The sequence below is a fragment of the Dermacentor andersoni genome, chromosome 6 (genome assembly GCF_023375885.2).
Source record: "Dermacentor andersoni chromosome 6, qqDerAnde1_hic_scaffold, whole genome shotgun sequence".
Taxonomy (NCBI): Eukaryota; Metazoa; Arthropoda; class Arachnida; order Ixodida; family Ixodidae; genus Dermacentor; species Dermacentor andersoni.
In genome coordinates, this window is record NC_092819.1 from 101,947,426 (window position 1) to 102,091,291 (window position 143,866).

Sequence of the window (143,866 nt, forward strand, 5' to 3'; positions counted from 1 at the left end):
TTACATTTAAATGCAACATACTTTGTCAAAATCAGTGCAATGATTGCAGAGAAAACCGATTTCTCAGTTCTCGCGTATCTAATCAAACCGACTTTTCATTCATTACAAAGGAACGAGCAACGCGTAAAATCTGCTAAACTAAGCAGCTTGGCGGGGCGGTCACATCCACAATTGGCAGTTCGGGACAGTCAGTTACATAAATAGAAATAAATACAAGCACTGCTTCACTGCAGCATTCATGAGTATTCTTACTATAAATAAGAATAATGAACAGTGTATACAGATCTAAGCAACAACAACAACAACAAAAATCAAGAAATTAGGGCGCATGTAATGGTAATCTATGTAGACAAAGCACAATTCTTTACATGCAAAAAAAAAAACGAGTTAAGTGGACACTCCGATTCCATTTTTGTATGAATATGTTTTCAAGTTCTTCAAGAAAACAAAGGACAGATCTATCTCATCATTACACACCATACCGTGTGGGTGAAGCATCGCACTGAACAGAACAAAGCGGAAAGAACACAAGGGAACACGACACTCTCCGCTTTGTCCTGTTCAGTGCGCTTCTTCACCCACACGGCATGATGATTAGTCGCCTGCTCGCCCAACTTTCCACATTACTGATCATCATTACTGATGGGCTCATTTAGCAGTGCGGGTGATGTGAACCGGAGCTTTTGTTTCCCATAATTAGTACGGCAACAACTGATACGCTAACGTTCAGGACGGCGATTGTTATACATAGTTATATTCCCTCTAAGCTCTGCTAATTGCGCTATGGGGTCATCATTCTTGCTCATATCATATTTAATTTATAAGTGCGACCGAGTCTAAATTCGCAGAGGAGCTCGTAGATGGGAGCTCCCCGAGCTGAAGCTTCCTTTTGAACCAGACAGACAGACAAACGAGCAAAGAGACAAAAACAAGAATATGTCTTGCCACTGAGGAAACGCGTCACTGTACCTGACAACGCACGTGAACTGATATCCCTTGATCGGCGAAGAATGAGTTTCCGATCACAAATGCTTCATCGTTTGCGAACAGCGGCAGGCGCGTGTGTTTTTCCGGGTGGAGTGGTCTCTATATACGTATGCTCTACAGTAACTCTAGTTGAGTAGTGTAAGAATGGAGTAAAAAAAAATAATTTTTGCGTTACATACATACATACATACATACATACATACATACATACATACATACATACATACATACATACATACATACATACATACATACATACATACATACATACATACATACATACATACATACAAATAAATCGCCTCTTCTTCCAACTTAAATAATGGCAGGAGCTAAGTCTAAAATCTCTGAAAGAGCGACTAGACGTACACTCACGTTTCGCTCTTAGGAGAACGGCTTGTAACATTAACCTGCACGTCGCAGCGCAATAGATAAGAGTTACCCAACAGCGATGCCAATAGTAGAACATCCTGAAGCAACAATCGATAACGGTGGTAAAAGAAAATCAGCGGTCTTCAGGGATGCCTCCGCGGCTCTGAACTCAATAACGTGTCCCTGACAGCGGACGTCGCCAAGAATAACTTCTTTGCGATGTTGCGCAACGTATAGTCTTCGTCCGGTAATGTATTGCCTGCTGTGGCCTACGAAATACGTGCGCAGCCGCCGCCAGACTGCGTGGCGCGCCAAACCCTGCACGTCACTGTTTTGTTTTTGTTTTCATTAAACAATTCATTTTTGGGACATTCTACAGCAAACCACACACGCACAAGCGCACGCGCACGCACGCGCACGCACGCACACACACGCACACACACGCACACACACACACACACACACACACGCACACGCACGCACACGCACGCACACACACGCACACACACACACACACACGCACACGCACGCACACACACGCACACACACACACACGCACACACACACACACACACACACACACACACACACACACACAGAGAGAGAGAGAGAGAGAGAGAGAGAGACAGAACTAGCGTTTAATATATTAGCGTCAATATATATATATATATATATAGCGTCAATATATAGCGTCAATAGCGTTTAATATATTATTTGTTTATGTTTGTCGGATTGTATTCATTATGAACGAGCCGTATGGTCGACAGACATTCAGAGCCACTTCGTTCGACGAGGTTTGTCTTCCCAGAAAAGGCTGCCTAAGTACGTAGCGTGGTTACCACCTTTTATCGCGTTTCTGAGTGGCATCGCTTCTGCTTGTTTTTTGCCCGAGTTTTGTTCTTCATCTGCACCCTTCAGTATACCTGTGGTGTGCAGTTCACTTGTGAGTGCTCGCGTGCAAATATAATGTAAATAACGTTCACAGCGCGTTTGTGACACAATGTCTACGAAAAAAAAAAAACGCGTTATAGCGCAGGGGCATGCAGTCTGATTTCCATTGGCGGTGAATAACGGTTTGCTTTTTTTAACTGTTTAGTGAGGTTAAAGCTAAGTATGAGAACGGGGCCTTACGACACAATAACGACGGCGGCGCAATGGATAGGTCGGATGGATACACGGAAATCCCGTCGCGGCAGAAGGATTGTGTCGACTGCCACGCCTCGACTTCGTGCCGAATCAAGATTGGTCGTCATAGTTGACATCTCTGCCGAATATATTCCCGAGTCACTATTCCAAAGCGCTCTTTCCGTCTAAGTAGTTAGTCACAATAAGGACAGATAAAGAAAGGATGACTGTTGCCGAACGATCCGGTGGTTAGAAAATAACTGCGCGGTCCCAGACATTTGTGAGCATTCACTTTTTTGACGAGCGTTAGAATAGTAGCGACGAAAGCGCTATGCAACATGGAATGCGTAAATGGCCTAGTTGTGAGAAGAAACGCTGAAAAGTGCGCATTTTCAGTAGCTGTAGGCCTTCATCGCCTTAACTATATCGCATATGAACGCACCCGCCCAGAAATACATAGGAATAGCCTTAAAGTTGGCTTTTTTGCATCATTTGTGTTTATGCGGAAAAGCCACATTTAAAGAGCGGCCTGCTTTGCGGGAGCAGTCGCATCCCGACCGGTTTGTCAGTTAGTGCACAAACGCAAACGAACGTTTTCTGCGTATGAGGTAGCTACGCTACGTTAATAGAAGTGCATTCTGTAGCTTAATTTATGCAATTTTACGAAATCGTCGCGTATGAACCTTTTTTTCGCTTACAATACCTACATTGCCACTTTCATCCTTAGTCGAATGCTCACGCGTGGCTAAGTGTTCCTTTTGTCCCTTTCCGCATGAAGCAAAGTTCCCCGCCTCTCGGTGTTACATACAACATTGTTAATTTCTGCTCGCTCCTCCGTAGCCGGCCCGCGCCGTAGTTAATGGCGTTCACTCTAGCGTCCTCGAGACCAGCGTTGCACGTTTCCTTCAACATCGCCACGCCAGATTTGAACCCTTCGCGCCCACCTCAGTTTTCCGGCAAAGGGCGGTTACCGTCTAGTTCCGCCAGGCGTCGTCCGACGGAGAGCCCCGCTCTCGTCGCGCCTCCTGGAGGGCTTGCGGCGGAGCGCGGCGCTTCGACCGGCGCCTGCGCCCTGTGCCCGCGGCAGTGGCGACGGCCGCGCAGGCCTCGCGGCGGCCATCTTGGGCATGGGAAACGAGGCGAGCGCCGAGCTGCCGCCGGGCCGGGCGGCAGCCGCGGCGGGGCCCCGCGGAGGCCCCGCCGCGCCGCCCGACCTCGACCTGAGCAGCCTGTCCGAGGCCGAGCGGGCCAAGATACTGTCGGTGATGGCCCGCGCCCAGGACCTGGAGGAGCCGGCGCCGCCGCCGCAGCCGCCGCAGCGGTAAGCGCTCGCTGCAGCCACTGCGGCGAGACCGGGCGCGAGACCGCACTTCTCTGGGTGCGCAGGGAGCGATGTCCCCTGTGTGGTGGCTCGGACCTGGAGCTTTCCGGCCGATGCGTGGACTGCGGCCGCGCGGCGTGCGCGCGCTGCGGCTCGGCGTTGCCCCAGCCCGACGGCAAGGTGAGAATGCGCGCGTCCCCGCCGCGGCGACTGCGCGCGCCGCGCCGCTCACGCCGCGACCTGCCCCGCCCCCGCCCGCCGGTCGCAGAGGCCATGGGTGTGCATGGAGTGCCAGTCCAAGTTCCGCCAGTCGCAAGAGGCTCGACGCCAGGATGGCTTCCGGCAGCCGGCCCCGATGTCCAAGGCGCCGCCTTTGGCGGCTACGCAACAGCAGCAGACCCAGCGGGCCGCCGGCGTGATGCAGTCGCAGCAATATCCCGCGGCGGCCTCGCAGCAGCCCGCGCAACAGCGCGCCACGTTCGGCGTGCAGCGTGCCGGATCCCTGCAGCAGTCCGCCACCGGGCAGCAGAACCACCAGCAGTACCAGCAGCCGCAGAACCACCAGCAGCAGTACCAGCAGCCGCAGAACCACCAGCAGCAGTACCAGCAGCAGCAGTACCAGCAGCCGCAGTACCAACAGCCGCAGTACCAGCAGCAGCAATTTGCCGCCGCACCTATGCAACCTGCCGCTACGCAACCTGCCGCCACGCAGCAGCCTGCCGCAACGCAACCGGTGGCCACGCAGCCTGCCGTGCAGCAGTTTACAACGCCGCAGCTTACCTCGTCGCAGTACGGCGCGGCGACAACGCAGTTTGGAACACCCACACAGCCCACCACTACCGTGATACAGCGTGCCACGACGCAGCACGCCGAGCAGCAGCCTCCTTCTTCTCCCGTGCAACAACGTGCCTCTTTGCAGTCCTCTGCCACGCAGCAACGTCAAACCATGCAGCAGACCAACATGGTGCAGCAGCAGCAACAGCAGCACCAACAGCAACAACAGCAGCAGCAACAACAACAGCAGCAGCAGCAGCAACAACAACAAATGCAACAACAAATTCAACAAATGCAACAACAAATGCAACAACAAATGCAGCAGCAGTTGCAACAGCAGCGAGCAGCTGCGCAACATGCAGACGCCCAGTCTACGGCAGCTGCGCAGCAGGGAGCTGTCCCAGGAACGGCCACGGTGCCGACAGAGCAGCAGCCGGCGCCGACCGCGGAGGACGAGCAGGAGGCCGAGCGGCGGCGGATACAGCGCGAGCAGATGGAGCAGCACAAGCGAGAACAGGAGGAGCAGCGCCAGGCCGAGCTCAGCCAGGCGGAGCAAGAGCGTCGGCTCGAGCGCATGCAACAGGAGCAGCAGCGCAGGCTGCAGGCGCTCGCCTCACGGCCGCCGCCTCAGCCGCTGCCAACGCAGTCGGCCGACGAGGAAGAGAGCGACGAGGAGGAGCTGCCCGCGGTCGCCGCGTCCAGCAGCGAAGCGAACGCAGAGTCCATCGAGGCGGACGCGGCCGCCGAGGACAAGTTGGCCAACAGCGGCGGAGGCGGCATCCCGCGCACGGTGCCGCTGCCGGGTCGCGCCGACTGGTCGCCGGTGAGCGATCTGTCGCCCATACTGGACGTGTCGCCTTCGTTGGAGGCAGCCGAGCAGGAGCTGATGGAGCAGTTCCACGAGGAGCGTCGCATGCCGCGTGCCACGAGCGGCACGATTTCGGGCATGCTGGCCGACTTCAACAAGGCGCTCAGTCTGGCATCGCCGCCGCGCACGCCGCGCCGCCAGCTGCCCGAGCCGTCCCCTCCCGTGCCGGCGCCGCGGTGCCTGTCGGCAGCCCCGCCGGCGAGCAGCCCGTCGGTGACTCCCGAGCCGGCCGAGTCACCCGCCAGCAGCGAGCCGGACGCCAAGGTTCGCCGGCGACTACCACCTCTGCCACGCGACCAGGAGCCCGTGCCTGCGCGCCGCGCCAAGGACCGCGCACGCGTGCTGTCGGCACCGGAACGGCCCAACAGGCCACAACCACCTCCCCGGGCCTGCTCTGTCGACGGCGGCTTGGCCGCTTCCTCCGGCGCAGTCAGCGGGATGAGCAGCGTCAGTAGTGTGATCGGCACGGCCGGCTTGGTAAACACGATGAGCACGGCCAGCACAGCCGGTACTTTCGGTACTTTCGGCAATTTCGGGACCCTGGGTTCCGTTGGCACCGGCTCTATCGGCTCCATGGGCACCGTCGGCGCGCTGGGTTCGACGGGCCCGATCAGCACAATGGGGACCGCAGGCACTATGGGAACTGTGGGCGCTATGGGGAACGTAGGCACGATGACGAACGTGGGCACGATGGGAAGTGTTGGAACGATGGGGACTGGGGGCACGATGGGGTCTGTTGGCACCATGGGCAACGTCGGCACTGTAGGCAGCCGTCTTCCCTCGTACATGAACTCGCTCAAGCAGCAGCTACGCGAGGAGCTGCGCAGCGTGACCGACGAGCGGCGGCGCCTCCTGGAGTTGCGCGATCGAGACATGCGTTCAGAGGGCGACCTGGCCGCGCTGCTCGGCTGGTCGGGGCGGCGCCGAGCCGCCGACCAGTCCTGGACCGCTGCCCCGGAACCGCGGCGGTCCGCCGCCGCCGCCGCCGGGTGAGGCACGACGCAGTGGCGGCGGCGCACACCGCCGTCCGTGTTTCGCGCGTGTCCCGCACACTCACTCTGTCTGTCGTGCAGGCCTGACCCGTGGCGGACGCGGCGGCGCGGCGACAAGGGTCGCAAACCGCGCTCGTGGCATCCATCGCCGTACGGCTCCGAGGACGAAGAAGACACTTGCGAGCAGCGCAAGGCGTCCATCAAGGCCGAGATTGCCAAGCGGAGACAGCAGATCGAGGAGAACGCCCGACTGCACGCCGAGCTTTACAAGCTGGCACGGTTGCGCCAAGGTGAGTCCTCCGCGCTTCTCGGAACGACGCGATGTTTGCTTTGCAAGGCGTCAATCGCTTTCGCGACGTGACAATTACATGTAACCGAAAGCTGACACATTCTGCCCAGCTGCCTTCGTCAACAGAGAACGCAATAGGATGTCTGCACTGGCTTTCTCTGTGAGTTCTACAGGTGGCTGAGGTGCCCCTCTGGAAACCCGTCAAACTCGGGCACCTGTACAGCGTTCGTTTGGCCGTTTGACCTCCCATGCAGAAAGCCAGGACAGAGTATTCGATAGAGAGCGTTTAAGGAGGCAAAGGACATGCTCCGTGGAAAATCATTGTTTTAACATTTTCTAGGGATGTGCGGATATTCGAAACTTTCCAATAACGAATCGAATAATGTCTTATTCGATTCGGTCATTGAATCGAATAGTCACTATTCGTAAATTAGAATATTTTTCGAATACATTACGAATACTTTGAAACGTCCACTGCAAACGGTAAATTTTCACCCCGCGGATATAGTGATATAAAGCACGAGCACTTGCGTAGTGGAGCAGCCTACGTCGCTTAGGTAGTCAAACTTTACAGGCTGTACAGTGATCATTCACACTCTCTGAAGAATCCTCTGCATGCGAAAAAAACTTGTTTTTATATATATATATATATATATATATATATATATATATATATATATATATTATATACACACTCACACGCAGGGTGTTTCCTTAGTTGCACCAGATTTTAAAGAAATGCCTGTGGCAGATAGTACAATTCCAACCCTTGATCTAAATTACTTGATGAGGCGGCCATTACTTCTGCAAGAAATCAAGATAATTAATTGGATAATTAACATAATTACAGAAATTAACTTTTTCATTAATTATTTTACGGCATATATTTTCATCTACGAATTGCACCTACTGAGTTCGCCAGGCGTATCTACTGGAACGAATTTTCAGGACTGCACCAGTTTAGAGACATTAATTTTCAAAGCGTCCGACGAAGTGCATTAGCGTTGCAGTTACTTTTGTGCTTCAATGCACAAAACAGCGTTATCGTCAGAGAAGTAACTGGAACGCCGATGCATTTCGTCGGCATCACGACGCTGGAGAACAGCGGAAGAAGCTTTTGAGATCAATAACCTGACAAAGCCCCATGCCCCCACAAATAGCAGCTGCACACGTACATGACACTCCACATACACAAACATGTAGCAAGCTTGTAGAAACACATTAGCAGCTTCAAGGTACATAATGAATTAATCGCGACAGTTTAGAAGAAATACATTTAACATTTGCAGCAGCGAGAAAGACTACTAACGAAAATCGATGTATCATGTACAGTATGACGCAATGGTAAAGAAAGAATACGATAGAAGAACGAGTTGTGAACAATAGCATCGAATCTTGTGCAGCTGAGCTGATGCTTGGACAGACTCTATGCGACGACGGCAGAAGAAGGCGGTTTTACTTCGTGACGTGCAACGTATCTTCGTGCAAAATGCACGAAGATAGGTGGATCACTGTGTCCCGTCTCTCTTCCACCATTCTTCACGTATTTTGCGCCAGTACGTTCCCCGTTTCGTGAGATGTCTTCTTTAAAGGGACACTAAAGATAAAAGATTATTCTGTATCAGTAAATTACCTTTTTACGACGCCAAAAACACCACTCTTACCACAATAAGACGCTTGGAAAGCCAGAAAAAGCGCAAGAACGAAAGGCGGGTGGCGACGCCTCCTTGGAGTTCCCGCACCTAGTCGCTGTGACGTCATGGAATGTGATGGCATCTTCTAGGGCCTACTTAAGTATATAGCGGTACAGATTGACTACATTGTGTTCTAAAGGAACCAAGTATTAAACATGGCAAGTTTCGGGAACGTTTACTCAGCCAACGTGGCCCAAATGCGAAAACATACTTTGGGATCCCTGACGTCACACTGACGTACCGGCGTCGGGGTTTCGGCGCGAAATTCAAATGCTGATGTTTCGACCTTCATTTTCTCATCTAATAATCAAACTATTATTTTCAAATGACTGCCTGCAGAGTTCTCATACAATGCTTTATTATTCTAAACTAATTTATTGTTTCGCTTTAGTGTCCCTTTAACGAACAAAGGGTGGGGGAAGACAATGCGAAGAGACACGAGTTGCTTCGTGAGGTCTGTGCCTTTTGAAACGCCCAGTGATGCGCGAGAGGCAGGGCCCAGTGCGTTAAGCAATCCGCTGCGTCGTTTCCGGCTACCACGGCGCAATGAATTGTGCACTGAAAACAAATACGCCAGAATTTTGCAACGCTTGTTGGGTGGCCGCCATCTTGTTCTGGGGACTGCGGGAGCCGGCGAACGAGTGGGAGGGACACTGCTCAACATGCTCTTGGCGCATGCGCAGCTCTCCTCCCCCTCCCCACCATCGCCCGCTATCTGGAACGCGTAGCTGGCTTTTGCTGCCGATTGGCTGACGCGAGCCCTAGCGTTCGTGTCACTGCACGGAATTAATAAGACGGAGTATGCATAGCTCCTAGTGATCGGTGTCGCAGCCAAGTGAACTCGACATGTATACGATGAACTCTCGTCATTACTTAGTTGAACCACGGGGACCGCCTAAACCTGCCGCACGACGCAATGTCACTTGTAAGCTGCAGAACCTCGCACTCTCACGCCTTTACATTAAAGCTCAGCTAATTAGTAAAGCATTTTCACAGTCTAGCATGCTAGACATACTTGTAATAGAAGGTATAGCGCTAGACGTACTCACACGGGGCGGGTTCAAAGAACAAGTGCTAAAGTCGCACTGTTTATTCACCGGCACGGGCCGTTTAAATATGCAGGATACACAAGAAACAAAAACCACATGCGCGGAACAGGGCTTTCGCAACGATGACTAGACGTACGCGTCAAGAAAATACTCCTCTCTGTTCCACACGTTGATGGGACGGATCGCTCCCACTCGTTGATATGAAAAAAAAAAAAGAAAGAGAAGAAATCTTATCCAGAATCTTTATATCGTCAAGTCGGGGATCGCAAGTGCATGTGCTAAATATTTCGGGACCTCTTCTATGTTTTCCCCAATTCCCTAGTCTCGCAATTCACTCACAGTGCGCCGTCTGTGTAGATGAACGGCTCCTCGCGAATAATCTGTGTTGACCATAACGGGAAGCGAATAAACATTCCAGACGGAACTAGCACAATACAAAGAGCGCAGACGCGACGACTCTTACTTCATTATCATTACTTTATTTTTTTACGAGGGCACTGTAGGGAAGCCGAGTTTTGTTTTGCTTACAACGCGCTGTTCACCCGCCTTATTTATGGCCGGGCAAGGAAGCCGACAGGCCCCCATATCACTAAAGTTTTCTTACGCAGGAAACGTCAGTTCGCGACGAGACACGCATCCGGTGCAGAAGCACTGGATGAAACTACCCGAATGATCAGAGAAGGAAGCGTAAACTCCCCGAGTTAGAATGCATGCGTACAGTTCAGGCTTTGAATGCCAGTACTGTGGTTGGGGAGTGACAGCCAGCTATAACTAGAGCTTGGCGAACGGTTTCATTCTAATTTTAAGTTAACCATAGCCAACTGCCAGCCATACAGTGAACTTTCAGCGCAACAAATTTTTTTTCACTTGTTCTTTTCCTTTTTTTAGTCATTCAACCGTGGGCAGGAGCGATCAGGACGGCCTATATCCGGACCAGTAGCGTAGCGAGTGAGACAACATTCGATACTTTTTATTTATTTATTTATTTATTTATTTATTTATTTATTTATTCACATACCATCACTCGCCGGAGTCTACAATACCTAAATTTGCAACAAAGAAAACACTTCAACGAAGGAATAAGGGCAGGTAGCAGCGTGGTTCCTACACAAGGCACGTGCAGCCGTGCAGTACAAGCGGGAGCTTGACGTCGTTTCTTTTCCTTTTTTTATCCTTTCTTTCTCACCTATTGCATCCCCTTGCCCCTCCCCCAGTACAGGGTAGCCAACCGGAGATAATCTCTGGTTAACCTCCCTGTCTTTCCTTTGCCTTTCTCTTTCTCTCTCTCTCTCTCTCTTGACGTCTTTCTCTGTGTCCGCAGCATTCCTGCGTTCCGTACGAGATTGCTTTGTACTCTGCACTAAAGCAATGCGGGCGTGCAAGGATCACGTCTCCTACCGTCTCGCTAGTTGGTTACAATAGAAATAAATAAGAAGGGTTGCCTGTTGCCGAACAATCCCGTGTAGTCAGTAAATAACTACTAAAGCGCTCTCAGACATTTGTGAGCACTCACTATTTCTTTACCAACGTTATAGTGGTAGCGTTGAATCTATTGGACAACATAAAATGCGTAAATATCCCTTTCTTAGAGCAACACCGAAAAGGACTTATTTTATATCGCTGTGGCTCTTCACCGGTTACCAATATCGCACGTAAACGTACCCGCCTATCAAATTGGCTGTCCTGCATAAATATTGTTACTGCGAAAAAGCTACATTTGAAGGGCAAGTTGTATATCTCTTGTTCTCTTTCCTTCTTCTTTTCTTATCCTTTCTTTCCTTCTCTTTTCCTTTTCTTTTATTTTAATATTTTCTTTTTTAACGTGGGACGTTTTAAAAACGCTCAAACGGGGTGGGGTCTCTTGTTGAAACCGATGTCGCGGAAACATGTTATAGCATTATCGCTTATATCCTTGCAGCAAAACTACCCACACACCTCGCTTTGGTATCGTCGTGTAGAGGACAGAGGCGAATGCTCGGACCATACACGTGTTGCGAGCGCAGATGGCACCGTCGCTGCGGCACGCATGACGCAATCGGAGCTAAATTTAGCCTTGCGCGCGACGTTCAGAGAGACGTAGCTCGGCAGTATGCGTTTGTCCATCCGAGCAGGAACGGTCGCACTTGAGAGAGCCCGCTATAATACCATATACAGTAGGTATAAATGATCAAACTCACACCGGTGTTCATCGCCAGTTGCAAGGTCTATACATATGGGCAATATTAAGCAAAACATAAATAAATAAATAAATAAAATTCACGCTTGCTCGACTTCCAGTGGGGAGCTCTTGAGGAGTGACTCCTTCAGGATAGTTTTTGGACGAGTTGGTCGAAGTTCATGATGTAACTGCAAATGCAAAGCACTGAAATGCGGGAAGAAGATATAGGTCTGTGTAGGTACATTATTCCTCTAATCACACGCCTATATTCTTCCACAATTCGGTGCTTTATTTCGCTTTATTTATGTCAGTGGCTTCTTTCTTCGGCTACACGGCAAATAGTCTTCTCTCCACACGAAAGATAAATTTGTGATCAGCTTTACCGTAGGATGTTGCCACAAAGAAAGCGAATATAGGTTTCTTGAATGAATCGGTAAATATTTTTTTCTTTTCTCTTTCTCTATTTTTTTGATGAGGATGGCTCATGGTTTCCGTGGGCTGCTTTCTTAAGGTTCCGGAAGTGGGGAGGGAGGGGGGGGGGGTTAAAAGCATGCGATTATATTTGCCTCTCTGGCGTACGTAAAGCCAGAGAGCAATGATGTATTTCATGACAGGATACTGCATATGTCCAGGAATCCAGAGAGGGAGAGAAATAAAAGGAAGGCAGGGATGTTAACCAGTCAAGAGTCCGGTTGGCTACCGTGCGCTGTGGGAAGGGAGAAGCGCAATAGAAAGAAGGGAGAGAAAGAGAGAGATGGGGGTAGAGAGACGTGCACGGACAGCACTACAGAGTCAAAGGCGCTCACACAAGCCAGACGTTCTCAAAAAGCACAAAAGTGCATTCATTGCATTCTGAGCCGGTGATCGGTGGGGACGGCGTTCTAGTATTGTCTGTTCACTCAGAAGACGATCATCTAGCTTCCTGAATGCGTTGGACATAGATTACCTTTGGGCTACAAACTGATGACAGTGGCACAATAGGTGGTCAGTGTTCTCCTCGCAGCCGCAGACATCACATGCAGGACTGTCAGCCATTCCAATTACTGCTGAATAAGCTTTCGTGAAGGCAACTCCCAACCACAACCACAACAACCAGATGCGGCAGCGGCACACCATCAGAAACACTCGCTCTGGTTTTGCACAGCTCTAAAGCCAATCACGGCTGACAAAAAAAAGAAAGAAAAGGAATTCGAGGAAAATTATTCGCCTCGCAGTATTCCACAGAAATCACCAAACATTCTTTCTTTCTTTTTTGCACCTGGGGTGCTAGTTTAGACTTTGGCAAACTTCGCCATATTGTTCAATTCATATCCAATTCAATCCATATTGTTCACCATGGGGCTGCCTCTCTGGTCGGCTTAAAATGTCGCCATTACATAACTAGACAATATGGCTGAATTTAACGGTGTCCAGAACATAGCACGTCCTGCTCTGCCGTCTCTCAAGTCGCGTCATGCACACGCGCGTACAACTATCTTCGCACGCACGTGCGTGAATGCGTTTACGCCGCAGGCGATACCGGAGTGTCGCCCGAGCTGAGCGTCGTCAGTAACGCCACCAGCACGGGCGGCAGCGTGCTCGAGGCCATCGACCAGGTGCTACGCCAAGAGAGGCGCCGCTGGCCCGCCACCTCCCCGGGCCCCATGACCAACGACTCGATGGGGCTCATGCACCCGCCTGCCGGCATGGTCGGCAGCGCGGGGGTGGGCCTCATGGGAGGCGGGGGCCTGATGCAATGCGGCACCAGCGCCGAGGACCGCAGCATGGCGCTCATCGCGTCCACCTTCCCGGACTCGCCCATCTCGTCGGAGGAGGAGGACGAGGAGCCGCCCGCCATGCCGCTGCTGCCGGACATGCCCCGCCGGCGGCGCCTGCACCACATGATGCCTCAGGTGATTGACGATGTCCACTGGGAGAACAGGGGCACCGAGCACCCGGGGTAGCGGTAGCGAGCAGTCCGGTTCGGTACCTCGGTTTCTAGAACTGGCTGATCTTCGTCTCCTCTCTGTCAGACACACCTTGTGAACGGAAGAGACGTCGAAGCGCCCGACTTTGCGTCTAAAGAGGGCGTCGTATGACGCAAATTGCGTCAAGGTGGTTTTCAATGTGGCCCTGTGGAATACCTTCAAATAGACCAAAGCTTATAAAGAGGTACTTGTCACGCAACTTCTCTCAGTTTCTGGGAGACGCACGGTCTTTATTTGCTGTAACTTAGTGGCGCTACTAATCGCACGCGTCATGTGAGCGGACCAATGTCGCCCCTCACCCCCCAATTTCGCTGCAAAGTTAACCCTGCCTACACTGTAAAAAATTTCCGTAATTTTACGGTCAAACCTGCCGTAAAATTTACGTAGACCGTTCAGTTTCATGAAAAACGGCAGAATTCTACGTAAAAAAACGGACGTGAGCTCTGTTTTTGAAATACGGAGAACCGTCCGTAATTTCATGTGGAGGGCAACTGAGCATGTTAAGAGCGAAAAATCAACACGCAACGAATATAAAGAAAAGACACGGCCCACGTTTACCAGCAGTTACATAATATCACCATGGGTAACGCTGCTTGAACATTATTCATAGGCGAATCGTAAGTACGCACACACAAACGGAAGAGGTTTCAGCGGTGGCGCTGCTTACCACCCTTCATCGCTTCTACACGACGGGTTGCATTTCTCCGCCTCAACAGTACAGAGTGGACAGCGGCTGGAAATGGCGGTGTGCGGTGGTGGTGTACCTGTTGCATTTGGGATTTCACTGAGAGAATAAGAAGGAATCGACGATGGACTGCTACGCAAGTAAGTGTTCTAAGTGTCCTTTTTTGTTGGTGGTGCACGTCGCGCGTGCGAAATGCACTGCAATAGCCGGTGACGGGCTCAACTGTGTTGTGTGAACATGCCCTGTCAATGCCCTGTTACGACATTCCCGCTTGGCCATGAGGATTGATAAAGCCGCGGCATTGCGAGTCTGTGATAAATGGTGTAGCGTTTGTTGTGCTGATTTCATATAGAGTACATTGAGACGTGTAAGCAACATCAGCGACGATGTCGTCTGTAGCAGTTCGTTATCGGCTGTATGTGGCAGCTGGCTTACTGACGTTGGCATTCCAGTTTTGCAACGTGTTGTGATGTGTTCTTGGCATTCCAAAATAAAGTGAAGTTACTGTTCCCCTTAGCAATCTCTCACGGCGCGGTGTAACACTATGTTAGCCGTATTCGGCGACGCATTGCATCACAGCGAAATTCTATTTTTCCTTAAGCTTAGGACGCAGTGTGCTTGGCGTGCATAATCGCTGTGTTCATACCCGTAATTGAAAGACTGCTTGTGTATGAAGACCTCATAGAGCATGTTGCATGCGATGCCCCTACATCACAATGAATGGACGGTGTAGCGTGCTTGCTGCCGTAACCTCGTGCGATCTGCAGTGTTAGGTAACACTGGTGTAACACGGTGCCTTGGAACACTTTGGGATCGAGCCCGAGCAATCGTGCGCGATCGCACTTGAAAGTGTGCGCGTGATACCCATTAAGGGTCGCTGGAGAAGAAATTGATTATTTTGCTAGCTGGTAATCGGCATCAGATGTTCCGCGAATTTTTGTTTTTGTTTTGTTTTTACTCCAGACAGCTACCAGGCTGACTATCAACGTTCTGACGCAATACGTCAGCATTTAACGTAATCTGGGAGTGGATTGCCACGTAAATTTTGCCCATCTGCGGCCGTAATTGTAAAGCAAGTGCATGTGATAAGTAATTTTTAACGTAACCTTGACACAGAATAGCGGTGCCCGAAAGTGTAATGGACATCCAAAGTTACAAATGTCCCAAACTGGTATAAAAAAATCAAAAGGTGTGTCAACACTGATGTTAAAGGCTGGTTCTAATACTGACTGTCTCTACTTGCGTAGACTAATTTTCAGCATATAGGCATCAATACAATAATTATACTAAAATAAATGTGAGTTATGTAGAGCAAAATGTCTGCTGTTTTGCCGAATAGAAGGTGCTTCATGAAGTCTTTTTTTAAATGAGTTGAACGATACAATTGAAGACACCAAACGATACCACAGCAATCGGTAATTCGGTGACAAGCTTATGTGCAAGAGTATTTGTATATGAAAATGTTTTTGCTTTACTGCGGACGACCGGTCTGAAAATACCTGATATTATTTGCTTCAATTGCAGCTATTGCACCAGTGAAGGATGTCTGTGTGCCGGTTTGTGCTCAGTTTCTCAGCCAGCGGGCCTGAGAAAGTGTGCCACAGCAGTCTGTCTAGTGGTGCTCTTTGTTCTGGTAAGCTGTGCCATTCTATTGTATATCTGTCTTGCATATGCAGTCTTAATAGACAGTGACTGCAAATGTTGGTGGAATGACGAGGCCTATGAAAGTAGAGTAATTTTGCAGATGCATTCAAAGGATAATTGATGTTTTTGTTTTCCTGTGGCAACAAATTGGTTCAGTATGAGCACGTCGACTTGAAAGGGATATTGTTTCATACTTGACTTGGTTGCACATATGAGTGGTGTTTGAAAAACACTTATAGTGCCAGAGTTCAAGATTTGACGCACCAGATAAAACAGGCACAAATAAAATAAATGTTTGTCTAGTGTTGGCTTAATGAGTATGCAACAACACTGCACACTGATCGTTAGCACTGTCATGCATGGGCTCCATGGTAACTAAGATTAGCCACGAATAAGCTCACTGTGAGCTAGTGTTGAGCTAACTACAACAGGTGAGTATGCGATGATGTAATTAAGTGCAACATTGGAAGACAATGTAACAATGTAAAATTATAGCCTGAGCTCGCAGCTGCGTTGCGTGGTCAGGCGACCAAAAGATATGAATATTAAAAAGGGAACGAACAGTGCTACTGCCAGTCCGAAGTGACAGCGTTGTACACAGCAACATATTCCCTTTGTCCTGTCTGTAGCCCTGTTCGGTTCCCTCCTAAACATGCACCAAGCAGCCCAATTCAGAACGGTCCGGCAGGTTGATCTGAATACTTCAATTTGCCAAGCAGGTTAAGTGATGACACGCTAGCACAATGGGAGCTATTCTGAAAGTTATGTCTGCTAGGAAAATGTGTCATGAAGATACTTCACTGCTAAAAATTTGGTGTACAACTGCACAAAGCAGCATCAATAGCTATGTTGCTCCCCCATGTTGTGTCAAAGGTCTGTGCATGTTTTGTGAGATAATGCTTGAGTCGTCGGCCGGTTTGCCCTACATAATTGCGGCTGCAGGACAGTGGGATATTGTGAACAGCACCAACCGTAGTACCTATGAACTCCAGCACATACATTTTTATGTAAACTTCACATGTTGCCCTGGTCCGGTTAACATTTTGTACATGCCCAGATTGCTTGGCACTGAAAATAAAAAGGTAGTTTCAACTCTCTGAGCAATTTGCTTGAATTGATGGTTGCCTTTGTGTACAGATTGCATAACAGTCATAGGCCTTGGCTTTCTCGAAGTTGTCTGACCGGAGACGTCGGCTATGTTCAACTCCATTAAATGCTTCTTGGCAATGCATGCTAAAAGGCAGTGCAAACGCACTGTTAAAAACAAACATTGTATGTGGTTATGAAAGCTCCCCTCCACGTCTGGGTGGTACCAAGTGTTAAATGCGCTCTCCGGTGTTCCTGTAGCAACAACATGCTTCAGTGTTCAGGTGCACCAATAGAAAAGGTAAAAACACCTTTGAGTGCAGGGAATAGCTCCAGCTCGATGCTCACCACAGAAAATCTTCAGGCCCAGATAGTGGAGCTTGCCTTTCAGTAGTAGTTTTGCTTACTTGAACATGTGTGGCACTTTGTAGGAGACATCAAAAGTTGCTCAGCCACTTTAATTGCGACTTTTCACTGCTGAGAACACTGTCAGCTAGTCGTAAAACACTAGCTGCTGTAAGAACCAGCGTAGTAAAGGTATTCTGCTTCATTGGAAACTTTCTACCCTATATGACGTGAAGTAAGGCTACTAAAAGGGTTGAGTGATTTGTTTTCTGTCTTCTCTACAGTGCTAGATGAGCTCATGAAAGGGGGAAAACTACATTTCAATAGATGAAGTGCCAACAGAGACAGCACAGTCAGAAAGAACAAAGACAGGACAAGGTGCCACTTGCAACTGTTTATTGAGGTCAAAAGCACTGAATATATAACCATGGGGAGAGGGGGGAAGAAAAAAAAAAGAAGCACTGATTATGTGAACGTGCATGTGCAAAAATATGGAAGATATATATGAAGGGAATCATAAGATTAACCAAAATCTAAAACTTATCTAAAAACATGCGTTCATTTCTGTAAATAGTCGGAGACGGTGTCGACACAGGCGTCCCCTCTTTTCTTAGTCTGGTTGGCCTCCAAAAGTTCACGTGCCACAGTGTCTTTGCTTTTAAACATGATTGTTGTATCAGGAAGCCTTGCTTCACGTAATTGCTTATTCTCATTCTCACATGCCTTGCAATGAAGCAGCAAGTTTGAGCCATAACCATTTTTGAGTGAAAGCTTGTGCTCCTGCAGGCGTTCATTAATACGTCGGCCAGTTTGTCCGGTTTACTCCTTCCCACACTTCAGCGGTATGCAGTATACGACGCCTTCTCCGTACTTCACAAAAGGGTTTGTGTGTTTACTAGAACACTCTACTTTCTTAGTCATCATATCCAATCAGACGGCACAAAGTAACAAGTTTTTGGGGCTCGGAAGAAACCACAGGAATTTTGTATTTCACGATGACATGTTTAAGATTATACGCTGCTTTGTGAGAATACGGTATCACCACTGGTTTAGCTTTCTTTTCCAATGTTTGACCTTCTTCACTGCTTCAGTTTCTTTCTTTTTGCACCTCTTTCAACGCCTCTGAAACTTTGCTCAAAACCAAACAAGGAAAGCCAGCTTTCTTCAACTTCAAAATCTGTTCGTCAAAGGTGTTGTGTGCTTTATGACAGCACATTTCTTTAAGGGTAAATTCAAGGCACATGGTGGCAATCGCACGTTTAACAGTCTTGGAGTGCATAGTCTTATACTGCAACAATTAATTGCAGGGTCGGTATACCGACCTCGTGCCCGCAAGGAATTTCAGCCGTATCCAGTGGCTATACCATATTCTCACGAAGTGGCGCGTAATCTTAAACACGTCGCCGCAAGATATAAAAATCCTGTGGTTTTTGCTGCGCCCCGAAAGCTTGCTACTTTGTGACGCCTGATTGGATCTCATGACTCTAAAAGTAGAGTGTTCTATTAAACATACAAATCCTTTTGTGAAGTGTGAAGAAGCGGTCGTATACCGTGGAAGTGTGGGAAAGAGTATATCGGACAAACTGGCCGATGTATTAGTGAACACCTGTGGGAGCACAAGCTTTCGCTGAAAAATAGTTATGGCTCAAACTTGCCACTTCATTGCAAGGCCTGCAGGAATGAGAATAAGCAAGTATGTGAAGCAAGGCTTCATGATACAACGATCGTGCTTAAAAGCAAATACACTGTGGCACGTGAACTGTTGGAGGCCAACCAGGTTAAGAATAGAGGGGATGCCTGTGTCAGCATGCCTGTGTCTGAATATTTACACAAATGAATGCATGTTTTTAGATAAGCCTTAGCTTTTGGCTAATCTTATGATTCCCTTCATCTTCTGTGTTCTCGTGCGTGCGCCTTCACACAAGCAATGCTTCTGTTTTTTTCCTCCCCTTCTCCCCATGGCTATATATTCAGCTGCTTTTGACTCAACAAACAGTTGCAAGTAGCGCCTTGTCCTGTCTTTGTTCTTTCTTACTGTGTTGTCTCTGTTGGCGCTTCATCTTCTGAAAGCTCTGCACCAAGTAGCCCCACAACGTGTTCTACTGGAAAACTACCACTAGACAGTGATCTTCCATTTCTTGACCTCATTGTTTTCTTTGGTGAGTGTCATGTGCACTGCATCTATGCCCCGTCTTTTAAGGAGAGAATTCTGCCTTTCGCATCAATGCACTGTTCGGCTGTGAAGCTCTGTCACAGAAGCACGAAATAGCATCCTCAACAAGTTGAGGAGAACTTCTATACCCAGGTCTAACATTGGCCTACAGTGGTGTGACCACTGTTAGATCACATTCAGAAGGTCAGCCATAGTCTCAAGAAGACTATTGGGAGAGCTAGAACATTTATTTGTCACGTCAAGCAATCTAGGTTCAAAAAGGTGAATCAGACCAGGCCTTGGCGCAAAGTTTAGCAAGAGGCACATGCAGCAGTTCAACTGTGTGGTTGTTTACAACATCCCGCTGCCCTGCAGCTGCAACTAGGCAAGACAAATAGGCCTAATATTTATTTGTGTGTGTGTGTGTGTGTGTGTGTGTGTGTGTGTGTGTGTGTGTGTGTGTGTGTGTGTGTGTGCGTGTGTGCAATTAACCAAAAGTCTTAGCCTGCGCTCGTGTTGTTTGGCCTTCTCCCGTCTTTTCGTGTTGTCCCCAAGTAATCAGTCGGTGTCACATTCTTATAGAATTTGCAGTTATGAGATTCATGCTTGGAACATGATCAGAAGCTACCAAATGGATGACATAATCCCTCTACATGTGTTGGTGTAGATTAATGTGTCTCTGCAGTAGGGGCAGGGCATCATATACGCTTGTTTAGCACTTATGCACTTTTGTTTCCAGAGCTTGTGACACAGTGATTCAAACTATGTCTGTGAAAACAGTGCTGCACATTGCCAGGAAATGTTACAACACTTGTAGGTGAAGCTCGGTGTTGTGAGAGGTTATAGAAACTTGCTTTCAACTTGCTTTTTGCAAGTTTCTTGAGCATTTTTTAAAAATGCTTCTCTAACTCCCGCGTGCATTGTGTTCATGACTCGCTATGAAACTGTCATCAAGTATGTCCTTTATGCCATCCGTTTCTAAAGATAACATGAATATAATTAACCCTTTGAGGGTCGATCTTTTTCGCCATATCCGACCGCCCAGGGTCGATTTTTTTTATTGCAGATTGCAATTCTTAGGGACTTATTTTGAAAAAAAATTACCATAATTTTTCTAGGGTGTCCGTAAAGCGAGAAAAAATTATTTTGTGTTGGTATATATGTACTCTTTATTCATGAATAACAATAATAAAAAAGGAAATAAACCTATAAGAGTAAAAAATTTTAATACATTGTTATAGTTCAAGGCTTTAAAAATGTCCACACGAGAATACTTCGCAAGACTGAAATGTTCCTGCTCTTACACTAATATGTACTATTATGAGCAATATGAAAGGGAACACAGGAACGCGTAGAAAACACCCTCAGACCCAGCTATGTGGGTAATACGCAGCGGCCACCATCGGAAACAAAGTGGAAAGGGGGACGCTGTTCTAACAACTGTTCGCACTCCCGCCATGCGTCTGCAAAGTACGGAATTTCGCATCGCCAGCAGACAGTGATAACACTGTTCGATATTGCGTCACTCGTAACCTTTTGCGTCGAATCGTTAGAAAAGATAGCACTGTTCCGGACTTCGATATTGATTTATGGTAAACCTTCTAAACCGGGAAAAAATGGTCTTTAAGGGTGAGTTCAAAATAAGTTTATTGGCGCTTGCCGAATATTAAAGAGATATTGAAGCAAATGAAATAAGGCAATAGCGTTATCGCAGCTTATCCTCATCCTTTGTTTTGTTCGTTGGTGGCCTAATAATGCGTCATGCCACCGTCGACTTGAACGACGGCCTCCATTCTTTGAGGCAAAGACGCGTAGAGAGCCTCGATGAATGCGGTATCACGCTGATGGCGCCTCCACTCATGTTCTATTGCTTCCCATAGTTGGTCGGAGTTCGCCAATTCTAGTGAGCTCTTCGAAAGGTTCACTCTCATACGGCCCCAAACGTGCTCCATAATGTTCATGTCAGCACCCTTCGCGCACCACTGAAGTTGCATTACCCCTCGCTCTTCCAAAAGGCGCGCCACGTCCTCCGATGTGTGAACGGGAGACAAATCCTGCTGGAAAAAATAACACCCATCCGGGTGCGGCCCGTTCAACACATAGGGGATCATCTGGTGCTCGAGCAGAGTGCAATACGCAGCACTGGTGAACCTCCCATCAGTTCTCACCAGTGGGCCTAGGCCCGCATGGGAAATCGCCCCCCAGACGTTCACAGACATGCGTCCACTGGCGGCCACCTCCTGGATATTCTGCGGACTAAAGCGTGTGTTTGCGGTCCACCGCACTCTCTTTCGTTGGTCCCAGCGGCTCGAGAACGTGGACTCATCAGAGAAAACTACATACTTCTACCCACTCTCGCTCCAGCTGCGGTGTTCAGTAGCGAACCTCAGCTGAGCCGGTTTGTTGGCTGCGGTGAGCAGAGGTTTCTGTGCGGCGATGCGACTTCGCAGTCCTGCTTCTCTAAGCCTTCATCGTACCATGCTGTCGCTCAAGTTGTTCAAGCCAAGAGCACCTCGAACGTCCTTTGCACTTTGAAATGGTTTGTCCCTGACGGCAGCCACGATGCAAAGGTCTTGCTCGTTCGTTGTTGATCGAGGTTGTGTGCAGTGCGGCGCATCGTTTATGTGTCCTTCGTCTCGGTAAGCCTGGATAATCCGGTTGACCGTTTTCATTGGGCGGCTTGTCACGAGAGTAATATTGCGCTGCGTATAACCTCTTTTAGACATTTCTATTATATCTTCCCGCTCTTTAAGAGGCACTCGAGGCATCTTGAGGCTACAAATTAAGAGTTGACTGCTCTGCGTAGGCCACTGCAGTGTGCGACGTGAATTTTTCTGAATGAACTTCGTGCAACAAAGTTGCATGAGAGACAGTTTGTCAATGTTCTATTCCTCTGTCGTCATTGGTTCGAGCGTCGCCGCTGTTCGAGGTGCCACTGACAACCGAGTGTGTCGATTCAAATAAAGAATCCGTTTGAAATACAGGGCAAACTTTTTCTCGGAGTACTATCAAGCGGTTGCACGAAGAAAAAAAAGAGAATGAAAGAAAAGAAAGTAAATCGGTGTAAGTCACTGGCGACGACCACCGTCTTATCGGCTGTTGGACGATCCATGACGTAAGCTGCTCCTTTATAGAAATGCCAGCGTGGTGGGAGTGCCAACAGTTAGTGGAAGAGCGCTCTCCTTTCCCCCTTCGTTTTTCACAGCGCCATCCGCGTATCGCTCCGAGTCTGTTTCAAGGCCACGTGTTCCTGTGTTCCCTTTCATATTGCTTATGATAGTACATCCATAGCGTAATCGAACTGTGGGGTTGTGTGCCCATCAAAAAAGCAAAACGTGTGACAAACTTCCACTAATCTTCATCTTATCACCAACCAGATGCAATTAGTTTTCACGAGTCTCAAAAAAAGAAAAAGAAAGGAGCAACAGAAGCGCATGCACGGCAGCATCCTTCTATGCGCACCCCTGCGAGCACTAAATGAGCGAGAAACAAGCAGTAGCCTTTTGAGCGACTAGTAACGAGATAGCCATCAGTTTTGCAAGCACAAGAAGCCGAAACCGCCCGAGAAAACAAAACCCAAACCGCCACCCGCCCACGCGCACGCCAATGCACAAGCGGTAGTACGTAGACGCGCAGGAGCAAACTAGCGCTATAACAAACCATGCAACGAAAACTGATAGAACGAGGCGTGCAAAAGAAATTTCCTGTATTTCCACATAGTGGCAGCACATGACAGAAAAGGTTAGGAAATTGTTGCGCTTATTAAACCTACAGACAGCGCCGTAAATATATGGCTTCGACCATTTTTGTACTTCGCGGTGCGGTATATTTACTTCATTGACCCTCGAAGGGTTAAGGAGTCATGCTCCTTGAAACAATTTCCCGTAACAACATTGTAAAATACCACCTGAGGGTCTTGCATCTCTTACATCTGCTGTTTTTCACATCATAATTTAATAAAACTGCATTTAGTAGCTGCACAGCACAGGCCCCATTTTGTTTTATCACACTTCTTTGTCTTTTCTCCCCGTGCCCCGGGTCTTGTTTCAACAACTGCTATCTGCAGGCTGTCATAAAATTGCTTCAACATTGTTGACAGATTCCAATATTTTTTTCGAACCATTCTATCATGTGATCTAAAGAAAATTAACTTGATTAGCCTGACATGAAGATGAATTCGAAATAATTTATTTATTGTACTTGCTTGGTAGCACTGAAATGTTTCTTTAATCAATATAATACTTACAATTCACCTTTGTATTGCTGGGTACCGGTAGAGATATGGTTGGTTATTCACCAGAAAGGATCCCGAATTTTCCACCTTCTTAGTATACGTTAGACACTCACTTGTTGCACTTCACAAAGAGCAACTTGTGGTTGCTAGGAAATAAAGGTTTACTGAGAATTTTCATGCATCCAATTTGATTCTGTGTACTAGCATGTTTGTATTAGCATGTATTTCATAGAGTTGAGGCTCCATAAAAGTACATTCTGTCATTCAATGTCTGTGACATGGTTAAGCAGGTTGACCATATCTTATTAGAACTTCCTATGTTGTGGGGCACTTGTTTGCAACTTAAATTATGTGGTTTGGTGCTGTCAGTGTAAGCCTAATGTCGTTTTTTGTTCTCCCAGGAAGGACGCAAGCATTGCTGAGGAGCCATTTGACCTGCCGCCACACTAATATTGTATTTGGTAAGGTCTATTACAGATCTTATTTCGTGTAGTATGTGCTATAATTGTGTACAATATGTTCAAAACTTCAGTAAGTGGGCTGTTCGACAACAGGTGTTTACAAATTAATAATTATAAAAGGTGTTCAAGGTCATTAGTGATACAATTGCTGCTCACTGCTGAATTTTTTTCCGAATTAAATGATGAGCCATCCAGCAAGTGCGGCTCTCCTGGCTAATTATACAAACTTTCAAATACGGTTAATTTTTTATCACAAGTGTACAGCAGTCGGGGACAACTGTTCACAGCGACAATTTCATAATATTTACTTACATGCATAAGTGAGTCAAAGGTCAGGTGTACTTATGAAGTTTTATGAAACAAGTTCATCATCATATTGCTTACTTCATTGAAAAGTTTTTCGCGGAATTCTCACTTCTATGAACAGATCAACAGTTGTCGAACGATGGTCGTCTCTATAGCCAATGTTTGGGCAAGAGGCTTGTCTTCAGCGCACTAACAAGACACTTCTTTGCCATGCAGCTTGAGCTGATCAGTATGAAGAGATTACATAGGATAGGAACACAAAGCATTAGTGGGCCTCTTCGGTTATCAGTCCTTGACAGTCCTGGACTGCTTAGCACTGCTGTCCCGCATTCGATTTTCTCAATCAGCTTCGGAAGCCCCATCCACCAGTCCGAGAGCAGCTAGTATCGCATTCGTTTTACCAGAAGTCACAGACTCTGCGGACTCTCAGAGCTGTCAGCAGATATTTGTTCAGACATATGCAAGTAGCTAGCAGACGGTGGCTGTCTTGAAAAGATGCACGCGGGCTTGACGCCATGTTTTAAAAGAGGCTGTGTGTTTATGTGTACTTTGTGCGTTCCAGACAGCAAATATCATGCACTCAGCTATTGCTTCCGTTAAATCGATGCTTCGTGTGCCATAATGCGAGGTTTTCATGAGTGGTCTAATTGCTGCAACCTTAGTCCTTGTGTTTTTTAAGACAAAGCACAGTGATCAGGCGCAAATGCTTGCTTTTCTTGATGTGTTTCGTGAAATCTGTAATGCTCATTGCTATATGCATAGTAAACAGGTAGATTTCGCTTTTCAGATGAGTGAAACTGGTGGACGAGGAAACGTATCATATTGCATGTAGATATTTCATGCTGGTAGCTGGCGTGGCATACAGGGTGTTTCACGTAACTTGAGCCAAACATTGAATATATGCAAATGCCACGTAACTGGACAGAACCAAGGTAATGTTGTTTGCCCTCGCTTCGAGATACTCATATTTTTTTCATTTTGCCAGATTAAATAATTAGTATTCGGTAATTAATCAACTTCTCAAATATTATGATTAATACATGCTACATAAAAGTGTTTTTCTTAGCGTGAAAGAAGCCTGCAAATACACACTAAATCGATGCGTGACTGTCCATTCGCAGCACTTTGCGTGTATTCGCGAGCTTCTTTCTCGAAAAAACACTTCTACGCAGCATGTCTCGAACAACAGAAAGCTGTATGGGGAGCTTTTCATGTTGCTCTCCAATTTTCTCATGGACACTTCTAATCTAATTATAATATTTGAAAGGTTGATTAATTAACGAAGATGAAATATTTATTTTGGTGGAATGAAAAAATATCTGAGTATCTCCAAGTGACGGCAAACAACATTACCTTGGTTCTGTCGAGCTACGTCACATTTGCATATTTTTATTGTTTGGCTCAAGTTACGTGGGACAACCTGTATAATCAGAGCTTCACCGATTGCTGTTGACATGTGTGCTGATCCCTTCTGTTAACCAAATTCGAAATTTTGCTTTTGGATGTTCAGGATTAGTAGACAGTGTAGACGTGCTCTGTCCTAGACGCACGTCAGGCCTTCAGTAGACGGTTTCACGTGCTTTGAGGATATCGGCCTGTGCTTTGTGGGTGAACAGTGATGTGGCACAACCGTGTTTTTGCTTATTTTTGTGTGGCAATGACGCTTAAATTTACAGGAAATGAATGAGCTGGCTTAAATACAGCAGTTAAGGGGCCCGAAGAGCGAGAGCACGATGTAAACTGAGCTTTGTTAACATGTTCAATGTGCTCAGGCTGCGATTCCATTATGCAAGCTTTATGGTTGTGTCGGCGACATGGCCTCTGAGACTGCACCATTTTGATGACGACGCTACTGAATTTGCTGGGTAGGGTGCTATCCACAAGTAGCTAAAAGCACGAGGTCACGAGATTGAATCCCGTCCACGCTGGCTGCATATCAATGGGGGCAAAATATGAAAACACCCATGTACTTAGATCTAGGTGCACGTTAACGAACCCCAGGTGGTCGAAGTTTCCGGAGTCCTCCACTACGGCTTGCCTCATAATCAGAAAGTGGATTTGGCACGTAAAACCCTATTAGTTTAAGTAGCTAATAGCAGACAACAGCAGCCAGGAGAGCGGCTTCCAATCACGGTGCTTTCAAACAAAACCTCGGACAGTCCCAGGCAGCGGGATCACATGACTGTGATGCGCCCTTCTGTCAATGCTTGCCAGACCAGAAGCCGCAGGTGGTTTGCGGACAGTCTGGGACTGCATAATTGAAGGGGCGCAGTGCTCTCACATACATTATGTCCACTGCGGCACGAAGGCCTTTCCTAGTAATCTGTAAATATATATGGCTTGCGCCAACTGACTCCATCCTATGCTTGCATATTTACAAATTTCGTCATGGTGCCTAGTTCTTTACCGTCCTCAAAAGCGCCTTTTTTTTAATTTATCATGCATATCATTTTTTGGCGTTCCGTTGCTTGTTGAGCAAGCCTTCATTCTCAAGCTCCATTTTTATCATGCCAGGTTTCAGTCTCTGTTAGTTTTAGCACAATGCAATGATGGTACTTTTAAGACTAATGGTAAGCTATAGATGGTGACTCAGTAATGTGTGACTTAAGTCTTCTAAACAATTTATAGTCTTTAAATTTTCTTCTACTGATCCAGGACTCCTGTGGCTAATTGCCTTAAGTAACATACTTCATTGCCTTCTTGCCCTAGAAAATATAACTGGTGCCTTCTTGCAGGCCTTTAAAGTGGCATGTGTACTGCAGACAGTAGGGCATGTTCCGAGCCTGGCGACAATGAAATTAACCTTAGTTTTCCAAGAAAAAAAAAGGTGTCTCTGCAAAAAACAATATAGAATGACCTGTTTAGTTAGAAGCATTTTCCCTGGATTTTGCCGAATCTGCATTTTGGATAGACCCGAAGGAAATAGTGTTGTCGCTGCGGCTTTAAAAATATTTTGTACCAGACTGCAGGCCAATAGCATTAATTCCAACCAATTACCTCAGAGTATCCCCACTATGGTATAAAGAAGGAAAATTTTGGAACGAAACATTGCACAAATTGACCAAAGTTTTTTTTCTTTGCATTTACTAACAGCGCAGAATTTGGCCATCCTGTTGCCATGAGTCGTAGAAATTTGAGCAAATAGCTCTGTCCTCATTGGCTCTCAAAATCTACGGGAAGTGCTCATGTTTAGGCATGTTAATGAATTACTCTACTTTAAAATTTTTTAGTAGAGGCTGGATTCATTTCAGAAATTTCCCGAATTAAGCGCATTCACATGAAGCAATGCAATCTGGAAAAATATGTTGCATTATTTGTTTCGTTATGGGATTGCAAGTCAAGAAACGGACAGAATAAACAGTACTGCCTGCCAGAGCCATGTATGGGGTCCAGGCATAATTGCAGGCTTCTTAACAAAAAGGGCAAATTTTTCGGTGAACACAGTGCAATATTATAACTTTTTATGAAGCTGGGAAGGGTATGTTGATGCATTCACGACCGTAACTTTCAATTTTCACTGCTTGAGTAAAAAGAATATTACACATTGGTACTTCTTCCGTGACACAACAAACCATATCCGAAAGGGGCTGACAGCTGTCGTGACACAGTTGTGGTGCAAGCATGGTTTTTTGTATTGTTGCTATTGTTGCTATTCTACCAGCCTGTCAGCTGGACAATATCTTTGGCTTGCTTGTTCTGCGTCGGAAGTAAACAACATGCATGGTTTGCGCTTGTTTCAAGAGTGCTTCATTGTTTTGGGAAACAGTAAAATCTGCAAGGTTGTTTAATGGAGCAGTGAAAGTTGAAAGCTATGGTCTGCAGTATGTGGCCATGGCAGCTCTACCTAAATATGGGAGATGTAATCTCCAAATGTCATAATGTGCACGTGACATCTTTGGCTGTTCCAAGCAAACCATCAATTGACTTGGGTCCTTTCTATTTGAAGCTTTTTATGCTATAAGGCTACGAATGAATATATATCAACATGGCTGAGTCTGAACCATTTCTTTTGACAAGAGCACTTGTAGTGACAGTTGTGAATACGAAATCATTGTTTATCTGAGTAACAATAGCGATGATGATAGTAAATAATTGAACAGCCTTAATTGATTGGTGCTTCTTTCTTTTCAGGCAAAGCCGAAGGCCTCTGCAAGCAGCCAGTCATTCCAAGTCTCAACCAATCCTTCCTCTAGTCAGCCAATTTCTAGTGTCTATGCGGAAAGGACTTGCGCAAGAGTGTACACGGGACACTAAAAAAGCGACAAGGACAGGCGTAAACTTCCAACCGGTGTTCATTACAAAAAGGTATGTATATGTACTCTTGCACACTTGATCATAATCTGTTACAAACGTGCAAGTCAACATGGTCATCACAAATAAACGAGTGCACCAAGGCCTAAGGCGGCTTCCCGCATACAGACCCCAGATATTCAAATTCTTTAACAGTCAGTGCTACATATAGGGATGGCTTGCTAATGTAGTTGCATTCTGCAATAGCCGCTGCCTCAATGATGAGTCTAGTGTTTTCTTTCACACTGCTTGCTATTATTTCTGTTTTTAAAACAGTCGATGACATCTGCATTGGGAGCAATGGATTCCAAGGAAACCTTCTTTCCCTTTTTGTACATTCCGATTATGTTCCTGTAGTCTCAAGTTTAGGGAACTTCCTATTTGTCCCACGTAACGCTGCCCGCAGGAAAGAGGTATGCTATACACTATTCCTCTTGAGCATTTGATGAAACCCTTTCTGTGCACAATGTTGCATGATTTTGATTGTCTGCTGACAGGGCTGGTTTTGGCACATAACTCAGCTTGCGGGGCGTGGAAGAAATGACCAAGACTGCAGTCCTTTGGCTTATTTTCTTTATTTACACCTATGTGATACTGTTCGCAGGAATCTAGCAGTCATCCCATACATTCACGCTATCTTGCATAAACTAAAGAAAATAGACCAAAGGGCGGGAGTATAGGTCGTTTTTCCCGCACCCAACAAGTTATCTCAGTTATGTGCCAAAACCAGCCCTGTCAGCAGACAATCAATTTCATGCAACATTGCTCACAGAAAAGCTTTCGTGAAATGCTCGGGGAAGTAGTGAATAGCACACCTCTTTTCTGTGGGCAGCGTTACGTGGGGCAAATGGGAAGGTGCCTAAATATGAGACTACAGGAACATAATACAAAAGTACAAAAGGGAGAGAGGGTTTCCATTGAATCCACAACTCCCAATGCAAATGTCATGCACTCTGAAAAAACAGAAATAATAGCAAGCAACGCACAAAAAAGCACTAGGCCCATCATTGAGGGGGCAGATATCGCATAAGGCAACTGCGTTAGCAAACTATCCCTAGCGTTGACATTAAAGAAGTTGCATACCTGGGGTCTGTATGTGGGAGGCCGCCTTAGGCCTTGGGGCGGCTTTAGTGTGCTCTTGTAACTGATTATGATCAAGTGCACAAGAGTATATATACATGCCTTTTCGTAATAAACACCAATTGGAAGTTCGCACCTGTTCCTGTCACTTTTTTAGTGTCCCGCGTTCACTCTTGCGCTGGTCACTTCAGCATGGAATACCAACTAGCCCAGTCTCACACCCTGCTTTTTTCAGTAAAGCAGAATAAACACAGGTTTTTTCAGATTCAAGTGGCTTGTTGTTTCTCGAACACAAATCTGTATGTATGCTGTGTACATGTTGGGTGTAGAACTCAAGTGCAACATGACAACATTGACACGAAGAATAAGCGGTGTAGAAAACAATGACACTAGGAGGAAACATGCAAACACAGCACGTTCTGTGTGGTGTATTTCCTGTGTGCTATGATTTCTGCCCCATTTCCAGCTATATCTTAAATGATGTTGCACATTATCCACATTGTAATGTACGACTTGGGTGGTTCATTGCCCAAAATAACTTATTCCAATGAACGAAACAATTTGGCTCGAGAACACGAGCATTCAAGTCCCCGTTTCTTCATTACCAAAGTACGGTCATGTACTATAATCGCAAGTACGGGGCTCAATTTACAGCATTTCCGTTTTACAGAACTCACCGTTTTTCTTATTTGCAAAATACGGTCAATTCTGTGATCACAACTACGGAGCTCACCGTTTTCCATTTAACGGAAATAATTTTTACGGCCTGTCCGTTCTACGGAAACACCGTTTTCCATTTAACGGAAATAATTTTTACGGCCTGTCCGTTCTACGGAAACACCGTTTTCCATTTAACGGAAATAATTTTTACGGCCTGTCCGTTCTACGGAAAGACCGTTTTTCATTTAACGGAAAAGTGTCCGGCAACGTTTTACCTGCAACTTTGACCGTAAACTGAAGAAATTTTTTTTACAGTGTATGACAACCCACTTGGTCGCTCCACCACTTATATGGGTGTCACACGGTGCACTTTTCATCGCGGTCTAGCCCGATCCGGATCGAATTTCTCGGTCGCGATTGGCTTCTTGGCTCAATCTGCGGAAGGGAGCCAATCGCGGTCCAGAATTTCGATCCAGATGGAGCTCGATCGCAATCGAAAATGGCCTTGTGGCACCGGTATTACCCGCTTTCGCCCAGCTTTAAAATCTTTGATAAGCTAATGCGTCTCATAATTGCTCCGGCTACAGACGCTGCAATCACTGCCATGAGGAGTATGCACCTTATGTTGTGTCGAGAGCGATAAACCCGCGCTGACGACGCGTGCTCACAGAACGAAGGACTTCCAGAGAGACGCTTCTACCTGCAAATGCACAGCCCAAATCTGACGCATGCTGCGTGCATAGAATTCCCAGAAGCGGTCTTTATCATAATAACGCACTACAGAAGCAAGAAGTCGTTGTAGCGCAAGTAAACAAGGACAAAGAAGAGGACAGGACGACGCGGGTACTAACTCAGAACTGGTTTATTAGGTCGCCCCAGAAATAACGGGAAATAATAGATTATTCCTTCCTGTTTCTCTGGGGCGACCCAATAAACCAGTTGTGAGTTAGCGTTCCTGGTGTCCTCTCCGCTTCTTTGCCTGTGTTTATTTGCGCTACGACGGCTTCAATGTACGTCGACGAACTCGCCCAGGAAGAAGCTTTACTACAGAAGCAAGATTTAACACGCTGCGTGCACAAACAGCTAAATCCAGAAGCGGGCTTCACTATAATAAGATACATATTGTGGAGAAGCCAGCTTTGATGCATGTTGCTGGCACTAAAAATTTGGACAGAACTCAACTGCAATTGCTATCAAAATGTGCGAATAGCCGAAGCGCGTCACGTATGAGCGTGCCGGTATCTTCTCGCGCTCTTCACTCTGGACGCGCTGCGCCCTCTGGCAGCGCCGCAGTGGAGTCCGCGCGTACCCAGTAGCAGACAGTGACCCAAGGTAACATCAAAGAGGTTTATTCAAAGAGCGGTACATTCTCAGTGGTGCGTGCCCACGCGAACGGCACTCATTTTTTGGTGGGAAATGTGGCTAGCTAGATAGCCGGAAAGAAAACTGGTCTTAGTATGCCAAGAATGCTATTCGCATCATTTGATTCCACACAAAGATACACGCGGTGAGGAAAACTATCGCGCAGGGCGCGCGTACGAACTTTTACTTTCAGAAGCGGCCTGCGCCACAATAAGATGCCAATAGGGGAGAAGCTGGTGTTGATGCACGCTGTGCGCACGGACATTGAATCGCAAAGTAGGGCTTCGCCACATAAATACACATACTGTAAAGAAGACAGCTTTCGCGTACTGCGTGAATGATCTCTTGATTTCAGAAGCGGGCTTCCCCACAATAAAACTATTATACCAGGGAAGCCAGCTTCGATGCGTATTGCGTGCATAAATATTTGATTCCTAAAATGGGTTTCGCCACACAAAGACAAATATAATGGAGAAGCTAGCGTTTACGCGCACAGCGTGTAATATCTTACCTGCATATCTTACTACTCCTGTTGTGTACAGGCGGGGCGTATAGCTAGATTTGGTTCAATGGCACGTGCTAAAAAAGTCAGGTCCTTTAATCTACTTATGAAAGCCGTGGAAGATGAGCTTACTGACTAGTGACCGCGGCAACACTACGCCATGTTTTTTTTTCTCAAATTATGGCGAAGGACATGTCAATTGGAGCTATGAGCAGATTAAGGTGTCCGACCGTACGGACTGCACGTACAACTGGTAAATTTGTTCGCGGTCCCTTGGGCTGCCGATCGCTCGAACCAGTTCACCGGTGTCTTGTAGGCGGCCGCAGAGCGTAGCGAAAAAATTTAGAGTGACCCGACTGGTTAGGTCGAAACTTTGGTTTCCGCTTTGACGAAAGGCAATAGCAGCGAAATGAACTGACGTAAAAGATCCGCTGGCAAGTTTATTACAGCGCTTAGCAGGCCGTTTCCTGGGCCGGAAAGGCGAGCCGCGTTGAGAGAGAGAGAGAGAGAGAGAGAGAGAGAGAACGGAATACATTATTTTTCTGTTGGGTTTTTCCTTGCTGCGGTTATTCTGGCCGGACGCGATCGATACTGACGGCTGCTCGTACGAGAGCGGCATTCCAAACTGCCGTTGATCTGAAAACATCGCCGCATTCCAGCGCCACAGAAATTGGCTTTCACCGCTGAGATATATGCGCACCGTGCCTAAGCGAATACCCACACTTTTGGCGGTCCTCATCTAGCATGCGCCGGTTGGGCTAGGTGTTACTGTTCACAGTGTTCGACGCCGGTGTTGGTGCCCACCGTGATAGGAATGAATAGAGTTCTGGTCATTATGGCTTTCCAGTCACTGTTCAGGAGAGTTGTTGAGGAGGTCCAACTTCCAACAGCTTGCCTGGTTTAAACTTTGCTACCCCCCTCCCCCCCCCCTTTTCTTTACTACCAATTCTTCATTCAAGCGCATGTCAGGTATTACGATAAACTCCGCGTAGAGCCCACAATCCTGAAAGACTAGTATTTTTGTAGAACAGTTGACAAAATGACATAAACATATTTTTCTGTACTTCATTACATTCTTACATCATTCAATTCAATTAATTCAGCAATCTGCTTAATTCACTGTAGCATGCATACTGGCTAGGCCTTTCCTAGGACGAGTGAATGCACTTGTGCACATCCTTGCGTCTCATTAGACCAGCTTCGCCTGAAAATTGATCACAGAATGATCGTGTTCCAACTAGGCCCTTTCCAAGTTCGTCAGACGGTGACAGCAGCGCTGTACATCAAGACATATTAGTCATATTTATAAATATCCACGTTTTGTGTTTCTTTTCTTTTCAATTTACGTGCTGTCATCTTCCCAGCAGGTTTCATCAGGTAATTGGATAAATCGCGCAGCCAGATTCTTGTAACGTCCGCACCTTCTATGAATAATTAATTCCATCCTTCCTTCTTTCATTTCCCTTTCTTGTTTTCATTTCACTTCGTTCGTTCGTTCGTTCGTTCGTTCGTTCGTTCCTTCCTTCCTTCCTTCCTTCCTTCCTTCCTTCCTTCCTTCCTTCCTTCCTCCATTCATTCATTCATTAAAGTGAAGACCACTGAGTGGCGCTCGCGTGAGTTTGTGTGAATGCTCGTTGCAGGAGCCCGAGCCCGACATGGTGGGCGGCGGCAGCCGGGGTGGCGCCCGGCGCGTGCTGCTGACGCGCGACCCTCGCCGTGGAGGCCTGGGCGTGCGCGTGGTGGGCGGCAAGCGCATGAGCAACGGCCAGCTGGGCGCCTACGTGGCCCGCGTCAGCCGGCCCGACACGCTGGGACAGCTGAGCGAGGGGGACCGCGTGCTCGAGTGGAACGGAGTGCCCCTCACGGGAAAGACGTACGAGCAGGTGCAGCGCATCATGGACACGCACACCACGGGCGACGAGGTCGAGCTGCTCGTGCAGAGGTACGCACGTCGCGCACACGCGTGGAGATCGAGCGACAGACAGGGTCGCATACAGGCACTCTCGCGCGCGGACAGAAATGCGCGCGCACATTATACTCCCATATGGTTGCGCCGTCGTTGCCTTCAACGTTCATACGCCACGCCATCGCCATATTCTCGGGTTTATGCTATCGAATAGCTTATTTATACCTCGATTTCTGCCTTAATGCCCATACCTGCGTTCACAGTCGCGTGACTTGCACTTCTGAAACGTTCTCCCCCCTAAGAAATGAACGAGGAAACTGGGGAGAGCTAAGTCGGCGTTCAATCTATACAGGCCTGCATCGCCCATCCAAAAACCAGCGGAAGTTCTACATTCACTTCTTTGTTTCCATGACATCTCTGTCTTGGTCGCACATGGACATGTTTACATACGTGAGCACTGCGCAGTATAATCTCACCTTCTAAAGACGCGCCAATGCATAGTCAATATACATTGGCAATGAATGACCACGCGCTGCCTGCCGTATTCCACCTCACCTTAAGGAAACGGCACTATTTGATAGTATCTAGTAGTGTGCTTATTCGGGATGTTTAATTACTATCGGCATGCATGGCAAAACAAGTGCGCCCAAACTGCGCCTGTTTGTAAGCTAGCCGTGTCCTTCGTTCTTTGTGCGAGCTAGTTTTACCATGAACACCCATTAACTCGCCCAGCTTTCAGTACTACTTTCGGCATGCCCTCAAACGATGTTTTACTCTGAAGGGGCTGCAGCGAAGTATGCACTACAAGTCTACAGGCAAGTGGCCTCAGTAAAAGATAGGCGGGCTAGGTTTAGCAGGGGGCTGGAGCCAAGGGTGGGTCCAGATTAGCACCAGGGGGTGGAGTTGCGTGATCAAAAATTGAAAAAGGAGCAGATAGGGAAGGGCCAGGGCGTCTTACCCTTTTTGTGTACTTATGTAACGTGTTGGTTCAGGCTAAGGAAAGGAAAGACCAAAACGAAAGTTCCGGTATATACATCTCTTTTAATTGCATAATTTGTTTTCTTTTGTTTGTTTCCATGCTGCCTCCCAAAATTTTGAATACGTCTCAATCCTGTCACAGAGCGGCCATTCGCAGCACGACAATTGCGCTGCGATGAGTAGACAGGCATTGTTCAAAAGAAAATTCTGCGGCTTACTGCTTTTTCATAGGTTGTAATAAGTGCTTATAGGACTTCGCCAGAAACAGGCCTTGAAAGCCGCTGTTCGACGTACACATGCTGCGAACGGTCCGCTATCTTGTCACTTTTTTCAGAACCTGCACGGCACTGATGGTGTAGTTCGTGTAGATTATGTCCAACTGTTCCTGAAATATTACATTGCCATTTGCAGCGACTGGGATTCGTTCGACAGCCCTGCACCCACGCAACGACGACGCCAGCACGGTAAGTGCCTGCAACTGCTGCACGGAGTGAGCGCCTCCTTGTTGACTGTTACTCCCTTGTGCTGTACTTGTGCCGCCATTTTAAACACCGCGGGCCTGCAACCAAGGAACTTATACTAAATATCCTTAGCTGCAACGACGAACAATCAATTGTCGACGTATCAAGTGGCACAACCTTAAATTTACGCAAATGTTGAGCATAAGCCACTAGTGCCGAGCTGTGACCGAAATATTGAGAAAGTTCTTGCATATTACCAGATTTCGATATCCGATGTCCGAGGGGTCTTTGTACAGACTGCCAAGTCCGCACTCCGTACCCATTTATTTAGTGCAATGGAGAGCTTAGTGGTCTGAATGTCCAGTCATACAGTTACGTAGTTGTAAACAGTAAAGCGCCGTCGAACAATTGTTATCGGAATTTTCCGATCTGCATTGAGGATGTAGTTGTGCTCAATAAATGTGCTGGAAACAGTGATAGGTGAGCGCGGCAGCGATTACACGCCAGCATTGGTGGGAAGCAGATAACAAGTGCGGCTCTGGCTGTAAGAAAGTTATATTTTGTTTATCAAACCGATATTCCTGCTGTTCCTGTTTTCTGAAGCGTTGAATGAATTGCACAGTAATAGGTGGTGCCCGAATCTAATCTACGCCCCAGTGACGGCTCTCTCCAAGTAACACAAACTGATCTTGAAAGGAATGCTTTCACTGGCTGCATGCGCCAGGTGCATTTTTTTAAAGCCAAGTCAAGTGGTAGGATATGCCAGTAGTGCTATTATTAATGTGAAGTCATTATATGTCCCATAAGGCAGAAAATCCGGCCTGACCAAGCAATAGTACCAACGATCACCATCATCCGTGACATCATCATTGTCTTGTACGACGTCAGTAGTCATAAAGAAGATAATAAATGGTATAACTTTAATTAGTAGTAATTATGGGTGAGTAATGTGAAATATAAAGTGAATTAAGGGGAATTAGAGTGAAGTGAAAGTTAGAACTTAAGGTGGAGTAAAGTGGATTAAGGTACGTACAAATTAGAGCAAGGTAGATCAAGGTGGATTAAAGTAGAGTTGTGAAGGACACGTGACAATGTATGACATCATGTACCATGGACATAACCAATTAGAGACGTCATAATGCTCTCGCATTCAAATCGCATAAGGATACTTGAGTGACTGTAAATTTTGCAATGCTGGCACCCATTCACGGCACAGTTCGTCAATGGCATTTTTTTTATCTCACAGAGACCACAGAACTCGGGTTACTAACTCGCGAATGCGTGCGTGTACAACAGCCCTCATGTGCGTCGCGATGCACTGAACAACTCTGCCCGCTTTCCCGCTCCACTCGTTACCACGAAGGCAACGTCGCTCTATCATTAGCGTGCACTTTTAGAATGCAGTTCTGAGGTGCCTGTTCCTGCGTTGAGCGTCGGCATTTCTCGTAACCGAACAAACGAGCACAGCGAAGGATGAGAGCAAACGCAGAGCGCAGCGCAGGATGAAAGACGGTGATAACAAGGAAATTAAGTGGGAGGAGGAATGAGGAGAAGGAGGGCACAACGGAATCACAAGGAGGAAGGTGGAGGAGGAGTGTATGGCGAAAGGGTGAGGAGAAAACTGGAGTGCCGCTCGAGGCGTGCTCAATGGCAGCATCCAGGCATGCGGCGAGCGTGTCCACCGATACCATATATGGACAAAGCGCTGGCGTGGGCTTCGAACCCACTGCGTATGCGCTAGTTTGCCTGCGCCGCTAAAGAATACGATCCACATGTTCCCGCGTTCACGCTTTTTTTCTGAACAATGAGCGACGCAATCGGTGGAAATGTTTTGCCTGCCGCTGCTGTTAAACAAGCTGCCCAAGCAGAGGCTCAGTGCCGCCGCCTAGAGGACCCTGTCATTGTGAATCAAATTATTTGCCACACTGTATCGTGAATTCATAACACCTAAACAGCTTCGCTCAAAATTCGCCTTAGGTAGTATCGTAAACATTGGTGATTTTTTTTACTTCGTAATACGTGTAGAATTAAGCGCTAAAGCCTAATAAAATATGACCTGCAATGATAAGTAGTATTTCGCTGTGCTTAATAGACAGTTTTGGTTTAGCGTACGAAACTTATAGTGTACACTATATGCTATAGTGTTGTGTACGCTAAGCAGCATACATTTTTTACAGTTTTAGTTGGCCGGCGAGATCTTCGGATCTAAGTGAATTTTACAAAAGCAATGCCAAATGCAATTCGAAGTGGGCAGCTGGGACCGCCACCATGTTTCACGCAAACTCCTCAAACCACGCAAGGACGTTAACGCTAAATCTGAGAAATAGCATGCGTACGCTATACGCTATGTGTCCTTTAGCGTTCTGCGCATGCACACTGACGACCCGCTATATTATAGTGTATGCAATGGTATAGCATACGCTATACTAAAGCTGTCTAATAACAGCCAACTTACGTACAGTAATCTCACATACTACATCCGAAGTACCAAGACTTTGCCGCCAGGCTGCGCCACTCACTGCCTTTTGAAAATTTATTTGCCAATTTAAAATTATAATTCCTACTTGAATGGCGAACAGCATGCTGGATTCTGTCTACAAATAATGGACATTTCATTTCCATCAACGTCTCATCCAGATTCTAACCAGTTGTGTCCCTTTAAGTGTGGTGAATTTACGCGCGTCGTACATTGGAGAAGAGAAGGGGTTGTGGAAAGGCACACTTTGCGCATGTCTAATTACATCAAATGTGTAACTAAAGTGTGCCAGTGGTATACACACGATACATACGCTGTGCTTCGCCTAGGCAGGCAGCTAAAGCTGTGAATGTTGTCTTCTCTCAAGGCAGGCGAACACGGTTCGAGTGGAGCCCACCCAATGAGTGGCCACAGTCGACAGCAGAGATGCTACAAGCGTCACCGCCAACATCGTTACGCCCCTACCGGTCAGTGAGTGTTCTTGCAAGGTCTCCATATCCGAATAGACGAGTGTTCTCACTGGAATATTACAGCGCTGACAGACTATGTGGCCAAAAGGAAGTAAAAAGACCTGATTGTCCTGTAGTGGCCACCACTAGATGGTGTTTGATGAAAATAGAGGAGAGAACGGTGGCTTGCGCAGTGTATCATGTTGACATTAACATCAACCTTTTGCAGGCTCGTTTCCGTCTCTGTACACTATATATTTTAACTAATGGGTTTATCAAGGGTGTTAAAAGGAAGCTTTATTTCGGGGCTAACTGCGATTGCCTTAATCAAATACGTGTAATCACAGAAATGCTTTTGAGAGAACCGCTGGACCAATCTGAACGAAATTTGTTGCAACTGTAGTAAGCAGAATTTTGATTCGGGGACTGAAATTTTTTTTGACAATAATTGTCGAGAATAAGTAGTTAAAAATAATAGACGCACGAGGTTTACAAGTCTGTATCTCTGCACCGAAAACAGATATTGCAGTTCTGTAATGGCGACTCCAACTAAATGCTTGCCCCCTAGTGGCGATGCTGAGAAACAGCCGATCCAGGTTCAAGCTTGAAGTGAAAGAGGGCCTCCTATCACGGCATGCGCTGAATGCCTCGCAGTTCTCAAATCCAAGACTGAAAATGAAGAAATAGGGATGTCGAAAGACTTGCAGTGTACCATTATGTGTCTCATCACAGTGGAAAGACAGCAATTCATGATTTCATCTTCTTGCAAAAGATATGCGTTTGATGTAATTAGACATGCGCAAAGTGTGCCTTTCCACAACCCCTTCTCTTCTATAATGTACAATGCGCGTAACTTCACCACACTTAAAGGGACACAACTGGTTAGGATCTGTATGAGACGTTGATGTAAATGAAATGTCCATTATTTGTAGAGACAGAATCCAGCATGCTGTTCGCCATTCAAGTAGGAATTATAATTTTAAATTGGCAAATAAAGTTTCAAAAGACAGTGAGTGGCGCAGCCTGGTGGCGAAGTCTTGGTACTTCGGATGTAGTATGTGAGATTACTGTTCGTAAGTTGGCTGTTATTAGTTTGTTCCCAAGTCATGCATTTACACTAGTACAAGTGACTTTGCCCTGAAGAAAACTTTCACTAGGGGGCAAGCATGTTTTCTCATTCAATGCGCTGATTAGTCAGTTTATTTGCTCGCTAGAAATTTAGAAGCAACATCAAACAGCACTTGTTACAGCTTTGGAGCATTCAACCTATGCACAGCGCTGCTAGTTTGCTTTTCGACATTGTGCACACACCTAAATTCCATTACAACTGGTTCAGTTTGTTCCCAAGTCATGCATTTAGACTAGTACAAGTGACTTTGCCCTGAAGAAAACTTTCACTAAATTTTGAAGACCCGTTGGAAGAAACAACTTCGTCCGATTGATTGTTATTCACTTCTCGCATTTCACTATGATTTGAGAATTTCTATGGGCAGCGGGTGTCTGCTGTGTTTGCAAGCCCGAGCCCTACCTCGAACACTGTGTACTGCAAGCATAAACAAGCACGAGTCATCGGATGCAGGCAACCTTATCACATCTATCAGCTAACTACAGAAAGAAAGGCGCAGTCCCGACTCACAAATGGAACTCTCATTTGTTTTTATGCCAAGATACATACCAGGTGACGTTACAGTTTTTTAGCTGCAGTACAGAATATCCGTATTTAGCTTCTGAAAGCAACACAGATGTTACTGCCTATATATCATGAGATGCTATACATGCTATACTACAACACAAGTCACAGCGCGGAGTTGCCTATGAAGGTCGAAAACAGTAGAGTATAGTACCCGTACCAGTGGAGCAACCTCGAACAAGTGCTTATGCCTTTCAGAAGCCCACTACACACAAACAGCTCCCTTTTTTAAACCTCCTGCTCACTTGAAAGGCTGTCTTAAAAAAAAAAAGCCTGATGCAGCTCGCTGGGCAGGCCGGACATTGGCACACACACTGCAACTATTTTCGCGGTAGGGTCGCTGAAATCCTTGAGACCGATCAAAATAAAGTAATCGGCAGCAAGGACCCTTTTGGTTTTGATGAAACACCTTGATTCGACGCCACGATTGAGAAACGCATGAGCACAGCGCCAAGCAAAGCAGCCTCCATGAACCTGGATGTCATAGCCATCTTTGTTTATTTGGAGTGTTGCCAGCACAAGTACTCTATTCTGGAGTTCCCAAAACTGCATCCATTAGAATATCGAAAGCCGACAAATTTGACATATGAATTTAAAGCTTATGTAAATTTGTTACAATATGTTTACAAGGGTTTCGCAAAAGTCCTACTTGCAAATTAGTGGCATATTTCAGAGGGGTGTATACTAATTTTGTCTGCTTTAAATGTATTATTAGGGGCAGTTTACAGAATTGTAATATCGCTTCCCAATGCTGAGTTATAGAGTTGTAAACTTACCCGCCGTGGTTGCTCAGTGGCTATGGTGTTAGGCTGCTGAGCACGAGGTCGCGGGATCGAATCCCGGCCACGGCGGCCGCATTTCGATGGGGGCGAAATGCGAAAACACCCGTGTACTTAGATTTAGGTGCACGTTAAAGAACCCCAGGTGGTCGAAATTTCCGGAGTCCTCCACTACGGCGTGCCTCATAATCAGAAAGTGGTTTTGGCACGTAAAACCCTATAATTTAATTTTTAGAGTTGTAAACTTGATAGTTTCGTTTTTCTGAGTTGGTATATTTCAACAATTTTTATTTAAAAAATCGACGGCCTAAACAAAAAATCTGCTTCTACAGTCATCATATTATAACTTCTTTTAGATATAACAAAGCTCATCAAATACCGTTCAGTCGTTGCGGAGAAAAACGATTTCACTGTTACCATCTAGTATTTAGATAGGAGCTTCTGAGGTGGGGTCAACTGAAGTTTCCCTTTCTTTCTTGCGATTTTTGTGGCGAGCAAACATTTAACAGCTGCAACAGACATGAAAACTGCACGAAATAAACTTAACACCTATCACTCTCAAACTCTCGTGTCAGAAATCTCAGTGTGCACCAGGTGGTCAGAATACAGTTTTCAATTAGGGCTTATTGCTGTCGCATACCAAAATTTCTATAGCCTCTAGGGCAAGGGTGTTAGCCATGGGACGAACCAGCATCCTTAAGCGGGTTGAAGACAGGGTCTTTCTAACCGACTTCACACAGGTTGGCATATCTACGTATCTTGTAACCACTTCCAGAAAAGAAAACCCTTTTGTGCATCCAGAGCATCGCAGCAAATCGCAAGAGGTATCAAAATGTAAGCCTCAACAACACACAAAGCGAGAATAGTCACAGAGCAGGTGATGTTGAGTCGATACTTAACATTGTACCATAGACTGCATTATCTCCAGGATCGGCCCACCTGGCCTCTTGGTTAAAACGTGAAGGTCAACCAAGGGTCGATGCTAAGGAAGACAAGGTCGACGTCTTTGTGCATGAAATATGATGCAAATAAGGTACCAAATGAGTGAATAATGAAGATTAAAATGAGACAGAATAGTTATATTGAACATTTAATCATTTGAACCACCATGCACGTCCACTTTGTCTTCTTTAGCATCAACACTTGTTTGACCCTTTATATTTTTATATACACCCACATACACATACTGACTGGGCCTTCGAAGGCCCCTAATGTTGTGGCATGGCCCGGTACTGTCACGTCAAGATTATTTTTTTACACGAGGCATATTTAGTCATTTTCTCCTCCAATCGGTATGGCTGCACACGGCTTAGGAAAGCAACATTTGATTGGACGTCCAGAGGACGTGCCTTCACACTCGTTTACAAGCTGGCTGGGACCCTGCACCTCTAATTCCTGCTCACTCTTCACACACCAATGACGATGCACAAGCCAATACCTTGCATAAGCAACATAAATTAAGCACACGTCACCATGGTAATGCTGAAATTAAATTCTGGAGTGTCACATGCCAAAATCAAGATCCGAGTCTGAGGCACACCGTAGTGGGAAACTCCTGATTAATTTTAATCATGTGCATGATTTAAATGTACAGTTGAACCTCGATAACTCGAATCAGAAGGGGATCACAAAAAATTTCGACATATAGGTAATTCAATATATAAAATGCTAGGCCCTGAGGCAAATGGCGGCCTGCTGATTGGTGTGTGCGTTTTCACATACCACTCACATCAGAATGTGGCCGCAGCGGCTGGCATTGAAACTGCGACCTCCAGCTCAGCAGCACGACGCCATAGCCACTACGCTACACCATGACGGGTAGTAATACTGAAGATTGCCTTTCATGCAGCGATTATGCCGGGGCACTTATTCTAATGAAACCATATTTATGCATCTTCCGAAAGTCGCATTCCCTCTATTCATGAATTTCATAACTCAGTAATGTTCGAGCAATTAGACAGTGAACAAATTGAGTTCCAGAACTTCATATTTGTCTTTTAAATGTCTCATTTGGGCACTGTTTTGTCTTAGCCATGCACAAAATAGTTGCATGAACACGATATTGCAGCACAGTTGGCTGGCAGGTGGCAAGTGAAATGCGACGCTTAACGTTGGCACAGTGACATTTTCAATGACACACAAAATTAGGTGCCTTTGACATACAAGCTGTCACTCGTAAAACCCACCCACTCAGCAGTAGCACGTACATACGTACGTACGAGGTACGGCCATATCTAACATCTTACTAATTAATACAAGCTGTCACTCGTAAAACCCACCCACTCAGCAGTAGCATGTACATACGTACGTACGAGGTACGGCCATATCTAACATCTTACTAATTAATAGCGGTAATTTAACCTTCAAATCAAATAGTGTGATAGGAGAACAACAGGACATTCATTACCTCATGTCGCATTGGGTCCGCTGTTAGTGCGTGCAGCCGTCCCCCCCTGCCCTCTCCAGCTGTGTTTCATTTTCGAGCACTGAACCTTGCAGTTTTATATTCACAAAGCAGCGTATGACAAGAAAAGAAAAACAAACGCAGTGTGGTGTCCCAAGCACTTGCTTTATTCCAGCCGTCCACTTTGAAAAAATAAAATAAAAAAATTATAGTAAAGCCTGCACATGCAGGCCTTCACACACACACATCACGCCCGCTTGCTTGCGCCGTACACGTATAACGCACGCACGAGCACCCAACCCGTTTTCCTCTTGTGCAATTTCTATCTACTCCCCTGGAATGGTTGCAGGGATGCTTAGCAAGCGCGAGAAACTGGGCTTGTCTGCAGGTCATGGAAAGACGCTTGTGTTATATATAACTCACATACTCTTTACAGGCAAAAAAAGAAAAGATTAATAATAAAAAAAACGAAGTAAAGTCTCTTCATCCACGTCTTTTCATTACCAGTGAGTCCTGGAAGTACAGAGCAGGGTCCCGAAGAAGTCAAGGAAAAAAAAAAAGAATATGATAAAAGAAGCCACCCGATGTGCTGCCTGTGGAGTGACTGGCGCATCCGTGTGCTTTTGCAGGGCATCATCGGCGGCGGTAGTGCAGCATCAGCAGCTACAGCCACGGCGGCGGCGTGGCCCGGATCCATTGACGGGCCGGAGGAAAGTGCAAGTGCCTTGAGGTCCGTGGAGGGCCCCTGTTTCTTCTTCCAGAGGCGCACACAGACGGCGCCAGTTGGGGGAGTGTCTAGCAAGCACGAAGTTGAGAGAGGGAGCAGAAGATATGACACAAACACACACGCGATCACAAGAAGGAATAAAGCCTAGGAGGCGTCAGCTGGCGGTTGCGGTTGCAATGGCGGCGGTGACAACTGTGGCGAGGATGACGTCCGGGGTGGTGGTTGCAGCTGTGCTTGTGGCTGCGGCTGCGCCGGCGGCAGCTGTGCCTCCTGCTGTTGGCGCGCGGCAGCCATCCAGGCATGGTGCTCCTCCTGGTAGCCCCGCAGTGGAATCACGAACACGCTGATGTCGTCAATGGTGGCTGCCCGGTTGTCAACTGTCCGCCAGCTCCGTTCCTTGAGCTTGCCCCGGGAGTACATCACCAGGTCCTGGGCGGCGGAGATGTACCTGCGCATGCGCACGGCGTTCACAGACTGCTCTGCCATGCAAGACCAGGAACTTCTAGTCTAGACTTGGCTGCAGGGTCTTGGGCAGCACGACCAATGCCGCACTGATGGCTATGACATGACGATGACGATGTGGACCAGACCGGCACACACGGAGGTCGGGGGAATGAGGGCACGCACCCCCACACCTTCCGCTTTCCTTTCTCTCTCTCTCTGCCATTCCCTCCTCTTTCCTCAAATTGATACAGCAGCAGCTGCTAATGCATGTTGTAAGCTCAAATGTTACGTGACTGTATTTAGTCGAACGAATGCCAGGACAATAGAGATAACTTATTCTCTACAAACAAGAAAAAAAAGATTTAAGTGATGCGCAGTTGCTCGCTTACTCCTGAGATTGGGTCCTGCAAAGCGTCGCCTGTGTGTCTTCCGCCACAGTTGCTTTGGCATATGATACACCGACGGCACCTTGCAAGAGTATTCAACATCTCGGCATGCAAGCACCAAAGGATGTGTACTCGCGTGAGAACAACATTTCGACTTGGCTGCCCACGCTATTACTTTGACATTTTAACTATGTTTAGCTTCGTCAAGAATTCTCCAAACAACAGTAAAATGTGTTGCACATTACATTCACCCCTTTCCTATTTTCTCTGATTTGTAAATAATTTCCGTCCACCACTGAATTAGAAATACTTATCCTGAACCTTCACTAGCTATAAAACTAGTGAAGACAAGTACATAAAAAGCTTTTTTTCACCAAACACAGTAATCTTCGTCTCATGTGAGAGGATTCTTTTAAATGTCACTCACATTAATGGGACAATCTGGTTAGCGAAAATTTCTATACTTACTTTTCCTTCCCAGCTAATTGTATGCATTTCAAAACTGAGTCAGCATGCACATCCTGAGTGGATGTCCATCAGACAAGCACCGCTTACAATAATCCGCGATGCCTCAATTTTCCTCAACGCTTTACTAACTGTACAAAGTTTGGCTTGCCTACTTTAAAGTAGTAAGAAGGGCTCTTACAATACTACTCTTGAAATGGCCTTTCGGATGCATTCACTTTTCCGAGACTGGTCACTGCTCACCACATTTAGGTAGACCTTGAGCAAGTTATTAAGGACTAGAAGACCACCCCACCCCTCCCTCCCTCATGCAGTATGTGGTCACTGTACTGCTGCCCGTTTCAAATGGCAAGACGCATTATGCATGTACAGATTAAATGACTTGTGCTGAGCAGACTGGGTTGTAGTGTATATGAAACTATTCGCTCGCTCTTTAACGGCCGCTCATATCAAATGAAGGTACTGCCTCCCCCCAGTGCATCAGCGCGCCTTCGGTTTTGCTGCACGAGAATGAGATTGGCTACCTCAACTTGTATTCTGCGGTGGTAAGCCAGCTTATATAGCATGTATAATATTACGACAAACAAAAAATTTTGCTGCCGTTTTGTTGCTCCCGCCTTGGGTGAATACAACACTGTTGCTGCGTCTTTTTCTTCGGAAAAATAAAAAAGTGGTAGTCTGTGCTCTTCCCATCTGCCTGGTGTCCCAAACTATTTGCTTGCTTCTATCCTTGTACTTGGATTAACCCTTTAACCCTCAAGCTCTCTCTAAACCTGCAACAGTAGCCCAGTGGCTATGGCATTGCACTTCTGAACACAAGGTTGTGGGTTCGATCCCGGCCACAATGGCTGCATTTCAATGGGGGTGAAATGCAAAAATGCTCGTGTACTTAGATTTGGGTACACACCAAAGAATCCCAAGGGGTCAAAATTAATCCTCAGTTCCCCACTACGATGCGCCTCACAATCAGATAGTGGTTTTGGCACGTTAAAACTCCAGAATCTAATTTTCTAAGCTCTGCACTTAAAAAAATAATAAAGAAAAGATTTCCAAAATACTTCATTGAATGAAATGTATATGGATAACATACTGGTTCCGAAAATATATGTATGATTTATCTGAAAGCATTGAGCCAATATATTGAACGCTACTTAGAAAAAGACACTTTCACTAAAACACGTGGAAGCTTTTACTTTCAAAACATGATGATAGAAGGTATGCAAACTCTTAAAATAAACAGCATGAGTTTATCATCTTAAGCACACTTCCTGAATGAATGAGTACGGTTAATTCTAACTGACAAAAGCAACAAACCTGTGGCCTCAACAAGCAGAACTCGCACCTGTTCGACAAAGCGGTGAAACGAATGTGGCTCAGAGCTTGAGAGTTGAAGGGCTCAAAATTCTTCAGCCCTGAGACACTATAGCAATTCAGTAGAGTAAAAAACATGGTTCACTATATTGAAACTGAATGCTGTGAGAAGGTTACATGTGATTGGTGGTGTGTGAAACTCACTGTGCACATTTTGAGGTCCCTCTTCTGCCAACTGATTCTCTGTTCTACTTAAGTCATGTTGAATCTGGTGCTGTACTCAACTTGAAGCATAGGACACAGTGCACGGTAGCCCTTGGAAACAACTTATTGCAAAATGCTGCCTTAAAGTTGCAACGAAGTTAGCTATAGTTACCTGGTTGTGAATGCAATTCAGTTGTACTAACCACATCTGTACAGCCACAGTTACTGACCAAATGTAACTAGGTCACTTCCTATTTGCTTGAAAAATGCAGCAATGCCATCTAAGACTTATGCATTTATCGATGTAACCAGAGTACTAAGCCACTTCCCTAGTTTTTGATGACTTACCATTCTCTATCTCTCCAACTTTTCCTAAGAAAACTGAGAGCATTTTAGAAGGCACTGAATCAACCACACAGAATTCAGATATGAAAAAAATTCAATGCCACTAGTGAAAAACCAAGTTGTTACGTACAGCTGCTGGTAAATTTTGCATGACCAAGAGCTCAAACATTCAGTGTTCCTTTTTTTTCAGATGCATTGTTGCGAACATTTGCTGTTTAATATAATCCTGCCAGATGAGGAATGTGGCACATCACGTACAACACAGGGTTAAAATAGATGCGCGCTTAAAAGGACTAAAAAAAAGCTACTTGCGTAATTTAAAAGGCTGCTCATTACATGGAGGTTGATAAGGTTGATGATAGTAGCAAAATTTAAGACTATTCTCAAAGCTTCTGTTACACAGAAGCCCTTCTTCATTTGTTGGCAGTTATGATAGCAATCGGCATGTAAATGAGATGTTTGCCACTGCCATGGCAAATCACTAACATTGCCTACATAACAGAAACTTTATGAATATCTGCCCAGCTTTTAAACAGGTACTCCATGACAGCCTTACCTTAGCCACATCTGCATTCTGGATGAGCTCAGCTCCAACGAAGCATCCTTGTGTTGGCAAAGCATGGCTGTTATAATGTACAAACTTGCGCAAGAGGCTTCATTTGTAATATTTTTGTTAGTAAATTACTTTTAAAGTGTTTTATGGTGTTCTGAATGCTGCTTGTTTTCACAGTGCAGAAGAAAAATATTTTAGGCATGCTAGTGACTCGGAATGGATGGACAAGAAAGGAAGCAGAAGACTGAAGGTGCTAAATTGATACTGGACGCAAGTAAAAGAAGCAATGCTGGAAGTGAAACCCTTGTCAACAGATATTGCATATGCTCATATGACCTCTGTAGATGCTGCAACTACAAGTAAATGCATTACATGTTTGCTCATAAAAACGCTTTGGACTCTTTCCCCCTCTGCAACTACTATAACACATTTATGAAACAAGTAGTACAGTAGAAACCCATTGATTTGTTTATTAGGGGACTACCACGAAAAAAGAATGCGTGATCCAAGAAAATGTAGCATACGATAACGCTTGCTTCCAGAAGCCATACAAATGTGGCAAAAAGCTACTGTGATAAAAAACTTTAACTGATATGAAAGTCAGCAAACTATTGAAATCCTGCTAAATAAAGCTTGCAATCATTTCTGGTTGTTAGGCTGCATGTTAAACACCTTTATTTGGAGTGGTTGAGTTCATGAATAATACTAAATAAACCTCTTGATTTTCATCTGGCACTTTTGTTGAATGGTTTATACAATCAAATCCTGGTGATACAATCACGCCCCATATGCATTTTTCGAAAGTCCCAGCCCAAGTCGTTAGTCCAATAGATTACAACATGCTAAATTTTGAATGCTGGCAATCACTTTTCATGCTGTGGTGGATGGTATGAACAATTGAGCCACCGCGTGATCTCTGCCGGAGCTGGTGAAGAGACGCCAGCGCACCACTAGCACCAGACACTGGCTGTTATCAGGCCATCAGAGCGCTGCAACAATGCATCGGTCACATTCCTGTTGCCAGGGCAACCTCCGTCGCTCTGCCTTGACGGCACCCACCCCCGTTCGAACGCAGTAACAAGTTGTGACACTAGTTTTCCCTTTATGTGCTTGCTTTTGCTGCTTTTATTTATGCATGGAGAAATACAGTGCTGAGACTATCTGAATTTCCAATCTCTCATGTTTACAGCAATACCAAGATGGTAGTGCTGCGTCAACATGAAGCTGTGCTTGTGCGATCAGTGATTCGAGAGCACCCCCCGAAGCCAGACTTCTTTCTCGATTTCGAAACACACTAAAAAGTGCACTTTATCAAATTCTGCTCCTTATTTCTTCTAAATATTTCGGCATGAGATACAGGAAGGTCTGTGAGTTTCGAGAATTTAAAATTTTGAGCAAGTCAGCCATTTCATTGCCCCTTACCACACCTATTCAAATCGACTGTGACTGTTGTAGCGAAAAGAGGTGTGGCTATCACCTGCCACGCTCAAGAGGAAAGCATGTCGCTTATGATCACGCCACACTAGCATCAAAATTTTGTAATCAAATGACTCCCAGCATGTCATGAATTGAATTATATCGCCGATTTTGCCATCAAACAGTGCTGAGCAGTGATAATTAACTGAAAATGACGCCACCTGTTCACTAGTGAGCTTTGGTTTGGAGTCCGAGTCATTTTATTCCATTAAAGTGTATTTCTAAAGGTCCGCCGCATGTCCAACATGTGGATCTGGCTTTTGCAACCAGTTTCCAGAAGTTTCGGTAACGCTTTTCTTGTGAAATCCTGACAAGGGGCATTGCCGGTGTCACTGCTCAGTTATTGAAAGCCGCTCCCATGGCGTCGTCCCGTGCGGCCGCGTCGCGAGAAAAGAGTCTTGCTAGAAACTATGCTGCACCCGTACTTGAATTTAGTGGTGAGGACTCGACTTTCATTCTGAAGATGACAATAAAGCAGATTCAAGCTCTTACGCCGACAATGTGTTGAGTCAGCATGGGACATCCGCAGCTGTTTACTGGCAAGTTTCCTTTACGGCCTTGAACGGTCTTCTCCTCGTGTGCGCTTATCTGCCGATCTTTTTTCACGATCTGAGAGCTCTATTGATTATCTTCAGGGTGCATACTTCGCTTGGTTATGATGTGCTGCCATCGGCAGCAAAGAAACTTCCGTTCACACCAAAAAGGCCGTCTGTAGCACATCTTGGCCCAGCACCATGAACCAGCGCAAGACAGTTTACAACGGTGTGGGATTTCTTTCTACTGTTCTTCTCTGTAGAGATGATAAAGACAATGTGTAAAAGTGCAAACAGATATGCTTGGATGCATAATCTTGTAGTTGCCCAGCTACACTGAAAGCGATCGGTTCTGGAAGAGGTGCATGACTCTAGACGAACTGGTTAAGTACATTCCTTGGACTTCTCATCAGACAGTGCTCAGAAGATGACGAAAAGGCGGAACTGAAAAATGTGTTACGAGGATCGCAAAGTTGAACAAAATCCATACGTTTTGTGGGAAAATTGTGGAGTGCACCTATGCTTCGCGAAATCCACGAACTACTTCACTGCATGGCATGAGCGATGAACTGGTCTTAGTTTCCTTTTTTTGTATTCGAAGAACGGCATGTACTGAGCATTTATTTTTTCATACACTATTCCTGAGTTATTTACCTTTGAAATGTATATTCTGAATTTTCTTTGATATTAATATTTTTATAGATATCGTTTTTATTTTTATGTTTATCAACTGCCAGAAAAAATGGCACTTTCTGGAATTTTTGTTTTACCCAAATTTTTTTGTTTTGTTTTTGGAAAGAGCGTTTCATTATGCACGATATTCTATGCTGCAACGTGTGCCGGAACATTACTTGTAGTGGTAAATAATTTTTTTCAGGGACCTATAAAGAAGGGTTAATAAAAGGGTTAACGAAAGAGTTAATTTCCATATCTTTTTTTTTTTTTACATGTTTAGGTAATACCCATTTTTGCCCCGTCTCAAGAGATTCGTATCACTGAGATTCCACTCTAATAACAGCCTCTTTTCGAGCACTCGGAGCTCTTCTCAGCTTCCATAAGTAATTGTGCAATTGTGGAAGGCCACGACAATTGCAGGTAATGTAAGAAATGCAGATTAACAATGCTATGTTAGTGTTGCACCGTCACAGTTTTCGTATGTAAAAACTGGGATGGGAAACAAGTGAAAAGCTAATACACATGTTGTGGGCAACAGTGGGAGCCTACGAACAACAGCATTCTTGGCAATCTGCCAAGACAGCGCTTTGCGCTGCAAAAGTCAGACAACTGATTGTAATGCAAGAACTGAAGCCCGCCATCAAGGGAGCTTAGAACCGGTTCCAGATATAGGAAAAATTGACGCAAACTTGTGCAGCATAATGAATTTTTTATAATTTCGTATAATGAGTTTTGCACAATTAATTTCATAGAGCTTAACTAACTAACAAATAAATAAACTGATCAATCCCAGGTTGAATCCAGTGCCACAGCAGGACGCAGCAGCTGGCTCGGCTGCTTACCTGAACTTGAAGCGTTGAGTGTCGCTAGCAGGAAAGTGGTCGAGTGACTTGAGCACAATCTGAGCTGCCTTGTCATTGGCTAGCACATCCCAGAGGCCATCCGTGCCCATGACAAGTACGTCGCCATCCGTAAGCTCCTCCGCACAGACATTGAAGATGCGAACCTGCAGGATTTACATGTGTTAAATTACTGCGCTTATTTGATGCTAACATGAACACAGAGTTCGTTCTTTTCCTCATAAACAGAAAGCATCGAAAGAAAGCATTTGAGCATATCATCAGTTTTGCAACCTACCAATGACATTGCGTTCCTGTAGTAGGGGGCTCTCATGCACTATCGCAGAAGGCAGGTAAGCCACAAAGAGGATTCAAGCACGAACATGAAATATACTGGCATTTCAGTAATGAAGTTATTATGAAGATGCAATTCATCTTGTCCTGTAAAAAACTGACTATTGAATGTTAATGTTTTATTTGAGCACACTAATATGTCCACCATCTTAAATAGGACCTTCCAATGAACTTGCTGAGGACGCATTGGTGGCTTAGTTTATTGGCCATTATTGCACACATGGGCAAACACAAAAGCAGACAAAGATGAGCGCTTGTGTTTGTCCACTTCTGTGTTCCTCCATGTGTAAACATGTCCGCTGCCTTTAGAACAACGATCTTCCAATACTGCTGTCTCAATTTGCATTTTACTGTAGGGCTTCATTTGTTAATGACAATACATTATTCTTTTATTTTGGCTGAACTGCTTCTTTTTGAATAAAGCTACTGTAAGTGATCACCTTGTTTGTGCTTTCCCACTCTGTAGCCCAATTCTAAAAAGTCAGTTTACTGCTGGCAGTAAACATGCCTGATGTGGTACCACTATGGAGCAAGACTACACATCATACTATGTATACCTCTGGCTCTGGAGTCAGGAATGGCTTGATGTCCACGTTGCTGCTTTGCGCCTTGAGATCATGGTCTCCAAAGCCTCGTGTCACTCCGATGGTTGCCAGAACTCGGCTCTGCAAGGTACACAGAACAGAGGTCACTCCATGATTGCAACCATAAACCAATAAAGGTTCCAGGCAACCAATAAAGGTTCCAGGCAATGTGAAGATAAACAATTCTGGCCTGGCAAAACCAAAATGTGCACTATAAATGTGCACCATCACTGTGCAACAGAAAAATATGCGAAATGCAACCACAGAGAACATTTGTTCATATATAATGCAAGAAAGTGCAACTAGAAGCGAAATAAAAGATCAAGCTTGCCAGTAGGTCCAGGTGACGTATCGTTTACCCCAACAAGCTTTCACTTACCCTTAATTACAACGCTAAAAAAAGCCTAACAGTACTGTCCATGGCTGAGATAACCTAAAACCGTTCCAATCTGCCCATATGGGCAGGGCCCAAGCAATTTTGACCTGTCACTGGTCACAGGGAGGTTCGGAATAAAAACAAAAACAGATTGGAATAGCTTTACGTTATCCCGGCCCGTATCATTTAACCCTGCTGTGACAAGCAGCAACCATCAGTGGTATTGAGAAGAGCGATGGCACTGACCGAATAGCATGGCTATTGGCTTTTTGTGAAGAGATGGAGAAAAAAGCCACACAAATTTTACCTCTTCTTTGTCACACGTATTATAACTTGCAATAAAAGGTGCAGTTAACTTCAATTAATCCGACCCTGATGATATCGACGAAATTGGTCGAATTGATCAAGAGGCAGAAAAAACTTCAAAACCCACACATTTGGCACAATTTGTCGATTCTAACATACCCCAAATCAGACGCATGCCCACTTTTTACATATTCAGAGTAGAAAATAAGTGCAGAAATGCAGAAATTAATACGTATATATCATCATGACTCTCAGAAAGCACTTTATTGCTGTCCATGAAAAACCACAGCACCTAGTCCTCCATATGGCCCATAGCGCGTTTGATGCTCCGCATTTATCCAACGATTCCGCAACAATCGCAACAGGGATGGTGGCCAATGCCTAAACTAACCACTTTGTTAGTCTGCCCAGTGACACGACTTGCTGCCGCTAGCTTAATGTGTAAAATACTTTACCTTTGAATGAGCTTTCACAATTAGGAATGTATGAATATGCAAATATCACCAAATTGAATAGCGAACATTTGAATAATTCGATTTGGAAATTGAATATATGTAGTATTTGAATTTTCGAAGATTTGGTAAATTAAAACCTGTGCAGTGCTGTATGTGCTGCAGAGCCCCTCGTACTTAATGTTATGCAAGCAAGCACCTCACTTCGTCGTTTTCGGCGCAAAAGGAGTGCCATGCATTTCGTGGGGTGGGAAGCGTTATGCGAACTTGCTGTGACCCTCCCGACTTAAGAATTTTCAACAGGTAACAAATCATGCCAAACCTGGAAGATGCCTGGTCTTTACCGTCGGCACCAACTGTGGTCTACCCACACAGCACCAACAATGGCTATACGCGGAGTAGAAATTGAGTGACGTGATGCATGGTCAGCGCTTTCATTTGTCACACAGATTGGCTTTACGATAATCCACCTGCCGCGGTATAATTTAGTGCTACACGAATACTGAAGCAGACACAAGGGGATCCTAGAGCATGATTTCACGCTGGAACACAGTAGAAAATTACAGTTTCAGTGTCTGTGCACACAACTGCACGATGTGGGAACAAGCAGACGAAGCGCAAGTACATCTCTCTTGCTTCTCTGCAAAGTAAAGCAAAAAACGCACGCACATTCTGTTTGTATGTGTCATTATTTCTGTAAACTTCAATTCGCCAATTCAAGCAACAGATCACACGAATAACAGATGTTGCCTTGAATAATTCTCGAAGTCGCGTGTCTCTATGATTGACATCACACTGCGAACATGAGTACGTAGGCACAGGAACACGTGTATGTCACCGTCCGGCTTGGAGCGCCGTCGTGCGAGGGAAAAGGAAAACAGCGTTCAGATTGAAATTTCAGACCTTTCCGCGGGGCGTAGCTATGTAATACTTTGCAAATATGATTGTTAGAGTGCTAATCAGTTGAAAATGGCCTGACCTGGTAAGTGGCCCTTAACTCTTTTGTTACAGTGAGGAAATGGCCATTTTTTATAGGTCCTGGAAAAATATTATTTACCACTACAAATAATATTCAAGCACACACTGCAGCATAGCATATTGCGAATAATAAAATGCTCTTTCAAAAAAAAAATATATATATATATATATATATATATATATACGTAGCCAAACAAAAAAAATTTATTAGGTAAAACATAAAAATTCTAGAAAGCACCATTTCTGCTGCCAGTTGATAAAAACAACAACAAAAAACATGATATCTACAAAAACATTAATATCAAAGAAAATTCAGAATATAAACTTCAAAGATAAATAACCCAGGAATAGTGTCTCAAACATATAAATGCTCAGTACACCGCCATTCTTCGGACACAAAAAGAAACTAAGACCAGTTCATCGCTCATTCCATGCAGTGAAGCAGTTCGTGGATTTTGTGAAGCATAGGTGCACTCCGCACTTTTCCCACAAAACGTATCGTTTTTGCTCAACTTTGCAGTCCTCGTAACACATTTTTCAGTTGTGCCTTTCGGCATCTTCTGAGGATGGTCCGATGAGAAGTTTAAGCAACGTACTTCACCAGTTAGTCTAGAGTCATGTACCTCTTCCAGCACCGATCGCTCTCAGCGTAGCTGGGCAACTACAAGATTATGCATCCAAGCATCTATGTGCATTTTTGCAGATTGTCTTTAACACCTCTGCAGAGAAAACGAGTACAAAGAAATCCCACGCCGCTGCAAACTGTCTTGCGCTGGTTTATAGTGCTGGGCCGAGATGTGATATGGGCGGCCGTCGTGGCGTGAACAAATTTTCTTTGCTGCCGATGGCAGCACATCATAACCAAGTGAAGTATGCACCCTGAAGATAATTAGTAGAGCTCTCAGGTCATGCAAATAGATTGGCAGATAAGCACGCATGAGGTAGGAGACTGCTCAAGGCCGTAAAGGAAACTCGCCGGTAAACAGCTGCGGATGTGCCATGCTGACTCGGAACATCGTCGCCGTGAGAGCTTGAATCTGTTTTGCTGTCATCTTCGGAATCATAACTCGAGTCCTCATCACTAAATTGAAGTGCAGGTGCAGCATTGTTTCGAGCACGATGCTTTTCTCACCATGCAGCCGCGCGGGACGACGCCATGGGAGCGACTTTCGATAGCGACTTTCGATAACTGCGCAGTGATACCGGCAGCGCCCCTAGCTCTTGGAAGCTCTTGGAAACTGGTTGAAAATTCCAGGTCCACATGTTGGACAAAACAACTCTGACTCTAAACCAGAGCTCACTAGTGAACAGCTGGCGTCATTTTCGGTTAATTATCACTGCTCAGCACTGTCGGACAGCAAAGCCGGTGATATAACTTATTTCTTGACTTGTTGGAATTCATTTAATTACAACATTTTGATGCTAGTGCAGCGTAATCGTGAGCGGTATGCTTTTTTCTTGAGCGCGGCAGAAGGTGACAGCCACGCCTCTTTTCTCTACAATATACGCACATTAGTTCGCAAAAAGGTGCGTCAAAAATCACAAAACCGCCGGAGTACGAAAATTTAAACTGATTCTGAAAGTACAGTGTCTGTACTAACTACTGTACGGCTTTAAGTCAATAAGAAACGGCTGCAACATGTTGAAATTGGTGATTCAAACATCGATCACAGGTGATCGATTTGAATAGGCGTGGTAATGAAAGAGTTACGGGTGGACCGTACTGCATACAGTTAAACCTCGATATTACAAAGCAAGTAAAATTGGCAGTTTGCTTCGTTATATCAAAACTTCATTGTATTGAAATTCGGCCTTCTATGCAAATAAGTACAGTTGCCAATCGATTTTTCTTACATGGAAAGGGGCCGCAGAATTTTCCAAATTATCAGGCAATCATTTTGATGAATTTGGGACTCAGCGCTGACTGATACAGTTTCATGCCACTTTAACGATATCTTCACATCGGCAGTACGAGTTAAGTGAAGCCAGCCAAGCTTTTACGTGCACTCCGCGCCCATGGCTGATAGTGTCGTCCATACTGGGACGACGCCATCATAAAAAGCGCCGACAGCGGGGAGCAAATGCTTCATCTCCCTCTCACTCCAATGGGTCACCGAAACTCAAGATTATGCAGCCTTCAATACTAAACGCACGGGCAGCTTACATGATGCCCTGCTGTCTCGGCACAGCCACTCTTTGCACACATGGCAGATTACTTCCAAAAAAAGGTGCGCGGATACGTATGCGCTCAGCTGCGCTTACAGTGAGGCACAGTCATGGCCGAGACGCACGTGCGCCAACTCCTCCACCCCCCCAACCCGCCCCTCACGCGCGCTTGATCGCATTACTGCGAGCTCAGGTCCCCTACCCTGTTTCCTTTGTACGCATGGGAAAACGGCACTCGTGATGCCACCATCTTTCTTTTTTCATCCTCGCACACTTTCACTCGCACCTAAAGCACAAAGTGCGTGGGGCACACTAAGCATCTTATCGCACTTGGACGTTATATGGAACATGACGCGGCTCCACTTAGGCGGTCCCTCTTGTCGCTGGGGTCGCATACGATTTGAGAGGAGAGTTTGCAAGCAGCTGCTTGTAATTCAATCATTTGGCCATCTGCATCCGCGGAAGTTTCCATTTATTGTCTTGCCTTCCTTTGCGGCAGAAGCGAACTTTCGTTATATTGAAATTGCATACAAACACACTTCATCATATTGAGGTTCTAAATACATGGTGTTCTATAGACAAGATGTTATGAAAAATGTAATACTTCTTTATATCGAGAATTTCGTTATGTTAAAGTTTGCTATATCGAGGTTTAACTGCACTTTGATATTTATGTACCGAAGTTACCTGCATGCACGCCAACCTGCTTCCACCTCCCGTATCTTGTGGCTTGGGTTTGATTGCATTACAGCAAGCAACTTGAAAACAAGGTCAACATCTGTGCCAAACTTACCCGCTTGCCTTCTCCATAAATAAGCGGAAATCGGAGATCCTCAGGCGTCACTGTCCTGTAGGCCCTGTGCGTTGCGAGAAAGTACACAAAGAGAGAGTCAGTGAACAAGACGCTCATTTTCATTGACGCCCAACACAATGATGAAGAAAAGAAAATAGTGGCACATCCGCGTACAAAAGTTCCTTTTGTTTCTGACTAGCATCTTTTCAAATGTATTTTTGCTTTGGATAATGGCAATGAAAAAAATACCAGTACTACAAGTGATTACTGACTGGGCCGGCTAAAGTGCGATACTGCTGTGCAGGAATACTTGTCCTTTCGTTCTCACAACAAGCACTGACTAGAACCATCATATTGCTTCCATTATTGAAGCCAATGAATTCAAGAAATCGCTTATTAACGATTTATTGTAACTCTAGTACGGTGCTAAAATGTGTTCCGACTTTTTTGTTGAGATACCACCCCATAATGCCTCAGCCCGGAGACAAAATAAATAAACCAAGAAGCAGGAAAAGTCATATAGTGAAAGTGCTTGGCTTTTCTCACGCGTTCGGCAAGGAGGAGGTAGGCAGGTACCTACAATCGCGTTCGAGTGATTGCGAATCTGAATCATGATCTTTCCAAACTTTCGTTTGTATGCTGGCCAGCCATCAAAACGACAATGACCCTGAGCAGAAGCTGAGCTGGGGGCAACAAATTCAAGCTTAGGCTTGAGGTGTTATTCACTTCATAATAAAATGTACCCAACCAGTCTGAACATTCACTTAAACCGCTTTGTTTCTTTGACAATAAACTGGCTCACAAGCCGTACGCTGTCCATACAATGCAAGCGAGGAAGCCAACTCACCAGCCTGTCATGAAGGCATCCCGGCACAGCAGGCGTTTGCCCAGGTCAGATCGCACTGGGCGTCGCACAAACTCCAGGTGGGTGAACTCGCTGCCCAGCAGCTCGGGACACTGCATACCCTGCAAGAATTGCCCAGGGATTAATGACAGGCAGCGCTGCTGTGCAGCCATGCACTGGGCAATAACAGCAACCACAATGACGACAAGAACAACAATTCGGCTCACAAAATACGCTGCAAATCGAGGAACCTTGAGAAGGCCCCCGCCTCCCCTCAGCAATTCAAGCCCATGCAGTTGCAGCACAGGATATGGAAAGCGATTCACCCACAATGATATTCTACAACAGCACTAAAACCAGAATTCGAACGCTAGCAGCATGTAGCAGTTAAAAAAATAAAAATACAAGAATAAATGCACTTATTTACAGTACACTTTAACAATGCAATTCAATATACAATGCGCGTAAGTGCAGAAATTGTGATGTGAAAAAAAAAGAAGAAATCTGCTCAGAGTGGTAGCAAACATTACTTGTAAATGTATGCATGTATGTAGATGCCTGTATGCAAAACACAGACCCGCCAACAATAGTATTTGACAAATACTACACTGGAAGCCAAAATGCACCCAATTGTGGTAAAAAAAATAATTCATAGGCTTTGCTTTGTACGAACAGTTTGAACGGACACCCTACTCTACAATTGCAGCTGGAATAATCTGTGACACAGGCAAATGAATATATTTGTAAAGTTTAAAAAAAATTATAGGGTTTTACGTAAAAAAATCACGATCTGATTATGAGGCACGCCGTAGTGGGGGACTCCGGAAATCTGGACCATCTGGATTTCTTTAAAGCACACCTAAATCTAAGTACATGGGTATTTTCGCATTTCGCCCGCATCGCAATGTGGCTGCCATGGCCAGGATTCGATCCCACGACTTCGTGCTTCGCAGCCCAACACCATAGCCACTAAGCAACCACGGCAGATTTGTGAAGTTTATCCGTGCATGATTCATGTAACGGTGGCCAAAATTTCGGTGGTTATCACATATAGGTTTAATAAGGTATGCATAAATAATTGAGCTTTGACCTAAACTGGATGCAAATAATTAATTGTAACAGCACTGTAGGCAGGCCCTAAAAATCGAGCACTTTACAACAATGTTGTAAAGGTTGCCTTGTATGATGATAGGGCTATTGATTTATTAAATGCTTAAAGGGCCCTTGAAACGGTTCGGACAAATTTTGTAGACGCGTAGGGTACAGCTAAAGTTAATCATTCGCATCAAAATTTGTGCAAAGCGTCTCATATTAAGAGAGCTACAGACGATTACGAGTTACTCTCCTCCATAGTCATGCATTTTCTCCTTAACCCGTTCACCGAGTGATCGGGGGCTAAGCTCTGCCTTCACTTGCTCTGCGTCATGATGGCACGTCGTGTCATCGATTTCCGGTTCTCTAGGAGTGAGTGCACAAAGCCTCTCCAAACTCTCCGCCAGCTGCTAGGCAGTCAACCCCAAATGAGAGCTATCGAAGCAGCGTGCATTGCGAGCATTCTGTCGCAGCGCCAAACATGTTCGGTATACCAGTAACCACAGGCGAGCTGGGCGTTTCGTTGGATGGGTGGAGGCATAAACTCAAGCAGATGATGATAGGTCTGCACGGTCCAGCCACCTGTTGGCGCAGAGATTAACCAGCCAAACAAAGCACTAATATTGCTCTAACCAAGTGTAAAACATTTTAAACATTTACAAAAACAATGTGTTAATGATTACACTCCAGCGAAAAATTTACACCAGACGCAAAGAATACATTTTGTTACTGCTACTGTGTGTGGTTGAGTTCTTTGCCACCAGGTGGCTGCATCATGCAGATTATTCACATTTGCGCTTCTGCTCATCCCTTGAAACGACACGCAAGGGGACACGGCCAGGCCCTATCCCCTTGCGCTTGCATTTACCGGAATACCTGACTCACAAAACACTATAGTGGTAGTAATCTTCTGGTGTAAAGTGACGGCTGCAAACGCGCAAGTCCTGGTACTGATCGGATAGCGACAGTCCGATGTGCTGCAGCCAGTCCGCTCATCTGCTGCCATGCAGAGAGACACAATGTCGCAACTTGACAAATTGCCAGTCACTATGTTTGCAGGTCACAACACGACAAAGTCGAATCATGGTGCTCATGAAAAGACTGAGACCGACTTTGACCGCAGAGCTCTCGTCAAAATGGAGCGCGTTGTAACACAAGCAGACGATGCTTGCTGTGTGCCGGAAGTGCTTAAATGTAGTGAGAAATTGTTTTTGTGCATTCTCTTTCTGTTACTTTCATTTTATAGAAAGAGATTAACTAACATTCCAACTATTACAAGCATCATTTGTTCACCATAAAGTTGGAAAAATTATTCACGACGCGCCCTGGGCAGCCAATCGAATAGTTGGGGCAAATGATGTCAAATGGGTAGGGGCAGCGTAAAATTCAGCCGAGCAGTGTGCTGTCATCGGCAGCGATGTACATTTTTAAAACCTTATAATAAATTAAACGCTTTACACGGAGCGCTTAGATGCGTCTTTTAATGATCAGAAGGACCTACTCTAACGACTAAGTACGTTTGTACAAAATCGTCAAAATTGTTTCAGGGTCCCTTTAATATATCAATATATCAAGAGTTTCATTGAGTAATAACTCAATCAATTTGCTGGCTGATTAACTGATCAACCAGTCACCGTACTGATTTTACAAAAGATTTGCGAGTCCCTATGGTTGGTTATCAAAAGATTATTCAATATTTCCTTCAAATACAAGAACAACATTGGAATAGTTTCTTGTCTCATTTATCAGAAGCTCGAAAAAAGGAAAAGAAGGTGTCTATGAGACACTTCTCCAAAGATATTGCTGTGAGTAAAGGGCTGAACAATAATTGTTGGCTGTGTCTCACCCACCGACAACATAGGCAGCATAGCTATGAAAAGCCATGATTTTAACAATAATGAAATAAAAAAAAGAGTCTGCGAACTTGTGCATTTAATTAAACGACTAATGATACCTCTGAGGAATCAAATCCAAGTACCGTGTCAGAGACACTTAGTGGAAAAGCATACATTTTAATGCTCAATGTATAATGCCCATGCAAAAAACTCTGCACTCTCATGTCACATGGAAGTTGTGCAGTTACACACTGTGTACAAGGCCCTGCAGAAGAAAGAAGACCATAATTTTTGTCTTCTTACTTCCTTAAAAGAATCCATGTAATGCCAACTAATTCAGTGCCAACATATGTGCTATACTTGTATGAATTAAATTCAAGATCATTTTTGGGTGCTTGCAAATGAGATTACCAGCTGAAAAAGCAATTCGTGTTCTAAATTGCTCGAAAAGACCTAAATGCCGTGGTGCATTGGTTAACAAAGTAATAAAAAAAAGCTTGCTCTGCAAGCGAACCCTGTTTGTGAACACTACACAGTGTAAAATTTTTCTGCTCACAATCTGGCAAGCATGAACTCACACCTAGGCTTGCACTATGTGTAACATTATGTTAGATATTTGGCTAACACATTTCGTTGAGCTAGTTGCTGGGATACTGCAAGTAGATGCAGCACAAACAGACAAAGACATGAGAATAGTATGTGTTTCGTCCATTTGCACAGTGTGTGTGCAACATCTTTTTCCTCCATCAGAAAGCAGAGAGCGCAAACACCAGACACCAATGCTTTACAGAAAAGCCGGCTTATGGTAGTCGCAGAGGAGGCAAGGGGAAAGAGGACACAGCATGTCGTGGGAGTGGGCGCAAGGCTCCACAAGTAAAAGAGCGTAACAAATGGGAAAGAACATGATAAAGCGGTCTGAAGGTCCAGTGCACAACTGAGATGCATGCCCTTGCATCCTCGAATGTGCAAACACAAAACGCTCGCAGCTGCCACATGGAGAACCACACTGCAGTCCATTAGAGCCTTTTAGTGTAGCTGGGTGGGCAAGTTGCAGTCATCATGTGCATGGGATCCCCCGCCATCGCAGTAGTGGATCACACGTCACGGAGTGCTGAGACCTTGTAACTGGGCACGAGGGCCACCACTGGAAGCACCAGCACTGCAACTGTTCTTGTGCCGAAAGTGGGATCCCGTAACATTGCTTCGTCAGAGTGAGAGTGGGCGTCGTGATTTTATCGCGTGACTTAGAAGGTTGATTTTATTTTGATTGTTCATAAGCACTGCCCCTTGTCGTTGAATAGAACTGACTGTCGTATTAGAAAATAAAAAGGTTGCTTTTTTTTAATACCCTCACCTCGGAACATATCTAGCTTAAGGCCGGGATTTATCCTTGTTTTAGTTGCAGTTTGTTTAGAATTCGAAACAACAAAACCTGGTCTTTGCAAAAGTAAACTGGTCAGATTTTTTTTGACAACCTTAATTGTTTAGAGATCCCTTCTCGAAATTTTGTTACCAGTAAGTTAACTTGTAAAAGGTTGTCAGTGTTCCAAGGCACTGCCCCTGTTACAGTTGGTGATAATGTTTGCCATACAAAATAGGAACAATAACTTTATTGAAAGGTCCAAGTTATTCAGGGAATGGGAAAATATGCCTGCCCAGGCATAGGCCACGAGCCCTTGAGCTTTTCATCCACAGCGTAAATAAAGAAAGTCTTGACTGCTACATGATACAAAGGTAAAATAAACTTACGTGAATATTACAGTACCAAATAAAAATATTAAGACTCCCCACTTCACTTCATAGTTTCATGCTCTTTTTTTTTCCCGTTCTCTTCGGGCATTTTCTATGCTAAAAACAAAAAATTACTTCAAGATATTGTTCGTTATACTATTACGCACTGGGATGTGTGTGAAAGAGACGTGACTACATGGCACAATATGCAACTTATACAGGCTAATAAAGGTGCATGCATCCTGAAGGTTCTGCATTGCACAGGTGATAAACATAAGCCGCTACAGAGATTTATCGACCAATGATATTGCTGGTAAGTTCAGTGAGGAAGATACAGCAGCAAGATACGTGGGTAATAAAGCCGAAATTCCTGGACATAGACAGCAAAAGATACCAATCTAGCTAATCTGAACGATGCGATACAGGTGTGTGCATACATTGTTCACTCGAATATAAGATAATACATATGTCAATAAATTCTGAATAGCTATTTCTAGCTATTCAGAATAGCTACTTAGTTCAAAAGATATGATGCTCTGCCGGGCACCATGACTGGCTGCAATAATCGAATACTTCACTTATTCAATAGCTTCACTCTTGAAAATGTAACTTATTTTGTAGATGTATATGCACACTTTAAAATTTGCCAATAAATTTTATTACCATTGACTTTTTGTAGAAGCTAACACGCTTTCTATTTTTGTGATAGTCCATAGAGCAGAATCTGACCCACATCACCATGGACGAACACTATTTCTCACACAGCGTATAAAACCTTAAATCAAAATAAAGAACAAGCCTGGATATGTAATACTACGACAACTAAAATTCCACAGCAGCACGACGAAAAACAAAGCATGCGACCGCACTGAAGCAGACGCTCTGGCACCTGATAAAATTTTAAACGTCATTCAAGCACTGACAGCAGACGGCATCACAGCATGCTCTCGCCCCCAATAGATTCACAGCAATGGTTTGTGCTGCAAGTGTCCTTTTACATCCTTTATTTCCTGTGCAATGCTTACTGTGCATGCACTGTTGGGAAGAAGCAGTAACGATAAATGGTAAAACGGTAATGCTACGCTAAAATACTATTATCTTAAACAACTGGCTGTACCTGTCATCAATGTTATTCAGACTAATTTTGACATATCTTCTGGCATAACGTATTTCAGGCAGATTGCAGCTCTCACTCCTATACCTGAAGGCGAACATGGCAGTAACTGCCAGGTGAATAAATTTTAGTTGAGTCCCTTCCAGTCAAGCAACAGGGAGTGGGAGACAATGGATAGACTGTCTTGACTGTTGTGTTCCCGTGTTGACAAGTAGAGTTACTTAGACACTATGTTCTCTTCTGCCGAATGTATCAAGATGAAATGACGACATCATCTTAAGTTAAGTCAGCCATTGAAACAATTTCCAATCTCTTGTCACTCTGTTCTGCTGATTTTGAGTCAGGTGTTTGGGCCAGGGTTTGAGTCAGTCAGGGTCAGTCAGTCAAGGTTTGAGTCAGGTGTTTGAGTTTGAGTCAGAGCACACCAAAATGAAGCAGATAGAAGGCTCTGTGTTTTTGGTTTCGACAGCGCATTACGCTAAGACATTTAGTGTCTTTAGAATTTTTCCCAAAGTAATAACAATATTGCTTTACTTATACTATAAAGCAAGTCCACATTAGCAACAAAGCACAATGCACTTCTACATGTATAAATAACTACTAGTTTTGTACAACTGTCACCATTGCACATCAGTTTTTTATTTAGGAAGCACTTGCGCATCTGTTTGTTTTGCTATAAATCAGCACATAAGCATTTTTTCTGCAGATCCAATACACTACAAAGCCAAGAGTCCATCAATCCTCAAAGCTTCAGCGTTAGCTTGCTTTTTTTTCTTCTTTTTTTAAGTAAAGCTGCAATCTACTCTTGACAGATATTTTGCGCAATGCAACAATACTTCATGCACTGTGGCCACGCAGGTAACTTACCAAATGCTTGATCCGTGACCTCTCTGTCTCGGGTGTGAAATCACAAGACATGGGGATCACCTGCTCTCCACGACAGATGACGGCCCTACATGAACACAAATCACGCATGTGTCAGGACATCAAGCCACGAGATGCTTTACAGCTAGTTATTGCTGACAGCTGGGTGAAACAGTTATTGGAGTGGCAAGACATAACAACAGCAATAAAAAGGTAGAACAAAGGCCTGCAAATGCCATGTGTGATTCAAGTTCATTGTACCATCCTCTTAGTGCCATTATTACAGAGTTCTAGCCTGCACTAGAGAAGCAACATTTCCGAAAATTTTGAATGTTATTGCAGAAAAAAATTAATAAATTAGGTTTCACACTGTCCTCTACGAATATTTGTAGTAAGGTGAAACTGTATGCTATGCATGTACAGAATATGAACACACCACGAATACTGTCGAACCTGGATACAGCGAACTCGAAGGGGATTGCGAAATAGTTTGCTTTATCAATAATTCGATATATAAAATGAAAATGTCATTAAAACAACTTAAATAGGGATTTTACAGCTGCTTGTTATGCACAATAATTCGTTATATCCGAGTACGACTGTATATCTTACTCAATTATCCAGAAATACAAGATTAAACAAATCTGTCAGAGTCAACATGACATCAAAACAAGCTTTCTGCAAACACAGTGTAAACGTCTTGAAATACATAAAAGAAAAATACAAACAAACAAACAAGCAAGCAAACAAACAAACAAACAAACAAACAAACAAACAAACAACACATTTGAAGTAAACTATGCAGATCAACTGTACCACATTGTTTTCACCTATTTGACCCCTTCCTGCACATTCTTTTTTAAAATTTTATGTTGTTGCTTTTGGGGGCTAGATATTTTGACCAATTTTTTAGGAGCTCAAGAACAAAAAGATACATATTTTTTCTTCTGCAAAATTTTGTTTCTTTTCCCACTATTTGCATCTCTAGTCTGTCCACATAAGTACTACCAGCTGAGAAATAACCAGGTTACCAGTGACACAGGCTTGAGCAGCCGTGTTGATGATGTCAGCCTGTGAGGCCAAGCTTAACCAGAGAGAACACAAAGCTCCTATTGCAGTGACTAACCATAAGCTAATTACCTGCTGGTGCAGAGCATTAGCAGCGGTGTAATCCTAAACATCCAGTCATTTCTATTTTAAGAATTTTCCTCTGACAGGTACCTTTACGTAAGACAATGTTTTGTAAGGCATTAAGGTTGGACAAAGCATCACGAATTGTAGCGACGAATGTTACTACCACCATTTACGTTTCCCGTAACAAGTATTCCATAAAAGGTCCTGTACTTCACAAAAACAGCAAGAATTTCTCCCCACTTAAGTAAGGGATGCTTTTTTGACGCAACTATCTATAACCTCCTATATCACCTATACCTCCTATATGAATACAACGTACAAACCCCGGCCCTCAGTCCCCAGCAGCCGCGAAGCAACTGACCACGGCGGCAGTCAGATCTGTGACGCAGCAGAGGGTGCTAAGAATCCCTGGCTCCGGACAGGCCGCCATTGGAATCTGAACCTGGCAATGTTTAACGTTAGGACGTTATCTAGTGAGGCGAGTCTAGCAGTGTTATTGGAGGTATTAGAGGGTAGTAAATGGGATATAATAGGGCTCAGTGAGGTTAGGAGGACAAAAGAAGCATATACAGTGCTAAAAAGCGGGCACGTACTGTGCTACCGGGGCTTAGCGAGGAGACGAGAATTAGGAGTCGCATTCCTAATTAATAAGGATATAGCTGGTAACATACAGGAATTCTATAGCATTAACGAGAGGGTGGCAGGTCTTGTGAAACTTTATAAGAGGTACAAATTGAAGGTAGTACAGGTCTACGCCACTACTCCAGTCATGATGATAAGGAAGTCGAAAGCTTTTATGAAGACATGGAATCGGCGATGGGTAAAGTCAAAACAAAATACACTATACTGATGGGCGACTTCAATGCCAAGGTAGGCAAGAAGCAGGCTGGAGACAAGTCAGTGGGGGAATATGGCATAGGCTCTAGGAACAGCAGGGGAGAGTTATTAGTAGAATTTGCAGAACAGAATAATATGCGGATAATGAATACCTTCTTCCGCAAGCGGGTTAGCCGAAAGTGTACATGGAGGAGCCCAAATGGCGAGACTAGAAATGAAATAGACTTCATACACTGCGCTAACCCTAGCATCACACAAGATGTGGATGTGCTCGGCAAGGTGCGCTGCAGTGACCATAGGATGGTAAGAACTCGAATTAGCCTAGACTTGAGGAGGGAACGGAAGAAATTGGTACATAAGAAGCCAATCAATGAGTTAGCGGTAAGAGGGAAACTAGGGGAATTCCGGATCGAGCTACAGAACAGGTATTTGGCTTTAACTCAGGAAAAGGACCTTAGTGTTGAAGCAATAAACGACAATCTTATGGGCATCATTAAGCAGTGTGCAATAGAAGTCGGTGGTAACTCCGTTAGACATGATACCAGTAAGCTATCGCAGGAGACGAAAGATCTGATCAAGAAACGCCAATGTATGAAAGCCTCTAACCCTACAGCTAGAATAGAACTGGCAGAACTTTCGAAGTTAATCAACAAGCGTAAGACAGCTGACATAAGAAAGTATAATATGGATAGAATTGAACATGCTCTCAGGAACGGAGGAAGCCTAAAAGCAGTGAAGAAGAAACTAGGAATAGGCAAGAATCACATGTATGCGTTAAGAGGCAAAGCCGGCAATAGCGTTACTAATATGGATGAGATAGTTCAAGTGGCTGAGGAGTTCTATAGAGATTTATACAGTACCAGTAGCACCCACGGCATTCTCAAATCATGAACAGCAGGTTGCCACTATCCCTCAAGAGAAAAGTGTATAACAGCTGTGTCTTACCAGTACTAACGTATGGGGCAGAAACCTGGAGGTTTACGAAAAGGGTTCTGCTTAAATTGAGGACGACGCAACGAGCTACGGAAAGAAGAATGATGGGTGTAACGTTAAGGTATAAGAAAAGAGCAGATTGGGTGAGGGAACAAACACGGGTTAATGACATCTTAGTTGAAATCAAGAAAAAGAAATGGGCATGGGCAGGACATGTAATGAGAAGGGAAGATAACCAACGGTCATTAAGGGTTATGGACTGGATTCCAAGGGAAGGGAAGCGTAGCAGGAGGCGGCAGAAAGTTAGGTGGGCAGATGACATTAAGAAGTTTGCAGGGACAACATGGCCACAATTAGTACACGACTGGAGTAGTTGGAGAAGTATGGGAGAGGCCTTTGCCCTGCAGTGGGTGTAACGAGGCTGATGATGATGATCTGAAGCCTAAAGTACCCATATAAGAGCACCAAAGAAGAAAGCTCAAGTTAGCAAGCTCATCAAACAATATGTTTGTTTAATGTCTTAAGTATATTACATGTGTGCATTAAATGTTCAGCAATTTTCAAAGATACATCACAATGAGTAGGGAGAGAATAACAAAATCCTGTTTTATCTGGCATGTTCCTCGCTTAGCTTAATGTCTTTAAGTGACTCCATTTAATTATATTCAACTTTCGCAGTGTAGCAAACTAAGAAGCACCAGTTTCTGACTTTGGTTGCCCTGTGAAAACAGCACAGTTCCTCGAGAAACAATGGGCCAACATTTTACTAGTTTGGCCTCCATCATGCCGTCACACCTTTTGGAATCTCAACCTTTTCGATGAACTCAGTTTATCCAGCAAAATTTTGTGTCGAGATTGCATTACTTCAGCTTAACATTTCACCTTGCTTTGGAGTACACAAAAGGTATCTTGGTTGTGTAGCTAGAAAAAGTAATTAATATGGGTTAGAGGATGCATATCCATTGTCCCAGAGCAGCCTTTACAAAAAAGCCCATTTCCATATACATTTGCAGAGCACCATCTGAATATTGGCAAACGTGACTTACATGCACTCATGCAATCATAGCCTGTTCCAGTACAGCACTTGTTACAGTGACACCTAAGGCTTAATACTATAGATGAACACTCTTACCTTTACTACTTTATGAACAAGTGTTGCCTATTAAACTATTTTTTTGGGGGGGAAGGGGATAACTTTGCGTAGCTGCAAGTTTATTCACATATGATTTTACATGTGACTCAAGCACTTGTCTGCATTTTTTCATTGTATGGTGGTTTGCCTCTTCTCTGCCATTCTTGGTGCTTGCAATAAATATTTTAAGAAATTTTTATGTTTTCAATGAGACAAATGTCGCAAGCTTTTGTCCATTTGAAGCTTTACAAAAAGCGTCGTTTCCATTTGTGAATGGCATGGCATGCCACCTTTACTGTAATGCAACTTTAATGGTCGCCAGGAACAACTGCCATCCCATCATATTAAAAAAAAAAAATGCTTGGCAAATGATGCACAACTGGGTAGTGTTGGCTGGCGCTTTTTATTGTTTTTAGTTCAAGAGCCACATGAACAGATGCAGCTAGTACAATGACAGGAAAGAATGTTTGCTAAGCTACCATGTTCATGATAACACAAAACACAGTAGAGTGTTGTTACATTCGATATTCTTTTAAGTATATATTCATTATTTGCTGACATTGGAAAGAGACATTTTAGATTTACTTCATTACATCAGTGTTATATCAATGTTCGAGTTTGATTTTTAAGCACAGTACACAGAGTACAAAACACCAAAAGAGCAGCTGGCGGATTTCCCATAGCAACTGCGCTGCCCTAGCATTTTGTACACATGTGATCAGTGAAGTAATGTTTGTAATACATAACACAGAGTCAGCGAAAGGCAACTTTTTTTTTTTTCTTGGGACATTTTCCACAAGGCATATGTAATCACGTAATGAACACAGAGAAAAAAAAGGAAGGACGTCGGGCGTCAAACAAATGGATGCATCTGCATGGTGCAGGTACGGGAAAAAGTGGTTTGCTTATTAATTCTGTATTGCTAATTAATGAACAAGCCTAATGATGAGACATGCCATTATCCAGCTTGCTCGCTAATTCCTTGCACTAGAAGTAGTGTGCTAGTAATAAACAACTGCGTTTCAAACTTTGTGGCCATCCAGAGAACTCCTCTTTGCATTGGTTGTTTTGGCCAAAGAACACAACAGATGGAAATTGCTTATATGCTGGAGTACAGCATGACAAGTGCTGTTCTAGAAAAGAAGGTCAAAGTGTGTTTTGCACTCGCACCTTCTCTGCGACTGCAACAATCTGTGCATTTAATTGTAACTGACTGAATAAACACAGTTTTTGATGGAACTATACACCTTTACATTGGAACAATAAGATACCCCTCTGGACAGTTGTGCATGGGTGCAAACTGCATATGCTACTATTGTTCCTAGTGCTTTTGAGCAGTTTCTCAGAGTTCAAACAGTGTGGTGGTGACACCAAGGTAGTTAGTTCTCAATGAAAATGTCTATAAACAATAGTGAAGAGAGCAACACAGTGCACTGTGCATTCACACAAACAATTTGGTGCTTCGTGCAGGTTACTACCGTACAATCTGCCAACAGAGAGACCAATCAAATTTATCATCTCAGCGACGTGTAAGCACGTTCCTATAGCAAAAGATTACAAAACATTCCTCGTTTCGTTATCTGCAATCCCAAGTACAATACTAAGTGGGTTCAATGTCTTCTTATAAATGGTGAGCCCATGATGTCACAAACGCCATATTGGTGCTTGTGACATTGTGACAACAATCTACAGCCACCACTCCACTGCTACAGATAAGCAGTAGAGATAGAATAACCAGATTAACACAACTTTTCAAGTGCCAGCCATCTATATGTTGGGGAAGGCCACTTATAGGAGCATGCTCTTGTCAAACAAGACTAGATGCATGTTGGGCAAGATGGTGCAGTATTGGTGGAACTAATAAATTAACTATGGGGTTTAACACTAAGAAGCAAAACATGGGCTAAGAGAAGTGCCATAGTGGACTGTTCTGGGTTAACTTCCATTGCCTGAGATCTTCTTTAAGATGCATGCATGCAAGGTATGAGGGTGAGTTTGCATTCTGGCTACATCGGAGTGCGGCTGCAGCAGCTCGGAATCGAACCCACAACTTTGTGCTTGGCAGGAGAATGTCATTGCCACTGCAGCACATGACTAGTAAATCCTAAAGCATAACTGACAGAACAGGTTCGACATATTTTCTCAAAACGAGCCACATTTGTGGCACAACAAGCAGTTCCAAGTTTGAAATATGTCACTGTACCCCGTTTGAATGTGTTATCAGTTATAAATGTTTACAAGCCAGCAAAACACGAGCTGACAGCAGCAAGTAATTTGATAATTTCACAGTATATCTAGTCACTTTCTTCACCTGAGATGCTATAATTACTTTTAACATATTTCATAGCCTTGAATAATAAATTTCCTAAAATATCAGCCTCTACAATAGGCATAGATAGTGCAATTTATTGGCATGGCATATACTCTAAGTGCCTGAAATCTGGCCAATGTGTAAAAACATTTGTGCCAGAGATGCCATCCAGCTAAATACATTTGTCCTGATAAAACTACATTAGAAAGATGAACTAATTTCACACAACTAAAGGTGAATTGAACTTTCATGTGACCTAGCGTGTGACCATTGCAGTAAAGCAGCTATGAATAAAGCGTGCCCCATGCCTGTGATATGTGCTGATGGTGGCAGAGTACTGATAAAAGTGCTAGATCTGTATGTATGCACGGCAGTACAGTGCTTCCCATCAAGTGGTATTGCAACATATGCTTCATCAGCTGTTCATTACTCTGCATCAGGGAAGAACCGGGACAGTTAATTGGCGACACAAATATTAGCTACATGGTACGAACACTGAAGCGGCGCGGCATTTCTAAATGAAACAGAGGTACAGCGATTGCGCCAAAGCAGCAGGTCCCAGAGAAACAAGCCAGTAGTTTTCCTCCACCGTACCTGCTGTCACCGGCGTTGGCCAGGTACAGCTTCCCAAGGATGAATAGCGCCACGAGCACGGTACAGCCACCGGTCATCTTGTAGTGCTTCTTGTCACGCGCGATCTGCTGGTCCATGTCCCAGAAGGCCGTCTCGAGGGCGCCGATCACGAGACTGTCGGCGGTGATCTTGCGGTCGCCGAAGGGTAGGAAGCCGCCTTCGGGTGCGGCCTGGGCCCCGCCGTCCGGCACCAGCAATTCCATCACGCTCATCAGCTTGTCCTGCGCGCGCCCCCGCCACCAGTGAAAAACGTGTGCTGCGGCTCGGTGAGGTGTGCTCACCTGCAACACCCGCTGAAGCACGTTTGACGCGGCCACGGCCACCCCGGAACCCGCGTGGCCGTCGAAGAGCGCGAAGTAGACCCACGGCAGCTCCGCGCCGTCGCCATGCGCCCCGCGCCGCACAGCGCCGCGGTACACGGCCGCCTGGTCCTCGTTGCGCAGGCTCTTCCCTGCGTTGATGGCCCTGCACCACCAGCGGCACACCGACCGCCCACCGCCAGAATGAATGGGATGCACTCGCCAAACACCCCGCGCACCGAAACCCTACCCCAACCCCACAGCCCGCGCCGCTCACTCTGCATAGCCAGCGTTCCACGGGATCTTGCTCACGTCCCGCGGCACGATGATAGGCCGGATGACATGGTCGGCTGACACTTGCACTTCGTCGTCGGTGGTCAGCTGAAGGAAGCTAGGCCTCGTGTACTTGAACTTGAGTGGTAGCTTGTCACCGTCGCCGGGCGCTTCGCCGTCCCTCACTGCCGGCAAGGCATCGAGGCCGCCCACTACGCTGTAGAGGGCATTCTTGACCCGGTTGAACATGCTGGTCGACGACCGGGCCTTCGACGGCGCCTACTGCATCGCGAAAACCGATCGCAGAGGTCTGTTCTAAAGCATGCTGCCAATACAGCCAAGACCCGCTGCCATGCTTGCGAGCTGGCGTGTGCGGAAGTGACGCCAACCAATTTCCACGTGATGTAAACACAGGACCTTTCTATGCGCTTGTCGAGCGGCTTGACAAGCGAGGAAAGCTCAGCTCACGGCGAGGCGATGCGATACTGGCTTGGTAGGCAGCAAGCGCAAACTGAGGCAAACTTGGTTTACGATCAATATGTAGCGGTAGCGTATACGGCTTCTCTTGAATGATCATCACTGGCCAAACCGGTGCAAGACGGGAAAAAATTATGTTACCGCATATGTTATGCAACGACACCAGCCACTTTCTTGCGTTACTGGTCAGTGGTGAGATTCATGCATTTCTTGCTGCAGCACGTTGCAGTGCACGTGTCACAATGTCCGTACAGCTGGACGTTACCAACGCGTTCATTACTTCGTTACTGCCAGCACAGCCAGCACGCGGCATAGCATAATACTCGTCCCCTTGTTTGAGTGTGCTGTTAGGGGGCGTCGTGATCGCGTCACTGTTTCTTAAAATTTCTTTTATTCAGGGGCCAGTCATCACAATCACAAAATCCGTTTCCCCACCCCAGCCACAGACTCTGCGGACCGCCGAAAGAAACTGGTTCAGATCGCTCTAGAAAGCAACCACGCCGTTCACCGTCGTGCCATATTTATTCTATGGTGCCATCTTTAGACAAAGACAAAAGTCTACCATTTTCCCTTTCACAAGCTTTTTCTTCGACGATCGGCATTCATTTGAGGCTGATTTGAGGCAAAATCTAGGCTGCTGCATATGCATTCATTCTCACATCATCAACATCTAATTCTTATGGGTGTCACACTGCCACCACAACTGCCACTTTCGATCGCGATTGAGCCCGATCCGGACCGAAATTCCCTCTCCCATATTAAGCAAAGCATATGGAGCAAAGAGGCGAATCGCGACTGAGAAATTCGATCCGGATCGGGCTCGATGGCAATAAAAAGAGCGCCGTGTGGCTTCCGTATTAATCAATTTCGACAATTTTACTAACGGAACCAAGACTAACGTCGGCCGCCACTTCCCAAAGCCATAGCAAAACATTACGCACGCACAGTGGCCGCAGAACACTGCAAAAATTAAAATTACTTCATCCCTTTCGTAGTTGCGTAGCCTGTGGTCGTCTAAAAAAGACAATTTGTGCAATAAATCTTAACTTATAATCAGCGTGTACTACGTATTTTAGTCAATAGATGACGCAATAATATCTAGTCACTAGGGTCGCAAGCCATTGCAAGCATCTTTCTGTTCCGCAACTGTTATTCGTTATCGGAGGTTGTCCACAGGGTTGTCTCTCATCGGCTATTCCGCCAATCAGAGAGCTGCTGTGGTGTTGAGCGCTGCTGCGCTGGTGGTGTTTGAAATCTCGGCCGTTTTCAACGCCGAGCTGACTTGATAGTTTGACGGGCAGCCTCTCGTTTCCGAAGAACACGCGTGATCCAGCCGGAGTTAATCGCCGTGTACTGCTGTGATTCCCCAAGAAAAACCAAAACCTGTAAGAGCTCCGTCTCCTTGCTCGCTGGAGACTTGCTGTAATCAGTCTTTAGGGTTAGCGAATGAAACGTGCGAAGGCAGTGAAGGGCTCATACAGGCGAGTCTGTCGCGGCATTTCGCTGTGTTGAACGGGACTGTGCTGCTGACTTCGAGGAATGTAGCCACGACTGTTGTTTAGTCCGAGTCTTGCGCACCTATTGCAAGACTTACATCTGTCATTTAAGCTCGGTAGTGACTTACCATCTTGGCCGCGCATTTCGTCTGCGTAGTGCGAATGATTACTTTTGTCCGCTGTGCAGGTTCACCATGCCTACCCAGAACCGAATAGTAAACTTCAAGAACAAGGGCAAAGACCAGCAGGTAAGATGACAACAGCATTTGTGGCTGGGCGTGTGGCTGTATCGGTGGCGGCGTCATTTTGCAGGAAATGCGGCGGCGGAGAAACGAAGTCAGCGTGGAACTTCGCAAGCAGCGCAAGGACGAGCAGATCCTCAAAAGGCGAAATGTCAGCTTCAGCGAGGACCCCGTCAGTCCACTACACGAACAGAACAAGGTACGCGTTATGGTGGCGCCAAATTCCATTGCTTGACCATCATCCGGAATCTCATGTGCTTGCCGCAGTTGCGGTCGCACGAAGATTAGTGGTCCTTTGAATGTCGTCGCTTTTTGGAAATGTGTGTAGACAGCTCGCGCTTGTAAACAAGCAGTGTGACTTGCACGGTGACCCAGTGACAATAAATCGTTGTTAGACAGCTGATGTGTCCCCATAGGCCTCCCCATTCAATAGTGACACCGCTTCGACGATTATATAACTTAAGCTGCTCGCGTGACGCAAGTGTTTGCGCGTGACGCAAGTCTTTGCGCCGGCTTTCGTGCTGATGTCGTGGCGAGTAGAGATTTAAGGCGAACACTTTAAGTGGCTCATGGGTCGAAAAAGTCCTTGTCTGGCGTTATCGTGAAATTTAACTTTCGGCGTTATTGCAGCAAACTTGATAGTGCCACCCTCGACCTTTGGTGGGAACGAAATTCAATGGCACCAAAATTGGTGCCACCACCAATCTTGGTTTGACCAAAATTGGTGGTGGCACCACTGATAATCAAACCCACGACCATTGGTGGGAGTCGAAACCATGCCCTTTGGTGTTAAGGCATTCGAACCCTCAACCTTTGGCGAGACCAAAATTCAATGGCACCAAAATTGATGGTAGAACTCACAACCTTTAGTGTTAATTACAATATAGGTAAAGCACACGAACCCAGAACCTTTGGTGGGAGAAAACAATAGGAAGCAACAACTCATTCGAATGAGGATGTGGAGTAATTCAATGAATGTCTTGTGAGTGCACAGGCTTTCCTCTTTAGCATATGCTAAAGTGAGTGTCACCTTTTTCTTTCTTAGATTGTGTGCTTACTGTTCGTTGCGAATGTTGAGCTGCAGGATCTTCCCACAGTTAATTTGGTGTATAATAAAATGAAGCTGTTGTCACGTTAAGGGCAAATCTCCACAGTAAGCGAGTTCCATATATAGTTAATTTCTACAAAGGTGCACACAAGGACCTGCTGCTAGCTAGGAAATTCGCTTCCTTTGACATTAGACAACCTTGTTTAAAGTGGTCTTGAACCACCCCTCGGGCTTTGTGTAAAAACAGTCCACGGGTAGCATATGCTGCTGTCAACATCTCGTCAAAGTTTTTGCACTCGCGCACGGCACGTGGAGCTCGCATGTGGAGCGAGAAGTCGCCTTTCAGACACTCTTTTCAACAGAACCCTGCTTCTCTCTTTTCTGCACGCCTTATTTCATAATATAACGGATTCCTATTTGTGGCTGCTATTGGACAATTGCTGACATCAATCAAGAAGGGTGTTAGGATCAGTGCGCTTCTTCCTACTGTTACTGTGTGTATTTAATGACGAAGTTTTATAAACAGGCTGAAGTAAGAAAAAATCTGATTTTGAATTTCAGTAATAATTATGTACTTCCGGAATAACCTAACTATCATCTGCTCATGCTCGGCCAAGGCCGCCCGCATAGAAATTAAACTGAATTTCTGTTTAAATTAACTTCGACAAGTTTCGAATGCTCAACTAGCCTCAAACCACGCGAAACTTAAAGGGCCACCAAAGTGAAAAATGATTTCTTCTGCATCAGTAAATTACCGTTCTACAACACCAAAAACGCCACTCTTACAACGATAAAACGTTTGGTAAGCCAGAAAAAGTGCAAGACCGAAATACGGGTGGCGACGCCTGCTTGAGTTCCCACACCTGGAGGCTGTGATGTCTTGGATTTCGATGGCATCTTCTAGGGCCTACTAATTATATATAGTGGTACAGATTGACTACATTGTGTTCTAAAGGAACCAAATATTAAACATGGCAAGTTTCGGGAACGTTTATTCAGCCAACGCGGCCCAAATGCAAAAACATACTTTGGAATCCCCGACGTCACGCTGACGTACCGGTGCTGGGGTTTCGGCGAGAAATTCAAATACTGATACCTGGACCTTCATTTTCTCATCTAATAATCAAACTATTTTTTTGAAATGACTGCCTGCAGGGTTCTCAAACAATGCTCCATTAGTCTAAACTGATTTATTGTCTCGCTTTTAGTGTCCCTTTAAGGGGAGACGCTCCTCGAAAAAAACATTCTATAAATATTTCTACTAGAGATTTGAAAATCCACACACTTATAGAATCTGCCATTACAAGCAGATTTCACTTGTGAGATTAGTTTCTGTATAGCCACTATAGTTCTTGAGTTATGTCCTACACAATGGCAAAATAGTGATCTTGTGGGCATTTTATTGTGTAATAAGTTTTCGCAAGAAGCTTTGTTCTATAGCTTATTTAGCTCTTTGTAGACTCCTAAGTACCGATATCTATTCAAACAGCATCTACAATTACAACTATATATAAAAAAAAAAAACATAGGGACACGTCAACAAATTTTTTTCGCAATCACATGAAAATGACCTTTTACATTTAGAATTGTCTTATACAAACGAAATTTGGCATACATACTCTTCAAGGTATGTACAGTGCTGGTACGTACTTGAAGCAGCAATATCTCCCAGCAATAGTTGCAAAAGTACAAGGTTATATTTCAGGGAATCGAGTGAAAAAATTAGTTGAAGCGCTGTAATCTTCTTGCATAGTTCTAGTAATTGTACATGCTGTTTGGCTCGATATCGGCACTTGGTGATATACAAAAAGCTAAACAAGCTGCAGCACATTGCTTTTTGTAAAGATTTAGTGCATAAAAAAGTGCCCGCAAAGATGACTATGTTTTTCCATTGTGCATCGCATAACTCGCACTATAACAGCTACACAAAAAGTAATGACATATTTGAAATCTGCATAGAAAACTCTAATTGGCTGACTTTTGAAACCTATAGTGCAAGTAATAAAAAGATTGTTTCGAGAAGCGTATGCCCTTAAGGTCAGACCACATGCATGCTGACTCCTGGCTGCTCCTGGTTAGATGCCATTGCAGACTTATTGATATTGCTTCAGAATGTGCAAGTTGGATGTGGCTACTGTCTGTTGGCCAAGCTGGTGAAGGACAAAGGCGGTTTGCACCACGTAGCAATGTCGGACTGTAACCTAGCGTGAGCACGCATTCAAGCCCTATTGGGGGGAATGGCAAAGATGTGCATATACTTCGATTTAAATGTTAAAGAACTCCAGGTGGTCAAAATTATTCGAGTCCCACACTATGGCATGCCTTATAAACATAACATGGGCTTGCCACGTAAAACCCCAGAATGAAATTTGTTTAGGTTTTGCTCAATTACATGAGGTCATGATAGCGATATCAGGTCCAAGTGAAAAGCCAAGAGATGGGGAATGGAGGCACAAAGGGTCGCCTTGCACATGTTTGCAGATACTAGGGAGCTTTAGCATGTCCGGTATTCTGGTAAATGCAAACAGACTGGGCATTTTACCGGATGAGCGGATGCGCAAACGTGAATGGCCTGCAAAGTGCAGCCACATGGTGGCGAAAGGGTCAGTCAAGACGAACACAGAGCTAATGTTGCAGTAATGAAGTGTATTCTGCTTCACTGCTGGTGCAAGTTATCGGCAGTAGCATTATCATGCTGCGGCCGAAAATTAACACCAGCAGCAAAGTGAAATATTCTTGGTTTCTGCAATATGATCTGCGTTTGGTGAAGCTGGGCTGCACTGTGCAGGTGGCTCAAGTTTACACCTCCGCCACACCGTTAAAACACCCGATCTGCCTGCGTTACCGAATATCGTACAAGCTAAAACTTCAATTGTCTTGTGGCCTTCAGCACCTTGCGTGGTTATTTTGATATACAAGGAACCAAGAAAATTAAGGCTGTGAGTGCTTGACAAGATGCTCTTATCATGCGAGAATGTGGCCCAAGTGCCATGAAGATAAGCTCCCTTTTGTTCAATTCATGGCTACGACCACTCCAATAAGTGTAACATTGAATCTAACTACCAGGCAGCGATAATTAGCTTTTCTGAGCCGGTTTCTAATTTTCTCAACAGCAGTGCTGCTGCAAATGTTATCGGATGTCACATTTTCGTGGCTCATGCATTTAGCATTTATCAACGCTGTGCAGTCCTGTGGCACCATCTGTTAGCTGCAGTTTCCCACTTTCCCACCTTAATGTTGTCCTTCTAGTGCCAGCAGCATCAAAACAAACAACTGATCACAGTAATGACAAAACAGTTCGTCCTCAGCTTGAGACGAGACAGCCATGGCTGATATTACATTTTATTTCCTGCAGTCATGAGAGAGTAATTAACACAGTTGAATTAGGATCGTAGAAGGCGGCCTGGGCACTGCCATATTGTTAGCTGAAATTGGCAGGAGCCGTCCGGTAAACATTGGAGCCCAGTAAACAATGCACAGTCATGGCATCCAGTATCGGTAACAGCAAGACAGTAATGCTATGCTAAAGCTTTCTACTGTTAATGATGGCACCAAGAATCTGCTTCAGTGGCTCTACAATTTTGAATTTTTTGTGTACCGTTGGCTTCAGCCTGTGACCCAAGTCTAGCCCCCAAGGGCTGACTTTGACATGTCCAATGGTTTTGGCGCAGGGCTCCTTTGCATCTGTGGAGGAAATGGTTGCTGGTTTGACCAGCCCAGACCCAGACGTTCAACTGATGGCAACACAGGCAGTGCGCAAGATGCTATCAAGGGAGCGACACCCCCCCATAGACGCTATGATTCAGGCTGGAGTTGTGCCGGTTCTTGTGTCGGCGCTGTCCAATGACTCTTGGTAAGTGCAGATGTAGCCTTGTGCAGCTGTTGTCATCAACCTGATGTCATAGTTCCTTACCAAAATGATTTGAAGGAACTCTGCCACCGCGATCACTCAGCTACGCTGCTAGGGATGGGCAGTGCATAGATTTGTCTAATCTTATCTCCATGCTTGTGCATACCTGGCAGCTTCTACAATTTTATTGTAAAATAGTAAAATACTGGGGGTGTGTGAATATTCGGATGTTATCGAATATTATATTCTAATCATACTCAATTAAGAAAGTAGATACTTGAAAATGATAGAATATTTGGTTCAATACGAATATTCGAATCAAATTGAACATATTGCTGGCAGCGAGAGAGAGCAAACACGCTTCTTAGCATTTGTTTCTATCTAATCTAAGAATATTGAGGCACTATTGTGCTTAATATGCGATAATTTTGTGCTTCTAGCGAAATTTTGCCTGTAAAGCACGCTTAGCCACTAAACGTCCCAGGTGTGTGGGAAAGCCAGCTTCTTAGTAGCAAGCGATGCGGGTTTGCGGACAGCGAGGGTGTTTTTTTTAGGGCGATAGCTTTACCACTCCAGGTACAAACCCAGAAAATGCCTGGTTCCGTAAATCTGACCTTCAGGCTCAGCCAAGGTCAAACTGGGACTGGACAGCCTTCTGTCTGGATCGAATTGACAGATGTTGGCTGTATAACGAAATCCTCAATGTAACAAAGTATTAGACTATTTGTAAATTAATGTTCAGAACACCAATTATTAACTTCCAATGTTACAAAATTTCCTTCCTCTCACAAAGGAAGAAGGCAGCATTTAATTGAAACTACCGCAGTCACCGGTGGTCAAATGTTTGAATTACATAACTCCCAAATGCACCTTATGGCCTAGGCCATAAGGTGCATTTGGGAGTTGTGCCTGTATGTTAAGGTTGTATGCCTGAAAAGGGTTCCCTTTTGTACAAGCATCAGCTGTGTGTCCCGATGTTTTCTACCTCTGTCCCTCATCAAAGAGGGGTGCGAGCTGAACGCCATCCATAAAGTTGAAGGCACCCCTCTCTTGGCATTCCAGCTGGGTAGATATGAACGTCCCTGGTTCTTTATGGGTTGTGGCGCCGAATGCAAACGATGGCTTACCGGAAGTACCTAGCAATCTGAATTTTGTCACAGAAGCACAAGAGCGAGGAAAAAAAAAAGGCCCAATTTGGCTGATTCGGGAACTGCCGTGCTCGTAACACAGCGCTGTTCTTGTGTGCTGTTTCTTTACGCTTCATTCCTCGACCCGGCCTGGGCCGTGCAATGAAACAGCCTATGCCACTGACCAGGTTTATGTGCCACTAACGTTCCCTCCTTGCCTGCACTCTTCTGGCACACAATGGAAGTAAGGACGTCTTCTTCCGACGCAGCTTAACTATACAAGGATGTAAGAGGCAGTTCAACACGTAGTGTAAAATAGGTGCATGGGAAACTGCATGGCTGATCGACTGAAAGTGTCAATGGTGAGGCTTTAACACTTTTAAGTCAGAATTTTGAATGAAGTAAAAATTTTATACTATGTGCACATGAGTGACAAAAGACAGGGAATAATAGAAGAGTACACTGGCGTTAGTTGTTAATCCAAGGTTTTTCTCAACTGCTAGCAACTCGAGGTGTAAACAGCTTGTGGTTCTTTAGACTTCCTAATTCACAATTGTAGTGGTGTGAAGTACGGCTGCAGATTATTTGAAGACCAATTACGCAGCAGGCTCCAGATACTATACAGCACACAGTCTTAATGTCACCATGATGCAACACATGGGCATTTGTGAAGTACCGGGGAGAAACGTTTATCCGTGGCACAAAGTTCACAAATTGCCATATTTACTCGAATCTAGGCAGACCCTGATTCTAAGCAGACTGCCTAAAGTCCGAAGCCAAAATAATAAAAAAAAGAATATATATATATATATATACACACACACACACATGTTACCTCGAATGTAGGCTGAAAGAAAGCGAGGACAGTGTTCACAAAATGCAAACAGCATTTATTGAATCTGAACGTGAAGAGCTCATTCAGCGTTTTTGTCGCTGCTCCACTGTTTCCACTTCGTGGTGACGGCCTTTCTTTGGTCCGCTGAATGCCATCCTCGTTGCGGCGCACGCAAAAAGCTGCTGTCGTCCCCTCCAACGGCGGACGTTTTTCTCGTAGACTCCAAAGTCCCGCCCGGCTTGAAGGTTCGACGATGCCTCTGTGGCTATCACAACCTTTCGCTTGAAAGTGGCACTGTAGTGGCAAATCCTGCTTGGTGCCATTGCGATAACACCACGCCGCACACTGAGACTGCCGACACAACACAGGTCAAAATGGAGACCTCGCTTGTGTACGGTTGGCTACTGGCTCGGCTAGTAGTGGCTGCAATACTGACTTTTCTAGATGGCGTTAGCTATGCACCATATTTAGCAGTTTCAATGAAAAACTGGCACGTTTTTAAAATCCTCGAATCTAAGCCGACCCTAGAGTTTAGAATATGATTATTTGAAAAAAAACTATCGGCCCAGATTCGAATAAATATGTTATACACTTGGCATTGCTGACGTGCATATTTCTCTGAACGGTATCTTGTTATGCGACCATTTGATGATTTCCACTAGAATTGTTGGCCCAGAAAGGGTTAAGCATGAGCATATTGTGCCTCTTGTGGTAATGGTGCTCGCTCCGTGCAGCCCGTCACTGCAGTTTGAGGCGGCTTGGGCCCTGACCAACATTGCATCTGGAACAGCTGAGCAGACGGACACGCTGGTGCAAGCTGGCGCTGTGCCCCTGTTTGTGCGGCTGCTGGCCTCGTCCCATGCCAACGTGTGCGAGCAGGCCGTGTGGGCGCTGGGAAACATTGCAGGCGATGGCCCCAACTTGCGGGACCTTGTGCTGCAGGCTGGCATCCTCAAGCCCCTGCTGGCACTTGCCCGGCCAGATACCCCCGTGAGTGGCCGCGCACGAATAAGCCATAGTGCAGTCAAACCTCGATATAACAAAGTAAACAAAAGATGGTCTTGCCACTACTAATTTGCAACAGATATACAGGTGATCATATTTAAGTTTTATTGAATAAAAAAAAGAATCGCTGGTGGCAGGTGGCATAATCTTGTTCTTAAGCTGGGTTATTCGAAGAGGTGGGCATTACTAGCACGAGAAATTGAAACACATGCTCAACAAATTAACAAAAATTACAAATAAGCAAGGTAACATGTGTTGCTGATTGATACCAAGCATGCCGCTGAAAGAAAACGACTACTAAACTCCTAGATTTGGTGTAGGAGCGAAAAAAGCGAAAAAAAAAAAGAACTTCTGCAAGCAACTTTGCTTACCAATTTATCCAATTCTAACACTACCTGAATCAAATGCACACCCAGTTTATGCAGGTTCATCAGTTCAAATTTAAAGTGAATTTGATTTTCTAACAGGAAAAGAAATTCCTTCAATTTTTGCTATCAACCTGCTGAATTTACCTTCTCAGAATTTAAATTTACAGAGGTAATGTTCACCATAATCACTGTCCGCTCTCTATCACTGAATGTGTATTACAGCCCAATGTCAATATAATGAGCCTCAGTTTAGCAAAATTCATTATGTAACAAACTATTTTCATTTGCCGATCCTAGTTTCATTAAAGAAATTTTTTTTTTCTGCAATTTAACATAACTTTATGATTTAGTTTTGATATAACGAAGTTTTCGGCAATTTCAAGCATGTTCTTAATTAAGAGCCTGTATATTGCTAGTAAATCTTGGCCGAGGCAAAAGTTATTTGCGAATGCCCGTCTTTGTGAAAAGATGCCAGGCATGGCTTCCAAGATTTATAGCGATGTGCGACCAACACTCAAATCTCGGGACGCCATGAGCCACGCCACTGCGTTACTCTCAGTGCGATCTGCACTGCATACGCTGGTGCTCATAACCGCGCTATTATGGCCCGACCTTGCAATTTGTTTACAAATGCTTACTGACGAGATACTGTCCACCGGGAATGTCCTGGAAATGAAATTATTTTTACTGCTGAAACTTTCTGGCCCCCAATCCTCTGTACAGGACCACATTATATACGCTAGTTACTGCCCAAATGAATTGCAAAAAATATTGCTTCTGAGTTCTTTCTAATGTTTGTTCACGATATCACTCAAGCTATGACCTCTACTGCGCTGAAGCTTTTTTTTGTAATTTCCAATAGCGACTTTCAAAAGGCAGATACAGGGCACCATACACTTCATTGTCATCTTTTGGCGCTGAGACAGGGTTGCCTGTGCTCTTTTGAATGCCAGTGGTCCGTGAGTTCCATGGCGCAGGTTTTGCTTCACCTTGGGAGATGGCATCACGCTGTTTGGCACCTCCTTCAGGCGTTTTTCTTTTAGCTTGGCAGTACACTCCGTCTCCCTGGTGTCTTTCGCTGCCTGTTATGCTGCCTTCAGCCGGTGTTCTAGCTGGGCAGTGTCCATATGGACCAGTGTACAGTATTGGCGGCGAGGAGTTACGGAGTTGCCATCTGTCAGAAGTGCCTCCCTTGCCTAGTATGAGGGATCACGCGGCGTGCTCCTCATAGGTTTCGCTTATGGCGCTCAATAAAAACACCACGCGGCAGCCCTCCTGGACATTTATGTAGGTGCTCTCAAAATGAGGGAAGTTTCTGACTGTCGATATAATAATCTTGGGCAAACTGAAAGCACAGAATCGTTTACAGACTCTCTCTTTACCGAATACGCATAGTGAACGCCATTGCGCACGGTCGCCGCGATCGAGTCTCCCGAACTGGCTTGTTGTGTGAAAGGTAGGCAAACGCTGAGAGTAAACTATGCGAAGTATGTTCTTATAGTGGGCTGTCTATAACCAAATGCAGCATAAAAGAATGAAGTCTCAATGCAGTGATCGCACGGTTTCGCAGCGACCGACTGCGCGTCTGCATGCATGTCCATGCACAATGTTTCGCTTTCGCTGTGAGCGCATTTTTGCACCGTGCCATGAGCTTTAGGCCGCAGCATATGAGCATTTGACAGCACACTAGCAACCATTGTTGCGTGGACCCTATCAGAACTGTTCAAAAATAATTTCGTTATAGAGACTTCGACGCCTACGGCGACTCTGATGTGCCGTCGCGATGATAAAATTTTTTTCGTCTTCTAAATTCTTGGACATTCGAATATTTCTCAAGTTGCATTGTACTGTATGTTTATCGGTCTTCTCACCGTGCGATTTCCCTCTGCTTCTTTTTCGTATTCGAGTGCGCAATTCATAACTCAAACATGACCATATGCCATGCCTTTTTTGAATGCGCTTCTTACCGATCCCTTTCCATTCCAATGAACTTGCCAGAATCTAGTATCAACAAGTTCATAGGCCTAATAAAGCGTCATGACATTAGCCAGGCAGCCGGGCGCGGGCAAGCGTCTCAGCGTGCGTTTTCTGCTACTCTCCGAACATCATGCACTCCTGGCACCGTAACAGAAATCTTCCTCGCGTCTGTGCTTGCTGCACACCCGAGTTGTAGTCGATGGCTGTCAGCTGGTACTAAGCTTCGCCAGCCAAGCTTCACGCAGCTCCTTGCCCTGCGGCTACATGTGAATAAGGCTGACAGCGGGCTCCGTTGTGTGCGCCTGGCACTGCGGCACTGAGCAGTAGCCTACCATGCTGCACGCCTCCAAAGGCAGCCAATACCTATTATAGTACTTTCAAATGTTGTCAAGCAGACACCCAAGGCGGGAAAGCCTTACCACTTAATCAGAACCGTGGCGCAGGTGGGACATTAAACTTTCGTTTTCAGCTGAAAGCCTTACCACTTAATCAGAACCGTGGCGCAGGTGGGACTTTAAACTTTCGTTTTCAGCTTGCTTCGGGTTTCCGAAGCAGCCGACGCGGCTGTTATGTCCACGTGATCCCTCATGCCATGTCACGCCGACGGTAGCGCCAGCTTTTCCAGTGGTGGAGCTCGCCCCCAAGTGTGTGGTGCTGAAACTTATCCTGAATCAACAAAACTTGCAATTTATGTTTTTCATGGCATGTACACTTTCATTATGTTGAGGTTTGACTGTACGTCATGTAATCTTCCATGCAGTTTATTGTGTAATATTCTGCATTCTTGGAGTGACTTTACGATGATTGTGAATGGCATGGTGGCCAATGCCTTGGTAACCAGTCTATCGGTTGATGAGATGCATGCGAGTGTCCTGAATGCCAGAAATGCATTGGCAATTCGTTGTCGTCTGCTTAGTGCTTAAAGTAATTTACTTTTGAATTAGTTTTTGCAGTAAAATCGCTGCAGACATGCACAAAATCTTATTCTGGCACTATCTTGCGACAACAGTGACAACACACTGGCTCAGACAGTATGGTACTGTCAACATGCGAATGCAGTTTCATATTTGATTGTAATGAGGAGTCAATTTTCAGACTCGTTTTCTTGCGGGGTAAAAAGGTGCACTTTAGAATTGGGTAAATACAGTACAATGGCGTTTCTCACTGGTCAATCTGGAGCGGCCGCCGAAATCCTCGAGCGAGCACTAGGTTATCACAAATCCGAATCAGCCAGCGGAGCGCAAAAACACTCTGCGGGGGATCACACAGGAAGTCTACGTGCATGTCTCACAAACTGGTTCCGGAAATTATGCCCGACTTCCGCCCTGTACATTTCCACGGTAACCAAAGTTGCCGTCCCCTGTGTGTAGTTTGACCGCGGCAGCCGCAGAGTCCGTAATTTTCATGTCGCGCCCACAAGGATTGTGCATGGACAATGTACATAGAAGGCTTTGTACAGCACCTGCATCACCTCGTAACTGCTGTCGTCCATCCTCTCACCGCTAAACGCAAGCTCTACAGCTGCACTGAATGCAGCCAATTTGCAAAGCAACACAATGTTGTGCGTACCGACAAGGTACCGATTTCACTTGAAGACGGAAGTGACGCGAGCTATTTCTGCCCTAATCTGCACCTTGGTGGTAGAGCAAGTGAGAGTGATCTGGTGTGGAGTGAGTTGATCCGAAACGACCAGCAGAAAACGCGAACCCTCTTCAGATTGACCAGTGAAATTTGAATTCGTTGCCACGGAGCAAAAAATCCTGCTCCGAATCGACCAGTGAAAAAGGCCATAAATGAAACTGGGCATACTGACACGCATCCGCTTTACTTTCTTTGTTTAAATAACATCAGAAACAGTTAGTCGCAATCTAATGAAGTAGATTAAAGTGGAGTCAACTGTAGTGGCATACCAGTGGGAGGTCTGCTGTGCTGGTTGTTAATTGTCACATATGCACGGACATTGCTGCAGGCACCATTCATCCGCAATGTGACATGGTCCCTCTCCAACTTGTGCCGTAACAAGAACCCACCTCCACCCTTCGAGACCATCCGTGAATGCTTGCCTACTCTGGCACAGCTCATCCATCACACTGGTATGTGCCCGTGTCACTGACAGCAACACTGACCTGCATGACAGTTCCATTCCTTCCTATTGCGCATTGAATGTTCATTCTGAGCACGTCAGAAGTATCGTGTCGCATTGTACGGCATAGTTGCTTTTGAGGCTTCAGAAATCCCTACTGGAATTTTCCATATGCTTTTCAAAATTTACTATGTTTTCTGTATCATTTAATGGGAATTATGCAGGATTTATGTGGAATTTATATCAATCCCACAAGAATTATACATACGTGAAGTATATGGAATTACAGTAAAAACTTGTTAATTCAAATTTCAGACGATTACAAACAGTGTCTAAATAAATTGACTGAATGCCAAATTATCGAAGGTATCAAGAAAACTAAACAAGTGCTCTATTACGTCAATATGCTTTTATTTACTGAATGAATTGGCATATGCTGCTTCTGTTTTGCACAAAAGCAGTGCGGATGCTGCAATTCTCATCTCGTGATTGATTAGTGCTCGCAGCAATGAAGGCTTCGTGACTTCCTTCGCAGCCTCGGCTGCAGTGCATGTATTCATCTGAGACATGCTTTTCAGTACCACGCGCTTAACCCAGTTATTTTTTTGCCAGTGAGCAGGTCGCCAACAGATTGTCTGTCCATTGCAGTGTTGCCGCTGCTCCTCATCCTCAACAGCTTCGCAGCTAGTCAAAACGAAAATACTCTTTGCCGTGACTGCTGCGGTCAAAACCGTGGCCGCTATCGGTGCAATCACGAGTGGCAACATTGTGGTTCAGAAGGCACGCTGCCGATGTGTGCACAGAGTTAAAACAAAGTTGTTTGCTGCAACCACTGTGGACAAAACCGGACGCGGTTGCTATCAATGTGATCAAAAATGGCGGCTACGGAGTTATGAAGGCACACAGCCAATCTGGTGTTATGCATAGCGGTAAACACAAAAATAAAGCCTTAAAATGCACAACTAGGCACGAAGCATTCTGGCATTGCTGTCATTTAGTACGATTTCCGTTTATGACTATGGCAGCGCGGTCTCCGCTGCTTCGTTTCGGTTGGACGCTAGCGTAGTTATTGCTCTTTTGCAGCGCTCGGCACTCGCCAAGCTCCAACAGTTGTCCGAATTAAGCGAAGTGCTGCCAAATACCGTATTTACTCGCGTAATGATCGCACCCCTGAATTTTGTCGTCAAAATTTGATGTTTTTAATTTCCCGTGTAATGATCGCACCCCGAACTTGCTGCAGCGATATATCGTGTGCCAAGTCTAGCTAATATTGATCGCGCTTACCATCTGTCGAATGCTACGCGAACGACTCTTCAAGACAAACCAAGTGGTCTGCACGCACCAAACATGCTTAAGTAGATGCCTCATTTCATTACTTTCATCACTTTCCACACTTCCATGACTAAAAAAAAAAAAGCTGCAACCAAACTTGCCTTTATTATGTGTAGGCTTTATAATGGTTGTGGTCAACAACAACAATAAAGGCACCTTTCGATTCTTCTCGTCTGTACTCGGGGGCACGCAACAAATCGCGAGCGGCAACGATAGCAGCCACGTTTACACTGATACATTAGAAGTGTACCCTATTCATATACGCCGATGCTTTGTAACACAGCTAACATATTCGCCCACCCTTAGCGGAAACGTGCCGTATTAGGATTGTAGTGAAGACAGATGCCTCAGTTTCCGCAGCATGTCGGCCATGTGTTTCTATGTCACTGGCAGCTAAGCGCGCCCATCTGTTTCTGTCCCATCAAAGTGGACATGGCTACGTTATTGCCGCAAACTTACTGATATTAACGATGTTATTCATTACTGATACGGAAGAAACTGTTTCAGTGCACATAATGTACTCACGAGAAGAAAAAAAAATCGTGTTCGGCTTGCTCCGCTGGTCGCCATATTTGTTTTGGTGTCCCGCAGCAAACGCGGGCCGCAAAAAATTTGTTTTTCTTTTCGCGGGAAATTTAACCCGAGTAATGATCGCACCCCTGATTTTGCGTCAATTTTTCTGACAATAAAGTGCGATCATTATGCGAGTAAATACGGTAAGTTCGAATTAACACGAGTGATTGCATTAATTAATGCATACACCTGCCGGGACCAGGACGAGTCCGAGTTATCAAATTTTTTGAATTGACAAGGTTTTATTGTATTGGAATGGCAAACAGAATACAAAGTGAAGCTCTAGGGACACTTGAGGATATTGTTGCTGTACATACAAAGTGCAGTTTTGCTCACTCAGGCAGGACTTGCAAGTTAGCAAGCACATGCAGATGAGAAAGTTTTATCAGCAACCAGCAGCACATGCAACACACTGGCGCACAATAGAAACAGTCAGACAGAAACACTGGCAGAGGTGCAGACAGGCTGTGCCAGCCAGAAGTTGGGCAGGTGGCCAACCCTAGTTTTCACTGTGCAGACCGGGAGGTTGTGGCAGATGCCTGCTGGGCCCTGTCATACCTGACGGACGGTGCCAACGAGCAGATCGAAGAAGTTGTGCAGCAACCTGGTGTGGTTGCCCGTCTGGTGGAGCTGCTGGGCGGTGGGCAGCACCCTGTGTCGGTGGTGACGCCCGCCCTGCGTGCCCTGGGCAACATAGTGACGGGCAGCGATGCACAGACGCAGGCCGTAATCGACGCTGGTGCGCTGGTGCCTCTGCGTGCTCTGCTGCGCCATCCAAAGTCGAACCTGCAGAAGGAGGCCGCCTGGGCAGTGTCAAACATCACCGCAGGCACTGAGCAACAGATCCAGGCCGTCGTGGACGCTGGCCTCATCGAGCCTCTGATTGAGGTGCTTGCCACAGGGGACGCCCGCAGCCAGAAGGAGGCCGTCTGGGCTGTCACCAACCTGACCTCGGGTGGCTCCCTCAGCCAGGTGAGAAATCACAGGTTCTCTCTCTCTCTCTTTTATTGGGGCGCCTCTCTAGCATCCGATGGGTTTTAAGTAGGGGTGTGTGAATATCGAAGTTTTCTAATACGAATAGGAATACTGCACTGCCAGACGATGACCGAGGTGGAAGACGACGCACCATGTGCTACGCTGCCGTCGCATGCGGAGCGTGTACACGCTGACTGTGCTTTCAGCCGCCTATAGTGACCACACGACCCTCTCCGAGATTCAGGCTTATCTGATTGCACGTAAACGGAACAGCTTGAAATGGCGCATTAATGATTTCTTCAAGCATACTGCCGAGCCGGAATAAGTGCGTGGAAATAAAGGATTTCATTTTTTTCCCCTTAATCTGCTTTTTCGGACACCTGTTTATTCAAACATTTTCGCAGTCCCCGTGAGGTCCGAATAAACGGTTGGCGACTGTACTTTGTTAAGGACAGGAGAAGGAAAAAAATGAAAAGCCACAGGAGAGAATCGCAACTGTCTCGCTGCGCAGTTGCCACCTGGAGCGGTATTTTTGGGCAGTTGCTTTGAGAGATACTATCACTTTTGCCATATTTCATGAGACTGTCGCCAGACGTATTGGCGCCTATGAGTGACAGCATTCCTGGCATGCTGTTGGCCCAGTGCCTGACCAGAATGCTGTAGCCCGTAGATGCCGAATGCGTCGGGCACTATTTCAAAAACTGAAAGTGGCAGTATCTCCAAGAATGACTACCCAGGTATACCGCCCTTGAACTGTTCTATGGCTGTGAGAACGAATGGGGAAAAGAATCTTGCTGAGAAGTGATGGGGGGAGAGAGAGTAATTGTATGCCGAGTGGACCCCAGCGGTACATGTGCTGGCATTCATGTGGTGCACTGTCGGTCAGCCATGGTAACATCAGAGGCATAAAAATTTCGCTTATTCCAATTCCCCCAGCACGTAAAATGTGGAAAGTTCTGCTTCTTCTGGTTCGGCTCTAGCCTGGCACACCTGATCTTGGGATGCGTGTGAAGCACTCCGAGAGCACTTATTGTGTGCCTGAATGTTTGTCTAAACCTTTGGCAAGTAAAATTTTTGCCTTTCTTTTCCTTTCTACTGGTCTCACTTTCTCACAGCCATTTTAGTGCATATGTTGCAGTTGCAGATTGTAAGTTGGTTAGTGTTCTCTAGTGGGAATGTTGACTTCTACACCAGTCAGTCTGATGTGTACAAAACCTGATGTTACCTTTATCTTGACAAAACAACTTAATCTCTCGTCACTTATGAGCCAAGCTCACCATCACCTGTGCGGATGGTACAGCTCACTGTCGCAGCATTCATACATGCATGGGAAGGTGTCTGGTAGCTCCATTCCAGCTATAATCAACATGCCTTATGCCCAAGTGTATTTCAGGATCATCATACCTTCGGAAGCTCTAGAATTCTGCATTTCATTGTTGTGGATCTGTGTTGTAATTGTTCTTCATGCTTCTATTACCATAAATTTAGGCCCATTAGAAGGTCTTGTTGAGCGAGGTTTTGATTGCACTGAAATTTTGTTTTGCAACTTCACCGGGATGCCTATCAGTGAATGGAATAAGGTGCCTATCAGTGCTACAAATAAAACAAGTGGTTGGATGAGAAAGGAAGTTGGTTAGAGGCACTAACTGCCTCGGTAAAGGTGTCTACCAACTGGGAAAACCGGGAATTCTCAGGCATTTTGAATAGTCTGGAAAAACTTGGGGGACACTTGGGGAACTTGTGCTTCAATCAGGGAAAATTAGCTGTCATTCTACAGAAAGGGAATGAAAATCACCCTACTGCTGGCTCGTGTAAAAGAGAGGAATCGTAACTAATTGTCTTTGATGCCGTGTTGTTGGCTGGAGGAGTTGCCAGTGTACAGTTAACGGCAGATTTTCCGGATGCCCGATTTTTGGGAAATGACCAATAATGTGGATGGCTTCACGGCACCACCATGTGTCCCATAGAGTCAATGTATAAGAATGTAATTTCAGACGCAAGAGCCCATCTCTGTCCGTTTTTCCTGACTTATTGCCCCGACCGCAGGTCCGAAACGGCATTACTCAAACTCAACACCGCCGTTTTGATTATCTCGCCGCCTCAAACCAGCGCTTGCAGATCCGCTGGCAGCCACAGCTACCATCGCGGCATTGCGAGGCTTAGCTGCTTCGACGCTCACTATTAAGGTTCTTGCCGTTCGGTGCTGTGTTTTTCATTGAAAGAATTCGCCGCTGTCAGTAATGGTACTGACTCCGCCTCTGTAATCCTCACGATTGGCTTTGAAACTTAGAAAGCATCAAGTTCTTTTTTATATTTATTTTTTTAAATGCTTATTGAGTAACAGCGTCGGGCGACGTGGTGTCAGCCTGTCTTGGCATAAAACAAAGTTCTGTGTCGCTCAGGGAAAACATGGAAAACTCGGGAAATTTAAAAATGCCAACTTGGTAGACACCCTGTCGGTGGACTGTAGTCACTTGGATCTACCTCGTGGCCGGAAGAGTGAGAAAGATGAATGGAGTGGAGTGCCATGAATGGGAAAGACATTGCACCGTCATGCCAGTCATGCTGTTAGTGTACAAGTGAAATATATAGTATTATTGAGGTTCTGCTGTGTCGCAAAGTCCCTGCAGACTCTTCAGCGGTTTCATCACAGGATTTGTGCTGACAGCAGACGTTGCGTAACATCTGTTGTCTCTAGTGTGTCTGTATGATGTCGCAGATTTCAATGTATATTCGATTACATATAGCCCTTATGGTGCAAAAATTACAACTTCTCAAAACCGGCTAAATTCAGCCTGGCTCGTTTTGAATACAGTGTAGCTTGTCTTTGCAGATAAAAAAACTATGCCCAAGCAGACCCTGTTAAAATGTACCGTCGCGGCAAACACGTGCGGAAAATTCAAGCTGGCACCATTGGCCTTCCTTTTAGATTTTACATCCTTTCTAGCTTATCATGCCTCCGTTCAAGATAGTTATTGCTACTTCAGGAGAATAATTTGCTAATACACTTCAGTTTATTTCTATCTTTTGTCCCTTTAAAGGGCCCCTCACCAGGTCACATAGAAAATTTCGGTGATATGCTGGAATTTGTTATGTGCCCTCTAGGGAGCGTTCCATGCAATAATTTTTCAAGTTGGTTCATCAATAGCCAAGACGGAAATATTTCAGTGCCGCAAACCCATGATTTCAGGAGGTGAGCTTCACCGCCAACATACACTTTCTCCATTCCGTCAAGCCTCCGCAAGCAAAATTCCTTCCCAGTGTTCTCCCATACTGGATCTTGAGGATTGCATGATGCATACTTCATGGGCCCCACCTTTCTTTACAGCGAAGCTGTTAAGGGCTACTTTTCCCAGTACCGTGTCTGACGCGTGTAGAAAAAAAATCCTGAAGATAGTGCAATGCAGGGCCGACCCACAGCGGAGGTGACGCAGGCGTTGGCCATTTCAGCCCTGGTGTCCTATAAAAAAGACACGAAAAGAAATGGTTCTTATTGTGACAAAATGGTTAGAAAACTCAAGGAAGAACTTGTGCTATTCTCAATACATCTCTGCCAGCATAAGCAGCAGTTCCTTTGTCCTTGTCTTCCTCAGAATGCCCTAGTGGTGAATGCAAAATGGTGGAAGGCGAAGAAAACGACTGCAGCAGTAGCCACATCTCTTGTTAATATTTTACTCAGTGACTACGGTCTAGGTAGTGATCGTAATTTTGTATGTTGCTTCCAGCATGCTCAGAAGTTTACAGGAACTTTTGCCTCTCATTTGCGCATAGCCCCCAGCACGCCATGATCTCTGTGTCCTTGCTTCTGAGAGCTTCCAGTTTCTCGTTTCATTATTCCAGAGGTGATAAATCGGTCTGAAATGCTGTACTGAGTGGCAGTGGGACTCCTATAGCGAAAAGACTGTGTGTCAATGGCTGAGATATGTTGGCTGCACTATGAATACGGTGTGTGTCGAAGGTAGAAGATGAAGTGCTTTTTCAGGCTTGGGAAACTAATTGCTGCACAGTAGACAAAGAACCAGCCATCTATGACGAAACTAAATCCAACGAAGCTACCATCAGGTAGATGGAGGCCATTCAGGTGCAATTAAGAGCTGTGTATAACTAGTGCAGATAACCGTTTTCAGACCTTTCATGCACAATAGCCACTACGTGATTACAATCGTGCAGGTTTTCAAACATCTAAACGTGTGAAACTCCCGAGAAAACTTTGCAATTTCGCAATACTTCATATTGGTCTTTACAACCACAAAGCCCTGGTGTCTTTTATATAGGACATAACTTATACTGATTGGGTTACTCCCAATAACATGGGAGCGGCCTGCTTCAGGCTAGGAAACTAGTGCGACCTAATATGGACCACAATAAAGTTTTTCCATTTATCCATCCCCAATCCCCATATGTGGGCCGATCCTGAAGATAGTGCAATTTCAGGTCGACCCGCAGCGGAAGGGAAGCAGGCGTTAAACACTCCCCATACATGAGCCGATCCCAAAGATAGGGCATTGCCAGGCAGACGTGCAGCGGAGGTAAAACAGGCTTTAAGCACTCCCCATACGTGGGCCAATCCCAAAGATGGTGCAATGCCAGGCCAACCCACAGCAGAGGTGCAGTTCACTGTTAAGGGGCCTGCATACACAGCTTCACTGGTGATCCTTCTTCACAGAGTGGGAGGGCACTGAGTTTCTTTGTTACCGTGAGGCAAGAGTATTGGAAGTATGCAATTTTTTACGTGCACTTCGTGGACTGGAATGGTCTGTTTCCAAAACAATAGCACTAATGGATTATAGTGCCGATGTAGTGTAAAAAACCTTGCTGCATGTTGCTCAAGCGAGCAAAGGATCTTAAGCTTTGTTCAAAAATGCAAATTTGTGGTGTCAAATGAACTCTTATTCCTCGCTTTTTTGCTGTGTACTTCCACTGACCGTGTTGCATGCGAGCTGTTGAGTTCGTCTCATTTATCACGATGTTGCGCTCTATGCACGAGAACACCTGACTAGCAGCATGAGGCAGTGCTACACAAACACCGAGGCATACACAAGCGGATCACTGAGCATGGTTGAGTGCTGGAACACTAGAAAATGACATGGTTTTGGTGTCTGCGCGCGTGACTGCACAATGTGGGAATAAGCTGACGAAACGTGGAAGTACACCTCTTACTGCAGTCCGAAGTAAAACAAGAACATGTAGACGTTTGATTCATGTGTTTTATTATTTCTATAAACTTTAATTTGTCTATTGAGGCAAACACAAATAATGGATGTTGCCTTGAATAATTCTCAGTCATGTGTCGCAATGAGGACAGACGTGTACATAGGTGAACTTGCACATATACATCAACCCTCTGGGCTGGAGCATGGCAGCCGTGAGGAAAAGGGGCAAATGCTGTTCACTTTGAAATTTTTAGCTCTTTCCGCAACGCACACATTGTATGCACTGTGCTTGTCGGCTCAATATAGCCAGACATGGTGAGGGGCCCTTTAACATATAACATGCTGTGCTCCCTGTTCCTAAGGTTGAGGCGGTGTATGGCCTGCTGCGGTAGCTTAGTGGCTGTGGGCATTGTGCTACTGAGGTCGAGGTTGCTGGTTTGATCCAGGCAGTGCAAGCTAATGGGAGAAAAAAATGAGATGGGGGCAAATGCATAGGTGCTCGTATACTTGGATTTAGGGGCACGTTAGAAAACCCCAGGTGGTAAAATCTAATGTGCACACCCCCCCACTATGGTGTGCCTCATAATTGAATCGTGGTTGTGGCATGTAAAACCCCAGAATTGAATTTTTTTTTAGGCGGTGTATGCACTGCAAGCAGGTGTGCTGCCACCAGTCTGCGATTTGCTCACCGTCCAAGACCCCAAAACCCTGCTGGTGGCCCTGGATGCCATTCGTAACCTCCTGGCAGCTGGTGACAGGCTGAACGAGCGAGATCATGTCTGCTCGATGATTGAGGAAGCCGGGGGCCTGGACAAGATCGAGGCTCTACAGCATCACGAGAATGCAGAGGTCTACCGTGCTTCCCTTGCCATCATTGAGGAGTACTTCTCAGACGAGGTGAGTACCCTGAATGCCGCACATGAGGGAGGGGGTCATTTTTTTTCTGGCCGTTGGCGAGTGGTAGTGTGTACCACACGTGCAACGTCATATGTTGGAAGGTCTTTTCACGCCTGTGTTGTCTGTTGCTGCTACACTACATATTGTCATGTTAACGAGTTTCGGTCATGGACCAAGTCAAGGAGAAAAACATTTTCGAGCCTGTACAGATTCCTTGGTCACACTAAAAAAAATGAAACGTCTCGTGTTTTTCCCCATAACTTGGTCAGTGACCCAAACTTCATCATGTTACCTGATGAGATCAACTTTCATCAGTGGTGGGTGGAAGGCTGCCATAGCTACCATGAGGAGCTTGGCATCCTGGATCCAAGTGTTCAATGCCGGAGTTCCCCAGTGGTTGCATATTTTTGGTTGCCTGTACTTCTGTTTTGTATATGCACATATGTTTCTTGTAGTGTGGTACAAGTTATAGTGAAAGCATCCTTAAATTGAGCAGCAAGGTTTTGTTACACATTTTGTTGGCCGACCTATACAGCAGATATTGTTCTTCTTTTTCACCACTTTGCAGTCGGAAGATTACAACCTCGCACCTGAAGCTGGCGGCGACAGTTTCGCCTTTTCAGCACCAACCACCTCTGACCAGGGATTCTCGTTTTGAGTGTTGTACAGCACCTCATGTACAGAATGTTTATAGCCTCATTTTAAACACCTGAACTTCGTTTTTTTTTCTTTCTTTTTTTAAAAACACTTTGTATTAAAGGTGTGCATGCCTGGAAATGCGTGTTCATGATTTGGTTTTGCTCCATTGTAGAGTAAAGCTGATTATATTATGCGGACCTGTCTTCACCTTTGAATTGATGAGAAACTAGCTTAAATAACTTAAGTATAACTTCATTGTCGCCACTGGCCAACTGAATGAGCCCAACTAACGGCAATCACCCCTGAAAGTGGAATGCCACTGTATTTGCACTATTCTACTGCGCCCCCGATTGCATCATGCAGCCATCCTACTGCCCAAATCTATATATAAAGAAACAATAACTTAGTGCCGACTCTACCATGCACATCAAGTAACGAAACCTGAGTCCACACGTAACACGTAGAAACAATATGAAACACACAAAAGCACACAGACATGCACACAGCTGAATCTTAGCAGCTAGTCACTGTCAAAGTCCGATGACACCTCCTTTTCGCTGTCTGCCGACCACCAAAAGTCATCTTCAGTTCCACATAATGCATTTTAAGTTCCTTTGTCACTGCCAATTGCCAACGCATGTCTTGAGAATGTAGCACTCGTGACCCTGCCCGGTTACCCTCTTCTGCCAGAAAGATCCCCTCACGCTGAAAGAATGCCACGTAATGAAAATTCCTTTTTTTTTTCATCCTGCCACTGGACTACCTCTACAAAAGGTGGTTGAGCAGAAGCGCTACGATAGGCATACGGTGAACTGTAAAATGGCGACCGCGAACCAGGGCATAAAACGGCTGTTCAATGGCAGTGTAGCTAGCTACCTTGCAATAGGTAATGTTTCTGATTTTGGGTAGAATAAGTTACAATTGTAACACGCACATGAACTTGAACGCACTTTTTATTAAAAAAACATGCGCGTTAGAATCGTGCAAATATGGTATATGTGCGCTAGGGAGGTACTAAGCTCCAAGTGAGCATCACCTCGTGTGGGAATGCGCAGGACTTGGTAAATCTTAGTGACATTCTACGAGGACCGAGTTTGGCTATGTGCCAGAATTAGCTCGCTAAGTATATTAAGCTTCCTTAGTGAACATTACTTGGCACGATCTCCCATCCCTTGAATCATTTCCCCAAGTAAGCCTTGAGTCATTACATTTTCTTTGGTACGGCTGCTGACTGTACTATATAAAACTGTTCCAGACTTGTTGGGTCTATTGTATGACTGATGGAAAGGTATCGAGACAAGTTGCCTCCGTGGGCTCGAAGTGAGGTCTAGCTGAACTACTTTGCATTTAAATATATTGCAATATTGTCACTTGTGTGCTTTCACGCCAGTGACACCGCGCTGCTGTGGTTTCAAGTCTCTCAAAACCACCACAGCAGAAAGTCAGCCTTACATTGAAGCTTAGTTATAAGGTAGAGAACGGTCAAATCGTGTTCATTCGGTCATTGTTTGATAAAGCAAGCGTTGCAACCACAATGGCATAACTTCTGTGGCGAAAGGTGCCGATAGATGTAGATGGTTTTGTTGCAATAGCAATTCGACGGGCACTCCAGGCACATTTCTGCCGCCGCCGTGATGCTCTGTATAAAGTCTAAGGGCGGTAACATAGTCGCCGCGTGTTGCATGCTGTATGTACGACTAATGGCGAATTCCAGTGGGAGAACAGGAGCACTCAAAAGCAAGCTGAAAGTGCCCTTTCCAGGCAACGGCGTGTTTCAGTGGTGAACAGGAGTGAGCGTCGTCATCCATTGGTAGAGCAAGAGCAGATTCGCTGTGCTGAGAGCAGCCGCGAGCAGTCCACACTGCTCTCGCCTGAAAAGGGGAGTATGGAGAAAGTCGTGCAATTCAAGTTGTCATATCCTCCTCATTTGTATTTATTTTGCTTCAGCCGGTGAGTGCGGCGGCAATGGCGGCAGCCAAACGTAGTCGCTGTTTTGGCCCCAGTGACTTTGGCGTCGTTGACATGAACAAGCTTCACAACGATTCAGTGACAGATACTGGCATTTCTAGTCCACTTTGCGTCCTGTTGGATGCGCGGAGGACATCAGCAGCAAAGCGTCTTCACCTTACTGAAGTGCTTGAGACGCTTGACGGTGACAGCAGCGAAAGCTACTGTCACCGGATGCGTCGGCATTGCACAAATGTATGTTATGCGCGGCCGCAAACTGGTGAACACCCGACGACCACAACAGGATTACATATGTTTTACTGTTCTCCCACAGAGAATGCTGAGACATCGATTGTGTGTCGCATGGTAGATTTCTCCTCGTACGTCGCCCTCCAACCTGCTCTCCGGCTCTCACTGCGCTGCCATCAGACTCTGCACTGCGCCGCACTCTACTCCTATTCTCTCAATAGAATTCGCCATAAAAGCTGAGGGTGAGCCGACGATGGTGGCTCAATCTTGTGCACGCAAGGGAGAAAAGTGGGGAGCAGGGGCACCATCTTCCGTTGTGGACAAGGCACCGGAGGAGAGGGGTTCTGCACGGCCCTATCTTGACAGCGTTCTGCGATGGGGACAGAGTATGCCGAGTGCCGATAGCTTCGTGTGTGGTGTTCTCGCCACTTTGTCCGTGTTGAAGCAAGAGGCAGCACAAAGGTCAATTCGCTCACTGCTGCTGCCGTGCTTCCTTACTCCAGCGTTTTGACAGCGAGTGAGACGTGTTCACGTTAGCAACACCATGCTTGTTGATTCAATTAGTAAGCGAATATTTACAAGTTTATATGGCCGATAAGACTACTATCCTTACTTCGTGTGGCTGTCAACTAATTTGCTATCTCAATCGATGCTTCGCCTTTCGGGCAAAACTGTGACCTTTTCTTATCTGGCTTGCCTTGTGTATCACACCAGATGCAGTGACTGCAACATTGGCGTAGATGCACTCTTCCTTTGCTCCACTGGCATTTGCATTGCATTGCAACTATCGTCCAATGTTCGCAGGTTCATGAAGCAAATGTGCAAGAAATATAGTGTCCCTGCAGTAGAAATAAGCTTTATGTAGGGTTCCCTAGCCAACTGTGTCTTGCATATCCTGTATGCAAGCTTCATCAGATCAAGGGTGAGCATCTTGGCATTGTCCACGAGGTTCCAGTCTTCAGCTTGGAACAGGAATTCTGTTTTTCATAAAAAAGGGGGTTCCCGAGATCATGTGGAAGTCTGAAAATTTATCAAGGAGCCAGAGTCTGGCTGCTTTAACTGCTGTTTGCAGTAAAAAGCAAGGCAGTCGGTGTCTGGAGTCTTGAATATAACCTTTGTTTCACACAGGCAAGAGATTTTAATTACTGCACTCGAACAAGTGCAGTGTGTGCATCTCTTGAAAGAAAAATGTTGCTTATCGTCTATACGTAGTGAAAGTGGTTTAGACAAAACGTCCTAAAAGTCCTTTTTCTTGTGCTTCATTTAAGAGCTTGCCTTCCATAACTGATTTACTGGGAATGCAGAAAGGTCAGCCTGATCTGGTGCAATTTAGCCTGTTACTCTGCACTGGAGAAGAGGAAAGGTGAGTGAAAATACAGTGACGAATGATAAGGAATGGATGTGTGTGTATGTTACACAACTGCATTGCTACAGTCGCTCATCCAGCCCCGAGGCAGACTGGAAACTCCATTAATGCTTTTATGCCTTGCAGTTGTAGTGTCCGGCCATGGGTTACGAACAAGATTAATGTCAGTAGGTGGCTAAAGTGTTAAGCTCTTCAATGCCCTAACCTTCAGAGCCATGTCGCATTTCTGCAACTCCTCGCTATTTGTTATTAGTGTTGGGCACGTAGATCTTGAGTTCAGAGATGGCAGCATCATGGCTCCTCCCACTGTGCCTTTATCTACAAATGCTAGCGACTCTTGCCCAAGGACAAGACACTTGCAACAGAAACATACCATGTCCGAATCCCTTGGTCAAATAAAATTGCTTCTCTCCACAAGGAAAGACATGGATGAACTTGCTCGAAGCAAGTGTAATGTTGGTAACCATGGAACTGCTGGCGCATTGTCAGTTGCTGCCCTGACTGGAGTGGTTAAATTTATGAAGATCATATTCCCTATCAGAGCATACAGGGAAGACGGGGGGGGGGGGGGGGGGGGGGAAGGGGGGGCATGCTGAACAATTCAGTCGGGCACAATATTTGCGAAAAGATTAATTTTTGCAGAGCCTGGGAACATAGCTTCAAATTCTAAGTGCATAGTAGCTCTTGCAACCTAATGAGTTGTGCCTTAAATTAGTAGGCGCATGCCTTAACTGAGTAGAAATTCATGTTTGTCATTGAAGCCATGCCTTGCAAGCTTTTGTGGCCGACCGTACTTGGAAAAGTGTACTTAATACCCTGAAGACAAACATTTGGTTAACGTATGAGCTTCGTGTGGCCGAGTCTCTGAAGTAGCCAGTTCCAATAATTGAAACCTGGCGTGTTGAGGACTATCCATGCGTGAATTCAACTGTCCTATTCCATATTTGACATTGTGTAAAAAAATTTTTGGCAATAACTCGCTGAACCGCTTTTTATCACCACATAGGCACACACAACAATAAGTTTATTCTCTGAACACACAACACACTTATTCCTGATTGAAATAGTACACGAGTCTTTCCATTCCTGGCTGAAAATTCAACAGTCCCTGTGATCCTGGCTGAAATACAACAGTTACATATCAAAAATAAGTCTCTGCAATCATGACTGTGGTAATGTGCACAAACAACTCCACACCACAAAACAACAACAACCCAAGGGATGTGTGACAACTTGAGAGGAAAGGCACAACTTGACACCCGTTAGTTCAGCTGATACACGATTGGAAGCACTTCTTGACAGCATCCCTGCGAGAGACAATGCAGAGTGAATAGTTGGAGACAATCTGACAATTTTCTTAACAGAGTGTGTACTAGGACCACTGGTCTTGTCATCGCTACTGGCGAAATTCTCGCACTTTACCTGTCTGTTTTAGATCTAAAGGAGCAAAGAACAGTTAGAATAAGCATAATCAACGAAAAAAAAAAAATATTTTAGGAACACTTCTTTAGCAATATGTGTTAACCAACAGGCGGAAAATGAAGTGGGCTTCACCCCAAGTCACCTATGGCTTCGTTTGGAATTTGTAAAGACCACTCTCGTCATATGTGAACCATAGGTGTACATTTCATTTACTTCACGTCACGTGCGCGATACCACCAGAGCCGAAGATTTTGCAGTGGTCCTTCTCCTCTGACTAAGCTTTCTAGTTGCGTGCTAACTTTCTCGACCTGTGTTCCTGCTCTAAACCAACAAATCGGCCAAAGACACTGAGCCAGCAACTTCGTACTAATGCTAAAACTCTGTAAGGAAAATGTTTTTTTTTCTTGTATGCCGCCTGTGGGTAACATTTGTCCATAGAAGGTTAACATGATAACATTATGAACAGCTCAAACCAAGGCAGTGAAACTGCTTTTGTGGCCCTCAACGTTCTATTCTTTTCCAAATTGGAGCAGAACAATGTACTGTATCATGACCGGGGTTGTTGGAGAAGTATGGGAGAGGCCTTTGCCCTGCAGAGGGCGTAACCAGGTTTATGATGATGATGATGAAGAATGCACTGTATAAACTCGTGTAAGGGCTGCACCCCCAACTTGGTAGCCCAAAATATGTTTGGTGCTCTATACCACGCGTGTGTGCATCGGCAAATTTTCGTGCGCTATGCATTCACTTCTAATGTTATGGTACATGCGGGGATCCGGGGTGTGCACAAGTCGCCGTCTGTGCCAGCACCATTTTAACCAAAAGGTTAGGTCCCATGCAAGGGCCGCACCTCGTCAATATTGTGGGAAAAAAAAAGTGCGGCGCGAACACGAGTCTATACGGTAGTATAGTATATGCTATTGTTGGTGTGCCCCTTTTAGTTCACAGCAGTAGTGAGATTATTTACAAAATGGATGCGTCTGTTTACTTCTGTCAATCAAACCCTTCTTCGTCCCGTTACATTGAAGTCACTGGCGTGTCTTCAGTATCACTTCAGCTACAATGATACTGCTAATAATATTGAACATAGAGCCAATCCTTGCGAAACGCAATATCAGGTTAACAAAAGTATGCTCACACTGAAGTTCTTAATTACTGCTCTTAGTGGTTCCCAACAGAAACATTTAAGCAACCTTCACACTGATAAATTGAGCAACTACAAAGGCAGTAACGAGCTTTGTGGTGCAACCTACGGATGGCCAAATGGTCACATAGAAAGCTGAAAGAAACAATAGGAGCTATTCATGTAGAACTACAAGGCGCTTTTGAAGAAGGCAGTGATTGAACACCTCAAGTTATATAACACCAACATGAACTTAAAGTTGGCAAAAACAAAGTAAAACACTTCTTGAGCAAATTACTTGAAACTGCAACAAAACTGAGCACTAAATTTGCTCTAGTCTATCTGTGATTGAAGCACACAATGTTACAACGGCAAACGTTGAATCCAAAAGTGCCTTATATATTCTTCAGTTCACGCTTCATTTTGGCGTGGTAAAATGTGAAAGCAGCATTCAAGTGGTACTTACCGAGCAAACGGGATGTATGACAAGGAGTACCACGTCATGGCTATAAACTGGATTATGCAGAAGATGATCGTCAGCAATGCATTTTTCCACTGCAAGGCAAATGAGTGCCCATGGAGGTTATAAGAATAAAGACTGAGCACACAATCATTTCTCGGAAGTTGTCACTTCAATCTAGCAAACTCCTTGCAACTGCATACTCAGCAACCACACCTCATGTGAAAGTTCCAAATAAACATGCATTGCCGACTCTTGAAGAATTATTGCGACCATTTGTGTATCCTTTACAGAAATTACTACAATGGGCACTTTAACAATTTTACGAGACTTCATGGTGTTGTCAGCTTGAGGTTGAATTTCAATGCAGCTATATGAGATTGCATGCTTGGTTTCAGCGGGGTGCCCACCCAAGGGGTTACATGATACTCAAGCTTGGAAAGGGTTGGATGATTTGTATTGCTATGACAGAACAGACATCAGCTTTTTATCAAAGAGGTAGGCTGTGAGACTGATAATTATAAATGGAGTTACACTTTTATTTATATCAGAGCTGCATGCTTGGGCAGTCTTCAAGGCCAACTGCAACTAAATTCTGAGCCACATAAAAAGCCTAGTTTCAGGTGGTGTGAATATAAAAAAACAGCCTCCGAGCAAAATTTTACGCTTGAAATACGAGTGGGCATGTCACAAGATGCTGACAAAAGTATACGTTAATACTGCAATTAAGAGGGGAGAGAGGGGAAGAAGAGACTCTTATCACTAGCCGTAATTCATGCATGACTTGCAACAAATGATTCCTTGGAAAAACCTACGAGACTGGGTGCCACTCGCGACTGCCTGCAGTGAATTGAAATATCTTCGAGTGGATGCGAAGTGCTGAGACTTCCGTCGTGCATACTGACCACCAGGCGCACACGTTTTCTGCTTAGGTGCTATTTAAAGGCTGCCCAATAAGAAAATTGGACAACTACAAACTCTGCCAATATTGTTTCCATAGTATATACTACTCATTTATGACCGATGCACTACTGATCAGTGAAATCAGTCACTAATTAATCCTGGTCAATACTCGTAAATACACAAAAGAACATGGCAATATACGCTGAAAATCTGTTAACTCACAGTTACCTTTAATTATGATTTTCACTTTTACTATTTGGAAACAGGCATCTCACATTTTAGAAAATTTTTCTTTGGAAAATTTTGTGAAGCAGCCAAAGAGATAAGCGACATATAAAATGCTCCTCCTGTTAAGTTTCAATTGAGGTAATATTTCTTAATGAACTTAAGTTAGGAACTGGTATGCTCTGCACATGAATAGTGTCTACTAATAACAGAAAAATGTTGAATGCTGGTTATACAATTATTATGCAATTACTAATGGTTGAGGGTAAGTTATTTTACTTTCATTGCAAGTGTTGACATTGTGCCTGCTTTAACAAGAGCTTGAACACAATTTAGCTTCTCATAAATACCAGAGCACCATGTCTGTTTGAACATCAAAAGAGAAAGCAAGAAAAATGAAATAAAAGAAGAACACAATATGATGTTTACCCAGGTCATAAAGGGCACTTTCAATCGCGATCGAATTTCTCTATCGCAATTAGCTCCCTTCAGCAAATTGTGCAAAGGATCGATCGTGATTGAAAGTGTCCCGAGCGTCAAGGGTTTAAAAAAAGGCGCTCGGTTAAAATAGTACCCGGTTAAAAGAGTGTGCGATTAAAAGTGTGTACGGTGAAGATAAAATGCGGTAGGAATGCCGTTAGCGTGCTGATCTCCGTAAATGCTCTGGCGTATGTAAACGGAACATAACCAATTCAATACAAGCACACATAGCTGCGCGATAAAGTGTCGTATTTATCGCGTGAACCACTTCTTCACAAGCAGATCACGGTGAAAACGGGTATAAGATCAAATTGTGTCTCACCCAAAATGCCGCCATGAGTGTGAGCACCAGGAATGCCTGCAAAAACAGTCAACGGTGTGAGTACGCCGTCAATTCCACGCTTTTATCAAAATTAAGAAGTGTCCTTGTCAAGGTATACCTGCGCTTTTCGTGGCGCGCTACTTGTTACGTTTCATTTTTGAACAGGTGTACTTGTCAAGGCGCCTTCATACTGCACGGCGCGCTTCTTCGTTAGCCGTCATGTACTGCTCGTCAAATCACACAACTCAGCACCAGCACATCCAAGTTGATTCTGCCATCTGTCAGCTCTTAATGAACGCCTCGAGTCCCTAGCTATAATGTCATTGGCTCTTGACAGGGGCTACTTACCAACACGACGCAGGTGGCGATGGCCCGCGTGGGCGCGAACATCTTCTTGATTTGGTTGGCGGGCCCCATGAGAAACAGCGTGCTGCCTAACGCTGTCAGGTTTCCCAAGGTGTAGAACACGCCGAACATCCTCAGGCCGCCCGGGAACGCCATGAATATAGCGCCCACCAGCGAAAAGACGAAGCCCAGAACGAAACAGATGGCGAACCCCTTCACCCGCGTTGACCAGCTCAGACTACTGCTGTCCACGATCTGAAACAGTCCGAACGCATTGCGTACACTGCAGTATGTTTCTCATCGTGTCACGCATATGCCGACACGGCGATGTCTTACCTGGGTCACGATGCCTTGCTCTTCGTCACCACGCTCCTCGCCGCCGCTCAGCGCTCTCTTCAGCTTGTCCATCGTTCGTTCGTTTCGATATCGAGGGACGCGTTTAGTCCAGCCGCATTATTTTACAAAAACGAAAACGGAAAGCACTACGCCCCTGCATGCACCACAGCACAACAAGTAAACAACCCCCCTACAACTGCCCTGATGTAAAGGAACCTCTACAGCCGCCCATCTAGCGGCTGACGGCTGCTGTGAAGCGGGTGGCTGTTAACGTAGCCTGCCCGTACGTCAGTAACATATCAGATAGTACAATAAGAAACTAAAACAAGCTCGTACACCATGTCGTACCATGACGCGTCGGCTCTTCAAGATGCTGCACAAGAAGAGAAGTTTAAGGTTTGGTGATGCTTTAGGAACACAAATGAACATCAGGCATTACCTAATTAAATAATGAAGCATGACTTACGTTTTCTCGCATGAAAATGAAATATTATTTGACATCTACATTTTGTGAACTTTTAATCCTAAATTAAACGTTCTTTTTTTGAGGACTAGAAAGAAGCGTCTTTTGCGCAGAATCAGTGTTTCTATATGCTGTTTCTGGCGGGAACCGAGTACCAGACGACGGCTGGCAACGCAAAAAAGTACATCACGTGTCCTCTTTTCCGGTCGTCAGCCATTTTCGCAGAAGTTCGGCGTAAGGTCGGGCTTAAGTACTCAGTCGAATTGCCCTTGTATACTTCTCCGGCCTTGGTCTGCTTTACATTGGACTTTTACTGCTGACCAAGATGAACAATTTTAGTCAACTGTTGGAAACTGCGAAGAGGAGCCCGTTCGTGAGACCGTTTGCGGCGAGATGCGACTCGTCGATGGACTCGACGCCGGTGGCAACCACTGTGGTCCCAAGGACCTTCAGCGCTTGCGCCTCGGACGGTGAGCAGCGCTCCACTTGACCTGGGATTTCTCAAACTTCGCTGAGTACTTTTTGTCGTAGTGTGCAGGTTCGGCCCCGCACGTCTTACTGTGTCCTTTCGTAGTAAATCGCTGCAGACTGCCGCTTGACCTTGTACCGAAATTATAGAGGACAGGTAGCCGGCGGGAGGGCGACCCTTTGAATGACAAGTAGGCTTTATTACCATCGAAACTCTTGAAAAGTTCCGACGTTAGACCTTTGTGTGTTTGGTGCTTTGATAGAGCTCCGCGTTGCTCAGAGCATCGAAATCGACCCCGGTTTTGCTTCTCTTGTGTTCATGCGCTGTTCTCAGTACCCCACATGTTTCTGCAAGAAAAGGTATGAAAACTTGACAGATGGATATCTACAGTTTGAAAGGGCCTACACACCCCATTGCGAGGGTTTTTCGTTCACAGAATTCTTGGGTAAAAAAAAAAAAAGGTCTCTTAGTTGCGCAGTGTATATATTGCATGAAGCCTGGTGGTCGCACCTAGATCGCAGCCTCTAGATTTATTTATACGTACGAAAGTGCAGCGCAGACGTTTTGGCTGCCTGCGTTTCCTAAAGAGCGATCGATGGGGCATTTTGTGTGCTTTGACGTGGTTCTTTTTGCTGTCTAGACCCCGTCGAGTTCGGCTCACTGAAGTACTACGCCCTCTGCGGCTTTGGAGGAATCCTCAGCTGCGGAATCACCCACACCGCCATTGTCCCCCTGGATCTTGTGAAATGCAGAATCCAGGTAAGGCCCGCATGTTTCAATTTCGTTATCGTGCCTTGTTTCGCTTTTGCGTCATTTTCTGAATAAGAGCTTTTCATACTTCGATGTATCTTTTATACTTGCAGACCAACCCAGGGAAATACAAGGGCATATTTCAGGGGTTCAGTGTAACAATCAAAGAGGAAGGTACAAGAGGTCTTGGCCGAGGCTGGGCACCGACAGCCATTGGCTATTCTTTGCAAGGGCTTGGCAAGTTTGGCTTCTATGAGGTGTTCAAGATATTGTACAGCAACATGCTTGGAGAGGTAACACTCATTTTCTTGCTGTATGTACGGCTTTGATAGTGCGTCTGACCTTATATTTAGTAGGCAGCCTTCTGTAAGCTTTCAATTTCATCTGTGTTGCATTTGTTCGTGGCAGTATTTTTTGATCTCCTTGTTCATAAATGTGAAGAAAAGCAAAAATTTAAATACTTCTGTCTGGGTGAATGAGCGAGCTTGTTACAGAAATACTGATGTTTTTTGTAATGAAATCTTTTGGGCATTTGCACCAAGAAAAGTTTTTGTGCGAGCAGAAGTTGGCTTTATTGTAGTGCCTTATTAGGAAGACCAGTCCTTTCAATGAATATAGCAGAAAATTAGTGGAACTCTTCATTTTCTGGTGCTTTGTAAAAGCATGGGATAAGATCAGGTGTACACTTGTGTTCTTTAATGCATAAGTATCTGAAGGGTAAGTGACACTAGTACTAATGTGAAACTACTGGCGACTAAGACAATGTAATAGAGTTAAGGCCAGTTTGGCGTAATGCACATGAAAAACAGCAGTTCTTACATTGTGCATGATAGCCAAATAGAAACAGGACACTATGAACAGGCACTGAACATGTTTTAATGAGCCTTTCCTTTTGCCAGCACCAGTTTGTGCAATGAAGACATAGTTGTCAGTTTGTTCCTTGCCTAGGTGAAGCTATACGTGACCTTGGAATCGGAGGTTTAATATGCAGCAAGGCTTTAGAGGGACTACAAAAGAGGAATATTTATGAAAAACACTGAATCAGTTTAGACAGTGTTCATCAAAAGCTGTTTCCATTTGATTGCAAAAAAAGAGATTCATTGCTAGAAAAGAAAAAGCCTAATTCCATTTTTTGAATCTTGCATTGTAACTTGAATGCTGCACATCGGTGGGTGTCGTCCCAACTTCTAAAGCTTTTTTTTCTTGTATTTCGGCTGTTGTGGCACTGTAATTGACCTTGAAACTTGCTAAGCTCAGTCTTCGTATCCTTTAGGATATACTGTAGACCCTTTTTACCGGTTAACAATGAACTAGGCCTAAACAGATGCTTTGAAGTTCATGTCACAGAGAGCTGGTACAGGATCTTCAAGGCAGTGTTGCCGGCAGTCTTGTTTTTGTGCCTTTTCTGGCTTGCCAAGCCTTCTTGGTGGTTACGTGTGTTTTTAAAAAATATACGTATGTATACAAATTGTGGAACAGTAATCTACTGATGTTTCTCTTTAGTGTCCGTTTCGTTCTGGTTATATTCATAAATTATGCAATAGCAGAGAGAAATAGCATTCCTCTCTCACTTTTACTGTAAGAGGAGGGATGGTAACACCAAGAAATGGAAAAAAAAAAGCAGGCGGAAGATAGTCTTCATCTTCTCTCACCAGCTTGGTGATGCGAATTCTGAGTGGTTGCTCAGGTCTAGCTGTTTCTTTTTTTTCATCATGAAGGACCAAATTACATTATACTATAACCAAAAAACTTCTTCGGAGCCAACACTGACCGAATAAAGGAGAACACACTTTAATATCCACAATATCACATGCATGCTAATGCCGAAGTATTGGCACAAATTAAAAAATGTGTGGCCTTCATTTTCTTTCCTTGTAATCACTCCTTTGCCCCCCAGATGACATGCATTTCAGTGTCCCCTTAAAGTGGTCACAATTTATTTGCGATTGGATCATTTTGCTGAGTACTGATCTAGATGCCTTGGAAACAATACCCCTTGGCTATTACTTGAACCTAACCAACGTGCATGCCCCATCTGTAGGAATTGTCCTACCTGTGGCGGACGTCCCTCTACCTCGCGGCCAGTGCATCGGCAGAGTTTTTTGCCGACATTGCCCTGTGCCCAATGGAGGCCTGCAAAGTGCGCATCCAGACCCAGCCTGGCTGCCCCCCGTACCTCAGCAAGGTGGCACCCATGATCCTTAAGGAGGAAGGGCTGAATGGGTAAGGGTGCACCAGTTCTGCCTTGTTGGGCTGTTCAGTAAATACCATAGCAAGTGAGCCACCTGCATTCTCTTGCCGAGCATGAGGTCTTAGGTTTGAATCCTGGAAGCAGTGGTGGTGGAAAAATTGAAAAAACACTTGTGTACTTAAACATGCACAAATATGTTCCTTGACGTGAAAAGTCTTAAAAGAAACGCTCGAAGGGGTTTGCTTGCTGGAATCAAACGTAACGAAAGCATGCTGTGGCAATATCACTTATACAGTGAAGTCTTGATATAACGAACTTCAGGGGACTGTGGTAAATTGTTCATTCTGAAAGAGTGTGATAGTGAAAGCCCCAAAATTAACCATTCTGTCCATCAACCCATCAGTTCATAAGTTGTCACCATATGAGCTACCCACGAAAACATCGCTGTTGGCTCTCAACACGCGCTGTTGCTACACTCCATAGACTCTCCGCCATGCACCATCGAAGCACCGTATAATAAGAGTGACGCGCACACGACAGATGCTGATGCCGAGAAAACTACTCAAAAAAAGTGGCTCATGCCACCTCCAAAGTGCAATGTTTGTTGCTTTTCGCCTGTTTTTCACATTTCTTGCCGTGGACACTACTGTCTCGCTTAAGCAGACACCTGAACTACGTCAAGACGCAATACCGCATAAACGACACCATCTGGAAAGTGCAAAGTGCGACCATGTGGCCTGTATGGAGGTTACATTTCACCGTGTGCATAGCTAGTACCATAGAGTTTTATACAATACTGTATTTACTCGCATAATGCTCGCACTTCCTTGTAAAAAAAAAAAAATTTGCGCAACTTCAGGGGTACGCTGGTTAAATTTGTCATGAAATGAAAAACAAAATATTTCATCCTGCATTTGCTGCGAGGTAACAGGTCAAAAGACGGGTGGCTGCTGCTGTATACGGGACACCAAAACAAAAATGTCAGCCGGCGGAGCGAGCCGATTGCGCTGAACGCAATTTCTTTTTCTTCTTGTGAGTACATTACATGCATTGAAACTGTTTCTTCCGTATCAGTAATTAATATCAGCAATTCTGCGGCAATAACGTAACCATGTCCACTTTGACGGGACAGAAACAGAGATGGGCGCACTTAGCTGCTAGTGACATAGAAACACATGGCGGGCATGCTGCGAAAAGTGCGGCGTTTGTACTCACTACTATCCTAATACGGCACGTTTCCGCTAAGGGAGGGTGAATATCATAGCTGTGTTACAAGCGTCAGCATAGAAATAAGGTACACTTTTGACGTATCAGTGTAAACGTGGCTACTATCGTTGCCGCTCGCGATTTGTTGCGTGCCCACAAGTGCAGACGAGAGGAATCGAAAGGCGCCTTTTTTGTTATTGTTGACCACAACCATTATAAAGAAAGCCAAGGCAAGTTTGGTTGTAGCTTTCTTTATTTTCATGGAAGTGCGCAAAGTGGCGAAAGGAATGAAATGGGGCATCTGCTTAAGAATGTTTGGTGCCTGCAGACCGCTTGGTATGTCAAGAGTCATTCACGTAGCATTCGACAGATGGTAAGCATGATCATCATTAGCTAGAGTTGGCACACATGTCGCTGCGGCAAGTTCAGGGTGTGATCATTACACGGGAAAGAAAACAAAATCGAATTTTGGTAAGATTCACGAGTGCGCTCATTACGCCAGTGCGATCATTATGCAAGTAAATACGGTAATTGCTAGGGGGAACTCGGGCGCTAGTGTTTACGGGAGATGCAATGGAAGTGGTTGTATGAGGAGAGGAATTATGGGAAGTACCGTAAAACCTCGTTAAACCGTACCCGCTTAAACAGTCGTTTCGTTTTAAAAGTAGTAAAGTCAAACCCCCGACTAGGCGGCCATTGAACATAATGCATTTTGTATCCGCATAAACCTTACCAGCTTTTTGCGTACGTATTGGTTAACACTTAGTGTTTACACTCTTCGTTGCCCAGTCACGGCAGTGCGTTATCCCCATCAGGCGCCCCGGCTGAATAAGCCTCAGAGATCAGAACAGCCTCCAAGGGCCCTGTGCATTTGTGCGTGAAGCCACATCAACATCATTTCGGCGCCATGCCAGAGAGCGTTGTGGCGTCATGCAAACTAGGACTTGCGTCATGCTGAAGCTCAGATAAAGAAATGCCGGGTGCTCAGCATAGAAGAAAAATTGGAAATCGTTCGTGCTATCGAACGTGACACGAGGTCGGCACTGGCATGCGACGGGGATTTACCGTTGACTACGGTGTGTGGCATTTGGAATGCGAAGGGCGAAGAAGTTCTTGGCAGCGCTGCCAAGTGCGCAGTTAGGTTATTGCGGTTGCAATGAATTGCTTCATTTGGGCACTAAAGTTTATTCTAAATGCTGTTGTTTACTACAGCACACTGTGATCGCAGTGTTCTTTCTGACACAAATGCACTGCAACATTTCAGGTTCTATAAGGGTATAAGCCCACTGTGGATGCGACAGATCCCATACACTATGATGAAGTTTGCCTGCTTCGAGCGTACTGTTGAGCTCCTCTACAAGCATGTGGTGCCCAAGCCACGGGACCAGTGTTCCAAGCCAGAGCAACTGGTGGTCACCTTCGTTGCTGGATATATTGGTATGTAACAATATTGCACATTGGGTTTATGGGAATTATGGAACAGTCACACCTAGACATACATATCGGCTCTTTCAAAAAAAAGAAAAGCATTTTGGTTGGGGTGTGTAAATATCAAATTTTCAATTTCGAAATGAATTCGAATATTGAAAACCAAGTGTGAATCGAACAGAATATTCTTCGAATACAAATATCATTACTTTTGCAAAAATTTAGTTTTTTTTCCCACCAACCAGAGGTACGAAAGCAAAGCGCAAGCTTATTGCACAGCAAATAACGTACAGGAAGCTTATGCTTTGTGAACAAAATTCTCTAGTGCAACGCTTTTGCATGGCAGTACCATAACTGCAGTTATTTAATGTTGTCATGAAGAAAGGATACCGTAGCTGCTCGACATGTTTAGGGAGCAGCAACACCCTCTTGCTTGTCGCAGTTCCTTCAGGCACTGAAAAGAGCTGCTCGCTTGTTAACCAGTGTTGGTACTGGCAGGTATCTCTTCGCAACCCCGTGGTGTCTAGCAACGGGGAAAACTGGAAAAGTCGGGGAATTTTGAGCCACCACGAAAAGTTGGTAAATCGTCAGGGAATTCGTCAATCAAGTGAGGCAACTCGGGAAAACGACTTTCTTGGGGCTCGTTCACACTGACAACTTCCTGAGGTCTTACAACTTGTTCGCTTTTAAACGATCGCTTTGGACGAAAAGAGAGCGTCGGGGAAGTGACACATCCATAGAGGGACAAAATGTGCTGCCCAAATCCCATGCTGAGCGTGCATTTATGGTAGCGAATCCTGAAGAGAATGCTTTTTTAAATGCATTCAGCAGCTGACTAGTCCTTGCATATTGGGGAATTATCTGGTACTGCTTATTACCAGTAGCAATGGTGCCTTAGTCCTATTGCTAACTGGTCAGTGTGCATGTGGCTTCAGTGAGTAGTCATGTGTGTTTCTTGCTTCTGTGACCAAAAGCACTAGGTAAGTACATATAAAGAACATAATCCTAGCTGTTTAAGGCCTGCTGCTAAGAGTCCAGGTAACTTCTGCCGAATGGAAGGATTATGTGTGCATTGCAACATATTTGCTGGCTGTTTAGCAGTATTAATTATTTGCGAAGTGTAAGCCATTCATGCAAACTGAAGTCGGACACTTGCAAAAATCAGGCCTGTTGCAGTACAGTCAAACCTTGATGTAACATGGCTATAACAAAGTAATCATACAATTTATGGCCATGTTTCATTTTGATGAGTGTTCTACTGCTACGTGTGACAAAACTGAGGAATGCAGTATGTGACTTCGTATCAGTTACAGCAAAGCAGTTTTTTTGCTTGTATGCTGTGTGAATGAGCAGCCAAAAAGCTCACAAATGTGCTCCTCTGGACATCATTAGGCATAAAACATTCTTTGATCACTGTCACGATCAATGAAAGGCACACGAGGCCGTAATCCTAAGACAAATACAGACCGCGTCACTCCTCGCCCCCGCAATGCTGCACGTGCTTCACCCAGAGCTCTATCCGAGTGGGCTGTGTGGTGTTTGTGCAGCGGGTCCGGCGGACCAATGGCACATCATGTGGGACTGTGCCAGGTTCCCGACGGCAGCTACCTCCAAGACTTACCCGCCAGAACTTCAAATTGCACTGCAGTCTACAGACAAGGACTCACAACTATGGGCCGTCCAGCAGGCCCGGGGTGCGCTCGAAAAGCACAAGCCTCGTGACCCACTACAAACGGGCCCAACGGGGCTAGTGCAGAGTAGAGTATAACCCCGGGTCGACGCTTGGCCAGCGTCACGACTCGTTAAATCGTCGTTTGCCGGCACTTTATTAAAGTTATTCCTATCCTATCCTAAAGCTAGTCTCTGGCGAAAGCATGGCTTGGCCTTGTTTGGTTTGCCTAATTCTGTTGCATGGCCCGGCTGTGGATTTGTTGCGGAAATTTGTTCCGAACATGAATTTGTTATGCTGAGGTTCAACTGTACTCGCAGCGCACTTGCCAACAGGTAGTGAAATAACTACACAACACCGAGGGCTCGTATACACACAGCGTTTGGTGCTTGTGTGTGTGTGTGTGTGTGTGTGTGTGTGTGTGTGTGTGTGTGTTTGTGTGTGTGTGTGTGTGTGTGTGTGTGTGTGTGTGTGTGTGTGTACATTCGAACCACTTACATGTTCTGGGGTTATTGCGCTGTCTGTCTGCAAGTATGTTGTGCCAAACTGCCCAGCCCCTTATACCCCTGTCACACGGGCACCTGTGAACTCTGTTGACCATGAAACTCCCTAACAGAGATTGACGGCAATGCAGTTGCGGCCGCGCTACACGGCACAGTGCAAGCTTTCGACGGGCGCCACACGGGATAGAAACGGTGCTGCTGCGCTTACTTCCGCGTGCAACTGTTCACCTATACGGTCGCTGTTAAAGTAATCGATGTGTATTTTTTTTAACGCAGTATGTAATAATATAAAATCGCAGCAAGAAACCTTGCGGTACGTTACCGCAAGACTTTTATTTTCCAACCATAGCGAAGTTGCAAGCGATGCTGGCCACACTGCGCTCTTGCTTTTGTGCGTGGGCAGCGCGGGTCACGTTGTTGGGCCGGTGCGCTTCGAGTTCTGATTCCGCTGTGTAATCGTGTGTGTCTGTGTGTTCCGGTGAGCCCAACTGCGTCTAGATGAGTGACGAAACTGATGACATGAAAAAGAAGGTCGCCCTCGCCATCGCCACAATAACCGGCATTGAAGTGGACATCGAAGCCTCGGCAACGAAAGCGCGTGCTATCAAGCGCCATATAATTGCCAACAACAACATATCTGACTGGGTTTACCCGTACGGCTTGATCGACACGTGCGGCTCCCGTGCGCATAAAAACAAACGAAATGGCGAAATGCCGTTTCCCGATGCGGCGTGGCGAAGTATTTGTGTAGAGGGTACAGGCTAAAAAATTATAATGCTAAAATTTGTAAATGAACCAGTTGCGACGATTTTACTAGCGTGGTTTCCTGCGGAACTGTAGCTACCTGGGAACAAGAGTACTCCATCCAACCGTAATGGTCATTGCCGAACTCCCTTCGCTCAAAATCTCCATTTAACTTCCTTGGCGCAAGGGAGACCATGTGACACGGAGCGCAACTCCATTGGCTTAAATACGAAGGAGTTCAATGGAGTTCACGGGTGCCCGTGGGACAGGGGTATTAGTAAATGTACAGTAATGCCTTGTTAACTCGAACTCGCAATAGAAAAATTGGCCAAGTCGAAATGTTCCGCACCACCGAACCATTTCCCATAGGTGCCACGCATTTATTGCCCTTTATCTAGAAGTATTTCTGGGCCAAATTGTGGATATATCGAAATCTTGTCTGAGAGCGGAAGAAAAACTCTGCTGCTGGAACGCTTAACAAGCTTAGCATGAGGCTGCCACGCCTACCACAAAGTGGGTGTTTTCCCCGAATGTCAAGTCGTAGCCTAGCAGCATATGAGCTATGTCAAGAAACCATGTTGTGGTACGTCATGTGACGGGAGAGACTTGCGCTGGGGCATGCTCTGCAAAATAGCATACTTGAGGCAGTTTTGTTTGTTTCATGAAACCCACATGATTTACTATTAGAGGTGGGGTTTCTGTGTTAATCTTATTCTATGCAATGCACAATTTTTTTGCATGCAATGCATGCGGTACAGATTTTTTATTCTACGTAACGTAGAACAAAAATGCACGTGTCACATACGTTCCGATAAACCCTGCCTGTATAGCGCATACTCGTAAATGTTCATATTGCTTGCATATGCAACACACGTGGCACGGACTTACCGCAAACGGGGCCACAGAAAGCGACGTGAGCTTTCAGGAGTATGCGATATGCGGGCAGGTTGTACCGGGTGAATTTACTGGCACTGAAGTCGCTGGGATGGCTATAAACGGAGGGGGAAGGTGAAGGCTGCGACATCGAGAATGACCTCGAGAGGTGCCAACATCAGCCGAAGCAAGAAACAAGCTTCGCTTGCTGCGAAGTAAAGTTGCGTGCAGTAGCAGGAATGATCCACTTACACAATGTGTGAAGCAGCTCAAGGATGCTTTTCTAGGTCCAAGTGCTACCGCGAAGCAGGCCAGCCTTGTGCAGTTTTTATGCTCCGAATAAAATGGCATTACTGAAAAATGGAGCTGGTTGATATCTCTGGTATGATTTCTTTTTCTTTGAGACGTTTATGAAGAGCCAGTTTATAAGCTCTTGTTGAAAGGCTGTTCAGTAGCGGTGAATTTTTTAGAAAGAACTAGACTTTTCACTGCAATTTCCGCAACTTTGCTTATCTTGAAAATCTGCTTATCTTGAATTTGCTTCCTGTTTTTACTGCTTCGAGTTAACGAGGTATTACTGTACTTGTAGCACTCATAATAGCAGCCTCAATACATGCAGTGCTAAGAAGCACCAACCATACTGCTTTGGCTTGTTTAATGACCTCTGTTTATGCCTTGTCTTGCAGCCGGTGTGTTCTGTGCCGTGGTGTCCCACCCTGCTGACACTGTAGTGTCCAAGCTGAACCAGGAGAAGGGCAGCACAGCCATTGAGGCTGCAAAGAAACTCGGCATGGCCGGTGAGTTTGCGCGTTTACAGCTGCGCATGTTGGAGAAATACCTTGTGGGTCTTGAATTGACACAATGTTGCAGTTTGAAGCACTATTTAGAGCGGCATGCTTTTAAACGGACCCTGGAACGATTTTGTAGCACAAATGTAATGAGTCGTTAGGCTAGGTCCTTCTGATCATTGACACATTTAAACACTCTGCATAAGGCGTATAGTTTGACTATAAGGTTTTAAACATGCATTGCTACCAATTACAGCGGCACCGATTCCCTGAACTTTCATCTGCCCCATCACATCTACGTAGCGGGCACGCTTGACGTCAGTCGTGCGAGCTACCCAATTGGCTGCTCGCGTTGCGTGACTGATAATTTTTCAAACTTTATGGTGAACAAATGTTCATAATAGTTGGAATGTTGGTTAAGTTGTTTCTATAAAAATGTAACAGAGAATACACAATTTATCACTACACTCAAGTACTCCTGGCACACAGCAAGGTCGTCTGCTTCTGTTACAACTAGCTGTGTTGACGCTAGCTGCACAGTCACTGTTGGTTGGTCTCAAGGGTTTCTTCTCGCGAGGACCATGAATCGCCCTTGTTGCATTGTGGGCTGCAAATCCACTGATGGGTGACATGTCGAGCTGCGACATTGTGTCCCTCTGCAATGCAGCAAGCAAGCAGAGTGACTGCAGCGCATCAGGCTGTCGGTATTTGATTGGAGCCAGTATCTACGCATTTGCGGCTGTCACTTCATGCCAGAGGATTACGACCATAGTAGCTTTAGCATGTCCCGGTATTCCAGTAAAGGCAGGTGGACTGGTTGTTTTGCGAAATGGGCGGCTGTAGGGTGAGTTGAGCGGCCTGTAGGGTGCAGCCACCTGGTGGCAGAGAGCGCAACCAGACAAATACAGAGCTAATATAGCAGCAACCGAGTGTGTTCTACTTTCCTGCTGGTGTAAATTTTTGGCAGCAGCATAATCATGAACATATCTTTTTAAATGTTGAATGTTTTGCACTTGGTTACAGCAATACTAGCTCTTTGTTTAGCTGGTTGGGATCTTCAGCACCGGGTGGGTGCACTGTGCAGGCCGCCCACATTAACACTTTTGTAACGTGTCTATTCCCATCGATAGCACATTATTGACAATTACAAATTCTAATTTTTGCCGCTCTCTGAGCATGGATGGGTGGATCCTATGAGCATCTTCTTTCGGACAAGGTGGTGCGTTGCACCACCGAGCTCTTGTTACTATATTTCCTAATGTCCTATCTATGTTAAAAAGGGGAAAAAAAAAAAAAAAACGCGTTGAATTCCCATAACCAAACTTCTGAACCTCTATTGTGAACTTCGTTTTTGTTTGCCTCCGTTGTTTGTTGTTTCCCTACTTATACCAATCTTCCAATTGCCACTCTTCTGGACAGCTAGCGCCATCTAATGGGTTAAAAGGAAATTATTTTATCATTTTTTGTGTTTGTCTTTTTTACCATGCGGGGATCTTTAGAATGCCATCGTAGTTGGGAAGCCTCATTAAAACCCTCATGAGAACACATTGCACTCTGGTATCAGGATCAGCCCACCATGTTGCCACCTTTGATTGTACTGTCTCTGTGATTGGTCTACTTTGCTTGATCGGACAGCCATCTGCACATAATGGGGAGAAAGAGCCTAATAAAGCTTTACCTTCAAAGAAAATGACCGTCATTTTTGTGGGGGGGTATGAGTCTCGTGGAAAGAAATGGCAGCATCTCAGCCATTATATTATGACACCAGTGCTACTTGCACCACTGATAATATAGCTGGTGATAATATAATCGGTAATATAGTTAGGGGTTTAAGGTAAATTTATCTGTTGGTATGTGGTCGTCACAACCTTGTCTGTCATGGACGCATACCTTTTGCAAAGCACCAAACGCTAGCAGGATCCAAACTTACTGGCACGGACCCCATCAGTTGTCCCCCAACCTCTAAGGTTCTCTATCCCATGGTGCTTTGCAGTTGGCCTTGTTCACATGCAATCACCCTTGCATACCTTGCAAAGATGTCTCTAGGACTGCACACTTGCATGTGTGCCAGCTTATGTTGCCTTCGCATGACACTTTTGTAGGAGCGGAGCAGTGAGGAAATGGGACGAGCTGGCAGGGCAGCACTGTACTGTGCTGCCACTCCATATTTGTGGCCTCTACAAACTTGTACCAAGCCACATGTACTTAAAGCAGCTGCACGCATCCTGTCATGTAGGGCTGATTGGGCTCGTTGATTCTGGTGTTCTTGCTTTTTGACCTTATGCACATTAATGGTACATTCAACTGGTAGATTTAGTGTGCTCTGGTGCGTATGCTTTAGATTCAGCTGGTCAAAATGGAGTGCTTGGAATACGTTCGCTTGATCCCATCAAGCTGGGAGTACAACTGAAATTCAAAAGAATTTTGGTCATGTGGCTCCTCCAATTGCTTTGGGAGTAGCTCAACGTATTGCTTCGGCACCTGTGCTTTCTCTGCATATGCCGCTCCAATCTCAACAGGGCTCTTCATAGCTGCAGACCAAGTCTGAGCAGGCTAGGGAACCAGCCTAATGTAGCATTAGTAAGTACGCTCCACCACAAGCCCCTGTTAACCGACGCTTGGGTGTTTCACCGCGTTTGCAGGTCTCTGGAAGGGCCTGACGCCGCGTATCATCATGATTGGTACGCTTACGGCGCTGCAGTGGTTCATCTATGACGGTGTAAAGGTGTGGCTGCGCCTGCCACGACCCCCGCCCCCGGAAATGCCCCAGTCGCTGAAGGACAAGCTGGCCAAGGCTCAGCAGTGATCCCGAGGTGCACTAGGCCAGTGGGGCTGCCCAGTTGCCGTTGTTATTCCCAGCTGCTACTTGTAGTTTGTTGGCTGCCCTTGTACAGATCACATTTGCCCTTCGACGGAGAAAAGAACTCTGGATGGCTCCCACACTGCTGACTCCTTTGTCTCATTATTTACATCGACCACTGTACCTTACTTACAGTGATGGCCTTCTGTTAAAGCAGTAGCAGTACTAGGGGCACTTTGCATAGTTTGTGGTGATGTGGCATTGGATGGTTACGGTGCACTTCGTGATTTCGCACCACATTATTCGGAGCTTCGAAGTCTATACATGTGGACTTTACCATTTCATGTGCACTGATCGCAGAGTGTGCCTTTTTTTCATATCAGCGCACCTAATGAAAGTTATTTTTGGCAAAGCCTTATTTAACCTACTTCATTGAAAATAAAGTGAAACAAACTAGAAAGTACTTTTGTGAAATGTTAGGTTTGCATTCGTTCTTCCTAAAAAAAAAAAAAAGCTGGCAGGTGATTGTAACATGTCCGACAATCCATGTTGCTTCCCAATCCACGCTTTTTTCCGTCCTCCATGCTATCTGGCATGCTCTCCAAAGCACATGAGAATTGTATTTTCCCACTGAAGGATAGAACGGTGACTCAGATTTTTTAGGGGACAGGGGATGGGGATTGGGAACTCCAGAAACGGCTACTTGAGCTGGCAGCACTCTCCAAATAAAATAAAGATGGCTACAACATCCAGGTTCACAGCGACTCTTCTGCTTGGTGCAGTGGTTGTACGTTTCTCTTTTGTGGCGTCGAATCAAGGTATTTCATGGAAGCTGAGAGAGTTTTTGCTGCCCATCACCTTATTTTGATTGGTCTCATGGATCTGAGTGACGAAATCGCAGATATAGTTACACTGTGCATTGTGCATGCAAACGTACGACCTACCCAGAGAGCCGCATCAAATATTTTTAAAGGCAGCCTTTCAAGCTAGCCGGAGGTTAAAAAAAGAGGGAAGTGTTTGTGCATGACAGGCCTCCGAAAGGTGCAAGCACTTGTTCGCAGGATTGCTCCACTGCTACAGGCATGATACTTGACTGGTTTCGGCCTTCATAGGCAGCTCCACATTGCGACTCGTGTTGCCGCATATAGCACAGAGCATCTCGATATATATAGGCAGTAATGTCCGTCAGGTTTTCAGAAGCTGTATGAGGATATTCTGCATTGGTAGACCGAGGCTAAAAACGGTAATGTTACCTGGTTAGTGCGTCTTGGTATAAAAACAGTTCAATTTATGAGTCGGGGTGCACCTTCTTTCTATAGTTCACTGATGCGTGATAAGGTCGCCTGCGTCCGATGACTGCCTCTTGTTTTCGCTCTCGGTATGCAGTGTTTGAGGTAGGGCCTGGGCTTGGGAACACAGCGAACAGCCGCCTATAGAAATTTCCAAACCCGGCGAAACATGAAAATAAGTAAATAACCAATCGGAGCAACTTGACTTTGTTCCAACAGGGTTCCAAAATTTAGTGAGGGTTTTCTTTTGGCAAAGTCAGTTGTATTAGTGTAAATGCATGACTTGGAAAGGAATAGAACCAGTTGTAACGGAAATTAGCTGTGCACAGTGTCGGAATGCAAACTAGCGGTAATGTGTGCTGGTCGAGCGCTCCAACGCTGGAACAAGGGTTGTTTGCAGTTGCTTCTAAATTTCTTGCAGGCAAATAAACAGGCAACTCGCTGTGTTGAATGAGAAAACCATACCTTCTGCTTGCGCTGCTAAACTAAAGCATGCAATGAAAACGATGTCACTTTGCAGAATAACATGTCATGGTCAACTTCAGACCTTCCGAGTCCGTTGTAATTCCTGCTACCGTGCCTTCAGACAAAAGTACATGAGCGAGAATATTTCTGCTACTTAACGCATTGGTCACACTAATGCTGGAGCAGAAAATTATAAAGGAACAACGACCAAATGAAGGTTAAGCAGACATAATTTATCAAATCGCCTGCCTGAACAAAGTGTACTTCGCAACTTGAAATACCAGCAAGATATTTAAAATAAAAAGAAAGCAATGGTCTATTCTCCAAAAATAAAGAAGTCGACCCAAGTGAGTGTTTCGATACTGGTATGGTATCGGTCACCTTTTCCCAATGCGGAAGTTTCTTATCCAAGTCACTCTCCGATGCGTGTTCTCTGATTCTTTCTAGAAATGATGCAATCGTACATTGCTGTCTTTCCACCACGATGACATGCATAATAGTGCACAACAAAAGTCTTACGACATCTGGCCTTTTTCATTTTCTGTCTTGGGCGTAGTGGCATCGCGATGATTTAAAAACTACAAAGCATTCAGTGCATGCCATGATGGGACAACCTTTTCGCTTCAAACCTGAACCTGGATCGGCTGTTCCTCGGCACGGCCGCTAGGTAGCGAGCATTTAGTTTCGGTTGTGAATAGATGCAATTATTCCTAAAATTTTGAGTGGTGGGGCAATTTTTTTAACAACGAAGCTGTTTAAGCTTTTAGTTCTGCTGTGGAGCGTTACCAGAAAACTCAGCCCAGCTGTGTGCCGCCTCATATTGCCCAGCAACCTCCTGCGAGAGCACTGAGCCATGTAACCTCCTCACACCCCACGCGTGTAGGGCGGAGCAATGATGTCGCGGGCGAGTAAAAGCTTGGAACAGCCGGTGTGGTGACGCACCTCTTGCCTCCACTACTCCGTGCATACATGTTGCTGCCATGGGAAGACCGAAGAAAGTCCAGACGCCGGAAAAAGGAGCGGCTTACCAGGAAGAGAGCCATACTGCCAAGCGAGAAGCAATGCGTCGCCGCCGAGCTGATTCAGGGCTGGTAATTTGTAGCGATGCCTTTTCCGATTCTATGCTTTTTCAGGCTTTTCGCGCTTGGCCAGTGGTCAGAGTGATGGTCTGCCCACATTATCAACGGAATCAGGCGGCCGTGTGTGGTGGATGATAATAATAGCATAGAATAAGGCATAAGGCATCGCTACAATATAGCGGCCCAGAACACTGCGCCGAAGCTGCAGCTGAGAAGAGGCGACACCGAGTCGAGCATCCCGAGTTTCAGTCCAGGGAACACGAGAGTCAGCATCTGAATGCTTGACTTCGCTGTGAAAGCGATCTCAGCCTGCAACTGCTTGTAAACTTCCAGTGTCAAGCCTGCCAAGACAAGTTGGCAAAACCTAGCATAAGCTCGCAAAACCTAGAAACGACTTAGCCAAGCCTACAAACAGTTTAGCAAAACCTAGCATAACCTCACGAAATCTACAAACAACTTAGGCAAACCATGGAAAAGCTAGGTGATCACAAACTCTGCTATTGACGCGGAGCCTTGCATCACCAGTGCAAGCTGCGCATGTTCTTTTACAAGAAAAATGGGAAATTTTGGAAATATATGGGTAAAATGTAAAGTGTATACTAAACTTGCAGACAACTTTCTCTGGCTATGAAGGGAAAGCTACAGAGGCAAAGCACACACAAGTGAGAGCACTTCTGAAGAGAGTCCCATATTTTCATCCACATTAGTTTAAGCTGGGGAAGAGAAAACATAAACACCTTATTAGCAACAGTTAAATAAGACGAAACACCCCACTGAATGTAAAAGTTTACTCATTTTGCAGCCTTTCCCTTCTGCATGTGGGCAAACGTGAGGCTGTTGCATGTGGAAGCTGTGTCGTTTCACTGTTCTGAGCAACCAAAAGTGCTGTCAAATGCTGTGGTGACTACTTGGCACGGTAGCATGTGTGCAGAAGCTTTGTCCCTGTACCTTTTCCTTCATAGCCACAGAAAGTTGTCCGCGAGTATAGAGGTAGGCGAATATTCGAAGGTTCGAATAAAGTATTACACACTAACTATTCATATTTGAAAATGAACTGTTTGGTGTATCGAAAAATTAAAACTTGCCAAATATTTTGCAACACCCAGCTGTTAAAGTCTGGCTACTGGGCTCATCTGCTAAATGTATCACAAGTTACCATAGTTCAAAAAATGACTTTTTGAGGTAATGCAGAAACAAGATGGGTAATGCAAGCTTTGTTTTCAGTTTCACAGCAGACATTTACATGACAATCAGATTTTTGTGTGTAGTAACTTAGTGTTTAGTCTAGCCATGTAGCAGTTTTATCCTTTACCCTACAACCAAAGATGTTTCCCTCAGACCAGGTCAGTTTACATATGTCTATGTCATAAGTCTCTTTTTGGTCCCAGGTCGCAATTTGTTGCGAGACCTCCTCAAGTCGCTTGTGTGAACGAGCTGTTATGCTGAAGAACAAATAAGTTGTTTGATGAACATAATTTTTTTAATACTGTTTTATGGCAATAGCAACTATGTGGATGCTCAATGGCACATACGTGCTGACTTAACAGTGATTCTGTCAAGCTATGGATGGTGCATGCACGGCACACTCGTGGTCTCCCAAGACGTGAAGCTGCAAAGGAAGCTGAGTGGACGCACCCTCACAGTTCGCCGAATTGGCTCTGTAGTGTAGCTAAGTAGTGGAGCTGTTAGTGAGTATGGCAACCTACGGAAGCTGTGTGTATACCACATCGTTTGCATTTGTCTGAGCGGAACGGGCAGCACACTTCAAGTTACCACAGCGGAGGGTTTTCCTCCTGCCTACTTCCGCGCACCATTGTGGTCCGGCTCCTGCAACGCCGATGGTAATGCTCTTAATCATGCCAGTGCCCCGAAATGCCTAAAAACTACCCAGGTGCTGTTTCCTTGCCTGCCGTGATGTGCCAGCATATAGCCCTCACGAATTCTTTAAACTCGGTCTGATGCCTTCCTGTTGCTTTCAGTGCTTCTACATTACGGCTAAACTGCTCTTTTTCTACGTGAAAGCGTCAAAGTCCCATCGAGCGAAAAAGCCGGTGGTGTCTGTAGCAGCAAAATGGTGCCTAGATTCCCATTAACTGCGACGCCACGTCACGTGACGCTGACTCACGTTTGCCGACTCTGCCCTCGACAGAGCTGAGCTAGGGTGTGCCGCAGAGAGTAGGCGGGTGCGTCTCTGCCAAGTTTACAGTTGTGACCGCTTTTCTTGGTGAGGGCGCCACTGCTCGGGGATACTTTCGCGACTTCGCGCAGGAGCTAAGCGGGCGTTGGTTCTTGCGTCGGAACGTGTTTGCCTCGTGTTCTATGCATTCATCTCGTGCTTTTTCGCATGCGTGTGTGTGAGCAAGTTGGTTTGGGTCACAAGGTGTTTGCCTCATGCGATATGCATTCATCGTGCTTTTTCGCGTGCGTGTGTGTGTGAGCAAATCAGTTCGCATCAGAAAATATTTGCTTCGTGCGATATGGATTCATCTCGTGCTTTTTCACGTGCCTGTGTGTGAGCAAGTTTGCCTGTGTTTGCTATGCTTTGTTAAGGCTCTTCAGTGTGCGTGTATGCCGTAGCGAGCCTCGTTCATGTGGCGCGATGCCACGCAACTGTTGTGTGCCATTCTGCAACACAAATGCCAAAAAGGACCCGAGTGTGAAATATCATGAGTTCTCCTGCCACTTGGAGCGTCGAGAAGCGTGGCTGAAAAATATCTCGCCAAGGAGTGTCAGGAAAAGGAAGCAAGTGGGAACCGAGCGATAGGTCTCTGGTATATTCCCTGCACTTTACAGAAAATGACTATAAAAAGAACACGAAGCTTAGGCTACTGCTTCCGACTGCAGTACCGACTGTGTTTTGCAAATATCCACAGTACCTGCAAAAAGAGAATGTGCAGCCCAAGAAACACTGTCAAAGAAACTTTACTGATGGCACAGTAGTTGAGGCAGGCGATGAATGATTGCGGCAGCTCAGGAGAGAGCCCTAACATTGAAAGTGGCTCGCAATTCCTCAGCGACGAGGTGGAAGCTCCAGTTCCAGAGACTGCCTTAAAATCATGCTCTGAACGTAGTTTTTCTGTTGACCAGGCCTGCCAAACTACATTATATCTCGTGGACGTCCTGGAGCAGTCAAAGAAAGCAGTCAAGAGATTGAGAAAAGAGTTGCCCGTCAAGGAGAAGAATTGCAAAAATTGCAGTCTGAATGGGACGAAATGAAAAAACTCCTCTTAGTTTATGAAAACAACTATGAAATTCACTCCTTTGTTCAGGTATCACAAAGAGCGGAAAAAGGAGACAAAGCTGATGTTTTTATCAGCAACCAAGTGGCCACTTCAGGGAAGAAAAGCCTGCCTACAACGAAAGTATCCTACGGGAATGTGTTTTATGGAAAGCGTGCTCAAATAAAGGGTATGAGCATGTTCGAAGCAGAGGCCTTTTGAAGCTTCCATGTCGTGCTACACTTCAACAGTATGTAGGACACTCGCCTGGCGAAATTGGTGTGACAACACTGGTAAAAGAGCGGCTGCGTGTGGAGCATGAAGGGCTTTCTGTGGAGCAGGAAGTTTACTGCTAACTCATTATCGATGAAATCGCCATTGCTCAAAAAAGTTGTGTATGACCGTCAGGTGGACGAAATATTTGGTCTCGTTGACATGGGCCGCAAGAACATTCAGGTGCAGTACCTCAAGAGACTAAACTGCTTGTTATGCTTCGTCTTACAAGGGCTGTCAACAGCCTACGTCATACCAGTTGGTCATTTCTTCACGCAGTGCCTCAAGAACGACCAGCTTTCTGCAATGGCACTAGTAGTCATGAAAGCAGCCGAAGATGTGGGTTTTTGTGCGTTGAGAATTGTCACTGACAACCACCAAACAAATGTTGCTTTTTTCAAGGGTCTCGCAGAAGATGGCACCCTTGTTGAGGCCGTGCCTCACTCTCTGCGAAAAGGCTACCCGCTCTTTTTGTCTTTCGACCCCAATCGCCTCATAAAAAAACCTTCGTACTAGCTTTCTTGAGCGAGAAATGATAGATGGCAAAGGACAAATATAAGGTGGCTTATACATACTTGAAGAAACTCCTTGAAATCAGTCACAGTTGTTGGTTAAGCCAGTCAGATTTCTTACCCGTGCACACATTGAATCCAACTTAGAGAAAATGAATGCGCGCAGGGCCGTTCACATATTTTCTCCGCCAGCAATAGCAACACTTCAGTTTCTTCATGAAAACCCGTGATGCCATCCTGATGCATGCCAGTTCAAAAATTGCTCGGCAACAATCGCTTTTATGAAGATGATAGCGAAATGGTACGCCCTTCATGATATCAGAGCAGTAAAGGCAGGCGGACAGCATGAAGAACCATTTTTCACAACAGACAATGAACGACTCTTCTGACTGGAACTAGATTTCGTCTGTTATCTAGAAGACCTCCAGATGCAAGGCGGTAGATCAAGTCTAATGACCAAAGAAACCTATAAAGTGACACTGCTCACAACATTGATCAACAGTGACACTGATTGAATTTCTCCTTGACCATGTGAAGTAGGCCATATTATTTCTTGTCTCAGTTTTCAGCTGTTTACATCAATGTGTTTTACAGGTTACTTTTCTAATTGCAGTTACTGCTACGTCTTGACACGTGGTCTAAACAGCGACCCTGTGGAATCAGTGCTTTCGCTGTTTTCGGCAGTTTAACGGCGGCAACGATAAGGTGGATACCAGGACTGCACCTTTCACAGCGAAGAAACTGCTGAAGGTACTGTCTAAAACATATTTTGAATTGCATTAATATAAAACGCGCCCTTCCTTTTTTTTTTTCAGGTTGGCATTCTTCAAGCCGCAAGGAATGGAAATGCGCCCACTTCTTATGAAATGAAGGCACCACTGAGGTTGGCCATTTCACATGCTCAAACATGTACCCTGCCAGCTGCCATTGAACTGGCTATCAGGGAGCTTTCCAGTGAGCTGGAATTTCAAATGCTATGGTCTGATGCAGAAGCAGATCTTGAACTAGCATCAGTAGCTTTTCTGGCTGGGTACATTGTACGAGCTTGTGAAGAAAAGGTATGAATAGTTTCTTTTTTTTTTTAGTGGAGACAAATCTTGTTTTAAATTGAACCTAATCTTTGTGACCTTAATGTTTTGACCTTTTAATTGACCTCAATGTGAGTGTTTTTGGAAGTTCCGAAGCCTGTGCATAACTTTGCGCTGCATAACTTTATTTATACTGTTACGACTCTTTGAGCAGAACCTTTCCTTACCACAATGAAGTTGTTGATTTATGAAACATCTGACACTGGTTTTCAGGTGCCATGCGAATTGTGCAAGACCCTACTGGAAGCACTAGAACCAACCGGGCCACTCTACGGACTGATAGCAAATATAGACAATGGAGGCTTGACATACCCTAAAATGGAAGTTGTTAAGCGTTGCCAGATGACTTGCATCTTTGTTCAGTGGGTCATGAAAGCATGAGATTCGAAAAAGCAGCAATCTGTGCCACCTGTTGATGTCGGCATTACTGCCACATTCCACACAGTGTCGGCAGTTAATGTGGGAGAAAGGACCATGTTCACACTGAGGAACATTACAAAATATTCTTGAGGGTGTTGCATGAATATCTCTCAAGAAAGGTTCTCCGTTTCTGAATACCTGTGAATATATTCTTCCTTGCTTATGACAGTGCAATAAATGTATCAAGCTGCTGGCTGAAGTGCTGGCTGCACTTTTCTTGGCTGCAGCTGCACTTGTAAACTTCCGGCAACTTCACCTGTATTGAATTGTTTGTTTTAATGAATGACTTAAATGTGGACATGCAGGCATGTAGCCAGAATTTTTTTGTTGTTGGACAGAGCCTGAGGTGATTTTGATGCCAAGCAGGATGGGGAGCGGGAAGGCGCTGTTGGGCGAGTCATACTTGTCAGGAACACTGGCAAGAAAGAGGAAAAGTTAAACTTCGTTAAAAGGGGCGCACTCTTTAGATAAGCTCCAGAATTCAGTAGGCTTCGTTTTGATGAAATACAATCTACTGATAATTATTTGCGATGATAAGCATTTTTATTTCATCTAAGTTAGTTTACATTACTTGGGGAAACTCGGTACAAGTTCTCCCTATGTAAAGTTTTTACTTTGCACATGTGTTTACGAGAAGTGTATAAAAGTACTGATAGATTGCTTCAAGCAAAACCCGTCTATGGAAGTGCGTTAGCCAGTCGTGCATCGTACAGGCAACTGTCACGGATAGCGTTCAGGCGTATTCTAGAACAGATTTGCACCCCTGTGACACTCTGTTGGCGTTTGTGGCGTAATCAGCACTCCTAATGACGACTTAGAGATTTTATCTGCAATTTCCAAATATAAAACGCATTATTTCTGCCTTGATTGAAGCGGAGATCATCACGTGCTGACGCAGCTGTGAAGGTGCTCTCTATCAGCAGCCGTCCCCTAACAGTGGTGCTGCAGCGGGCGCACGGAGAACAATCTCCAATGGTATTCACTGCATGCTTGGAATAAGTATTCAAGCTATTAAACTGGGAAGGCTTAGTAGTGAGAATCAACGGCGAATATCTAAGCAACCTTCACTTTGCAGATGATATATGTCCTGTTCAGCAACACTGACGATGAGTTACAACAAATGACTGAGGACCTTAACAGAGAGAGTGTAACAGTATAGGGTTGAAGATTAATATGCAGAAGACAAAGATAATGATCAATGGACTGGCAAGGGAACAAGAGTTCAGAATCGTCAGTCGGGCTCTAGAATCTGTGAAGGAGTACATTTACCTAGGTCAATTACTGACAAGGGACCCTGCATGAGAAGGAAATTTACAGAAGAACAAAAATGGGTTGGAGTGCATACGGCAGGCATTGTCAGATCCTGACTGGAAGCTTACCGCTATCATTAAAAAGAAATGTGCACATCAATGCATTCTACCAGTGCTGAAGTATAAGGAGCAAAAACTTTGAGATAGACAAAGAAGTTCGAGAACAAGGACCACGCAAAGAGCGATGGAACGAAGAATGTTAGGCGTAATGTTAAGGAACAGTAATACAGCGGTGTGGATCAGAGACCAAACGGCCGGGGAAAGTCGATGTTCTAATTTACATTAAGAGAAAAAAAATGGAGCTGGGCAGGCCGTGTAATGCGTAGGTTAGATAACCAGTGGACCATTAGGGTTACAGAATGGATGCCAAAATAAGGGACGCGCAGTCGAGGACGGCAGAGGAATAGGTGGGGTGCTGAAATTAGGAAATTCGCAGGCGCAAGTTGGAATCGGTTGGTGCAGGACAAAGGTAATTGGGGATCGCAGGGAGAGACCTTCGTCCTGCAGTGGACATAAAATAGGCTGATGATGAAACTTCAGAGTGCTTTTAAAAATTAACGCCTGACGGGGAAAAAGCGAACTGCCTAGAAAACAAAAATGCAGTTTTCCTCCTTCACGTCCTATGGCTTAGAGTGGCCGTAAGTGGCGCAGGTCTCGAAAGCGGCCTTTCAAACCATCGATTGCGGGTAGCCATTTTTGCTTTCTACTTTGACGATCGCGAAAACTTCGGAGTGCGTTAAAAAAATTGGAGGACGCTTAAGCTTCGCCTTCAAGAGTGGAACGCGATAGCGTTATCGCACCCCGTTCGCACCGCCCACTCAAACGACCTACGCGAGCCAAACGTCGCGATCGACACGGACAGCCGTGCCGCGACGCGCCATGAAGGCGGACGCGATCATGGGGCGAGTGGCGCGCCACGTGGGGGGTCAGCGCCGTACATTTCGAGGAGGGGGTCTTCTGTGTTTGCTGCAGGATCGCTCTGCGTGTGCGCAGAGCGCAGAAGATATGTAGCGGAAACGTACTTCGCTACTCGATGTAACTGCGACTTCTGTAATTTACATGCTCATAATTGCCGATATACACCGCAGTGTAACTTGCTACGGCACGTTTCTAAGGCAACACTGCATTCACTACAGGCGCTTTTCTCCTGCTTTGAACCATCGAACTCGTGGCTGAGTGGTAGCGTCTCCGCCTCATACTCCGGAGACCCTGGTTCGATTTTCACCCAGCCCATATTGCAAGTTGTTTTTATTTATATTATTTAGTTGTTTTATTTAGGATTTCTCGCTCACGGCCAACGACGGCGACGACACCGGCTTTTCTTCGACGCAGCTCCTTAACGCTGTCGTGTTAAAATTACCGCCTAGGAGGAGGGGGTGAGGGGAAGCGAACTGGCTTAGAAAAGAAAAATATAGTTGTCCTCCTTCAAGTCCTATTGGCCTCGAGCTCCACCACTAAAAAAGCTGGCGCCATCGTCGGCGAGACGTGCTATTAGGGATCACGTGGACATAGCGGCCGCGTCGGCTGCTTCGGGAGCGCCGAAACGAGCTGAAAACGAGAGTTCCCTCGTACGCTGCGGTCCTCATGCATTTAGTGGCGAGATTTTCCCGCCTCGAGTGTCTCCTTTAGAACGCTTGAAAGCACTACAATAGGTAGTGGCTGCCTTCGAAGGCGCGCAACATGGCAGACTACTGCTCGGTGCCGCAGTGCCGGACGTACGCAACGGAGCCCGGTGTCAGCCTTATTCACATGTAGCCGCAGGACAAGAAGCTGCGTGAAGCTTGGCTCGCGAAACATAAAACCGGCAAAGAATCATCGGCTACAACTCGGGTATGCAGCAAGCACAGACGCCAGGAAGATTTCGGTAAACGCGCACTGAGACGCTCGCCCGAGTTCGCTGCCCGACTAATGTCATGACGGTTCGGTCTATTAGACAGTTCTAGCAGAGCGTTTGCTTGCGCTCCGCTCCGCACACGTTTCACGCGCACCGGTGGCTGCACAGAATGCATTGATTTCGCTTATCTAACAAGAGCGCCTTCCAGAGATGCCACTGACGTGCTCTCAGCTTGGCGGTAAAACGATTACCAAAGCAACTACACGCTCCCTGACGCACCGCTAAATCAGGTTCCTAGCGGAACGTGGTCAGCGTCTCACGTTCCGCTGCCGCTGTATGTGCTGCGCGCACGCGCGTCAGTGTTCCCAGTAGCGTTTTGCTGAGCGGCTGCCTGCCAATTGTTGTGATAGGCCGGTCTGAGCGGAGCGGACCGTAAACGCTCTGCTAAAACTCTCTATTGTCGATGCTATAGATACTGGCAACTTCACGGGAATGGAAAGGGAGCGGTAAGAAGCACAGCACATTAAAAAAAGCATAACACGTGGTCATGTTTGTCTTATGAATGAATGCACTGTATTACAAAAAAGAAGCAGCGGGAAATCGCACGCTGAGAACACCGATAAACATATACAGTGCGACGCAACTGGAGAAATAATATTGAAACGTCCAAGAATTGAGAAGAAAAAAAAAAAAGATTGAATCGACGCGACGGCACATCACAGTAGGCGTCGAAGTCTCTACAATGAAATTATTTTTGAACAGCTCTGATAGCGCCCACGCAACAATGGTTGCTTGTATACTGTAAAATGCTCATATTCTGCGGCCTAAAGCTCATGCCACGGTGCGAAAACGCGCATGCGGCGAAAGCGAAACAGTGCGCGGACAAGCATGCAGACGCGCAGTCGGTCGCTGCGAATCTGTGCAATCGCTGCATTGAGGCTTCATTCTATTACGCTCCATTTAGTTATTCAAAAACACTATAAGAACATATTTCACATAGTTTGCTCTCAGCGTTTACCTACCTTTTACGCAAGAAGCGGGTTCGGGAGACTCCATCGCGGCGACCGCGCGCAGTGGCGTTCACTGTACGTATTCGGTAAAGAGATAGCGTCTGTAAACGATTCTGTGCTTTCAGTTTGCCCAACATTGTTGTTTAGACAGTAAAAAACTTCTCTCGTTTCGAAAGTACTTACAGAAATGTCTGGGAGGGCTTCCGCGTGGTGTTTTCAGTGAGCGCTGACAGCAAAACCTATGAGGAGCGCGCCGCGTGATCCCTCATACTACGCCAGCGAGGCGCTTCCGATAGATGGCGACTCCGTAACTCCTTGCCGCCAATAGCGCAGTGTCCGTGAGCGGCGCGGAAGGTCTCGAAAGCGGCGTTACAAACCATCTTAACGGGCTAACGATGCCCAATGGGCACGGTACGGAAAAGTTTATCCATACCGCTGTATTCCAGCCTTTTAACGTTATGTCCATAACTCTAATTCCTTCATTCGCTCGGCGGCCATTTATAGGTTCTCGAGCTTGTTTGTTAGTACTCACACAATGCTGTAATTGTACCCTTTTCAGAGATAACAGTAAACTGCCATTCAATACTGGCTACATTTTAAATAATCTGAAATTCATCTTAAACTTTCCTTCTCGTGTTCTCTACACACTGTGACTATACTTGACCTACAAATTCCTACGCAGGTTCAAGAGGCTGGTTACCAGCCACGGGGCTTCGTTCTCTCGCCATGCTATTGTAACTTACCCGAGTTCTTTCTGTCTTTTTTTACATATTAGTTCTTAAACTTACCCTCAGACTTTTCTCGTTGAAGTCCTCAAATATTCGTTGCAAATCATCGTCAGTGTTGACATTTTGCCCGTTGATTATCACACTCGATACTTCCCAGTTAACAGCGTAAGTACAGCTTACAAGCATGCGTTACTACTAACAACTTGTACTTATAAGCATGCCAACATGCCGATCACATTCTCTAGTTGACTGCCGTACACGTGAAGAATGGGGATGGGGGAGAGAACTGAGAGGCAAGAGTCCACATAATTCAGGAGCTCTAGACAAGACGCAGTCCTGGTGCGATTTATGTTTACACATGGTTTACACTCGGAAGTTTCCAGCTACCACTGGAAGCATGTTGGCTGACCTCAATATACAGCTGGAGAGGTATTCTGTAAGATTTCATCTAGAGGACGTGTCCATTTCGTCTGCTGTTGAAGTTCTGATTGGCTGGTCTGCGCTGCGCGTCCGCAGCTGCCAGGCAGCCAATCAGCACTTCAGTAGCAGACGAAATGGACAGGTCCACTAGATGGACTCTTACAGAATACCGCCCCTGAGCTCGAAAGGTAGAAATAAGCAAATTAAGCCAAGGAGGTTAACGACACGAACGTCCGCTTGGGTAATCCTGCAAGTGGGACATGGGAATTAGGGATTAGAGTGAGAAAAGTGATATAGAATTTAGTTGTACGGACGCGCTACTAAATGCCATAAGCAAAAATTGTGCTAATTCCACAGCGCGATCAGGCGTATTTCCGCAAGCATGCTGGTGAGACATCACAAGGCGGGGGTTTGCGCCACGTGTAGACGCTACGGGAATCATTGTTTTATCTAATGTGCCTTCCTCTGACCTTATCGTTCCGTCTGCGCTACAGCAAAGTAGAATATGCCATATATACTCGCTCACATAATTATACCCTTATCAGGGTATCAACGTGGAGCGAGCATTAGGTTTCCCGCCCACCACCACCAATGCTGCCTCGCGAACCACACAGCCGAAAGGACTTTTGGTTTTTAACACTTGGCCGTGCACGCTTTCGTCATTGCTGCGTCTCCCCTGGGCGCACAAGGAAGTGGTTCTGAGGCGCGGAGACGATGCACTTGCTTCGGCGAACGCGAACTTCGGGAACACGAACCATCGCAGGGCGTCGTGTTCCGTGTTTGGAGCACGCGGCGTCTTGTTTACCGCGCATAATTTGGCAGTTTAAGGTCGTTGGTAAAGTAAAAAAAAAAAAAAAATATAACGCAAATTTGGAGGTCGCGTTCGGCGGGACGACCTCCAAGAGCTGTCAGCCGAGACGTCTTCACTGTAGTGCCGCCAGTTCTTAGCTTCTCCCGTGAGAGAGGCAGTCGGGCCGGAAGGAAAGAAGCGAAGTGGGGCGTGGTAGAAAAGCGGAGGGGTTCACCCCAGTAGGACCGAAAGCGAGATTGTACTCCGCACTTAAAAGGAGGTTACGGGGTAGGAAGGCGACATTCTTTGAAGAAGAAAAGCGAGCCACGAAAAGGGAGGTACGCGAGCAAATAAAACGGTCAACCTCAGGCATAAGTCGCTTGCTGTGCAGTGTTTCTGTTAATGCAAAAAAAAAAAAGAAAAAAAGAAAGAAAAGCACTTTAAGCTGAGGGGTGCAGGTTGGTTGTTCTCGGGAGATCACTTTGGGAGATGGTTTCACTTTCGCGTGGTTTTACAAGACTAGTGCCGGAAGCGTTCGTCAACTGCAGGCCACAGCATTCTGGCAGTGTGCCAAGCGAGCATGCCAGGAACGCCGTCGCTCGTAGACGTCGATGCGTCCAATGCAGGTCTCGCGAAAATGAACGAATAGAGAATGAAATTGTGAAAGTATCTCCGAAAGGTGATCGCCCGAGAATGCCGCCCCTGGAGTCACACGATGGGACGGATCAACGATTCATTCCGCAGACGACTGTGACATGACAGAACTGCAACGAGCAATGTGCCAAACCGAAATGTTTTCGGGTTCTGTTCGCTTTCAGGTTCAGGCTTCTCCATAATAATAATGCGTTACCATTCTTAGGCTACTTCACGCACTTTCCGGGGTCCAAGTATATATTTAGCTATCTGTGTATGTTTATATCTATCTGGGTATATATATAACCGCTTTCCGCAATGATGATCATTATGATGATGTGGTTCCGCTCCCAATATCAAAGAATGAATTACGCTGCATTATAAGGGCAAGGTCTTTCAAAATGTGTAGATATGTGGTTTGACCAGAGTTCTAAGAGCTCTGATTTGTATGATATCGATCCGTTTATTGAATTTAAATTTCCATTGTCATTAGGCAGGAAAATGGAAACCTTTATTCATCGATTAAGGCTAAGCACTGCCTACACAAAACATTTCTTACATAGAATTGGCCATGCGGAAACTCCCGAATGTGATTGTGGATTTGTAGATGAATATATACACCACTTCCTAGATTGCCCACATCACGACACACCAAGACGCCGCCTTAAATCAACTCTAATGACACTATAGACCGCAGACATTTCAGTTCAAAGAACCTTTTGGGCCCTTGGTCAACAACAGCCTTGCAGAAGAGCACTTTAAGGACATTAAATCTTTTCTCGAAGACAGCGGCATTGTTGGCCGTTATTAACGCTTTTAATGTTCCTTTTATTTCAATGTCGTTGTATATATGTATGTGTTTGTGGCCCCGCAGGGGCGTCTGCGCGAGCAGGCGCTTGGTGTGTTGCGATACCAAGTACCCGAGCACACGAGGTTTGGACCCTCCCGCGTCTAACCGTACGCGGCTTAGTCGCGTCCGGAGAAAAGGGGATCCTGGGGGTTGTCCCAATGCCGGGTGTTGGGACCTTTACAGCCCCTCGGCGGCGGCAACACATCTCTCTGGTCTCGGCTTCATGTAGACGGCACTCCTGGGCTGACCCACCCATGAGAAATCGGTAGTCGCCTTTTCCTATCCTTCTCTTTCTCCCTTTTTCTTTCCTTTATCTTTCATTTCTCTTTATCTTTCACCCCATCTCGTTCAGACGAAAAGGTCTCTTTCTTCTACACTAATATCAGAAGTGTTCTTTCTAAATGTATTGAACTATCTTCAATTATCGACTCAAGTTCGCCTTCCATCATCGCACTAACAGAAACGTGGCTGAACGATACTGTTTCCGATAATAATATTCTTGTCAGTCAAGCAGATCTTAACTTTTTTCGCTGCGATAGAAAGGATAGAAGAGGTGGGGGTGTGCTTATTGGAATTTCTAAAGATTTCTTTGCTATACGTACCTATCTTTGCTAACTCATTTCTTGAAAGCGTATTTGTGTCCCTGAAGCTTGGTTCCACTGACCTCATTGTTGGTGTTTTTTATCGCCCCCCGGACATGAATGCGACCTTCGAAGGTGAATTTCATCGTGTTGTTGTTGAAATATGCGGGAGGTTTCCAAATGCGGTTCTTATAATCTTCGGAGACATCAACTATCCCAATATGGAATGGTCCACACTATCTGTTTCAGCCAACGATACTCAGGCACAGGAATTTCTTGATTCTTGCCTTGATTTTTCGTTGTGCCAGCTTATCGAAAAACCTACACGTTGCTCGAGCGCATGCGCAAACATTCTTGACCTAATTTTAACTTCTCGACCTGACCTGTTTACTGACATAGCGCATCTCGATGGTCTTTCTGATCATGACATAATTACTGGAAGCTTAACTTGTTCACTTAACAAAAAGAGAGTTGCTGGAAAATGTATAAGGTGCTATAAGCGAGCCAATTTTGATGCAATATGTATCGAATTATCCCATTTCACGGACCATTTTTTAGGCGCCCACTTGTCACGTTCCATTGAAGATAACTGAAACCTTTTTAAACATACTCTCTCAAACTTAATTGACAAATACATTCCAGTTATGACCATCAAAACAAGCAACATTTCTCCATGGTTCAATCAGCAATTACGTCGACTTCATAATAAAAAGAAACGACTTTTCAGAATGGCAGACAAAAACAGATTATCGGCTTCGTGGTGTCGCTATAGAAAGTGTGACAAGGAATATCAACAGCTTTTAAAAACTACTCGTCGTCGCTTTTTCAGTCGTGATTTACCATCTTTGCTAATAAATAACCCTCGGCGCTTTTGGCGCACAATAAATCCCAGCAACCACCCCAATGTAACTCTTGCTAATACCAATGGTTCTCCTGTTACTGAATCCGAATGTGCTAAATTATTAAATGATTCATTCTCAACAATTTTTACTCTTGAGGATATTACTACATGCCCTAGCATTGATGTTGTTTCCGGTATTAATATGACTGAAATAATAATTGACGAAAATGGTATTTTATCTCTACTTGGAAAATTAAAAACGTGATCTGCATCTGACCATAATGGCTTCAACAACAAAATACTTAAACATATTTCTTCTGGTATCTATCGTTGCTTGGCAGCCATCTTCTCTCTATCAATATCGTCAGGCACAATTCCTCAGGACTGGCTAATAGCAAAAGTAGTGCCCATATTTAAATCAGGGGATCGCTCGTCCCCACTTAACTACAGACCTATATCTTTAACTAGTACCATCTGTAAACTCTTGGAACACATTATACACTCACAAGTAATTACATATTTAGAGGAACACAATATGATCTTCAAATACCAGCACGGTTTTCGCAAGGGCTTCTCATGCGAAACACAACTTGCAGGATTTACTCAGGACTTACACTCATCATTGGACGCCGGCATCCAAATTGACGCCATATTCCTTGACTTCTCAAAAGCGTTCGATCGAGTTCCTCACCACCGGCTCTTACTAAAACTTAGACAACTTAATATTCATCCACTTGTTCTGGCATGGGTGCAAGCCTTCCTCTCTAATAGACAACAGTTCACGTCGGTCAATAACTTTGACTCTCCTTTCGTCCCAGTCTCATCCGGTGTTCCTCAAATAAGTGTGCTCGGTCCATTGCTTTTCCTAATTTATATAAATGACTTACCCTCGTCCCTCAAATCTAGAGTTAGGCTATTCGCTGATGATTGTGTTATTTACCGCAACATCTCTTCTGAAGCTGACCGCCAATCTCTACAATCTGACCTTGACTCCTTAACTTCGTGGTGCACAACTTGGCTAATGACACTAAATCCTTCAAAAGCTAAGCTGATGTCTTTCACTAAAAAAGCTTCTCGAATTTCAACGTCTTACTTGCTAAATAATACTTCAGTGGAACTTACGACCAAGTACAAATATCTTGGAGTTAACTTTCAGTCTGGCCTGTCCTGGAATTACTATATTAACGTCCCCCTTGCTTCAGCAAACCGCTCACTTGTAGTTCTTAAACGTAACTTGAAACACACCCCATCGCACTTACGTAAACAGGCTTATATCACTTTAATCCGTCCTAAAATAGAATATGCCTCAGCCATTTGGGATCCCGATCAAGTCTACAATATTAATAACATCGAAGCCCTGCAGAACCGTGCTGTGTGTTTTATTTTTTCGGATTACTCACGTCGCACCAGCGTCACTTCATTGAAGACTCGTGCTGAACTGCATGTGTTATCATGTCGCCGCAAAATCGCTCACTTATCACTTCTTCATAAGCTCTATCATCATGCATCACTTCGCGAGGACTTCTTTAGGCCACCCCCTGCCATCTTTCCCCGCCGTGATCACCCTTTTAAAATCGGACGCTTCCCGTGTCGCACACTAACTTATGCCAAATCATTCATACCACGCACCATAACCGAGTGGAATAGCTTGCCATCACACATCGCAACCGTCACCGTAAAAATGAATGCCAGAAACTTCTAATCCTTAATGAAAGTGCGTAAACCTTTCTTGTGTCATGTCCCCCCCCCCCCCCCCATTTTTTTCCCACTACGAATGATGTTAAAAAATGTTCTTGTCCTCTATGTAACATGCATATCTTTATGGTAATTGTTCCTATTTTTATTGCGGTGTTTTGCCTTTTTCTTTTTAGTTTGCGTGTTTCGTTTACTGGTCTGTTATACATTAATGGTCTGAGTGCTTTCTATGACCCAGATTACCCTCCATTTTTCGTGTGTTTGTGATATGTATTCTCTTTTTGTACACTTCTGATTATTATTACTACCACAATAATCTTATTGGTCTTGTATTATTATCTTTTGTGATTATTGTTCATGAGTTCCCAATTTTTGTTTTCAACTTATTGCTCATTTATTACATCTATATGTGTTACTGCACCCCCCCCCCCCCCTATGTAATACCCTCCTGCGAGAGGGCCTTTAGGGGTATTCTGAATAAATAAATAAATATCTGTCCTGTCCTCTGATATCTTCTTTTATTTCCGAATTTCCTGGCGGCAAGGGTTAACCCTGTGGACATGAACTCTGTTGGTCAGTGCTATAGGGTTACAGTAGCGATATAGGCTAACATCAGTATATGTTGTTCCCTAGTTAGGCTCCGTGGTGGGTGGCCGGCACAGCTACTGAATAGAATTTTGTTTTTATAGAATCTAGAAACCCTTCCTCCCCCCTCCTCCAGAAATGATCGGCCCCTGAAAAGGGGACGCACTGATGCAACTAAAGAGTTTTTCAATAAAAAGAATGAATTTACGAAGTTTTTCATAATCACATCTATGAGTGAAACCAAAATCCAGGACTGGCCGCCTTTCCCGATAGGCAAAGTAATCCAACAATGCACCGGCGGCAACTACAACGCGAAAAAGATGAATTATGGAGACCTACTCATCGAAGTAGAAACCAAAGAGCAAAGCAACAGGGTAAAAAACAAATTAGAGAAAATCGGACAACACGAAATCTCAGTCACCGCACAACTATCACTGAACAACACACGAGGTGTCATATCCGACAGAGAACTACTTAAAAGCACTGACGAGGAACTTGAGGAGGCTCTGGCCGATCAAGGTGTACTCGCTGTACGAACGATTATCATCCGTAGAGACAACAAAGAAATCCGTACAAAGAATGTAGTGCTAACGTTTGCCAGCACAACTCTTCCTGCAGCAATTAAAGCTGCATACTTGTACCTATGTGTTAGACCCTACATACCCAACCCTCGCAGATGCTTCCGGTGCCAGAGGTACGGGCACGGGTCACAGTCATGCCGTGGAAATCTAACCTGTGTAAAGTGTGGCCAGAGCGATCACGATGATGAACAATGCACGAACCCATTGCAATGCACCAATTGCAAGGGTACCCATGCTGCATACTCGCGTTCCTGTCCTGAACGGAAAAAAAAAAAGAGATAATAACACTCAAGACAAAAGGAAACGTCTCTTACCAAGAAGCGCGCAAACGTACGGCATTCACCCAGAAGGGCAGCTACACTCAAGCGGTGCAGAGGGGGCTGGCACCGCAAATGGTTTCTGTGGCACAGAGGTCCAACTCCAGGACATGGTGGCCGCAGTCCATTCCTCAACCAAGCACACAAAAGAGGCACAAAGTGCTTCTTCCCAGAGAGGTCCACAAGCCTCGACAAGCGTTGGTGGCAACCAACACAAGATCGAGGTAAAGCAGACCTCAACGACGGTGCTGAGGAGTCAGCCTCTTCTTAAGAGGCCAGCAGCCTCCCAGGACACCAGTAGTGATGAGCACCCTAGCGGTGCCGATCAATGGAAGCGTGTCCATTGGACATTGAAGGCGTGGGAGACCCTGCTTCCGTTAGCAGGCCACCCAGGCAACCCGTCGTCCCTCCCCACGGAGGAGGAAAAAGGGGTCAAAACCTAGTTTCGGGTCCCAAAACAGGTACTTGAGAAACGCATCGTTTGTCTTGTCTCTCAACATGGCATACATCATACATTGGAACAGCAGAGGCCTGATACGCAACTGAGGCGACATTAAGGACATTCTAACCAACTTCTCTCCTGTGGCTTTATGCCTACAGGAAACCAATTTAGGTCCAAGAAACACAAAAATATTAAAAGGCTACACGGTGATACGTCGCGACCGTGCCCAGGCTAACCGGCTATTGGGTGGTGTTGCAATTGTTATTCAATGTGGTATCGCTGCTACAGAAGTAACGATTAATAGTTTTTTAGAAGCCGCTGGCTGTCACCATTTTGTCGCACAAAACTATCACCATATGATTGATAAATATTCCACCACATACCCAGTTCACTGTAAAAGATCTAGAGAGCATTGTGGAACAGCTGCCAGAAACCTTTGTAATAGCAGGCGATTTTAATGCACATAATACACTGTAGGGAAGAAGAAAGACTGATCCTCGAGTTCCGACTAACAATGTATGTCTTTTAAACACTGGCGCTGCCACGTACTGCTCCCCATGCACAGGAACTATGGATTGTCTGCAGACTTGGAGCTGTGTTCTAGCTGTGTGTTTGTTGATTTTACATGGGAAGTAATAAATAATCGTTATGTTAGCGACCATCTGCCTGCCGTCGTGAAACTAACCTCTCCACTTCCAATCGTAGTCTCTCGACCGCCGCGTTAATAATTGCATCTAGCAAACTGGTCTCTATTCACAGAGAAAGCTACCCTTCGGAACGAACTTTCTGACCAGCTAACAATAGACGAAATAAATGACAGGTTCATTTCTTGCATACTTCCTGTAGCAGAGAAAGCTTTTCCTCAGTCCACGGGACTATATAGTAGGAAAAAAGCTTAAACTGTGGTGGACTAGCGAAAGCACAATATCTAAAAAACGGCAAAACAAGACGTGGTGTATCTTCAGGAGATACCCAACGCAAGCTAATCTTCTCAGCTTCAAACAAGCTAAAGCTAAAGCAAGGTATACCCATACGCAAGCAGAGAAATCATCCTGGCAGAAATACATAACATCAATAAACAGCTCAACAACGTCGAAAAAATCTGGGATCAGGTTCGGAAGTTCAGCGGTGACTATTCCTCGTACACAGTTCCTATGTTTTCAGATCCAGGCACCGAGAGATCCCTACAAAAACAGGCTGACATATTAGGACACCATTTCTATACGATATCCAGCTCTGACAATCGCACACAATCCTTTTTAAAGTGCAAACAGACGGCAGAAAAACAATAACTACCGATGACCGGAGGATCAGAGGAACCATACAACCTCCCTTTAACATTCGACAAGATAAATAATATGCTTTCAGCAGGAAAGAAGACAGCGGTTGGTCTGGAGAGAATCCATTATGCAATGCTCGCCCACCTATCCCAGGCCGCCGTAGAAGCATTGCATTTATTCTTTAATATGATTTGGGAAACAGAAAGAATGCCCACCAAATGAAAGACAGCTATTATAGTTCCCTTTCTAAAAGCTGGAAAACGGCCAACGGCACCAAGCATCTATAGGCCTATAGCACTTACAAGCTGTATGGCAAAATCATTCGAGGGCGTAATAAACATTAGATTAACACACATCCTAGAAGCAGGTAACTTACTAGATGTTCACCAGTGCGGTTATAAGAAAGGTCACTCAACAGCACATCATCTCGTGCGTCTTGAGCACACAATACGTGAAGCATTCTTACATGGACAACACCACCTAGCGGTATTTTTTAACCTAGAGAAAGCCTACGACACCACATGGAAGTATGGCATTTTGAGAGACTTGGCAAACCTGGGAATTCGCGTCGGGATGCTTAACTGTTTGTCGGATTTCTTTCAAAGCGAGGTTTTCAGGCACGTTTGGGGTCCGTACTCTCGCGTGTATTCATGCAAGAAAATGACATGCCACAGGGTTGCATTTTAAGCACAATGTTTTTCGTGGTGAAAATGAATTCAGTAAACACAGTAATTCCGCCTTCCATCATGCATTCATTGTATGTTGACGACCTTCAAATTGCAGGCGGTGCCTCAAATATACCCACGTGTGAAAGGCAGCTCCAGTTAAGGATTAACAAACTGACAAAATGGGCAGATCAAAATGGTTTTCGTTTTTCTGCTAAAAAAAAAAAAAAACCGTCACCGTTGTTTTTGCAGAAGCGCGGCTTGTACTCGGATCTTGTTCTGAAATTAAATGAAAGCTCACTAACACTTAAACCAGTTGCTGGGACTGGTTTTTGACTGTAAATTAAACTTTATTGCCCACATTAACAACATAAAAAAGAAGGTGAACAAGCCGCTTAACATCCTGAAAGTTCTATCACGGAAACATTGGGGTGCCGACCGAATGTGCCCTTTACGTATTTACGGCTCTGTAGTGCGCAGTATACTTGACTACGGATGTATAGTTTACGGGTCAGCAAGGCAATCCTATCTGAAACGTCTCGACCACGTACATACTTACGGAATACGCTTGGCAACTGGTGCGTACAGAACTTCACCCGTAGAAAGTTTATATCGAAATTGAAATTAAAATTCGTTTATTCATTATAGATTACAGGTTATAAAAAAGAATAATATCCAGGAGGAGGTCCCATATTCAAAGACTGTATCGGGACCTCCTGTTATTTATAAATATGCGTTTTCTAAAGCAACGAGGAGGACTACATTAAAATCATATATAAGGAAACCTGGAATAAAGTAAGTACTGGAGAATGCAAAACAAGATTAGGAGTTACAATAAATCTAACGAAGGAAATTATACAATTTCAAGGAGCAAATGCAGCAAAACTAAATGAACTAAACGAAATTGACAGTAACGGACAAAAAAATGCTGAGAGCAATGAACCTTGTCTGGAATACCGAAGATATCCTTGCTTAGTCTCCTATGTCCTAAAAAACTAGAGCTAAACTGAATCATATATGCCTAGTCTGGTCATCCGTCACAGCCGCGCACCCATGCTTACATCTTCATTGTGATCAAGGGATCCGTACGGGGCCCGAAACGTCGGTTCTTTATTTTGATTTTATTCTTGGCGAGTGCACGTTTTTTGGCACCACCAATCATATATGCCCCACCATTGTTTCTCATATCACGAACAGAAATAACACAACACAAATAAACCACACACCATAAGACCACTTTTCCTCTGGTTTGAAGAAATATGCCACGAATATGAAG

At 45.2% G+C, this 143,866-nt stretch overlaps 5 protein-coding genes and 2 long non-coding RNA genes across 8 annotated transcripts; 5 read left to right on the forward strand and 2 right to left on the reverse strand.

Annotated features, from left to right (window-relative positions):
• The first annotated feature begins 3,461 nt into the window (after nt 1-3,461).
• LOC126522644 (uncharacterized) lies at nt 3,462-44,430 on the forward strand. Its single transcript, XM_050171403.3, has 9 exons — nt 3,462-3,805; nt 3,871-3,985; nt 4,074-6,436; nt 6,521-6,729; nt 13,142-13,521; nt 34,044-34,345; nt 35,699-35,751; nt 38,592-38,691; nt 44,176-44,430. Exons 1-9 carry the CDS (start codon nt 3,612-3,614, stop codon nt 44,273-44,275), a joined length of 3,816 nt encoding a protein of 1,271 aa, XP_050027360.3. The 5' UTR covers nt 3,462-3,611; the 3' UTR covers nt 44,276-44,430.
• LOC140218996 (uncharacterized) lies at nt 14,308-30,144 on the forward strand. Its single transcript, XR_011895248.1, has 4 exons — nt 14,308-14,421; nt 15,806-15,914; nt 24,144-24,203; nt 28,641-30,144. It is a non-coding gene; the product is annotated as an uncharacterized lncRNA (long non-coding RNA).
• On the reverse strand, nt 44,418-73,348 carry LOC126522649 (protein phosphatase 1H). Its single transcript, XM_050171410.3, has 9 exons — nt 72,550-73,348; nt 72,255-72,438; nt 71,935-72,194; nt 64,997-65,081; nt 58,361-58,479; nt 57,514-57,577; nt 52,416-52,523; nt 51,508-51,671; nt 44,418-44,721 (listed from the first exon to the last, which is right to left on the reverse strand). Exons 1-9 carry the CDS (start codon nt 72,792-72,794, stop codon nt 44,418-44,420), a joined length of 1,533 nt encoding a protein of 510 aa, XP_050027367.2. The 5' UTR covers nt 72,795-73,348.
• Nucleotides 73,349-74,222: 874 nt separating this feature from the next.
• Nucleotides 74,223-96,760, forward strand: LOC126522648 (importin subunit alpha-5-like). 2 transcript variants are annotated; one of them, XM_050171409.3, is made up of 9 exons: nt 74,223-74,407; nt 74,706-74,766; nt 74,831-74,959; nt 79,480-79,661; nt 82,355-82,610; nt 86,940-87,063; nt 89,476-89,930; nt 95,723-95,983; nt 96,552-96,760. In XM_050171409.3, exons 2-9 carry the CDS (start codon nt 74,713-74,715, stop codon nt 96,639-96,641), a joined length of 1,551 nt encoding a protein of 516 aa, XP_050027366.2. In that variant the 5' UTR covers nt 74,223-74,407; nt 74,706-74,712; the 3' UTR covers nt 96,642-96,760. The 2 variants fall into 2 exon arrangements, with proteins under 2 accessions (XP_050027366.2, XP_054922495.2); XM_055066520.2 differs by lacking the exon at nt 74,223-74,407 and adding an exon at nt 74,537-74,634.
• A 4,413-nt stretch (nt 96,761-101,173) lies between these two features.
• On the reverse strand, nt 101,174-106,154 carry LOC126522654 (vesicle transport protein SFT2A). Its single transcript, XM_050171416.3, has 5 exons — nt 105,801-106,154; nt 105,468-105,719; nt 105,120-105,155; nt 103,196-103,284; nt 101,174-101,491 (listed from the first exon to the last, which is right to left on the reverse strand). Exons 1-5 carry the CDS (start codon nt 105,870-105,872, stop codon nt 101,452-101,454), a joined length of 489 nt encoding a protein of 162 aa, XP_050027373.2. The 5' UTR covers nt 105,873-106,154; the 3' UTR covers nt 101,174-101,451.
• Nucleotides 106,155-106,449: 295 nt separating this feature from the next.
• On the forward strand, nt 106,450-119,826 carry Mpcp2 (Mitochondrial phosphate carrier protein 2). The gene is made up of 7 exons (XM_050171413.3): nt 106,450-106,733; nt 107,373-107,491; nt 107,596-107,775; nt 109,524-109,705; nt 112,144-112,316; nt 116,783-116,893; nt 119,527-119,826. The coding sequence occupies exons 1-7, from the start codon at nt 106,589-106,591 to the stop codon at nt 119,688-119,690; spliced, it is 1,074 nt and encodes a 357-aa protein (XP_050027370.1). The 5' UTR covers nt 106,450-106,588; the 3' UTR covers nt 119,691-119,826.
• A 7,015-nt stretch (nt 119,827-126,841) lies between these two features.
• Nucleotides 126,842-128,280, forward strand: LOC126522659 (uncharacterized). Its single transcript, XR_007597498.3, has 3 exons — nt 126,842-127,270; nt 127,336-127,578; nt 127,822-128,280. It is a non-coding gene; the product is annotated as an uncharacterized lncRNA (long non-coding RNA).
• The last annotated feature ends 15,586 nt before the right edge of the window (nt 128,281-143,866 follow it).

What these genes read in the sequence shown, in the direction of transcription:
- LOC126522649 (XM_050171410.3), bottom strand. Translation starts at nt 72,794, where the DNA reads ATGTTCAACCGGGTCAAGAATGCCCTCTACAGCGTAGTGGGCGGCCTC. An exon ending in GATGCCTTCATGACAGGCTG is followed by an intron (nt 57,578 to 58,360) that starts GTGAGTTGGCTT and finishes CGCAACGCACAG; the next exon opens with GGCCTACAGGACAGTGACGC. An exon ending in ACTCAACGCTTCAAGTTCAG is followed by an intron (nt 44,722 to 51,507) that starts GTAAGCAGCCGA and finishes GCGCATGCGCAG; the next exon opens with GTACATCTCCGCCGCCCAGG.
- LOC126522648 (XM_050171409.3), top strand. Translation starts at nt 74,713, where the DNA reads ATGCCTACCCAGAACCGAATAGTAAACTTCAAGAACAAGGGCAAAGAC. An exon ending in CACTACACGAACAGAACAAG is followed by an intron (nt 74,960 to 79,479) that starts GTACGCGTTATG and finishes GTTTTGGCGCAG; the next exon opens with GGCTCCTTTGCATCTGTGGA. An exon ending in GCGCTGTCCAATGACTCTTG is followed by an intron (nt 79,662 to 82,354) that starts GTAAGTGCAGAT and finishes CGCTCCGTGCAG; the next exon opens with CCCGTCACTGCAGTTTGAGG.
- LOC126522644 (XM_050171403.3), top strand. Translation starts at nt 3,612, where the DNA reads ATGGGAAACGAGGCGAGCGCCGAGCTGCCGCCGGGCCGGGCGGCAGCC. An exon ending in GCTGGCACGGTTGCGCCAAG is followed by an intron (nt 6,730 to 13,141) that starts GTGAGTCCTCCG and finishes TTTACGCCGCAG; the next exon opens with GCGATACCGGAGTGTCGCCC. An exon ending in GTCGAGCTGCTCGTGCAGAG is followed by an intron (nt 34,346 to 35,698) that starts GTACGCACGTCG and finishes TGCCATTTGCAG; the next exon opens with CGACTGGGATTCGTTCGACA.
- LOC126522654 (XM_050171416.3), bottom strand. Translation starts at nt 105,872, where the DNA reads ATGGACAAGCTGAAGAGAGCGCTGAGCGGCGGCGAGGAGCGTGGTGAC. An exon ending in AGCAAGGCATCGTGACCCAG is followed by an intron (nt 105,720 to 105,800) that starts GTAAGACATCGC and finishes GGACTGTTTCAG; the next exon opens with ATCGTGGACAGCAGTAGTCT. An exon ending in CACTCATGGCGGCATTTTGG is followed by an intron (nt 103,285 to 105,119) that starts GTGAGACACAAT and finishes TTTGCCTTGCAG; the next exon opens with TGGAAAAATGCATTGCTGAC.
- Mpcp2 (XM_050171413.3), top strand. Translation starts at nt 106,589, where the DNA reads ATGAACAATTTTAGTCAACTGTTGGAAACTGCGAAGAGGAGCCCGTTC. An exon ending in TTGTGAAATGCAGAATCCAG is followed by an intron (nt 107,492 to 107,595) that starts GTAAGGCCCGCA and finishes TTATACTTGCAG; the next exon opens with ACCAACCCAGGGAAATACAA. An exon ending in CTTCGTTGCTGGATATATTG is followed by an intron (nt 112,317 to 116,782) that starts GTATGTAACAAT and finishes CTTGTCTTGCAG; the next exon opens with CCGGTGTGTTCTGTGCCGTG.